The sequence below is a fragment of the Bos indicus genome, chromosome 1 (assembly GCF_029378745.1).
Source record: "Bos indicus isolate NIAB-ARS_2022 breed Sahiwal x Tharparkar chromosome 1, NIAB-ARS_B.indTharparkar_mat_pri_1.0, whole genome shotgun sequence".
NCBI classification, from domain to species: domain Eukaryota; kingdom Metazoa; phylum Chordata; class Mammalia; order Artiodactyla; family Bovidae; genus Bos; species Bos indicus.
In genome coordinates this window covers 20,115,671-20,259,849 of record NC_091760.1, presented here as the reverse complement: position 1 = coordinate 20,259,849, position 144,179 = coordinate 20,115,671, and the positions used below count along the sequence as shown (strand labels likewise).

Sequence of the window (144,179 nt, the reverse complement as noted above, 5' to 3'; positions counted from 1 at the left end):
AACATCAATAAGTTTAAAAAGTAGGTACAAAAAGTCTGTAGCATGGCCTCATTTACTCGTATACACAAACATTTTTATATATTTGGGCTTATATATATAAAACAATTCTGGAAATATAGAAATTACCAATAGGAGAGTCAGTGGCAATAGCTACTTCAGATGTTTTGAAATACTTTGCCAACTTTGATTTCCATAAAACTATGAATGGACACAATAGACAAAGGACAAACCAATTATGTTTACAAGCTTTAGGAATCAAAATGATACCCAAACTTCTCCCTCCTGACAGTTTACTTATTTTAAACAATATTTAATACGGCAAAATTCCAATGAAAGAACTTGGATAATCTCTAGGAGTTTGTTATAAGAAGGATCAATGATTATATAATTTTAGGGAGAAAAGGTGCTAGACATTATGGTAAATTCTGTTTACTAAACCTGAACTTAGTTTGTCTTCTCTGGGCTCTTACTAATAGCCCAGAACTGGTAGGGCCACATAGTTATTTAAGCATTATCCGTTTCTTCATGTTCACAAGAGCTGAGAAATAAATTACTTGTTTGTAGTGAAATGGCAACCCACTCCAGTGTTCTTGCCTGGAGAATCTCAGGGATGGGGGAACCTGGTGGGCTGCAATCTATAGGGTCCCACAGAGTCGGACACGACTGAAGTGACTTAGCAGCAGCAGCAGCAGCAGTGCTTCAGACATGAGGAAATTGAATGTTACAATGAGTTATTTAATAGTATTTCTATATTCCTTCACTTTTGTTTGTCTGACCAAATCATATAGGGAGATATTTTAGAATCTCATAGTATAAATAAGGCTGTGTATGGTCACCCTGCTTGTTTAACTTATATGCAGAGTACTTCATGAGAAACGCTGGGCTGGAGGAAGCACAAGCTGGGATCAAGATTGCTGGGAGAAATATCAATAACCTCATATATGCAGGTGACACCACCCTTATGGCAGAAACCAAAGAACTAAAGAGCCTCTTGATGAAAGTGAAAGAGGAGAGTGAGAAAGTTGGCTTAAAACTCAACATTCAGAAAACTAAGATCATGGCATCGAGTCCCATCACTTCATGGCAAATAGAGCAGGAAACAGTGGAAACAGTAAGAGACTTTATTTTGGGGGGCTCCAAAATCACTGCAGATGGTGACTGCAGCCATGAAATTAGTCCTTGGAAGAAAAGTTATGACCAATCTAGACAGCATATTAAAAAGCAGAGACATTATTTTGCCAACAAAGGTCCATCTAGTCAAAGCTGTGGTTTTTCCAGTGGTCATGTATGGATGTGAGAGTTGGACTATAAAGAAAACTGAGCACCGAAGAATTGAAGCTTTTGAACTGTGGTGTTGGAGAAGACTCTTGAGAGTCCCTTGGACTTGAAGGAGATCCAACCAGTCCGTCCTAAAGGAGACTGGTCCTGAGTGTTCATTGGAAGGACTGATGCTGAAGCTGAAACTCCAATACTTTGGCCACCTGATGCAAAGAAGTGACTCATTTGAAAAGATCTGCTAGGAAAGACTGAAGGCAGGAGGAGAAGGGGACAACAGAGGATGAGATGGTTGGATGGCATCATTGACACAATGGACATGAGTTTGAGTAAACTCTGGGAGTTGGTGATGGACAGGGAGGCCTTATGTGCTACAATCCATGGGGTCGCAAAGAGTCAGACACAACTGAGTGACTGAACTGAACTGAATATACATAAGAAAATGTCTTACAATTAAATTATAAAATAGTTTAATTAAAATATAAAATGAATAAATTAAGAACTTCAGGTAATACGGCCAAATAACAGAATGATATTTTGAAAAGAAAGAAATATTGCAGTCCTAAAGGTAAAAAATTAGAACCAAAACAGTATTAAGTTTCAACTAATGAATTGATACTAAATGGCAAGGGGTAAGAAACACAGGTAAAAGTTACATTACTAAAAGCGATCATTACAGTGAAAGCCGAATGAAAAAGCCAAAGATAGAAGCAAGTAGAGAGGGGCGAATAGATATGGAAGATAAAGTATAACTGATGTTCTTAAAGAAGAGAATCTAAGAATGCAAGGAACGTTTATTCAAATGTGTAATTCAAGAAATATCCCTGAAGTGAGCCAGAAACTGAAACCACGGAACAAAATATCACCTCCAGAGAAAATCTGACATGGAACATTCAACTCACAGACAAATGAATTTTTCAGGCATCTGGGTTCTGAAAGTGAAAGTGTTAGTCCCTCAGTCGTGTTGGACTCTCTGCGACTCCATGGATTGTAACCCACCAGGCTCCTCTGTCCATGGAATTCTCCAGGAAAGAATACTGGAGTGAGTTGCCATGCCCTCCTCCAGGGGATCTTCCCAACCCAGGGATCAAACCCAGGTCTCCTGCACTGCAGGTGGATTTTTTACCATCTGAGCCTCCAATAAGCATTCTAGGTTTTATAGGTAAAGTACTAGCAAGGAAGAGAATTTAGACTGTCTCCTGACGTCTCCATGATAACACTCAGTGCCAGAAGGAAAATAGCAGTAGCAGTGAGCCTCCAAGAAGACCTTTGATGATCCCCATCTCCTGGTCTTCACACTTCTGTGTGGTCCACGCCCTCATTTTAACAAGGTTGGTCATTGTGATCAATAGAAGCTGGCAGATGTGGTGATGTGTCATTTCCAAGGTTAGGTGACAAGAGGCACTTCAGCTGTGCCCTAGTTTCTCTTACACTCTCTCTCGGATGACTCATTCTAGGGTAAGCCAGCTGGTACGCAAAGGCCAAGGCAATGAGGAACCACCCAGAAAGGAAGAGTCTCCTGACAACAAACGCCTGAGAGCCATCCTGGACAGAGATCTTGTAGGTCCAGTGAACCTTTGAGATGCCTGCTGCTGTGACCCACAGCTTGAATGCATCCTGAGAGATTCTGCGCCAGAACCACACAGCTTAGTCTCCTCCAGGCTCCTGATCCTCAGAAATGATGTCTAATAGTAAGACTTGATATAAATGGCTCACATTTCAAGTAATTCGTTGCACAGCAGTGGATAATTAAAATAATCCTCAAAAATGGAAACAAGAGTATGACCCAAGGATAATACACTGGGTCACCTAAGAACAACTACTCTGACAAGATGTTATTCAAGAATAAATGTAACAAGCAAATATTTTCATGAAAGAAAACCACGAGGCAATCCAGGCTCTATTAAAAGAACTTGGTAAGAAAAAAAATTCAGCCAGTTAAGAAATTAAAGCAAAAAAATCAGAAACAAAAATCGTGGTGAAAAAAACTGACAGTGAATATTAATTCTGCGAAAATGGAGGCATGACACTACAGACATTTTGCTACAGACTGGAAAAATAAATGTTAAAAATCATACAATGTATAAACTATAATAACAACAACAATAATAACAGTATAAATAACAAACAAGAAGATTAGGACAAATTGCAGAAGTGGTAAGGTCCTTGATCTTTCTCAGCAGTATGAAAATAAATAAAGGAAACCTCATTTAAAGTGAAGTTGAGGGGTTTCCCTGGCAGTCCAGTGGTTAAGACTCTGCCTGCTAATGCTGAGGACACAGGTTCGATCCCTGGTGTGGGAAGATCCCACATGCCGCGGAGCAATGAAGCCCGTGTGCCACAGTGACTGAGCCTGTGCTCTAGAGAGTCCATGCTCCACAACAAGAGAAGCACAGCAAGGAGAAGCCCGTAGACCGCAACTGGGAGCTGCCCCCGCTTGCCGCAACTAGAGAAAGCCAGCGCACAGCAGCGGATAGCCAGCACAGTCATAAATAAATAAATATCTTTTTAAGATAAAAAATAAAATGAAGTTGGGAAACCCTGAAGGGGGTGATCTCATGCATATCAGTCACCCCAGATTACAGATCCGAACAGGAAAAAACACTTCCTGACTCAGCAAGAGTAAGCTGCTTCTCACCTGCAGCCAGGGAATAACCACCACAGTCTCCCCAGTTTCCTCTGTTCCTCTGTGAAAGCAAGTCATGCTCCTCTCTTCTGCAGACCTGCTTATGGTTTGCCACAATTTGCTTGTCCCAAAATGATATTACTCTGTTCTTCTTGAAAAAATTCATTTTTCTGACTCTTTTTCTTTTCTCAAGGCCAATAGCAGGATATTAATTACTATCAGCTAAGATGCAAAGGCTTTCCTGGTGGCTCAGAGGGTAAAGCATCTGCCCGAAATGCGAGAAACCCAGGTTTGATCCCTGGGTTGGGAAGATACCCTGGAGAAGGAAATGGCAATCCACTCCAGTATTTTTGCCTGGAGAATCCCATGGATGGAGGAGCCTGGTAAGTTACAGTCCACGGGGTTGCAAAGAGTCGGACACAATTGAGCAACTTCACTTTCACTTTTCAAGATGCAAAGAAGAACCCACCTGCCAATGCAGGAGACTTAAGAGATGTGGGGTTTCTCCCTGGATTGGAAAGATCCCCTAGAGAAGAAAATGGCAACCCACTCCAATATTCTTGCCTGGAAAATCCCATGGACAGAGCAGCCTGGCAGGCTACCATCCATAGGGTCACAAAGAGTTGGGCACAACTGAAGCCAATGAGTACACGTGCAAAATATAAAGGTTTTATTACAAAATAAACAAGACTCCAACTTCTTTGGATTTTTCAGTGATTCCATGTTAACCTAAAGAGAACTTTTTAGAAAATATTCTCTCTTGTAGTGAAGAACTATGTTTTTAACCAACAACTTAGAGACTTCATTAAATAAAAAGATACTTAGTTAGGATTTGTTAGGATTGCAGCCCAGGAGACACAAATTTAAGAAGCACTGTTTTCAGCCTGACTCCAAAATGGAGGAGGCTTATAAAGGCAAAAGTCTCAAGGTTATAGCTCATTACATGAGTTGTTTATCAAGAATTATAATTGAAGCTGGCAAGAAGAAAAGATGCTTTTAAGTACGGAGTGGTTGGGGTCTAAAACAGTTGCATAGTTACAAGAGGAGACCTTGAAACCATAAAGTTGCAGCTGACAGATGTTCTGAATATGCCTGGTGGTGTCCTTGGGTCTGTTACGGTTCAAAGAAAGTTCAAGTTCTCAGTGGTGCAGAGACATGACCCAGACCAGATCCTCAGTGGCTGCCCAACTCCAGTTTTGTATGCTTGAACTGTGATTACTGCATTATAATTTTAACTTGTCAACAACATCCTGATTTTGAATCTCAACAATTCCTTTAGTTTCACTTATCTTATATTGTATATTTGAATTAAATTGTATTTAGAAATAGGATTATATAGTCTCATTTGGAGAGAAGTTTATATTTTAGTCTTCCTTCTTACTTTAACTATAAAATGTTTTAAGTGAGATTTGTTGTTGTTGTTTAATCACTAAGTTATGTCCAACTCTCTACAACCCCATTGTAGCCTGCCAGGTTCCTCTGTCCATGGGATTTCCCAGGCATACTGGAGTGGGTTGCCATTTCCTTCTCCATAAGTGAGGTTTTTGCTAATTGCTAAGTCACTTCAGTCGTGTCCGACTCTGTGCGACCCCATAGATGGCAGCCCACCAGGCTCCCCCGTCCCTGGGATTCTCCAGGCAAGAACACTGGAGTGGGTTGCCATTTCCTTCTCTAATGCAGGAAAGTGAAAAGTGAAAGTGAAGTTGCTCAGTTGTGTTCAACTCTTAGCGAGCCCATGGACTGCAGCCTACCACACTCCTCCGACCATGGGATTTTCCAGGCAAGAGTACTGGAGTGGGTTGCCATTTCCTTCTCCGTAAGTGAGGTTTACTGCTGTGATATTTCTTAATGCCAGAATTTGATGATTTTTTTTCACTTTCATACTTTTCTGCATTACATAAATTCTTTGTAATATGTATATGTTGATTTTATAATAATAATTGAGTAATTTTTAACAGTAACATAAAATACTAGAAGCATATATAATGTGTTTAGTGATTTATTGTAAATGGGAATATTTGTGTTTGTGATTTTCCTCTTTGTATTTTTCAATATCTCAAAACGAGAATGAATAAAGAGTGATTTTTCAAAAAGCAACAAGCATTCAAAAGATTTTTCATAACATGCATGTAATTACTGAAATTTTTTGTACATCCATTTTATTGCCATATTGACTATAAAAGCAACACATGGTTAGTCTTTAAAAAATGTATACAGTGTAAAAATGTAAACATATAGAAATGCTTTAAAATGTAAGAAAAAGATGTAAACAATCATGACAGCTTATATTCCAGTACATAGTCGTAGGCCCTATAAATAAGCATTTTCTTCTGGTTTCTTATTATGTATATAATCAACTACTGTGAATGTCCTCCTGGAGATGGAAAGTGACAATCTGCTCACTGCTGTATCCCCTGTGCCCAGAACAGTGCCCACACATAGATGGCACTCAATTAATACTTCCTACTTCAAGTTACCATGTGAGCTAGCAATCCCCTTCCTGGGCATATATCCAGAGAAAACTCTAATTCAAAAAGATACATGTGTCCAATGTTTATGGGAGCATTATTTACAATAGCTAAGACATGAAAGAAACTTAAATGTCCGTCAAGAGATGAATGGATAAAATAAGATGTGGTTTATATACACAATGGAATACTACTCAGTCATAAAAAGAATGAAGTAATGCCATTTGCAGCAACATGGATGGACTTAGAGGTTATCATAGTAAATGAAGTATCAGAGAAAGACAAATACCATATCACTTATATGTGGAATCAAAAATATGATACAAACACACTTATTTAGAAAATAGAAATAGACTTACTGACAAAGAAAACAAATTACAGTTACCAAGGGGGAGACAGGGAGGGATAAATTAGGAGTTTGGGATTAGCAGATACAAACTACTATATATAAAATAAATAAAGAACAAAAGCTTACTGTATCACACAAGGAATTATATTCAATATGTTGTAATAAACAATATAGGAAAAGAATATGAAAAAGAATATGTATGTACAAATGAATCACTTGGCTGTACATCAGAAACACAACATTGCAAATTAACTGTACTTCGATTTAAAAAAATAAATAAAACACTTCCTACTTTAATTAACAGATGGTTTTAAATTGAGATAATGCAGTATCTATGGGTTTGCATTTCCCTTTATTCATCTATTTCATATATCTAATAAACTATTCCCCATGTGACTAAACATTTTATTGAAACATTTTTATGTCTGTTAATTGCCAAGCATACACAATTCATTTATTTCATGATTTCCCTCCTGTTACCCAGTTAAACTTTTTCTAAAATCTGATTCTTACAGAAGTTCAAGAAACAGCCTAGCACACAAATTTGCTGCATATCTATTCCTGATTATTTCTCAGAAAAGATTCTAAACATATAGAATTACTAAATCAATGAACATAAGCATTTTTTACCATGATTTATTACTTTATGATATAGTTAAAACTAATATTTGAGAGCTTACATTTTACCAGGCATTTTACCAAGATCGTCAGTTATATTGTCTCTCTTAGCTATTACAGTGATACTACAATGTTAATACTATTACTATTCCTATTGTGCAGACAAGAAAACTGAAGTTGAGAGTGACTTTCCTATAAGTCACACAATTAGTAAGTGGTGGACGCAGGCCTGGAGACAAAGCAAGGTGACCGCAGGGCCTAACTTTGTCCTCAAAAGTGAAAGTTTGGGAATGTTTGCCTGGGTTTGTCTCTCACATCCACAATTTACTAGCTGTGGGATCTATGCAATTTACTATCTCTTTGGCTTTGGTTTTCTATAAAATTGGAGTTTGTAATAGTACTGTCCATGGTGAGAATTAAATGAGATAATGTACATGAAAATCTTACTAGTGCTGATACATAAGAGGAGCTCTTTTTTCCCCAAGAGGGCCAGAACAGAACTATAATCTTTATCAAACGTTGACTGTTTACAGAAATGACATCCAAGAAAAACATTTTATAACAAGTACATTGGGGGATCTTTTAGCAACAGACTAAAAGTCTCTCTTGCAGCGAAACATGAAAAGCCTGACCAAAACTTGACGTAAGTTAGTTACCCAGTTGCTATCTTACCTATAAAGTTTTGAATATACCTTGCACATTTTCTATCAAAGCCTCACACATTACATTTCCACCAGAAATGTTGTCAACAGATTTATGCAGCTGCGGATTATACTGGGTTCCAAGAGCGCCAAGAAAAATAATATACAAAGAGATGACCAATATATAACGGAACATACTTCCTTTTGCTTGCACAACATAAATGCATCCTAAAGGTGTTATTTGAATTTCCCACACTAAGCTTCCTTTCTATGCCACAGTATGCATTTTGGAAAGGGGAATGTAAGTAAGTAAAGTGGAGAACTGACAGAGTAACTGCGGTAAATCAAACACTTATCAACGTGATATGAAACCTCTGGTTAATGAAGGGCAAAACTGAACTTGTGTGAAATTATTGATAATTTCATCCCTATTCTATTTTTTTTTTCTATATATACAAGAAGCCAGGGGAAGAGGAGAAATAATGGTATTCCTAAAACTCTGCTCAGTGTCTGAACCACTAAGAAAATAGAGGCATATTTAATTTATACATTACTGCTATGTCATTCAATTTTCTCATTCTTATTGCAGTCAAATCAAACATTTTGATGTTATAATCAAGATATTCTCATAATTTATAGACAACTGGCAGTAATGATCTCAAAACTTTTTAAAATGTAACTATATTCAAAGTGCTCAAAATCTGATGATGAAAGTACAAAATGTAGAAGATTGGATAAGTACATCCATCAAAATATGGAAATTAAATTAAAGGTAAAAAAAAATCAAATGACAAAAAATTCTATATTTTTAAAGTATTCAAATATGAAAAAATATTCAAAGATGTGTTGAAGTTAAAGGTAAAATACAAACTAGAATTAAACAATATCACAATTTTAAATTAAAATGATTTTTAAATATGAATTTTTATTTACTGTTTGGAAATTTAATTACGTTGTATTCATTGTTTTAAACTAAGCATTTTAAACTAATTCACTGTTTTAAACTATGGACCTAACAGAAGCAGAAGATATTACAAACAGGTGGCAAGAATACACAGATAAGGTAAGGTAAGTCACTCAGTCGTGTCTGACTCTTTGCGACCCCGTGGACTGCAACCTACCAGGCTCCTCCGTCCATGGGATTTTCCAGGCAAGAGTACTGGAGTGGGGTGCCATTGCCTTCTCCAAGAATACACAGAAGAACTATACAAAAAAGATCTTCATGACCCAGATAACCGAAATGGTGTGATCACCCACCTAGAGCCAGACATCCTGGAATGCAAAGCCAAATGGGCCTGAGGAAGCATCACCACGAACAAAGCTACTGGAGGTGATGGAATTCCAGTTGAGCTTTTTCAAATCCTAAATGATGATGCTGCTTAAAGTGCTGCCCTCAATGTGCCAGCAAATTTGGAAAACTCAGCAGTGGCCACAGGACTAGAAAAGGTCAGTTTTCATTCCAATCCCAAAGAAAGGCAATACCAAAGAATGTTCAAACTACCTCAAAATTGTACTCATCTAGCTAGCAAAATAATGCTCAAAATTCTCCAAGCCAGGCTTCAACAGTATGTGAACCGTGAACTTCCAGATGTTCAAGCTGGATTTAGAAAAGGCAGAGGAACCAGAGATCAAATTGCCAACATCTACTGGATCATTGAAAGAGCAAGAGAGTTCCTGAAAAACAGCTACTTCTGTTTTATTGACTATGCCAAAGCCTTTGACTGTGTGGATCACAACAAACTGTGGGAAATTTTCAAGAGATGGGAACACCAGACCACCTTACCTGCCTCCTGATAAATCTGTATGCAGGTCAAGAAGCAACAGTTAGAGCTGGACATGGAACAACAGACTAGTTTCAAATTGGAAAAGGAGTACGTCAAGGCTGTATATTGTCATCCTGCTTATTTAACTTATATGCAGAGTACATCATGTGAAATGCTGGGCTGGATGAAGCACAAGCTGGAATCAAGATTGCTGGGAGAAATATCAATTACCTCAAATACACAGATGGCACCACTCTTAGAAGGACTAAAGAGTCTCTTGATGAAAGTGAAAGAGGAGAGTGAAAAAGTTGGCTTAAAACTCAACATTCAGAAAACTAAGATCATGGCATCCGGTCCCATCACTTCACAGCAAATAGATGGGGAAAAAATGGAAACAGTGACAGACTTTATTTTTTGGGCTCCAAAATCATTGCAGATGGTGACTGCAGTCATGAACTTAAAAGACACTTGCTCCTTGGAAGAAAAGTTATGAAGCACATTAAAAAGCAGAGACATTACTTTGCCAACAAAGGTCCATCTAGTCAAAGCTATGGTTTTTCCAGTGGTCATGTATGGATGTGAGAGTTGGACTATAAAGGAAGCTGAGCACCAAAGCATCAATTGCTTTTGAACTGTGGTGTTGGAGAAGACTCCTTTGGACTGTAAGGAGATCCAACCAGTAAATCCTAAAGGAAATCACTACTGAATATTCACTGGAAGGACTCATGCTGAAGCTGAAACTCCAATACTTTGGCCACCTGATGCAAAGAACTGACTTATTTGACAAGACCCTGATGCTGGGAAAGATTGAAGGCAGGAGCAGAAGGGGACAACAGAGGATGAGATGGTTGGATGGCATCACCGACTTGATGGACACGAGTTTGCACAAGCTCCAGGAGTTGTGATGGACAGGGAAGCCTGGCGTGCTGCAGTCCATGGGGTCGCAAAAAGTCGGACACAACTGAGCGACTGAACTGAACTGAACGGAAACTAAGCCTAATTCTAGCATTCACTGCCTGTCAAGTTACCAACGTAAAGACTCGTTATCCCATGTCAGTATGTCCAGACATATGTACGCACTTGTATGAGTAACACGAATCCTTCAGCCTCACTTGTCACTCTTCCAAATACCATGTGAACACCACATGGGAACATGAACAGAAGCAAGAAAGCAGAAGCTCCCCAGTAACTGGAAAATGACACATGCATTAAGCAAGGATCTACTGCATTCACACAATCTGAAGGGAAGGACCTGAGAATCTATCTTGTCTCTTATCTGGCATTCCTGCTCTGCGACTCCTCCTCACACCGTAAGGCAGAGTGTTTTCCCAGCACTGACAGCAGCAGATCTCAAGGCTTCAGTTTGATCACAGGTGGTCTTCAGTTTCAAGAAAAGGAGGCAGGAGAAGTATCTCTATGGAGCCTGAACGATGTCAGCCACCAGAGTGAATTTAGGGTCACGGACCTCATGGAACCTCATGCCCATGATAATAATAAAGATGCTGTCTTGGGCAGTTCAGGCTGCTACACCAGTGTATCTCAAACTGGGCAGGCATGAACAACAAACATGTATTTCTCCCAGTTCTAAAGGCTGGAAATCTGAGCTGAGGGTGCCAGCACGTTTAGGTCCTCACCAGTTCTTCCTTGGTGCATGCACAGACATTAATTCCTTCTCTTACTTTTATAAGGGCATTCATCCCATTGCCATTTCCCCTGCCTTTACTCATCAAGGTCATTTTGAGACTTGCACATCCTCCAAGACGCAGGTAGCTGAAACAATATGATGCTTGTCCAAGTTATTTTCCAGGGACCTGAAGTCAGCTGTGCCTAGTTGGAACTGAGCTGGTTGAGACAGGATAGGACCACTGACCCTCCAACCGGTCTGCTCAGTGACCTCATGACATCAGGGGACCAGAGATGATGGTCAGGGGACCGCCCACAGATGATGCTGAATGCCTCCCTTTTTTAGTGTGCTCAGGCCTGTAGCTCAGGCCTGCACAGAATAACAATTGCCACATCTTTTCCAACCAGCTTTCTCCATGTCTCCATGTTCCCGAGGCCTCAGATAGCCCTGCTTCACTATTTTTCTAAATCTGATGATTTTATTTTATATATTTATCTATTTGTCTTTGTTGCAGCATGTGGGATCAAACTTCGGCCCACTGCATCAAGAATGTGGAGTCTTAGCCACTGGACCACCAGGGAAGGCCCCTGCCTCATTATTTTTTACCCCCAAAATACCTCAAGCTCCTTGCCTTGAAGGAAGTGGATCTGAGACTTGCTCTCCTGTCTCCTTATTTGGGTTTGGCTGCCTTGAGTATAAATCCTCTTTTGGTTGCAAATATTGGCATCTCTGGTGGCTCAGACAGTAAAGAATCTGCCTGCAGTCTAGGAGACTGGGGTTTGATCCCTGGATCTGGAAGATCCCCTGTGCCGGGGTCCTATCCGTCCCTAAAATTCAACACTGGGGGAAAGGGTTGAGGACCTACCTTCGAATGGTCCCTGTTCGGACGCCACCTGCCGGGGACCAGCCCCGGCTGATCCAGGGTATTCGAAGGAGAGACGGCATAGGCGAGGATCAGGATACAATAGCTTCAATTAGATATTAATTAAAGATATAAAGAGTAATAGGATGAGGATAGCTCAGTAGGAAAATTCAGTGGAGAAAAGAGGCTGAGTAGCTTGGTTTACGCGGGGGACCAATAAAACTTCAAGACAAGAAGCTTGCACCACTTACGTAGGCCGCAGGCGTCCTTCCGTTCTCCCGAAGGAGAGGAGACACTGAGGCCTCCCCGGTTGGATCTTAGAGGCCCAGGCAAAATCAGTAAGCATGGTGGGTTCCGCGCTCCAGATGGAGACTCAGCCAGAGGGAGAGAGAGACATGGGGAGACCAGTATTTCGAGAAACTGATCCCAATTCTTTATTTTCCATGGTCTACTTTTATACACTGAGATGTTATGCAAAAGTCACGCGGGGTCAGCAGTCCTGACTTTTATCAAAGTCAGGTGCTTCATACAAATGTATACAGAGGTCTTAGGGGTGTTACATCATCTTCTGGCCAGGGGGGCCTGCTGACAATTTACGACCCTCTCCTTGTGACAGTGGTCAGTCAATCAGGACACTTATTTCTCCAGGGCTGATTATTCTCAAAACAGATGCCACCCAAATAAAGTTACATTCCTACAGGGTGAGGGTGTAGTGGGTTTTAGTTAAGGAAAGAATTTACTTAGCCTAAGGTCTAACGTGATTAATATCAAAGGTTAATTCTATATATTCATTAATGTGTATAAGGGCAGGGGATATGGAGACTTAGCAACAAACATTGGCTCAACAAATGAAAAACCCTTTGCCAATACAATTTCTAATTAGCCCATTATACTTATACTAATAGTTTTCTAACTTTTCTAAGGAACCTGTTTTTAGAAGGTTTAAAGCATCTTGTGCCTCTCACGGTTGGGAGGCTGTGAGCGATCACATGTGGCCGGACAAGCCTGTCAGGCAGGCCAGAGAACCTTCAGAGGAGTTTGTAGGTTAAGACACTCTTATCACGCCCAGGAATTATTATAAACTGGAGCTCTAAGTTAACTCCTTCTCCAAAAGAGCCACGTGGTGGGGGACAGCCCCCCGTAAAGTCAGAGGTGTAGGTGAGCACAAAGTAGTAAAGTAGGCAGGCTCTGGTTATGGGGGTAGATGCTCGAGGAGTTCCAGGGGGACTCCTGAGGCTCGATCCCGCCTTTGCGTATGTCGAGCCTCCTTCCTCATGACCTTTGTCACGGGCGGAGTACCTCACTCTGGCCCCCAACACCCCTGGAGAAGGGAATGGCTACCTACTCCAGTCTTCTTGTCTGGAGAATTTCATGGACAGAGGAGCCTGGTGTTCTACAGTCCATGGGATCGCAAAGAGCTGGACACAACTAAGCAACTAACAGTTTCACTTCACTTTTGGCATCTCAGTGTTTTGACTTGCTGCATGTCAAAAATGAACCTAGTTCAGCAGGTTCAGTAGGCAGTTCACCCTAGTTCAGGAGGCAGCACCTTCAAGACCTCATTTAACCCCAATGCTTCCCAAAGTGCATGCGTGTGTGTGCTCAGTCGCTTCAGTGGTGTCCAATATTTTGTGACCCCATGGACTGTAGCCTGCCAGGCTCCTCCGTCCATGGGGTTCTCCAGGGGAAGAATACTGGAGTGGGTTGCCATTTCCTCCTCCAGGGCATCTTCCTGACCCAAGGATCGAACCCAAGGCTCCTGAGGCTCCTGCACTGGCAGGTGGATTCTTTACCACTAAGCCACCTGGGAAGTCTCACAAAGATCTGATGCTACATACCATCACACTGGGGGCTAGGGTTTCAGCATATGAATTTGGAAGGACACAAACATGCTGTCCGTAGCAGGTACCCATGTGTTCTTTAAAAATAATTTGTGGATATTTTTGTGACATGTGTGGCCCTCTCCAGTGCGGGACCCAGGGCAACAGTGACTCTTGACCAGTTCTGAGAGTGTATTACTGCAAGGGAGTAAGGATTGCTCCCGTCATCAGAGTTTCTGTCCAGAACACCCAAGTTGAGATTCCTAGAGTCAGAGCTGCTAGCACAGAGCCCTTTGACATTCTCAGTAGGTCCTCAAGGGCAGGCATTCCTTCAGAGGCCAGAATCTCCAGTGAGAGTTCAAGGGGTCAGCTCTTCCATTCACAATAACAGCAACTCAAAGAACAGGAGGCCCCAGAAGACCCAGCTCAGGACAGACAGCGGGGCGAGCCCCTCAGATGCCCTACTTCTCCTGTTTAGTGTCCGAGGCAGCTCCTTGCTCCCACGTCTTATTTCAGAGGCCCTGCTGCATTATTTGTACCCGGGCCTTGGTTGGGACCACCCTCATCCAAATCTATGAATCTACCTGAAATCAAACCTCAGGGAGAAAATGGGGTGGGGAGGGGCAAGGATTGAAGTATCTATCTCTCCCTTTAAGATCCTTGGGCTCCTGATGGAAATGGTTTCCCTCAGAAGCTGGCATTAAACGAAATCCTTCTTTTTACCTTTCTTCTGGGCATCACTCATGTCCTCCTAGTATTCAAAAGGCACAGTGAACTACCACCATCTCTACTGGTACAAGGAGGGAGTGGTAACATTTTTGCATAAGAAAAGGAAGAAAATATTTATATAATATCTTCCAGGGTATAAATTTGGCAGATAATCCTATTTGGCAAGTCAGTAAAAGCTTGACATTTATATTTTTGTAATTGAGGGAAGGACTTCCCAGGCGGCTCAGGGGTAATGAATTCGCCTAGAATGAGGGAGACATGGGTTTGATCCCTAGGTCAGGAAGAGCCCCTGGAGAAGGAAATCGCTACCCACTGCAGTAGTCTTGCCTGGAGAATTCCCAGGACAAAGGAGCCTGGTGAGGTATAGTCCATGGGGTTGCAAAAGAGTTGGACATGACTTAGTGACTAAACAACAGATTTAGGGAAACCCTTCAAACAATTCTGAGATATTATCATAGTAATTGGATACATTCGGTAATTCAATTTTATCTAGTTAGTGTTCTTGGAGAGTCTCTTTATGGTTTGTCAAAACTAATACCTTGGTTGTTTATTAATGGCTATTGTTGATTAATCCTGATGTTGAATGCTTGTCAGGATTCTGAATTTCACCACAGAGAGGCAATCATAACATGTATGTCTTTAAACGTGAGTAGGAAATTTCTTAACACTTAGACAAAGAAAAAAATGAGTCAGTATTTTTATTTCTTCTTGTGTGCACCTCTCACATAAATGGAAATCTTTACTGCATAGGATATGGACGTTATGCAATCACACTATAAAACACTTTAAAATTATTTTTATTACCTATAATATTTTTTCTGATTACAAAATTAATGCTCTCTACTGAAAATCTGGAAAATATAGAGGAGCACAGAGAAAAATTAAAATCATCCACATTTTAAAATTCAGATATAAACCTCTCCACATTTTGATGTAATACCTACTAGTATTTCTTCAGCATATATATGTGTACATAATTTATTTTAAAAACTGTGTTCTGAGTATACATTCAGTTTTACAGTTTGCTGTCGTCACTTACTATATCACAAATTTTGTCATGTTATTCAATATCCTTTTGTGATATTTTACAGTTACTTATTTATTGGCCACTCTGCGTAACTTGTGAGGATATTCATTCCCTGACCAGGGATCGAACCCAGGCCCTCGGCAGTGAAAGCACAGAGCCCTAACCATTGAATGACCAGGGAATTCCCTGTGATTTTTTTTTTTAATGGTTGAAGAAGATCATATCATATAGCTCTACTGTTTAACCAATCCCTATTTTTAGACATGTTAAATTATTACTTATGTTTTACTATTATTAACTCCAAGAAAGTTTCTAGAAGTAGAATTTTTGAGCTTAAGTATCTATACATGTTGGGGTTCCGGATATGTACTGCAAATTGCACACAGCCAACCACCAGTACCTTTCACTACACATTTACCTGCAGCCCTTGTATACTCTTCTAAGAAATGTGTATTTCCAGCACCTTCCATCATGGAGTGTTACATGTTTTTCAGTACTGCCAATTTCTTTAAAGAGGGGTCTCTCTTTTTTTCTTTTTTATATATTTAATTACTTTTTGTGTGTACCATTTTATTTGAGGTATTTAAGTTTCTTAATGATAGTTTTACTCTGAAAAAATAAACTTTAATTATCCTTGTCATATATTTGTAAACTTTTTCCCAGTTTATCATTTCTCTGAAAATTTTGACATTTTTTGGACATACAGATGTTTTAAATTATTTGTGCTGTCAACCTTATCAATATTCCCCTTATGTTTCCTTCCTTTGGTTTTATGTCATTACACAGAACTGCTCACTCAGTGCAAATTTGTCCAGCACACTTATGATCTGTGCACTTTTCCATATTGATATTTCAAAAAAATTTACCACAGATAGTGGAGATCTTCTCTAGTCTATAACATGCATGTGTACACACACCCAATCACACAAATATATATATATATATTTTTTTTTTTTAACTTTTAAAAATATTTATTTATTTGGGGCTGTGCTCTCTTCACTGCTGCCAGCAGGCTTTTCTTTAGTTGTGGCAAGCGGGGCCTACTCTTTGTTGCAGGGCACCGGCTTCTCTTTGAGGTGGCTACTTTTGTTGCAGAGCATGGGTTCTGGGTGCTCCGGCTTCAGTAGTTGCAGCTCATGGGCTCTGGAGCACGTGCTCAGTAGATGTGGTGCACGGGCTTAGCTCTTCCTCGGCGTGAGGGATCTTCTCAGACCAAGTATTGAACTGGTGTCCCTTGAACTGCAAGGTGGATTCTTAACCACTGGACTGCCAGGGAAAATCGGATTTTTCTCCTACTTCTTTAATCCATTTGACTATATTGCTGTAAAGGGAATTAACTAAATGCATTTTTCCAAACTGTCAATTAATTTTAGCAAAATAATTTTCCTTTGAATAGGAATAAGTTAATACCTATTTCTCACCAAACCTAAGCATCCAGATAAGCAAAATGAGTAAGATGGATGGATCTCTTGGCTTTTCTCTGTGTCTGAAGTTCTCTGATATAGTAACATACATGTTGGAGAATAACCTATGGTGATTTAAAATCATAAGTGGAGGAAACAGTGAAATTAAATATACTTCATCTAACAAGTCCAGATAGACGTGAATAACCAACCTAACAGCAATTATGTTCAGATCAGCAAAGTCTCAGTTCAGTTCAGTTCAGTTCAGTCGCTCAGTCGTGTCCGACTCTTTGCGACCCCATGAATTGCAGCACGCCAGGCCTCCCTGTCCATCACCAACTCCCGGAGTTCACTCAAACTCACGTCCATCGAGTCGGTGATATTAAAAAAAAAAAAGATGCAGCTGAAGGTAGAAAAACTATTTCTTCCAGGCTTGTAAGGGAAATCGTCCAGGGAAGAAATTACCAGAAGAAGCCAGTCTAGCCACACAGCAGCTGAGCAGTTCTTTATTTGAAGGACGACCTGGCAGCATGACAGCACCTTCTCTTCCTTTTGGTAATGGAATTTTCATCTGGTCCTGTGGTTCCTGAACATCCATAGATGCCCCCATCAGCTTCTGACATTGATTTTGGTAGCATGGCAGAATTTGACCTTTATGCTGTTTGTTGTTGTTCAGTTGCTAAGTCATATCTGACTCTTTGCTACTCTGTGGACTGTAGCCCGCTAGGACCCTCTGTCCATGGAATTCTGCAAGAATCCCGGAGTAGGTAGCCATTTCGTCCTCCAGAGCAGTAAGGAGGGAACCTACAAATTCATGGAGGCAGCGATGCTCCCATGTAGCTAGAGAATCACCTCCCACCATGGTAACCTGAGGTCCTCTTAACTCTTTGGTCCCTAGAACACAAGGCTTCGTGAAATTGGTATACCTCCTGTCTGACCTAACACTCAGTGTTAGTTGCTCAGTTCCGTCCAACTCTTTGCGACCCCATGGACTGTAGCCCACGAGGCTCCTCTGTCCATGGAATTCTCCAGGCAAGAATACTGGAGTGGGTTGCTATTTCCTTCTCCAGGGGATCTCCCTGACCCAGGGATCAAACCTGGGTCTCCTGCATTGCAGGCAGATTTCTTTATTGTCTGAGCCACCAGGGAAGCCTCAACACCCAGGTGCTCCAGGAATTCTAGGTACCAATATTTATTAAAGACTCATACAGCCTTTAATATTATTGACAAAACAACCCATATTTATTGCTGGGGGTAGGGGTCAATAAAGAAATCTACTTTCCATTTACTACTCGGGACAGATTGCCATTATCAACTAACACTGGTTTTCTGTTAGTTTCTTTAATCTCAGGCATCTTTTATAAAAACTCTAGCATCCCTGGGTGTATACTTCTGCATGGGTCTCATTTTGGGTAAAAGAAGTTAGGAGTGAAAAAATAAAAACTGAACAGTAAGATATAACCGTGCTGTTTTGACTATATTACACTCAAGGGATCTTATAATGAGTTGCATTTTATACCAAATCAAGGCCTGGTAATCTACTCCAGGAGCACAGAAACCTTGTCTGTCCCTAGCTGTCTGTCCCCAGCTCTCTAATTTATTACTAATGTATATAATAATATCCATCACATACTTATTGAGAGGAATAAAGGGTATTTTTAAAGTTTATTTTCTGAATAGGTAATATATACACACAGTTCAAAATTCAAAAGACACTACACAATATACAATGAAAACTTAATTTTTCTCCCATGGTCTCCCAGCCACCCAACTACCCTCCTCAGAAGCAATACCTATCATCAGTGTTTTTCTATAATTTTTCAGAAATAATGACCATAGGCATATACACACTCATATACATTTCACAGGACTTCCCTGGTGGCTCAGACGGTAAAGTGTCTGCCTGCAATGCGGGAGACCTGTGTTCGATCCCTGGGTTGGGAAGATCCTGTGGAGAAGGAAATGGCAATCCACTCCAGTACTCTTGCCTGGAAAATTCCATGAACTGAAGAGCCTAATAGGCTATAGTCCATGGGGTTGCAGAGTCAGACACAACTTCGTGACTTTGCTTTCACTTTCACTTTCATACATTTCACACAAATAATGGTATATGATAGACAGTTTTGTACCTTGCTTTCTTCAGTTAACAAAAAGATCCTTGATACATCATTATTGCACAAAGAGATAAATATTGCATAAAAAGCTGCCTCAATGAAAGATATTTTGGTTTTCTCTCCTAGTAAATATATGAAGTTAGTTAAAACTGATTTTGCCTTCCAGTGAGAACAATTTTGTAAACTAAAAATATGATTAAAAAAAAATTTGAATTTCCAAGAAGGCAATAAGAGTCCAGAAATTAAATGACTTCCTGGATTGGAGTATATTCTATAATTCAAAATTCTTCCAGAATGCACTAGGTTTCAGATGAATTGCCAGTCCAGGTTCAATGCATGATACTGGATGCTTGGGGCTAGTGCACTGGGACGACCCAGAGGGATGGTATGGGGAGGTAGGAGGGAGGAGGGTTCAGGATGGGGAACACATGTATACCTGTGGTGGATTCATTTTGATATTTGGCAAAACTAATACAATTTTGTAAAGTTCAAAAATTAAAAAAAAAAAAAAATCTAAGAGGATATCTTTCCCTCTGAACTTCTGAGTGCTAAAAGCCACAAGTAGAAAGTGCCTACCTAAAATAAAGCCAAACTGAGAAAAAACAGAGCCAAATGATATAGCTAAGTCATGAGGTGTTCATTTGAACCTCTGAATTCAGCCATGCCTGAATCAGGTCAGGACTAGGGTGAGGCAAGTGAGGCACTCATCTCTGGAGCAAAAGTTGAAGAGGATGTGAACAAAATGCAGTAATCAAAAAACCAGGATTTTATGCAAATCAAAACTAAAATAAGGTATCATCTCACACTGGTGAGAATGGCCACCATCAAAAAAATCTACAAACAATAAATGCTGGAGAGGGTGTGGAGAAAAGGGAACTCTCCATTATTCTTGGTGGGAATGTAAATTGCTACAGCCACTATGGAGGACAATATGGAGATTCCTTAAAATGCTAGGAATAAAACTCTCATATAACCCAGTAACCTGACTACTGGGTATATACCCTGAGAAAACCATAATTGAAAAAGACACATGTACCCCAATGCTCACTGCAGCACTTCTCACAACAGCTAGGACATGAAAGCAACCTAGATGTCCATCGACAGACAAATGGATAAAGAAGCTGTTATACATATATACAATGGAATGTTACTACTCAACCATAAAGAGAAATACATTTGAGTCAGTTCGAAAATGAGGTGGATGAAACTAGAGCTTATTATACAGAGAGAAGTAAGTCAGAAAGAGAAAAACAAATGTATATTTATGCATACATATGGAATCTAGAAAGATGATACTGACGAACACATTTGCAGGGCATCAGTGCAGATGCAGACACAGTGAAGAGACTTGTGGATACAGTAGGAGAAAGGAGCTGCTACTGCTGCTACTGCTAAGTTGCTTCAGTCGTATCTGACTCTGTGGGACCCCAGAGACGGCAGCCCACCAGGCTCCCCGGTCCCTGGGATTCTCCAGGCAAGAACACTGGAGTGGGTTGCCATTTCCTTCTCCAATGCATGAAAGTGAAAAGTGAAAGTGTAGTTGTTCAGTCGTGTCCAACTCTTAGCAACCCCATGGACTGCAGCCTACCAGGCTCCTCCGTCCATGGGATTTTCCAGGCAAGAGTACTGGAGTGGGGTGCCATTGCCTTCTCCAGGAGAAAGGAGAGGGTAGGACAAACGGAGAGAGTAGCATGGAAACATATACATTACCATATGTAAAACAGATAGCCAGTGGGAATTTGCTGTATAACAGAGGGGGCTCAAACCAGTGGTGGTCTGTGACAACCTAGAGGAGTGGGATGGGATGGGAGGTTGGGAGAGAGGTTCAAGAGTGAGGAAACATGTGTTTAGCTATGGCTGATTCATGCTGATGTATAGCAAAACCAACACAATATTGTAAAGCAATTATCCTTCAATTAAAAATAAATGTTAAAAACCAGTATTTTAAATAATATTTTTAAGAATCAAAATTAATATAAAAAATTCCTGATGGAAAAGAATATTGACTTTTTCAATAAAAACAGGATCCTACTCTGTTTTTACACCTACCTCACTTTCCTCCCTCCAATCTCAGATCTGAGACAACCTGCTTAGGTGAGCAGGTAAATTTCTAGAAGTTCTTTTTTTTTTTTTTTTTTTCACCCAAGTTAATTTTAATTCCATCATGTCCAACTGGAACAGTCCTGTCTAAAACAGCACTTCATAATGTTATGGCAAATATTGCATGATTTTATGCACACATAGAGCTCAGCAAGTATTTGCTGCGTATGTATATATGCGTGTTAGTCACTTGGTTGTGTCCGACTCTGTGCAACCCCATGGACTGTAGCCATCCAGGCTCCTCTGTCCATGGGATTTTCCAGGCAAGAATACTGGAATGGGTTGCCATTTCCTTCTCCAGGGGATCTTTCCAACCCAGAGATCAAACCCGGGTCTCTTGCATTGCAGGCAGATTCTTTACCATCTGAGCTACCAGGGAAGCTGTCAATATAGATGTCAGCTGTTTGGGCTGAAGTTATTCCCTGATAAGTCACCTCTTCTCCCCCACCATCCTGAAATACTCCAAACTCCTACACAAATTTACTACATATATTTTCAAAATTGTAAAACCAGCCCTGTCTACATGGTATCTAAGGGACATTCCCAGGTTCTGTGAGCTGAATTCAACACCATGTGAGTTCCAAAGTCAGGCTGCCCATGAGCTGCTCCCAGCCAATGGCCCCATGTGGTAGGGAAATAAGGTAGGCTCCTTCCTCACCTGGTGACTTTCTCTTGAGGATTCCCCACTGGCTTGGCCAAAGTTTTTGAACCCCACTGCAGTCCAAGACTCTTTCCATCCACCCTTCCTTCCCTCTCTCCTTCACAGAAATCAGATCAGTGTAGTTGTCTGAGGCTTCTCTCAGCTTCATTTGTTCCATTTCTCTTCATTCTCCCTCACAGGGAGAATTTTCTCCAATAAATTCCATGTACTTTTAACCCTGATTTGACACCTGATTCTTGAAGGACCTGAATTAACACAGGTCATAATCTGTCTTTTCATTCCTGTGTGCATATTTCTCCCTAAATGACTCAGGACAAATTTAACTATCAGACTTGTTACACACACACACACACACACACATACTCAGAATCAAAGGCCAGGGAATTCCCTTTCAGTCCAGTGGTTAGGACTTGATGCTTTCACTGCTGAGGACACAGGTTCAAAGTTCAATCCCTGGTTAGGGAGCTAAGATCATGTAAGCTGTGAAGTGTGGCCAAAAACAGAGGCCAAAATTCCTTGGCCATCAGGTCAGCCTTAGAAACTTGGAGGTGTTATATAGGGGAAATTGGGCTGTGGTTAAATCAGACTCTCAGGAACCATGAGTACAGGAGAATTATCGAGAAGCTGAATCATGGGCAATTGTTCCTCCACCTCTGTCTTCTGCTTTTGGCCATAATTTATCTACTTAAATTAGTTAAGAAGTAGGAGTAACCACAGGGTATTCTAGCTTATTTTTCTAAAACACCTATATTCGTGAAAGTGTTAGTCACTCAGTTGTGTCCAATTCTTTGTGACCCACGGTTACAGTCCGTGGGTCTGTAACCCACCAGGTTCCTCTGTCCATGGAATTCTCCGAGCAAGAATACTCAAGTGGGTTCCCATTCGTTTCTCCAGGGGATCTTCCTGACCCAGGGATCAAACCCAGGTCTCCTGCATTGCAGGCAGATCCTTTACCATTTGAGGCACCAAGGAAGCACTACTTATATTCTTGGCAGCCCCAAACTGACCCATAAATCAGAGTCCCCATTCCCCACCACCCATCTCCAGTTACTAAGGCACCACATGGAAACCACAGGTCAGGGGTCCCCAATCTCTGGGATCTAATGCCTGAAGATCTAAGGTGGAGCTGACATAATAATACTATAAATAAAATATTCAATAAGTGTAATGTGCTTGAATCATCCCCAAACTATCACCCCTGCCACAGTCTATGGAAAAAAATGTCTTCTATGAAACCAATCTTGGTGCCAAAAAGGTTGGGGACCACGGATGTAGGTCCAACACGTTGCCACCTTTTACTTTCCTCTGGATCCGCAGATCCTCTTCGAAAACAGACACAGAATTCTTATACCTTCAAGAGTTGTTTTACAATGCCTACACCGACCAGCATCTGTTTAACAGAAAGTCTGTGTCTCGGCAGTGAACCAGATTGCTGCTGCTCTAGCCCCACAAGGTGTATCAGAACCACGGAACTGTGTGCTACTTCCTCACCGGGAGCTCCCCACATATTCCTTAAGACGTAACCCAGCGACAAGAGATATCCAGTGACCCCTGATCCACCACAGCGAGGGAAAGCATGCATACCACCTGTGCCAGGTCTATGCCATGCCCTAAACCTCACCAGTAAACCCAAAAGCCTTCTTCTTAACCTACAGTGGCAGGGAGGGCTATATTTACTGGTTTTGTGGTGTGACCTTTGCTTCAAAGTCATGATGACACCCTGGCAACTGTGGATATTGTTTCAATCATGGTTCATTTTTCCTAAGTACTGAGAAACTACCAACACTATCATGCTTGAAACTGATAATGGTTACTACTTCCAGAGAAATTAGAGATGATTAGCAGTCAGGGCATAAGTCATGATTTTTATTTTTATAACCTTTTATAGTTAGACTGAAGCTATTTAGCACGCATGCATAGTTACTGACAACCCCTGTAGCTCAAACAGTAAAGAATCTGCCTGCAATGCAGGAGACCAGTGTTCAATCCCTGGGTCGGGAAGATCCTCTGGAGAAGGGAATGGCAATCCACTCCAGTATTCTTGCCTGGAGAATCGCATGGACAGTGAAGCCTGGAGGGCTACGTTCGTGAGGTCGCAAAGAGCTGGACATGACTGAGTGACTAACACACACACACACTCACACTCACACACATAGTTACTGAAGTTGGGGCTATATAGTCGCATTATCCACTCAACAAACAAACTGTAAAATAAAACAGGTGATTGTGCTGTTCCTATAGGAATTTCAGATGGTCTTACTAAAATCAAACCAAGACTCAAAACTCACCCGCTAGGGAACAGACTCACCTTGGTCTGTTTGGTCTGCACTCACAGACTAAAAGGCTTAAACAACAAATATCTCTATCTTACAGCTCTGGAGGCTGGGAAGTCCAAGTTCAAGGTACCAGAAAATTCAGTGTCTGGAGAGGACCCGTTTCCTAGTTCAGTGATGCCTTCTTCTACCTGTGTCCTCACAGAGTAGAAGGAGTGAAGTAGATCTTGGTGGTCTTTTATTACAAGGACTTTAATTCCATTCATGAGGGCTTAACCCCCATGACCTAATTGTCTCCCAAAGCCCGCACTTTCAAATACTATCATATTAGGGGTTGGGGTTTCAACAAGTGACTTTGCAGGCAACACAAACATTCACTCTATAGCAACACTACTCTTCAGTCACTAGTATCTCTCTGGCACCACACTTTACAGTGTCTTATTTGTGCCTCCTGCTACAAGAACACATGGGTCTTCCCACTTCACATCTCTGAATCCCTCTAATAATGGCCTTCATTCATCCATCTAGAACATGGTGTCTCAAGAAAACTATGCTTTCTCGCATAAGACTTTCCAAGATAGATAATTCCCTAGCTGACCCCAGTCACTCTGTATTCACCTTTCAGCAGACTGAGACAAGGTGAAATTTTTCTATAGATCAGCATAGATCCCCAAAGATAGAGCTTCTTTGGCACTTGAAGTGGAACTTTACAATCCCAATAAATTGAAAAATGCACTGATTACTTTTTTTGAATCAAATTCTCCAAGTGATTGATAACTGTGAAAAAATCTTAAGAGCCATGCAAAGTACATCATGAGAAACGCTGGGCTGGAGGAAGCACAAGCTGGAATCAAGATTGCCGGGAGAAATATCAATAACCTCAGACATTCAGATGACGCCACCCTTATGGCAGAAAGTAAAGAGGAACTAAAAAGCCTCTTGATGAAAGTTAAAGGGGAGAGTGAAAAAGTTGGCTTAAAGCTCAACATTCAGAAAACAAAGATCATGGCATCTGGTCCCATTACTTCATGGGAAATAGATGGGGAAACAGTGGAAACAGTGTCAGACTTTATTTTGGGGGGCTCCAAAATCACTGCAGATGGTGACTACAGCCATGAAATTAAAAGAGGCTTACTCCTTGGAAGAAAGGTTATGACCAACCTATATAGCATACTGAAAAGCAGAGACATTACTTTACCAACAAAGGTGAGTCTAGTCAAGGCTATGGTTTTCCCAGTGGTCATGTATGAATGTGAGAGTTGGACCGTGAAGAAAGCTGAGTGCCGAAGAATTGATGCTTTCAAACTGTGGTGTTGGAGAAGACTCTTGAGAATCCCTTGGATTGCAAGGAGGTCCAACCAGTCCATTCTGAAGGAGATCAGCCCTGGGATTTCTTTGGAAGGAATGATGCTAAAGCTGAAACTCCAGTACCTTGGCCACCTCATGCAAAGAGTTGACTCATTGGAAAAGACTGTGATGCTGGGAGGGATTGGGGGCAGGAGGAGAAGGGGAAGGCAGAGGATGAGATGGCTGGATGGCATGACTGACTTGATGGACGTGAGTCTGAGTGAACTCTGGGAGTTAGTGATGGACAGGGAGGCCTGGCGTGCTGCAATTCATGGGGTCGCAAAGAGTCAGACACGACTGAGCGACTGAACTGAACTGAACAGATACTGTAGGTGCCTGGTCTATATATATCCTACATTTACTGTCCCCATATTTCCTAGCTCAGTTGGTAAAAAATCCGCCAGCAACACAGGAGACCTCAGTTCAATTCCTGGGTCGGGAAGATCCCCTGGAGAAGGGAAAGGCTACCCACTCCAGTATTCTGTCCTGGAGAATTTCATGGACTGTATAGTCCATGGGGGTCACAAAGAGTCAGACATGACTGAGCAACTTTCACTTTCACTTTCTATTTCCTATGGGTAAGAACCAATGGCTGACTGACTGCCTAAGGGCTTCTCCAGGTATGGAGTGTGCTAGGCCCCAAAAGGTCAGATGGGGAATGTTGAGGAGTTACTGTCTCCAGGAACAGCCTTGAGCCATTGACAGATGAGAACTTGTGAATAAGTGCCCCGGCTCCTCACCCATCATATAGGACAACTCCAAGACCTACTCTCCATATCTTCTAAGATCTTCCATTAAGATTAACTCATTATTCACAAAGCCAATCTTCTCATCAACATACCTTCTACTGGCTTTTTCCCATGGTTGTCTCACTTCCCCATTTCCCTTCTTGTGTGTCCTGTGACCTACTGAATAAAAACCTATACTCAAATCTGTACCTCAGGGTCAATCTAAGTCAAACCACTACCCTTTTGGTTCCCATACAGCTAATCCATTACGGCTGTCATTTGGGTCATCTATACTCCAGCCAATCAATACTAAAATCAGAAGGCCTGTTAATGGGCCTAGTCCTATATCCATCTTAGGAAGCCTATCCGCATCTCCCTCATCCTTCCTGAAGTGGTTACATTAGACCCTACTTCCTATTCAACCTCACCACGTTCCACACCACAGAAGGTAACTTATGGGAAAATACATTATTCTTCCTCTTATTTTAGGCTTCTATGCATTGCATCACTACTTTAAAAAATCTCAGCAATCCTTTGGCGGCTAAGGATAAAAATGAAAGAAGTGTAAAGGGAGCTGACCTAGGGTATCAGGAGGCTAAGTGTTTATTCCCTCATTCCTTTGAAGATTACAGCCTACTTTGGTTTATTTGTTTCTTTGACTTGAGACTCCTCCTTCTTGCTGCTGTTACTTGGCTCTCACGCTTCCTAAGAAATTAATAGGAGTCTTAGTAGCATTCCAAGAAGTTGGCCCCTGGAATCTGCAGGCGTGTCTTCTGGCAGATGGTTTTTTGCAGTTCTGCAGAAAAAACCTAATTATCCTCTTTGAGTTGTCATCTGAGTTTCCATGTGAGTTGCCAATGTTTGTCCATTTGATTCTTCTCCTGTCCATTAAGCAATTTTAGTGCATGAAAGAGCATCTGCAGAAAAAGAATGTCAGGAAACCAACAGCTATTTATTGAGAGCCACATGGGGTACACTCAGACATTCACCAGAAATCCATTTATTTTCTTAATCAAGCAAGTGGGAAACACATAATAATAGAGTAAAGAACTCAACAAAGGTATTACCTAGCACACCTACAGGTCAGTTTGGGGAAATCCTATCACATTAACAGAGTCCAATGTATGTGCCAAATGCAACTCTACTTGGTCAAGCAGAGTGTACGTAATCTCTATCGAAAATAGCACCACACTATAAGCTATAAATTGGAGCTATCTAAATACTTTGAAATAAGTGCATATTAAATATGTACAAATGTCCTTTCCTCAGTTTTGTTACGTTTCAACAAAGGGTCAACTGCCACCCGGCTCCCTCTCCAGCATCTCTTGTTTGTCTAACTCACAACAAAAATTAATCTTCTTTCACTGATTCTCCCTATATTCCTTCATTGCTTTAGCAACAGCAGCACCAGGAAAACAGAAAACAAGCAAAAAACACCTTAAAATCAGCCAGTTTATTTTTATATACAACACGGTTTACTATGAAAGTGAAATCGCAGAACTTCCCTGGCAGTACAGGGGATAAGAATCTGCCTGTCAATGGAGGGGACACAGGTTTGATCCCTGGTGTGGGAAGACGCCACATGCCCTGGAGCAACGGCCCATGTGCCACAACTACTGAGCCCGTGTGCTGCAACTACAGAAGCCCAAAGACCCGAGAGCCCACTTTCCACAATAAAAGAAGCCTCAGGCATAAGAAGCCTGCACACCACAACCAGAGAAAGGCATGTGCAGCAACAAAGACTCAGAGCAGCCAAAAAAAAAAAGTGAAATCACAATTGTCAGCGATGACAAGAGTACTTTAAAAATAAATAAATAAAAGTGTTAGTCACTTGGTAGTGTCCGAATCTTTGCGACCCCATGGACTGTAGCCCACCAGGCTCCTCTATCCATCGAATTCTCCAGGCAAGAATACTGGAGTTGTAGCCATTCCCTTCTCCAGGAGATCTTCCTGACCCACGGATCAAACCTGGGTCTCCTGCATTACAGGCAGATTCTTTACCATCTGAGCCATTCAGGAAGCCCATGAAATAAATAAGAAGGACTTCTTAAATCTTTCAAGTGCTTTTGAATCAAGGATGCTTAGCTTACTTTTAAGCCCATAAAAGTAGGGACAGGTGAGATCACCTTGACTGTAGGCTGACCTTTACAGTAGTGAGGTTCCTCCTAGGACATATTTCCTAGGTCTTCAGAGCTTGAGTTGTAAGTTGGGATAATTTGTTCTCAATACTAGCAATCCCAAACTAGAACTATCCAATATACCTATGAATGGCTTCCTAGATAGGGAGTCACCTGGTTATCCAAAGAACAGGCTTTCCCTGCCCATCCCCACTGCCCCTGGGCCCTCTCCACATCACCTTTCTTCTCTTCACTACTGATTAGCAGAACCGGAGGCTGATAAAGGTTCTGTTCCCCAAGTCCAGTGTGCTTGTATGTGTGTGTGGATGCTCAGCCGCTCAGCCTTGTCCAACTCTTTGTAACCCCATGGACAGTACCCAGTCAGGCTCCTCTGTCCATGGGACTATCCAGGCAAGAATACTGGAGTGGGTGGTCATTTCCTTCTCCAGAGGTTCTTCCTGACAAGGGAGTGAACCCAAGTCTCTAGTGTCTCTGCCACCAGGCAATTCTCTGATACCATTTGGGTGTCCTACAATTCAACTCAATTCTGACACTGTTTACCTGGATAGGCATCAGATTCCACAGATTAAGAGCTCAGTCCTTCAAGGCGTGCCCCTTCCTCCCCCAACACATACACACCCCCCCCTCAGAGGCTAGTTGAAAGCTCTTATTATCACCCATGCATCTTACTAACTGGCTATAACCACCTCCATGATGGGTTTAATTAATTTGCTAGAGTAGACTGCAGATGCCAGTGACAAACCCATGTTGTCACCTGTACTTCTGACCAACTGACTATAAAGCAGAGGTTTCCATACCACCCTCCTTAGGTTTGCTAGTGTGGCTCCCAGAACTCAGGAAACCCACTAGATCGTCAGTTTACTACAAAAGGATATTAAAGGATACAAATCAATAGACAGATGAAGAGATAGAGAGTGAAGTCCTAAACAAAGGAGCTTCTGTCCATAGAGTTTGGGGCCTGGCACAATGGCACATAAAGAGTTTTGTTTCACCAAGCATTCTTTTGGGTTTTTATGGAGACTTTATCACATAAGCAATGATTACATCATTGGCCATTGGTGACTGATTTCTGCCTACAACTCCTCTCCTCACCCCAGAAATCAGGGGATGCGACCGAAAGTTCCAACCCTCTATTCATGGTTAGTTCCCCTGGCAATCAGCCCTCATCTTTAGGGGATTTCCATAAGTCACCTCATTAGCATAAACCCAAAGGTGGTACAAAGTTGCTTGTTGAGAAAATCAAGACACTCACTCCACATTTATGCCTTTGAAGCATTTTCAGGAACTGAGAACAAGAAATCAAATTTTGTAACAAAAGATTCTCCCATTGCTCTTATTGCTAAGGAAAATCCCAAGAGTTTTGGAAGCTGTTTAAGTCAGGTACTGTGGACAAAGAGCAAATCTATATGAGTTATATATTCTGATCATCTGAACGACATATACTAAGTTGATTCAGTCGTGTCCGACTCTTTGCGACCCCATGGACTGTAGCCCTCCAGGCTCCTCTGTGCATGGGATTCTCCAGGTAGGAATACTGGAGTTGGTTGCCATGCCCTCCTCCAGGGGATCTTCCCTGACCCAGGGACTGAAACCCAGTCTCTTGTGTCTTCTGCATTGGCAGGTGGGCTCTTTACCACTAGTGCCACCTGGGAACCCCATATACATGTAAATGTGTATCACAATATTGCAATTGTTATTGTCTCAAACTCATCAACCAAGTCACCAAAGCTGCCTGGAATCTGTGGTCCCAGGCTTTCTATTTTTCCTGATTTACCACTCCTGCTAGTCACTTAAACTCTAACCAGGGTCCCTCACTCCAACTTTCCACAGCATCCCCACGAGCATCTAGCCATGTTAGATCACTTATCCCCTCCCCAATGATCTACCAATTCTCTCCCTCACTTCTTTAAATGCAAATATAGTCCTCTCTCCCTAAAACTACAAGCAGTACTAGTCTACATCATAAAAATGTGACTTGCCCTTAAACACTGTATGCTCCATTATCCCTGGAGAAGAGAATAAGGTTTAGTATAGAAGTCTTCTCTTCCCTGATGGCTCAGATGGTAAAGAATCCACCTGCAATGCAGGAGACCCAGGTTCGATCCATGGGTGAGGAAAATCCCCTGGAGAAGAAAACAGCCATCCACTCCAATATTCTTACTTGAAGAATTCCATGGATAGAGGAGCCTGGCCAGCTATATTCCATTGGGTTACAAATAGTTGGACACAGCTGAGCTACTAACAAACAGAATTCTCGCTCCCAATTCTACATCTGAGCTAGAGATGTTGCTCTACAGGGGTCCTGGGTTGGCCTTGTAAATTCAAGTCCCCATAGAAGCATTCTGATGAATGATATTTCATCTGCTTTATCAGGAACACAGTAGTCTAAATGGGTGTTGTAGGCTTTCTGGGAAAACGAGCACGGCCGCTATGGGATTTACAAACACTATAAAAAAGAAACTAATTCCTCAAAGGACTGTAATCTAGGTTCCAAAATCTGGATCTCCAGCCAGGTCGTCTCTCTTTCCGGCACTTCCATTTAGAAGTCCACGAGGTGCCAAAAAGCTAACATTTATACTGCACCAAACCTGCCTGTCCTCTATTCCCTGTTTAGTTAATAGCACTTTATCCACTGATTGTCCAAACCTAGAAACCCGAGATGGCTGTCTGGTTTCCTGTTCCTCACAGGCTCACATCCTGCTAGCCTTTCCCTGAAATGTGGCCCAAACCTCGCTTATCCCCACAGCTTGAGTGCAGACTCCAGCAGCCTTCTCTGTGACTATGACAATAATTTCAATGATTTCCTTCCTTTGCTTCTCCCTTGGTACTGCCTCTTCCCAAGGATTATGACAAGCCTTGCTGAAAACAAAAGGCAATAGAAACACCACCACCACCACACACACACACACACACACACACACACACACACCCCACCTGCTTTCAGAAGATTATTTTTTTTTAGGTATATGACAGTGAAAGTCATTCAATCGTGTCTGACTCTTTGCGACCCCAGAGACAATACGGTCCATGGAATTCTCTAGGCCAGAATACTGGAGTGGATAGCTGTTCCCTTCACCAGGGGATCTTCCCAACCCAGGGATCAAACCCAGGTCTCCCACATTGCAGGTGGATTCTTTACCAGCTGAGCTACTAGGGAAGCCCAAGAATACTGGAGTGGGTAGCCTATCCCTTCTCCAGCAGATCTTCCTGACCCAGGAATTGAACCGGGGTCTCCTGCAGGCAGATTCTTTACCAACTGAGCTATCAGGGAAACCCTTTTAGGTGTATAATAAATTTTTTTTAATTTATTTTTATTTTATTTTTTGGGCTCCCTGGGTCTTCATTGCTGTGTATGTGATTTCTCTAGTTGTGGTGCGAGGGCTCCTCATTGCAGTGGCTTCTCTTACGGTGGAGCACAGGCTCTAGGGTGTGAGAGCTCAGTAGTTATGGCATGTGGGCTTAGTTGCCCCATGGTGTGTGGAATCTTCCCAGAACATAGGTGGAACCCATGTCCCCCGCAGCAGCACTTAGCCACTGGACCACCAGGGAAGTCCTAAAATAATTTTTTTCACTGAAGTATAATTGACCCGTGGGCTTCCCAGGTGGTGCAGTGGTAGAGAATTTGCCTGCCAGTGCAGGAGATGCAAGAGATGTGGGTTCAATCCCTGGGTCAGGAAGATCCCATGGAGAAGGGCATGGCAGCGCAGTCCAGTACACTGCCTGGAAAATTTCATGGATAGAGGAGCCTGGTGGGTTACAGTCCATAGGGTCACAAAGAGTCAGAAGCAACTGAGCGACTGAGCACACACGCATAATTGACCTAAAATACTAAGTAAGTTTCAGGTGCACAGTGTAGTGATTTGATATTTCCATATGTTACAAAATGGTCACCATGTAGAGAGATTACTGCCCACACCGTGTCACTCAACTGGTTAGTACCTCTGCAGCTTTTGCTGGCAAAAAACCCCCAAGCTCTGATGTAAGTCCTACAATAAGGCCAGGGAACAGATGGCTTGAATGCTTCTAGTCTCTCAGTCTTGGTCTATAGTGAGCCCCTCTTGACGGGTCAAATGAAAATGACAAGATGACTGGAGGCCACAGAGACAAAAGGAAATACAGAGAAGAGACCGGTTCTTGGGTTCAAGTGGGGACTCCTGCTGCAGAAACAATCTCCTGGCTTTTTCGTCTAATCTCAGATTTCCAAAGACCAGAGAGAAATGTTGTGTTGTTGTAATAGCTCCTCTTAATCACAGTTTTTATGCATTCTCGCCTTTCACCATTTTCCTGATTTGTCTCTGGTCATATTATTAGAATTTAAATGGCTTCAGTTTGAATTAAGTTATTAAAACAGTCTATATATTTTGCTATTCAGATAAATTAGAATAATGACTTAGAATGCCACCATTTTCTTTCTGCTCAAATTCTGAAAGAATTTTGTTCAAATTCCTAAAATTCAAATGAATTCAATAAACAAATATATGTTGAGCCCATATTTAGCAGCAAGCACTAAAATTGGTGCTGGGGCTACAATAGTAAGGAGACCAGGCGTGTTTCCTGCCCTCCTGGAGCCTACAGTAGAGAGAGTTGAATAGGCACTTGAGAGTTGGTCTGTGAAGAAGGCTGAGCACCGAAGAATTGATGCTTTTGAACTGTGGTGTTGGAGAAGACTCTTGAGAGTCCCTTGGACTGCAAGGAGATCCAACCAGTCCATTCTGAAGGAGATCAGCCCTGGGATTTCTTTGGAAGGAATGATGCTAAAGCTGAAACTCCAGTACTTTGGCCACCTCATGCAAAGTGTTGACTCATTGGAAAAGAGTCTAATGCTGGGAGGGATTGGGGGCAGGAGGAGAAGGGGACGACAGAGGATGAGATGGCTGGATGGCATCACTGACTCGATGGACTTGAGTCTGGGTGAACTCTGGGAGTTGGTGATGGACAGGGAAGCCTGGCGTGCTGCAATTCATGGGGTCGCAAAGAGTCGGACACGACTGAGCGACTGAACTGAACTGAAACAATCACATAACACATTCAAGCGTAAAACCACAAGTGCTCTGAAGGGGAGGTGCCTGGTATTTTGAAAAACTATAAAGCTGAAATTTTACTTAATCCACAGGTCTCCTTGGTAGGGACACCTGATCTGAGGCAGGAAGGATGACTAGGAGATATCTACTTGAGAAAGTCAAGTATTCCAGGCAGAGAGAACAGCTTCTGCAAAGTGGGAGTATGACATGAGCTTGGAGAGGTGGGTAATAGCTAATCCCATTCATAGGTAAGACGTATCTGTCATTATCATAAACACAATGGAAGCCCTTCAAGAGCTAACTTTCCTGGGAGGGAATGTGCGCTACCATGTGTGATATGGTCTAATCAAAGGGAGGGGAAGGTGCAAGTGTTAGTCACTCAGTTGCATCAGACTCTTTGAGACCCCATGGACTGTAGCCTGCCAAGCTCCTCTGTCCATGGAATTCTCCAGGCAAGAATGCTGCAGGGGAGAATACTGGAGTGGCCATTCCCTTCTCCAGGGGATCTTCCCAACCCAAGGGTTGAATCTGGGTCTTATAAGTTGTAGGCAGATTCTGAGCCACCAGGCAAGAGAGGGGAACTTCTGAATTCTATCTCTGGGATGCATTGTTTACCCTATAATGCCTCTATGACTCAAGTGTCTTTACCTATAACGAGTTTACTTCAATGAGTGCAGTCTCAAGCTTTGTGAGATATTTTAAGAAACAATGAGTCATAATTGCTGAGCTCTTTGAACTCCTTGGATGAAAGATGGCATACAGCCTATAAATGTAAAGCATTGTTATTACCCATCAGACAGAAAGCTGTCTCCAGCCAGAAAGAAACCAGCAAAATTATAAAGTATTTGAGGCTCCAACTACTTCTACAACACATTCATAATCTGGGTATAAATTAAACAGGTTTAATGTTGGGTAAACTCACCATCTTTGATCTAAAATGCCCAGAGCACTCTGCAAACATGAGGTCATCTCTTCTCAAAACACCAGCCACCATAATTCATTCCTGAGAGTTACGACCAAGTTCACAAAGTTTATGTTTCTTTTTAAAGGTCACCACCCAAGGCAGGGTAAAATCCGCAGAAGAGGATATAACCTCCTGGTTTATTCTGCCAGTCCTGTTGTTTGTTTGTTTTTCACTCAAGTAAACAAAAATACCTCAAAACCAAAATATAAACTATAGAACATGGAGATGGGGACTTCCCTGGTTGTCCAATGGTTAAGACTTCACTGTCCAATGCAGGGGGTGTGAGTTTCTGATGCCTGGTCGGGAAGCTAAGATTCCACATGCCTCATGGTCAAAAAAAATCAAACGTAGCACAGAACGATATTGCAACAATTTCAGTAAAGACTCCAAGAAAATAGTCCACGTTTAAAAAAAAAAAAAAAAGAGCATGGATATGAAGGAAGAGTTTTAAAAGAAAAAAAAAAAAAAAAAAAAGCAATAAACTTTACCCCCAGGTAAATGTCTTCTCTCAGTGGATTGCTATTTCCTTCTCCAGGGGATCTTCCCGACCCAGGGCTTGAACTCGTATATCTTATGTCTCCTGCACTGGCAGGCAGGTTCTTTACCACCAGTGCCTCCTGGGAAGCCCCTATCTCTTTCTTTAGTACAGGGAAAATTAATACCTTATGTATTGTTGCAGCGTAAGAGGAAAAGTAGAGAAAAGGAACTGTAGATGAAGAGACGATGAAGATAGAGACTTTTGGCAAAAGAAGTAACATAAAGACAGAGATGAGAAGGAAGTCTGCAAGCTGACTCCTCTTATTTCCTTTCAAAGAAAACCTTTAATATTATTGGCATCTTCGGAACAGCTTATCTTAGGGGTGAAGAAAGGGAGGGAGAGAGAACCAAGGCCCAGAGTAAACTTATCCAGGGCCTGTGAAAATGTTTTCAGGTCTTTTAAAATGATCTAGTCTGGATTAAATTTGTCTCTATATCAACACAGCCATAAAAGATAATATAAATTTTTTTTTTAATTGGTGGGAGGGGTTCATGGAGGCAAAAATACCCAGGGCCTGTGAAAGTTAGCACGAGGCCTTAGAAATGCATTAACTTAGATATTTTAAAGAAAAATTGCTGAGAAAATCATTGACAAGGATTTATTTATTCTACCAAGGCACTGGAGAATCTCATGAAAACAACTGAATATAATGTTTTTTAAGTGATTCAATAAACCGAAAGGAGCCAGCTAAATGAAAACATCTGGAGGGCAATCAACAAAGGAAGACATGGTCTAATTTCTCTATATAGCTAATCTAGAGAGCACAGGGTTGTTATTTTATCTAAAAGGGCTATTGAAGCGATGCGAGTGATGAGTCTCATTGAGAATTTATAACTTCAAGCTCTTCCTCGTGCTGGTTTCTGACCATAATTTACATTAACTGTGATCTCTGATAAACCTATTACAAAAAATTATTTTTTAAGTTTTCCTGGATTGGTAGTGCCCCTAAGATCCCAAAAGAAGCTAATACAAATTCTCTCTCAAGGAAGGTATTTAAAAATCCCTCAGATGATTCACACAAAGTTCCACAAATAAGAAGCCAATAATAAGAAATAATCATAGAACATGAAAAAAGAAGCCTAAAATAATCAAGAACCTGTATAAACAACAAGGAAAAAGATGAGACACACAGATTTCAAATACAGTAATTACTGTACACCTAATCTATATTCAATATACTTAGAGAAATAGATATTTGGAAGTATGGGTAAGGAATAAGAAACCAAACAAATAGGAAAAAAGATTAAATGTCTATAAATGAAAAATGTAGTTGAAATTAAAATCCATTAGGAGAACTGAATAGAAGACTCAACACAATTGAAGAGCAAAGTTGTTAACTCAAAGATAAAATTGAAAAAATTATCTGAGATTTAGCTCAGAATACCAAATACTTGAAAAATAAAAGAGTGAGATATGAAAGTTCGAATGAGGAAGTGTAATATATATCTAACTGATATCTCAGAGGATGATAAAAGAATATGGGGAAAACAATACTCAACAAAATTTGGAATACTGAGATTTTTCCAGAATTGAAGGATGACAGTAATTCAGGTTCAGGAAATCCTTGACTGGATAAATAAACAGGAACTCCGAACTTGACACATTGTAATAAAATTAACAAATTAAAGAGAAGATCTTAAAAACAGCCAGATTAACGACAAAGATCATTAGATTAGCTTCATTCCAGCAGCAAAGGAAGACAGAATACAGTGGAACAGAATTTTGAAAGCACAGACAGAACAGACTGACAAGACCCAAATTCTATACCAAGAACACTACTTTTTAAGAAGGAAGGCAAAATAAAGACGTATTTTTAGACAAACAGAAATCATTTCTCAGTAAACAAAGTTTCCTCAGTAAAGGAATTTGTAAAGGACATACTTCTGGAAGAAGGAAAAGAAGTGGTTTGACATACAAGAAAAAATGAGGAAGAATGTGAGAATTGCTGACTAAAGAAAAATGCAGAGCCTGAAAGTTGTGAGTGAGGTTTTATTTGTGGACCATAGTGAGGACTATAGCCTGGGGAGCAGTCTCTCAGATAGTTACAAGTATCTGTTCTGAGGAAGTAAGGGGAAAGCTAGGATATATACTATATAGCAATTTTCTGTTGAAAAAGGAAAAAAAAAGATACATGTGGTCAAACATCAAAATATTACTACTAGTAACAATAAAAACAGACATCTCAAGTTAGTAATTTTAGTGCTTTGCTATATGTGGGAGAAATATCAATAACCTCAGATATGCAGATGACACCACCCTTACGGCAGAAAGTGAAGAGGAACTAAAGAGCCTCTTAATGAAAGTAAAAGAGGAGAGTGAAATAGTTGGCTTAAAACTCAACATTCAGAAAACTAAGATCATGGCATCCAGTCTCATCACTTCATGTCAAATAGATGGGGAAACAGTGGAAACAGTGACAGACTTTATTTTGGGGGGCTTCAAAATCACTGCAGATAGTGACTGCAGCCATGAAGTTAAAAGATGTTTGCTCCTTGGAAGCAAAGTTATCATCAATCTAGAGAGCTTATTAAAAAGCAGAGACACTACTTTGCCAACAAAGGTCTGTCTAGTCAAAGCTATGGTTTTTCTAGTGGTCATGTATGGATGTGAGAGTTGGACTATAAAGAAAGCTGAGCGCAGAAGAATTGATGCTTTTGAACTGTGGTGTTGGAGAAGACTCTTGAGAGTCCCTTGGACTGCAAGGAGATCCAACCAGTCCATCCTAAAGGAAATCAGTCCTGAATATTCTTTGGAAGGACTGATGCTGAAGCTGAACCTCCAATACTTTGGCCACCTGACTGGAAGAACTGAGTCATTGGAAAAGACCCTGATGCTGGGAAAGATTGAAGGCAGGAGGAGAAGGGGATGACAGAGGATGAGATGGTTGGTCGGCATCACTGACTCAATGGACATGAGTTTGAGTAAACTCTGGGAGTTGGTGATGGACAGGGAGGCCTGGTGAGCTGAAGTCCATGGGGTCACAAAGAGTCGGGCACCACTGAGTGGCTGAACTGAACTGATACATGAGAAGATGCCAGAGTCTGGCCTCACTGAAATTATAAGTTAGATATGCTTCCTTACTATCCAGGGCCTATAGCCAAAGCACAGAATGCTTCCTGTTTTTCTCCATCCTGAACTACCCTCCAGGTGTACATTGGCGGGGGAGGGGTGGGGGGTTGAGGAGGAGGGTAGTTGCAGTTGTTGATGGCCTGATCCTTGTAGAACTGGAATGGCAGGCAAAATTCTTTGTTTATTGGAATGGCAGGCAACATTCCCTTTCCACAAGACAAATCTAATTAAACAGTGCTATGTAACAACAACAAAAAAAATGGCAATATATAATTATGAGGTAGACAGAACAAAAACAATGGATTACAATAAATTAGGAGAGGGATTTGGTAGGAGTTAAACCAGTCTAAGATCCTCGTATTATTGGAGAAGAGTAAAGATGTCAATTCTCTTCAGGCCTTAAAATTTTCAATACGCATGGAGACATTTAGCCCCAACTGAGGGCAGAGTTTTGAATAAAGAAGGAGAATTAAACACATGCATTTGCCTCTACTCCTCCCCAAAGAAAATCTCAATAAATTATAGTAAATGGAACTTTTAAAAAGGCCTCCAGGCATAGGGACAAAGGTAAAAGGACAGAGGTTAACAATACCAACATTTTAGAAACTGAAAGCAGATGATGAAAGTTTACAGACTGACTGCACTCAAGAAAGTTGAATTCCAAGCCAGCAGTCGTCCAAGTGAAGCTTCAAACAGTTTTGAAACCAAATAGAACCCTGTGGCGTCCTCCTGGGTACAAATACTTTTTGGTCCTCCTGGGTACAAATGTGCCCCCATTCCCTGTTTGTAGGAAATAGGCATCGTTTGCTTTCCTTGACCTTCCCTGAAGTCCAAAAGGCAGATTCAAACAGTTGCCAATTAGAAAAGTGAGGGAGGGACTTCCCTGGAGAGTCCAGTCCAGTGGCTAAGACTCCAAGCTCCTAACCTAGGGGGCATGGGGTCTAATCCCTGGTCTGGGAATTTGAACCCACATGCCATAACTAAGGAGTCTGCATGCCACAAGAGTTTTCCTGTTGACACTAGAAGACCCTATGTGCTGCAATTGAGATCCAGCCAAATAAATACATAATCTTTGAAAGAAAGAAAAGTGAGGGAATGCAGAGACAAAGGAGGACCAATCAAGAAACAATAGTGTAGGGCTTCCATGGTGGCTTAGTGGTACAGAATCCGCCTGCCAATGCAGGAGACATGAGGTCAATCCCTGTCTGGGAAGATTCCACATGCCTCTAAGCAACTAAGCCCTCGAGCCTCAGCTACTGAGCCCGCATGCCCTAGAGCCTGTGCTCCATGACTAGAGAAGCCACTGCAATGAGTGGCCCTCACACTGCAATGAGGAACGAGCATGGCCAAAAAAATAAATAAATAAAATTATGTGTGTTCAGCTCAGTTCAGTCACTCAGTTGTGTCCAACTCTTTGTGATCCCATGGACTGCAGCACGCCAGGCTTCCCTGTCCATCAACAACTCCCAGAACTTACTCAAACTCATGTCCATTGAGTCAGTGATGCCATCTAAACATCTCATCCTCTGTTGTCCCTTCTCCTCCCACCTTCAATCTTGCCCAGCATCAGGGTTTTTTCCAATGAGTCAGTTCTTCCAATCAGGTGGCCAAAGTATTAGAGTTTCAGCTTTAGCATCAGTCCTTCCAATGAATATTCAGGACTGATTTCCTTTAGGATGGACTGGTTGGATCTCCTTGCAGTCCAAGGGACTCTCAAGAGTCTTCTCCAACACCACAGTTCAAAGGAGATTGCTGCTTCGGTGCTCAGCTTTGTTCATGATCCAACTGTCACACCCATACATGACAACTGGAAAAACCACAGCTTTGACTAGATGGACCTTTGTTGGCAAAGTAATGTCTCTGCTTTTTAATATGCTGTCTACGTTGGTCATAGCTTTTCTTCCAAGGAGCAAGCAGCTTTTAATTTCATGGCTGCAGTCACTATCTGCAGTGATTTTGGAGCCCCCCAAAAATAAAGTCTGTCACTGTTTTCACTGTTTTCTCATCAATTTGCCATGAAGTGATGGGACCGGATGCCATAATCTTAGTTTCTGAATGTTGAGTTTTAAGTCAACTTTTACATTCTCCTCTTTCAGTGTTATCAAGCGGTTCTTTAGTTCTTCTTTGCTTTCTGGCATAAGGGCAGAGATAACATAGGGGCAGAGATGCTAAGAGATACCAAGAGTAACAGGCAAATTTGGCCTTGGATTACAAAATGAAGCAGGGCAAAGAGTTTTGCCAAGGGAACGCACGGGTCATAGCAAATACCCCCTTCCAACAACATAAGAGAAGACTCTACACATGGACATCACCAGATGGTCAATACTGAAATCAGACTGACTATATTCTTTGCAGCCAAAGATGGAGAAGCTCTATATAGTCAGCAAAAACAAGACCAGGAGCTGACTGTGGCTCAGATCATGAACTCCTTTCATTGTCAAATTCAGACTTAAATTGAAGAAAGTAGGGAAAACCACTAGGTCATTCAGGTATGACATAAATCAAATCCTTTACAATTCTACAGTGGAAGTAACAAATAGATTCAAGAGATTAGATCTGATAGACAGACTGCCTAAAGAATTATAGATGGAGGTTCATGACATTGTACAAGAGACAGTGATCAAGACCATCCCCAAGACAAAGAAATGCAAACAGGCAAAATGGTTGCCTGAGGAGGCCTTAGAAATAGCTGAGAAAATATGAGAAGCTAAAGGCAAAGGAGAAAAAGAAAGACATTCCCATCTGAATGCAGAGTTCCAAAGAAAAGCAAGGACAGATAAGAAAGCCTTCCTCAGAGATCAATGCAAAGAAATACAGGAAAATAATAGAATGGGAAAGACTAGAGATCTCTTCTGGAGAAGGCAATGGCAACCCACTCCAGTACTCTTGCTTGGAAAATCCTATGGACAGAGCAGCCTGGTAGGCTGCAATCCATGGGTTTGCTAAGAGTCTGGCAGGACTGAGTGACTTCAGTTTCACTTTTCACTTTCATGCATTGGAGAAGGAAATGGCAACCCACTTCAGTGTTCTTGCCTGGAGAATCCCAGGGACGGCAGAGCCTGGTGGGCTGCCGTCTATGGAGTCGCACAGAGTCGGACACAACTGAAGCAACTTAGCAGTAGCAGAGATCTCGTCAAGAAAATTAGAGATACCAAGGGAACTTTCCATGCAAAGATGGGCACAATACAGGACAGAAATGGTATGGACCTAACAGAAGCAAAAGATACTATGAACAGGTGGCAAGAATACACAGAAGAACTATACAAAAAAGATCTTCATGACCCAGATAACGACTATGGTGTGATCACTCACTTAGAGCTAGACATCCTTGAATGTAAAGTCAAGTCGGCCTTAGGAAGCATCACTATGAACAAAGTTAGTGGAAGTGATGAAATTCCATTTGAGCTATTTCAAATCCTAAAAGATGATGCTGTGAAAGTGCTGCACTCAATATGCCAGCAAATCTGGAAAACTCAGCAGTGGCCACAGGACTGGAAAAGGTCAGTTTTCATTGCAATCCAAAGAAAGGCCATGCCAAAGGATGTTCAAACTACGGCACAATTGCACTCATCTCAAACATTAGCAAAGTAATGCTCAAAATTCTCCAAGCCAGGCTTCAACAGCATGTAAACTGTGAACTTCCAGATGTTCAAGCTGGATTTAGAAAAGGCAGAGGAACCAGACATCAAATTGCCAACATCGATCAAATCATCGAAAAAGCAGGAGAGTTCTAGAAAAACATCTATTTCTGCCTTATTGACTATGCCAAAGCCTTTGACTGTGTGGATCAGAACAAACTGTGGAAAATTCTTAAAGAGATGGGCATACTACACCACCCAACCTGCCTCCTGAGAAATGTGTATGCAGGTCAAGAAGCAACAGTTAGAACTGATGGAACAGACTGGTTTCAAATTGGGAAAGGAGTATGTCAAGGCTGTATATATTGTCACCCTGCTAATTTAACTTATACACATCATGCAAAATGCCATGCTGGATGAAGCACATGCTGGAATCAAGATTGCTGGGAGAAATATATATATGAAACAATAGTGCAGCCACGGGGCAGGTCCTGGGGCCTCCTCAAAGGATACATATAACAATATCTTTGAGTTCTTCTGCAGGATAAGGCGTCCATGCAGGTGGAGGATGGTAACAAGTTTGAGAACAAGATTTCTAGATTACCAACCTGTTGTTCAGTCACTAAGTTGTGTCCAACTCTTTTCAACCCCAAGGACTGCAGCCCACCAGGCTCCACTGTCCATGCAATTCTCCAAGCGAGAACACTGCAGTGGGTTGCCATTTCCTTCTCCAGGGATCTTCCCGACCCAGGGATCGAATCTGGGTCTCCTGCACTGCAGGCTGATTCTTTACTGTCTGAGCCACCAGGGAAGCCCAACAAAGGCTGATCTCATCCCCAAATGACCAACTACAGTTAGCTTCCTTTTTCTCCCTTTAAAAGTTTTCTTGGTTGAGCAGAATCTTGGGAGTTGGATACAAGTCTGCCTTCTTCCCAGGTTGCTGGTCTCCTGAATAAAGCAACCTTTCCTTTCCAACCAACACTTGTCTGTGAGTGCTGGGTCCCTTGCTAAGAAAGGGCAATTCATTGCACAGCTGTGAGTTATCTGTAAGCTAGGTTTGAGGATACCAAACAATCCATAATTTGCACATTCTAGAACTAATGAGATTATCTCACTGCCCCTTCTAGGAACATAATTTCCAAGCAGGCAGTAACAACAAAGGTTTTTAAGGTGTCAGATTATTTAATAAATTTCAGATTATTGCATAATTTCAGCTACTGCTTATATGAAATAATGCACAATAAACCAAAGTCTAAAAAGGACTTCAAATAAATTTTTTCCCCCTTTCCCCAGTTTTAATGTAATTTCTAAAAGAAAAATACTTCACTAAATAGGATAAATGGCTCATTTTAAAGTTATTTAATTCTTAGATATACTCAAGTGTGTGTGCTCAGTTGTGTCTGATTCTTTGTGGCCCCTTGGACTGTAGTTTGCCAGGCTCCTCTGTCCATGGAATTTTCCAGGCAAGAATACTGGAGTGGGTAGCCATTCCCCAATCCAGAGTATCTTCCTGACCCAGGGATCTAACCCTCATCTCTTTCTGACATCTCCTGCATTAGAAGGTGGGTTCTTTACTATGAATGCCACCTGGGAAGCCCTCTTTACTAGTGCTACCTGGTAAGCCCTTTAGAGATGATTCATTTGGAAAAATCTATGTTCAGTAATCTAAAGAAGAAAACATTAATTTAGTGAAATTTACCTGTTAGCAGTACATTCTAAAAGCTATATTAAGATGTAGTGATTTGTGAGTTACTGTATGGATATTTACATACTCTATTAATATAGTCAATATGCTAATTAATACATGAATCAATTGAACAAATCCTAGGGAACCTACTGTGGGCTATGCTCCCCAGAGTAAAAAAGATGAGCAATGTGCCTTTTGGCTTTCTAGAAATATTCGGGAAAGAGAAGTGATTGATAGGAATGAAAATGCCTACCACAGGAGGCAAAAAGCAAGAATTGTATGACAAAGTACCAGAATAAAAGAGATTAAGGTAAAAATAATTTGGGGTAATTTCTAAAGATTTCCTTTAGTAAGTGACTGAGATGACCCTGGAGGGTGCGTTTGATTTCTCCAGAAGGAGACACTCAAGGTATTAGCAGCAACTTTATAACAAACGTGTGCTGTTCGGAAGTGATTCACTAGAAGAGTCCTCATAAACAGTCTGAAACTTTAATATGTCCCTGGTGGCTCAAATGGTAAAGAATCTGCCTGCAATGTGGGAGACCCAGCTTCCATCCCTGGGGCTGCCCAGTTGGCTTCCTCCATCCAGGTGGTGATAGTAGTAAAGAACCTGTCTGCCAATGCAGGAGACATAAGAGAGGTGGGTTCGAACCCTGGGTCAGGAAGATCCCCTGGGGGAGTGCATGGCAACCCACTTCAGAATTCTTGCCTGGAGAATCCCATGGACAGAGGAGCCTGGCGGTCTATAGTCCATGGGGTTGCAAAGAGTCAGACATGACTGAGGGATTAACAGGTCACAATTTTTTCTCATTTCATAAAGTATAATGTGAAGTGAAGTGCCAATTGCTGGTGTGGGTTGCTGTTTCCTTCTCCAGCAGATCTAGCCAACCCAGGGATGGAACCGGGGCCTCCCATATCGCAGGCAGATTCTTTACCTTTTGTGCCACAAGGGTGCATGCTAAAGTATAATTTGGTGCATAAAAATTCAACTTCCAAATATTTTATACAGTACCTTCAATTATGGGCTTCCCTGGTGGCTTAGTGGTAAAGAATCCTGAGATGTAGGAGACAAGGGTTCAATCCCTGGGTCAGGACGATCCCCTGGAGAAGGAAACGGCAACCCACTCCAGTCTTCTTGCCTAGGAAATCCCATGGACAGAGAGGCCTGGCAGGCTACAGTCCACGAGGTCGCAAGAGCGGGAAACGACTTAGAGACTAACCCATCACCATCACCTTCAGTTATATCCAGTAGAATTCTTGTTTCCTCAACTAACAGGAAGTCCTTAGCCATTACTCTGGACTCTTCTTAAATCAGCCAAGATTCCACTGGAGACAAGTTAAGCCAGGATTGCCGGACTTGGTATTCAGGTATTTGAATTTTATAAAAGTTCTCCAATAATTTTAATGTGCAGCCAGGGTTGCAAACCACCCACCTAAATTGCAGGGGGGCAAGTTTGGCCTTCCTGATAACTGTTTCACTTTATTTGCTGGTTCGATAAATATAAGACTTTCCCATCACTTCTTATTAGCTTCCACTTTGACGAGCACTTACTATGTGTCAGGCAACGTGCCAAGCATTCTTTCGTGAATTATCTCATTTAATTTTCATAGCTACCTGTGAAAGTATTAGTCACTCTGTGGCGTCTGACTCTTTATGACCCCATGGACTGTATCCTACCATGCTCCTCTGTCCATGGAATTCTCCAGGCAAGAACACTGGAGTGGGTTGCTATTCCCTTCTCCAGGGGAATCTTCTAGATCCAGGGACTGAACCTAGGTCTCCCACATTGCAGGCAGATTCTTTACCAAACCAGCCACCAGGAAAGACCCCATGCTGCTGCTGCTGCTAAGTCGCTTCAGTCGTGTCCGACTCTGTGCGATCCCATAGATGGAAGCCAACCAGGCTGCCCCATCCCTGGGATTCTCCAGGCAAGAACACTGGAGTGGATTGCCATTTCCTTCTCCAATGCATGCAAGTGAAAAGTGAAAGTGAAGTCACTCAGTCGGGTCCGACTCTTTTCGACCCCATGGACTGCAGCCCACCAGGCTCCTCTGTTCATGGGATTTTCCAGGCAAGAGTACTGGAGTGGGGTGCCATTGCCTTCTCAGAAGACCCCATGAGGTAGGTGCTACTTCTAAGTTACCTGCCCAGTTATTGCCCCATTCCGGAGCCCAAGAACTCACCCACTGTTTTTCTCCTCTAATTCACTCCTGATAAGGAACTCCTGGGAACACCAAAGTCTCTCAGTAGTTTATTGTCAGAGACAGTAAAACTCTGCCTGCAGTGCAGAAGACCCAGGTTTGATCCCTGGGTTGGGAAGATCCCCTGGAGAAGAGAATGGCAAGCCACTCCAATATACTTTCCTGGAGAATTCCACGGACTGAAAAGCCATGGTGGCTACAGTCCATGGGATCACACAGTCAGACAGGACTGAGTGACTAACATTTTCACTTTTAGTTATAAATAAACATTATCTGCAAAGACCAACCAAGGAGAAGTAGCAAAATGACAGAAGAACAAGTATGGCCAGCCCCTGGAGGCAGAAGCAACATCGCAGGGCTGACAGTGAGAGTCTGGAGATTCAGATCTCATTCCCAGGTCTCCTAATCACCGCCCTCTTCCCCACCCCCAAGCCTTTAGCCGTCCCTACTTATCCCTACTTTTCAAACTCACTGATCCTTGGCCAATCTCAGGGCTGGAATAACCTTTAAATACAAGGGAGGAAACCCAATCTGGGTATTTCCCAAATTAGCTCCGTCATTATTGAAGACTCGGAAAAGCCTCTAGCCTTGTAGTACAACAGCCCAAAGGACCCTACCTTATGGGAGCAAATGCCCGGGGGCTGCCCAGTTGGCTTCCTCCTCCGAGGTGGCGCTAGTGGTAAAGCTTCCCTGGGGCTCAGACTGTAAAGAGTCTGCCTGCGGTGCGGGAGACAGGGGTTCGATTCCTGTGTCGGGAAGATCCCCTGGAGAAGAATTGGCAACCCACTCCAGTATTCTTGCCTGGAAAATCCCATGGATGGAGGAGCCTGGTGGGCTACAGTCCATAGGGTCCCAAAGAGTTGGACACAATTGAGCGACTTCACTTCACTAGTGGTAAAGAACCCGCCTGCCAACGCAGGAAACATAAGACAGGCGGGTTCGATCCCTGGGTTGGGAAGATCCCCTGGGGGAGGGCATGGTAACCCAATCCAGAATTCTTGCCTGGAGAATCCCATGGACAGAGGAGCCTGGCGGGCTACAGTCTACAGGGTCGCAAAGAGTCAGACAGTTCAGTTCAGTTCAGTCGCTCAGTCGTGTCCGACTCTTTGCGACCCCATGAACCTCAGGACGCCAGGCCTCCCTGTCAACTAAGCACACAAGCCCACTCCGGGATCCTTAGGTGGGAGAGCCCGCCTCAGCAGCAAATCTCCAGAGGTAGGAGGCGTGGCTGGAGGCTCCTGCCCCTTCGCCCCCGAGGGTGTGTTTAAGTGCAGGCTGGGCCAACTGCTTTAGTAGCCCTTTTGAGTCTGGGGTCAGGTGGGCGAGGATGTCTCGTGCCTTGCCTTTAAGCAAGGGTGCGACAGCAGTTTCAATCTTCTGGTGAGAAGAGATGGTCCGACCCACGTGGACCAACCCGATTTAACTGAAGGCATGGAGGCGTGGATCCAGGCTCCGGCTTGGGGCGAGTGGCTGCTGGAGCACCTCAACTCCCGAGCTCACCGAGGCAGGAGTGCTTTCCCGGGAGGGTTCCCGGGGCTCCGCGTTGCCATAGCAACCCCACGCACCCGACGGGGACGGCGCGGGCTGCCTGGGCTTCGCTACTACCGGAAGTGACGTATTTCACCTGCCGAGCGAGGGCGGGGTGGGACCGGGCTGCGAGGTGCGGCCGCCGCCAGCCAGTCGGGAGCTCGCGAGGAGACGGGAGACTGAGACCCCGGGGTGAGAGCCGCCTACCTGCCGTTGTCTCCCACGGCCGGGCCGCCACCATGGAGCTTCTGCTGCGCTTCTTGCTCCTGTGCGGAGTGGCGGGTGAGTCGGGGGGGGCGCGGTTCTGTCTTTCGGGTCCTCCTCGCCTGGCCAGCCCTCGGGCGCTCACTGCCCGCGGCCACCCGGGAACAATGAGGCGTGGGGGAGGGGGCGATTTGGGGGCGCTGCGGCCGGCGGTGGCGGTGCGCGCCGAATTGCGCCTGGATGGTTTTGCAGGACCCGACGCGCGAGCCGCGTAGGTGGGGTCGCTGGGAGGGGAGCCAGACGGGGACGTGGGGTGCCCGGTGGGGGAGGGGAGGGCAATGTAGTTGGGGGGGGGGTACCGAGCCCCGGGAAGAGGGGGCGGCGGCGGTGGAGAGGCGCCCCGGGCGCGGGCGGGTGGGCGCGGCGTACTGGGTGCGCCTGGCGCTTCTCCCTGACTATTCTTTGCTGCCGGTGCAGGCTTCGCTTTATTTGCTCTCGCCCTTTCCCTTGTTGGCTGCTGTGCCGTGTCCGTCCAGGGTTACCCGATTTCAAAAGCCTTGGGCATCAGCGGATTTTCAGGTGTCGAGCTGCCCAAGCCAGGAGACCGAATTACAAACGCCATGATTAAATGTTACACTGAGCTTCTCAGCGCCTCTGATCGTCCAGGCTACCTCCAGGAAAGAGGCGCAGAGCGATCTGTACGCTGAGCATTCTCGGTCTCTGGGAAAAGGCGAGCTCGAGCTGTACAACTAGACGGTAACTCGGAGAAGTAAACCGTGGAAAATCGGAAGTAGGTTCCAGAAAAAAAATGCAGTATTGATTTCGGCAGTCGCCGGGCCGAGTGCAAAGGAGAAATTAGTAACCTTGAGTTTATAATGTTTTGATTTATGTTGATGATAACATAGAATGACTTGTACGGGGTAATTCCGAAAGGATCCGCCAAGTACGTGTTCGACTGAGCCTTTGTCAAGGGAGGGGGAAAGGGCTTTTAAAATAATGTGGACAAAAGACGTGGTCATTTGATAGTTTTAAAAAACGGATTTGTTTCCATGTCCGTGCTTTAGCCTACTGATCTTGTTATGTCAAAGTAAGCACTTGTCGCATTGTAGAACCAAAAGATTTCAGTAAACCACCCACAACAAAACATCCATTGGTGGGACCCTAGGACGCACACTTTGTGTAGGCCCGGAAGGATAATTTTAAAGCGCTCTGAAGCTGGATGGAGTGGCCCGTTGTGTTGGGATGGCTCTCTGCTTCCTGTTAAAACGTTAATTCCATTGTTGGATGCCACAGCTGTGAGCATTACTCATGGGATCAACATTCTATTAACAAGTCTAATTTTCGATCTGAGTCTATATAGCATTACCTCCACCTTTTTAATGCTTGTCATTTCGACATGGCTGAAATATCCCAAGTAAAGCTTCCGGAAAAGATGAAAGATCCGTAACCATTTTAGGTGATAGGTTTTCACCTTGTTTTGGTCTAGGACTAAACCGAAGAAGTTGAGAACATTGTGATCTCTGTGGAAAAAAGGGAGAAAAATGTTTTAGGCTACATCTAAAGCAGAGAAATGGAGGAATATAAACTTTATAGAGGATTCTCCCTCCCCTGCCCCCAATCCCCATATCAGGATAATTTCATTTTTTTTGGATGCCTCACTTTGGTAGGCACAATCTAAACGCAGGATATTTTGATAGGTGTAGAGTCCTGCTGCTTGTAAACTGCACACTGTGGTACAGTGTTAAAGGGCTGTTGTCTTCAACTAAACTAGTTTTACTTCAGTTTTCCTGCTTAAGCAACAACTCAAAAACTGTAATTGATATATGGCTTTGAGTATTTCTTCAGATACTTCTCCGCACTTGAGAAATTTATTGCCATGAACTCAGTTTGAGTGGTAACACAATTGGAATCTGTTTTACAGTTGGCAACATAAGGTGGAGGCTGTCATTAAAAATGAGCCACTAGTAGATCTTCCTCTAGCGTTGTCTCTGTGGGTTGCAGAGTTTTGTGGTGTACTCTGGTTGCTGGTGGAACACTTTTCATTGCCTTCCGAGTAGCAAGCCATACCACTAGTAGTTGCAGTAGTAATAGAGTAGTAGCAGTAATAAAGTAAGGCTTGATTTTGCAGTTATTAAATGCCAGGCACTGTTGTAAGGGCTTTACATACATTTATTTAATGTACCTCGCAGCCCTGGAGGATATGTACTGTAATAATCCCAGCTGCACAAATGGAGAAACTGAGGCACAATGTGGTTGTATAACTTTACTTGCCAAGATCATAAATTTCCTCCTGAATCCCTTCTTTTATCACTGTGCTATCACTTTCCTCTTTGATTTCCTCTGATCGATACCCTAAATTAATGTCACTGGTTATCTGTCATTTATTAAGAACTTGCTGTTGGTTTGACCACATGCCAGGTACTGAGGCCTTTTATTAGTAGCCTTTTATTAATAATTTCATAATCTTAGCCGAATATTTTTGGACACTCTAAGAACACGAGGATCCAGGGCTTGTACTGGTGTTGCAAGCTTGTATGGCGCATGCCCCACAGCATTGTTGTCTCCTAGGGATGGCAGTGTTAAAAATTTGAGGTGCTGCTGCTTTTCACAGTATCAGTCTGAGTGAGAGTAAAGCACTGGCCAATGAATCTGGTCTCCAGACTACTTGTTAGCCATTCAGTGACAGCAGGACCCTGTTCTCTGTGAGCCTCAGTTGGTTTATGTGTCAAGAATACTTATTGCTTTGCTTTACCAGGAGTATTTTCCTTTACTTTAAAAAAAAAAAAATGAAGATTATTAGATGTGAACTTTATCCCCTCCATATGCCTGTCTCTTAAGTACATTCCTGTATTTATACCACCACCAAAAGTCCCCATTATACCTGGGCAAAAGTTGCTTTTCCTCCAAGGCAAGCCACCCAGCATTGGCTCCTTACCCTATCTCTTGTGGGGTTTCCATAAAATTACCCAATATATCTTACTGTACTGGGTCGTGGGCCTTATCTGTGTTGCTGTTCACTGTTACAGTCCCAGTGTTAGCTTGTGGTGCCTAGCACATAGCAAGTGTTCAGCAAATGTTGAATGACCAAACATTTTCAGCCTCTTTGCCCCTAGGCTTAAGGATATGATTCAGCTGTCATCAGTTACATCCCTCATTTTCTCCTGGTCTCACCCCCCTACTTCAGTTGTCAAAGGTATCAATCACCACGTGCCAAATCCATCCATTTCTTTGGAGCTCCATGACACCTGTTTGGGCTCCTTCCCATTGTGTTCTCCTGCCCTTCTCTGCCTTCTTCACTGCGTCCCTTAAAGGTCAGCCTCCCCCATGATTTGACCCGTAGCTGTCTTCTCAGTCTCCATCTGAAACCTGGATGACTTCATCTATCCATCACTGCATTCTCAAAATAGTCACTAGGGACTTTAAAATGTTGCCGGCTCATCTCTCCTTTGATTTCTGGGCCACTGTTTCCAACTGCCTTCAACATTCAGCCTTCCACTTTGCATGCGCTTGAGTACCTGAGACTCTGCAGGTCCTCAGCTGAAGTTAGCATTAGTTAACTGATTAAATGGTCCAGTCATTCAAATATTTATGGCCTGCTGCATACTGTGGTTGTGCCGGATATCCCAGCAGTTGTACAGGATTTTGCAAGATGCGCAAGATTTGATGGAGCATTCCCAGCAGATAGAGATCTGGAAGGAAACTCAACTTGCCTTGGGAGCTGAGACGTTCAGGGCAAATAAGGCATCTAACTAGTCCTTCTTTTGATGTTCACCTGAGTCAGAGGGACGTGTGGGGTGGAGCTTGAGGTTTTGCATGTTAACAGGCTCCACGTGATGTCATTGATGACTGCACTTTGGGCAAAGGCCTGGAGACTGTGTAGAGAGCTTAGGGGAGAATCGCTGTCTGTCACATAAAGTGTTGTCCTGCCCCTGCCGCCCAGGGGTGGCACTAAGAAGCTCCTGGAGGTGTTAAAGAAGAGAGCCCGTATACCGAGAGTGATTCTCTTGAAGAGTGTAGATCTGGAGGCAGGGAGAACCACAGCCCCAAGGCAGGAATCCATTTGGGATGACCTGGACATGTGCAGTCCCTGGAAATACAGCAGGAGTGGTGCTGGGCCTGCTCTTTCATCTGAAAAGTTGTTCTGAGGGAGGTGCAGTGGAGCCCAGTATCTGGTTGAATGAGTGGGCAAGAAAAAGATGGAGGGAAGGAGTAAGGCTTCTGGCTTGAGTGAGTGGTGATGTCACTCCACAAATCTTGGATGACTGAGCTTTGGACCGGTCGTATTTGCGGTGGATGCCTGAGGGGAATGGATATGAAAGAAATCCAGTGGGAAGATTCCAACAAAGGACCGGATCTCAGGAGAGAGGCAGAGATGGGTGGTACAGAATTGAGAATCACTGCTGATAGTTTGGCATCTATGTCAGGTTAACTAGGAAAAGCAGGTAGGACTCGAAGAGAAGGTGAAACGTGAAGCTGGGGAACATCAGCGTCTTACTAGATGGTGGGAAGTGAGGAGCTGGGGACAGGAAGGAGTGATGGGAATGTCGGAGAACTAGGGGATGAGGGGGTCCCAGAAAGTGATGAAGAAATGAGACCAGTGCATCTTACATTAGGAAATTGTTGAGAACATTTGGGAAGTTATTGATTCTGGAGAGAGGACAGTTCCTATACTGAGAGTAAGGCTAGATTTTAGTACGTTGAGGAGTGGACATCAGGTAAGTAGAGAATGGACTTAGAGATGTACTTTTCACTTGCCGTTGGTTTGAGTGCGTGTTGCTGGGATTTTGCTGGCGGTCCAGTGGTTAAGATCCATGCTTCTATTGCCAGGTAGCAAGGGTGTGATCCCTGGTTGGGGAGCTAACATCCCGTATGCGTGTGTGCATGCTCAGTCATGTCCGACGCTTTGTGACCTCATGGACTGTAGCTCCTCTGTCCATGGGGATTCTCCAGGCAAGAATACTGGAGTGGGTTGCCATTTCTTCCTCCAGGGGATCTTCCCAACCCAGGGATCAAACTGGCATCTCCTGCATTGGCAGGCAGATTCTTTTACCACTGAACCACCTGGGAAGCCCTTTTAAGATCCCACATGCCACCAAAAGACAAACACAAAAAAGTAAAAACAACAACACACAAACAGTGCCTGTTGCACATGTGGCCTTAATTTCAGGGGATGTAGCAGACTCCATGGGAGAATGTGGAAACCAGCAGATGAGGGCTCTAACTTGTAAGTGTATGTTTAATAAAGCATGTGTTTATACACACACACATACACTTTTTCATATTCTTTTCCATTCTAGGTTATTACAAGGTACTGAATATAGTTCCTTGTTCTATACAGTAGGTGTTTTTTGTTTATTTAGAACTCTTATTTCCAACCACCCCCACTTGGAACCTTGTTCACATGATTCTTCCTTGAAACAGTGTATTCCTCTTTACACTCACTTCAGAACTCTGAACCCTTTGGCTTCCCATCTCATTTGTCTCTTATGTAGGGATTCCCATCATCTTTAAGGAAGCTTGAATATCCTTCCTGACATGCCCTCAACCCTTATATCCTTTATATCCCTCCTTAAGCACTCCCCTGTCTCTCTTTTCTCCACCAGATCTCTTGAAGGAGTTTGCTGCATTTGCTGACTCCAGTGACTTCCTTCATGTTCATTCCCATAGAAGCTCATTTTCAGCCCCCTCTCCCCCTGTGAAACTGCAGTGGCCGCCGTGGCTGCATCGCACAGTGGACATGTCGCACTGTCATCCTCTTAAAGCGAGGATGGCTCTGTTGACTAAGCTCTTTTCCCCTTGAGTCATCCCTCATCATCCTTAGCAGATCCACTCTCCTCCCTCTGCCTAAATGTCTGTTTCTGGCTTCAGTGACCAGTTTCTGTCCCTACAGCCTCCAGGTGGTCTCTGGTCTCACTCACCCGAAGCTTTGCCCATAATGTCAAACCACTCACTCAACAGCGCTGCTTACACTTCGCACAGACACCACCAATCAGTCAAACCTGTCTCCACACCACTGTTCTCTTGCACATTAAATGGCATTTTCAGCCATCAGACTCCCCAGGCAGAAATCTAGGCACCTTACTTGACTTTTCCTATTCTCTCCCCAACTTACACCCATGTTTCTAGGTCACTTGTATCCTTCCAGCCACCACTCGTAGTTCAAAGAGTATTGCCATCTCTTAAGATGGTTGAAATAGCTTTCTAAGTGGTTTCTCATTGAGTGAATAAATGGGGAAAGATGGACCAGGCAGGAATTTGTGCTTGTTGGCTTCAGAAGAGACCTGGAGCAGGGGCAAAAGCATTTGAAGATCCGGAATGGGTGTATCATTTGAAGAGGTGAGCAGTGGGCCCCGTGTCCTGCACAGGCTTGCTTTCTGTGTCAGTTCTGCCACGTGGGCAGTGTTGGGGTGAATTTGTATTACTCCTCCAGTCTCATCGTAATCCTCTGCTTGCAGCCTGTTCTCCTCCTCCCTTCAGTCCCTCCTTTCCTCTATCATACTCAAGTGTAAGTAATTAGGTAAAGGCAAGAGTTGAGACTGGGAACTTTTGCTTTTTTCAAACTTTTTATATTGTATTGGGGTGTAGCCAGTTAACAACATTGTGGTAGTTTCAGGTGAACAGCGAAGGGGCTCAGCCATACATGTATGTGTATCCATTCTCCCCCAAACCCCCTCCCATCCAGGCTGGCACGGAGCTTTGAGTAGAGTTCCATCTGCTATACAGTGGGTCCTTATTGGCTATCCATTTTGAATATAGCAGTGTGTACAGACCTTCCTGAACTCCCTAAGTATTCCTTTACCTTGCTTCATTTGGTGGCCAGCAAGTAATGGATGTGAACTTTAATTTGATAATTATTAAAGTAATTAACAGGCTTCCCTGGTGGCTCAGACAGTAAAGAATCTGCCTGCAATGCCAGAGGCCGGGGTTCAGTCCCTGGGTTGGGAGGATCCCCTGGAGGAGGGCAGGGCAACCCACTCCAGTATTCTTGCCTGAAGAATCCCCATGGACAGAGGAGCTGGGTGGGCTAAAGTCCATGGGGTCACAAAGAGTTGGACACGACTGAGCGACTAAGCACACAGCACAAAGTAGTTAATTATTTAGGTAGCCTGAAAAATAATTAAAAGTTAACTAGAATGAGCTTATGGCTTTATCTTACTGTCTTTCATCCACCTTGCTTTTTAAATGATTTATTAAAATATTCACTTATTTATATATTTTGGCTTTGCTGGATCCTATTTGTGTCTCCAGAGCTCTTCATTGTGGCATGCACACTGATCTAGTTCCCCAGCCAGGGATCAAACCCAGGCCCCCTGCATTGGGAGCACGGAGTCCTACCCACTGGACCACCACTGAAGTACCTTGCATTTCTAAAGAAAATAATGTTGTAGAATAATTGTTAGATTGGTTTTGAAATTAGATTGTTAAGAGTGTGATGCTAAGTGGAAGTAAAGAGCAGTCACCTTCTCTAGCTCTGGCTCCTTTATCTTCTATCTAATTTCTTCAGTGGGGCCGAAATTACAAATGGCAGAGAGTGAGGGGGTGGGGCACTCACCCTGGCACAGTGATCTATGCAGGACGCTGGTAGTTCCTGGTTTGGTGATCTCTTGGGAGCCTGTTATCGGTGTTCTTTGTAATTTGTTCAGTTTGTTGACTCCATTACTGTCTCCACACGAAAGAAAATAGGCAGGAAGTTGAAAATGTTTCTGCATTGAGTGGCAAGATGGTGACTTAAAGGGACATTTTATCTCTTTAGTCCTTTTCCACTGGTTGTAGGCTTTCCCTCCCCTCATGGACTCACCCTTTCTGGTTGCTAATAAGGAGTTAGCCAGTTGAAGTTTAAGCCTTAAAGGCCTTTGCTTGACTCAGCAGTATTTGCAGTTCATTTTAGTTGGCAGGATTCCGGTAGAAGAAAAGATGATTGCCTGCTCTGTTGAACAAGAGAAGGTAGGATAAGGGACAGTAACAGCCTATTTTTAGGGTGGGTGTGAGATCGGGGACATAGTTCAGTTTGTCCTTTGATAGTTGGTGAGAAAAAGGATTAATAGTCACATTAACCCGTGTTTACATACTGAGACAATGCACTTTTCTTTAGAGACTATTAAATCACTTCCATTCTTTCAAGGGTACTTTACAGATTGGAGTGGGAATAACTTTGTTTCATTTATTTCTAAAAAGTATCAATAAAACTGTGTTTAGATTTCGAGAAGAAGCAACAGAACTCATCATGGTTCCCTTTTCACTTCCCCATAGCGTCACTGTATGTTCCATGTGAGTTTTAGAGGTTTCTCCAAAGGAAGAAACACCGATAAAAATGCTCTCAAGGAATCTCAAGGAATATGCAGATGCAGTGAAATCAAACGTGCTGCACCACATCTTTGTTGAATTGTTAGAGTGACTCGAGTTGACCCTCCTCAGTCTCTCAGACTCCCCAGTGAAGAGTGCTTTGAACTCTTGAATAACAGGCGATTCCCAGGGGGGTTTTCTTTAATAAACCAGACAAAAACTTTCAAGTGTTTTGTGCGCTGGATAGTTCTACAGTAAGAATTGAGAAGACTCTTTGACCTACTTGGTTGTACAACGTGAAATCTGAGACTTAGAGAAGGAACTGGTGACTTGGGGCTAGAAGAGTATCTTACTGTGTTTTTAAAGACCATTTCACACGCATCTCATTTGAATCCAGTCTCCTGACAGCCTATGAGTAGGAGGGACACTGTTTTTTGTTTTTTGTAACAGGAATCAAGTCATAAAGCCAAGGCCTAAGTCTAATAAATTATGGCATTGGTCCAGACAGTGCCGTCCTAGTAGAAACATAATGCAAGCCACATATGTCATTTAAAATGTTCTGGTAGTCACATTTTAAAGTGAAAAGGAAAAGGGTGAAATTAATTTAAATATTAATTTTGTTTAACCCAGTATATACAAAATATTAATTTTATATGTGGTCCAACTGAACATCAATAACATTTTTTTTTTCATACTAAGTCTTCAAAATCTGGTCTGTATTTTACCTGCAGCACATCTCAGTGTGCGCTAGCCACATTTCATGTGCTCAGTAGTCGGGTGTGGCTACCACACTGGTTAGCAGAGGTCTAGAACCTGGAGTTTTAATTCCAGTCACCCTCCACTGTATTTAGTTTCGGAACATGCTACTGATTAAAATAGCATGGGTGTGGTGTGCCATCAGAACAGCTTCTTCAGTAGGAAGTGCCTTTAGAATTGCTGTCATGAGATTTTATCTAAAATATTTGTATCACATAATATTCCTATCGGCAACAAGTTAAATAAAAGTCTCACTTCATATTTAGTTTCGTAAAATCATCAGAGAATTATAAAAACTGTCTTTATTTGATAGTTATATGCATTTGTATTTTAGGTATAAGGGAAAAAACCAAATATAGGGGGAAAATAATATTTTTAGCTTGCCTTTGAGGAAAATAAATGCATTTATGGAAATATCAGAAGTAAGTGGTCCCTGGTGATGGTTGCTAGGGAAATTTGAATTCATTTGGGGATATTAGAAAGGAAATCATGCCAAGATTGAAGCAGTCAAGTTAAATATACTTACAACAGGAATTTTTTTTTTTTTTGGTAACCTTTTCCTTATTAACGTCACGGTTTTTCGTAAGATCAGTTTATTTGCTTGTTTTGCTATAATCTCTTTGCTTTTTTACTTTCTGTGATCTCTCTAAGACACTTCACCCGAGTTTTTTGTTGTTGTTGTTTTTGCCAAGTACTCACTTTTTCCTCTTTCATGTTAATTAAAGGAAGAAAAGAGAGCCTGAGGTTTTTTTGAGCAAGGAGGCAAAGGCAGATTTCTTAAAATGGAGCGATACATACTATTCTCTGAAGGTGATGAAAATATTCACCATGGCAACGGATCTGCTTTACCCATAATGCAAAATACTCAATTTGCATTTGTTTTGCCAGAGAATTCTGAAATTAGCATCTCTGTATTAGAGAACATGAGGAAAGTAGTATACTACATAGACTGAAAAAGGCTGAGACTTAATTTTAATCAAGAAATGAAATTTCTGTCCTTTCCTTAGATGAGTCTGTCTGTGTGCCCTTGAGGAGAGGAGGAAGGAGTGGGTCGCAGTCCAGCTCCACAGATACAATCTGTGCTCACATTCCTGACTCTCCCGTTTGGCTTTACATTGTAATTTGTGCTTTAAGTGCTCCTGATTTATAAGTTACATATTCAGTTTCTCATACAGGACCACAATCGCCATGGAAGAAGTTTGGGGGAATAAATAATATGTACATGTGCGTTAGGTATGGCAGTAGGTTCTTTTGGAGACAGGAGGAAGATGTCGTTGCAAATACTGTGGGCAAGCTTCAGTCTGGAGGAGGGTGACTGGCATTTAATCCTGAATAAAATAAATAAATAAGACCATAAATGAGTAGATAAGTAAGTGAATAAATAAAGAAAAACAGGTACAGATTAGGGCAGATGTGCTATGTGATGTAAAAACCATATGGTTTTCTGATTATTCTCTTGAGGACCCACTGGCTTCTCCAACCCATTTCCCCCTTCACCTTGTATGCCAGCCCTTCAGCCCACTGTTCTTACTGTCCATTTGGCTACAGTTTTTTTAAAGTACATTTTTATAAAGCATCAGAAATATAACAGGTGGAGCCCGCAGAGAGGCTTATGGGGTCTTAGTTCCCTGACCAGGAGTGGCAGCAAGCTCGCCAAGTTCTAACCACTAGACCACCAGGGAATTCCCAGAACATTGTGTTTTTTTAACAAAGACAAAATAAAGACAAATTTTCTGCTTTAATTCCTTCACCTTTTAAAATTCATTTTTAAATAAACCTTTGACTTCCCTGATGGCTCAGACAGTAAAGTGTCTGCCTACAATGCGGGAGACCCGGTTTCCATCCCTGGGTTGGGAAGATCCCCTGGAGAAAGCAGTGGCAACCACTCCAGTATTCTTGCCTGGAAAATCCCATGGACGGAGAATCCTGGTAGGCTACAGTCCATGGGATCGCAAAGAGTCAGACATGACTGAGCGACTTCACTTTCTTTCTTTTCTTTCACTCGTAGAAAAGCGTGCTGTGCTGTGCTTAGTCACTCAGTAGTGTCAAACTCTTTGTGACCCCATGCACTGCAGCTCGCCAGTCTCGTCTGTCCATGGGGCTTCTGCAGGCAAGAATATTGGAGTGGCTTGCCATGCCCTCCTCCAGGGGATCTTCCCAACCCAAGGATTGAACTCAGGTCTCCCACATTGCTGGCGGATTCTTTACTGTCTGAGCCACCAGGGAAGCCCGAAAAGCATGCAGTTTAGAGCATTATTTACCAGTGAGAGAACATTATCACAAAGCAGACACATCTATACAGTTATAACCCAAGTCAAGAGATAGAACAAAACCCACCACCAAAAGTCCCCTCATGCCCCCTGCAGTCATTTCCAGCACTGTCTTCTCATTTCTAACGGCGTAGATCGGCGTTGACACTGTATCCACAGAATTATATTATATGGTGTATGTTTTTCTGCCTAAACCTGGCTTCCTGTCACGTTTGTACAGTTGTTTCTGTTGGGTAGCTCTAGTTTATTCATTCGCTCTGCCATACGGTATTCTGTCATGTGACTGTACCACAGCTGATTTACGCATTCCACTGTTACAGACATGTTTTTCCTCTAGTTTTCTGCTCTCATGAAAAATCTGGCTATGACGTTCTCAGCCACGTGTTTTAGGGCACACAGTAACTATGAATGGCATTTCTGGGGTCTTGGTTACACATCTGTTTAGCTTTAGGTGATGCTACTAGACATTTTCCAAAATTAATTGTACCAGCTGACACTCCCTTCTGTAGAGATGAGACTGGCTCCGAATCACGGCCTTTCTTCATTTTGTTCTGGTGAGTGTGTAGTGCCACATCATTGTAGTTTTCTTTTTTAAACACTCTTATTATGGCAAATTTCGAATATATATAAACTAGAAAAAAATGGTATGATGTTATGATATAAAATGGTATTTATCATACCAAAAAATAGTAGGATAAATGTCTTTGCTCCTCTTCATCAGCTATCAGCTCACCTCCATTGGACTCATGGTACCATTCTGCAGTCTTTCAACTCTTCTCCCATTCCTTTTCACATATTAAAGGTTTGAACCAGTCTCCGAAAGCCTCTCTTAGTTCAGTCATTCAGTTGTGTCCAGCTTTTTGCAACCCCGTGGAGTGTAGCATGCCAGGCCTCCCTGTCCATCCCCAGTTCTCAGATCTTGCTCAAACTCATGTCCATCCAGTCAGTGATGCTATCCAACCATCTCATCCTTCTCTCTTGTCCCCTTCTCCTCCTGCCTTCAATCTTTCCCAGCATCAGGATCTTTTCAAATGAGTCACTTCTTCCTATCAGGTGGCCGAAGTATTGGAGCTTCAGCATCAGTCCTTCCAATGAATATTCGGGACTGATTTCCTTTAGGTTTGACTGGTTTGATCTCCTTGCAGTTCAGGGAACTTTCAAGAGTCTTCTCCAACATCACAATTCAAAAGCATCAATTGTTTGGTGCTTAGCTTTCTTTACGTCCAGTTCTCAAATCCATACATGGCTACTGGGAAAACCATGGCCTTGACGATGGACCTTTATTGGCAAAGTAATGTCTCTGCTTTTTAGTATGCTGTCTAGGTTTGTCATAGCTTTTCTTCCAGGGAGCAAGCATCTTTTAATTTCATGGCTGCAGTTGCCACCTGCAGTGATTTTGGAGCCCAAGAAAATAGTCTGTAACTGTTTCCATTGTTTCCCCATCTATTTGCTATGAAGTGATGGGACCAGATGCCATGATCTTAGTTTTCTGAATGTTGAGCTTTAAGCCAACTTTTTCACTTTCCTCTTTCACTTTCATCAAGAGGCTCTTTAGTTCTTTTTCACTTTCTGCCATAAGGGTGGTATCATCTGCGTGTCTGAGGTTATTGATGTTTTTCCCAGCAATCTTGATTCCAGCTTGTGTTTCATTCAGCCCAGTGTTTCTCATAATGTACTATGCATGTAAGTTAAATAAGCAGGATGACAATATACAGCCTTGATGTACTCCTTTCCCAATTTGGAACCAGTCTGTTGTTCCATGTCCAGTTATAACTGTTGCTTTTTGACCTACATACAGGTTTCTCAAGAGGCAGGTCAGGTGGTCTGATATTCCCATCTCTTTAAGAATTTTCCACAGTTTATTGTGATCCACACAGTCAAAGGCTTTAGCATAGTCAATGAAGCATAAGTAGCTGTTTTTCTGGAATTCTCTATCCACATTTTTTTCTGCCTCTTATATTCTAGGTAAATACTCCATGTCTCTCCTTTGTTACAGCAGAAGAAATGTCCTTCCCTCGAATCTCATTTAAAATTGTCTTATCCCTTTTTTCTAGGTCTCATTGTTTCCTTCAGTCTCTGAGTGTTTTTTGTATGTAACCTCCCATTCCCCTTTCCTTCTGACTTTATAAACATGCTCTACATTTCTCACTTCAAAACAACCTTTCCTTGATGACATATCACAGTGCTATTTTTCTCCTACTCTTAAGAGCCACGTTCCTCAAAATAGCAGTCATTTCTGTCTCTGCTCACATACTCAACTTCTGTAGTTAGAAATATCCCTCCCCCACCTGCAGCCTTTAATTAAAAAAAAAAAAATCAGATTTGGTCTAGGTCGCCAGTGAGGTTCTGATTGCCAGATCTAGTATATACAAGTCAGTGTCCTTTATTTACATAACAGATTTTGAGTTCTGTATCTAAGGTGCTGCTCAGTGTGAGGGATAAAAGATACCTTCCCAACACTACATGAGTTCATTTCCTAGTAGGAATGATGGGTTTTGGAAGACAACAGCAAGTTGTCATACTGGATACTGTTTATCGAAAGGATGATACCTAAGAGCTTTACATGCATTATTGTATTTAATCTCTATGTGGAAGTAAGCATTCTTCCTGCTAATGCTCACTTTATAGTAGAAAACATCAATACTTAAAAGACTAGAAACTTGCTCTCCCTGAGCATTTGGTAGGGCTTCCCAGATGGCACAGTGCTAAAGAATCCGCCTGCTGATGCAGGAGACCTGGGTTTGATCCCTGGTTCAGGAAGATGTCCTGGAGTAGGAAATGGCAACCTACTCTAGTATTCTTGCCTGGAACATCCCGTGGACAGAGGAGTCTGGTGGGCTACAGTCCATGGGGTCACGAAGAGTTGGACATGGCTGAGTGACTAAGTACGCACGCCTGCAAGCATTTGGTAACCTCGGTTTGAATTATAGCGCAGCTCGCACTTCAGAGCCCGTGCTACTTGTAGGCAGAACTGCTTGCACAATTTCGCCTGCTCATATTTCAGAAATGTCTGCACTTGCTGCGAGGTAAGCCCAGACAACTGTCACTGCCGGCATGGAGTTGTGCAGGGAGGGGAGGGGATGGGTGTTGGGGGAAGGTTTCCTGTTGGTTGCTTGCTTGATTGATGGTCTACACTTAGGACGTATTTAGATCTGAAAGAGATACTTTAGTTTAACACCCTTAATTTATGTTTGAGCCCCGGAGAAACAACATGTCCAAAGTGATAGAGCTTTTTTTTATGACAGACTTGACAACAGATCCTAGTCTGGTATATCTCATTTTAAAAACGGGTCAGCCCATACTCCTGAACTTTGTGCTACCGAAAATGATGTCTTGTTGGAAATCTAGTATAGGAAGGGAATAGCGAAAATCCCAAACCTTCTTCCACCACAGTGACTGAAAGGGGGTCTAATAATGTACTCACTGTATTATTTTGTAGTGATTTTTAAAAGGAAATCTCTTAATGTCCGGGGGTATTGACTCATAGACTTCTACTTGCAGGGTAAGTGTGGCTTGGGAGCCAGTCTACCTCGATTTGTATCTTGCTCACTTAGTAGCTTAGGTACCTCTTATTGTCTCTGTTTCGTCACTGCTTGAGATAATAGTAGTAACGCCCTCAGAGTTGTTATGAGATTTGAAGGAGTTAATGTGTATAAAATATTTTGAAAAGTGCCTGGCACATAATCTAACACCCATGGTGGCTCAGACAGTAAAGAATCTGCCTGCAGTGCAGGAGACCTGGGTTCAATCCCTGGGTCAGGAAGATCCCCTGGAGAAGGGAATGGCTACCGACTCCAGTATTCTTGCCTGGAAAATTCCATGGACAAAGGAGTTTGGTGGGCTACAGTCCATGGGGTTGCTAAGAGTGAGAAACTGCTGAGCGACTAACCCTGGCACTTAATAGGTACTCAGTCACTGCTCATTACTATTTATGGTTAAGGTGATGGTTTCCCTATTTCCATCTCAGTTTATTTTCTGGGCACTTGCTTTTTGATTACTCATTGAGGGTAGGGAGCTGAGAGTTGATTTTAAAAAAACAGCATAGAAAAGCAAATAAGTATACCTAATGTTGTTTCTCATTGTTATTAACTTCTCTGACTCTCAGTATTATTTTCTTAGCTCAACAGTACCTATTAACACCCTGTACTGAGTAACACATGGGAATGGGATCACAGAGAGTTGGACGTGACTGAATGACTAGCACACACACTAGGCAGCGCGGAGGGTGATTTCTACCTTCCAGTGTTTTTTTTCTCTTCCTGAGCAATGTTTAAAGGCCTAGTTGGAGTAGTTAACTACCCTGAATGCATAGTAAGTTTTTCTTTTTCTTTCCTAAAAAGAAACCCTTAGTATTTGGGTGACTTTTAACATGCTAATCCCAAAGCAGCTCCCTGGTGAGAAGGAAATTGGCAGTTTAGATTTAAGGTCAAGGAAAGGGTCTAAATAGCTTGGCAGTTGCATTTTTGCAATATTTAAAACAGGGTTTAAAGCATCCCAGTGAGTTGCTTGCTAACCCAGACATCTGATTTGTAGTATTTGTTAATCAGACATACACAACAAAATTATACTTGTCCCAATCAACTTCTTAAACATACCACTTCCTGATTTTCCCAGTTTATTTTTTAACATTGCCCTAATGAATCGTTTTTGAGTGTTTCTGTGTTTTTATGTAAGGTTCCTGAACTCCATATTCTGAACTAAGCAATACAACTGAATGTCTTCTCTATTTAAAATAGTAACCTTTATGACATTTTTGATATTTCTCACAAAAGTCAATATCAAATAAATTCTTTATAAAAATTGACACTAAGATCATACCCCTTTTCAAGCAACCAAAGAATTATGCCAGACCTTTGGAAAATGAAGTTAAATTACTCTTATTTTTATTCCTAGTTTCTCTTTTTTGTTTATGTCTTTGAAATGACTCCAGATATTTTGAGAAAACATGCATAAGTGTATAACATTTTTCTCATTTTGCTTCATGTTGTTCTCGAGGTAGTTGCAAGACAGACAAGCAACTTTTTCTTCATCCCTAGTTGTGATTTTAGTGAAGTGAGAGTCACTCAGTCATGTCCGACTCTTTGTGACCCCATGGACTATACAGTCCATGAAATTCTCTAGGCCAGAATACTGGAGTGGGTAGCCTTTCCCTTCTCTAGGGGATCTTCCCAACCTAGTGATGGAACCCAGGTCTCCCGCATTGCAGGTGGACCCTTTACTGGCTGAGCCACAAGGGTTGTGATTTTAGAATATTCACAGATTAAAGTTTTAATGTCATCTTTCTTTCATGTTAACATAAATTTACAGGCTTCCCAAGTGGCACGAGTGGTAAAGAACCCACCTGTCAATGCAGGAGATGTAAGAGATCCCTGGATGGGGCAGACCTCCTGCAGGAGGACATGGCAACCCTCTCCAGTATTCTTACCTGGAGAACTACGCGGACAGAGGAGCCTGGCAGGCTACAGTCCATGGGGTCGAAAAGAGTCAGACACGACTGAAGTGACTTACACGCAACATAACTATATAGTTCAATCCATGTTAATTTCTTATCACACCAGCTAATATTTCTTGTGATGTGAATATTAAAGCAATAAGCATCAGTCTTTGCTCCTGTTAGCATACGGTCAGGTTTGCTCAGCTCCCTCTGAGCTCCATGCATCCCCAGTGGCTTCGCTGTTCCTTTACTGTGCTAGATACACAGTCTGCCCATGGCCCTCCTTCCCATGACTTTCCCAGAAGGTTTCATGATCTTTTCTCCCATGAGCATTCCTCTTGCTAACAGCTCCTTCACCTTCACTCTGCTGAGAACTCCCGCTCTGTGCTTAAACTAAGCAGTTTCTTCGGAGGCAGGTCCAGGGTGTGTTGAATAAGGCTTGGAACGTGCCCTCCAGAGATGAAACCCTGGGACCCTGTTAAGCAACTGAAAGTGTGTGCTTAAGGGTGTGCGTGTATGCTCAGTTGTGTCCGAGCCTGCCAGGCCCCTCTGTCCGTGGGATTTCCCAGGCAAGAATACTGGAGTGGGGAGTCACTTCCTCCTCCAAGCGATCTTCCCGACCCAGGGGTGGAATCTGCGCCTTGCGAGTGTCCTGGATTGGCAGATGGATTCTTTATACCCCTGAGCCTTCGAAGAAGCCCTCAGGTAAGGGTGGGAACTTGCTCCGTGCATGCAGTAGAGGAGCAGATTGTGTAATTGTGAGCGGAGCGGGAAGCAATTAACACTGCCTGCGGGGATCTGGGGGGAGGAGGCCACTGGTGAGAGGTGTTGAATGGCTGCCAGGTGCTTTCAGTGGGAGAAGGTGGGCCTTGCAGACAAGGGAAATGTGTGCAAACACAGATGCTCCACGGTGTGTATGCACTTAATTCTGTCTTCGCCCTTCGGTGCTTCCTCTGGTATCTTTGATTTCCTTTGATGATTGGCCCTTGACCAGAATGCCTTCGCTGTTGTGATTCCATCTTTGATAGAAAAAGACCTTAACTTATTTTCACCAGCTTTCACTGGCTTTTAGCCACACCTTGTTAATTTTTCTTCACTACTTTGAAATGGAACACCTTTCATTCAGGTAGACTCTGTTTCCTTCCTCTTACACAAAGGAACTACATGCTTATGCCGTAGCTTTTCTTTTCCTTATTTTTAACCTGAGCACTAGAAATTTTGCTCCGCTAAAGGAAATCAGTGATAATCAAGAAGCTTTGGCTTCTAAGTCAAATGTGAACTATTCACCTAGGGTGTAGGGTAGGAAGTGTTACCAAGTCCAAGTTTGCTCTGCTCACTGCACAACAGGCCAATGAATCGAAGACAGGAGGAGTTGAGGCAAAGAAGAGACTTTATTCAGGGAGCTGGCTGACAGAGGATGGTAGGCTAGTGCCTCAAAATAACCATTTTATCGGGGTGTGGATACCAGGTTCTTTTGTAGATCAGAGATGGGGGTAGGTGAGGAAGCAAAGTAAAAATACCATTAATCTTGGAAACATCTCCTAGAATAGTAAGCCTCAGGCAAGGGATGTGTTAATTTCTTCCTTCCTGCCATGCACAGGTGGACAGGGTTCTGAACAAAGGCACTCTAGTTTAACAGGCAGGCGAAGGGCCAAGAGTCTCAGGGGCAGGCCATTCTGTTTGGTTATAATAACAAAAGCAAGTTAAAGAAACAATTCCAACATGGAGTCAGTATTGGCTTCTTCTCTGCAAAAGAGCGCTTCCCAAGTGTCACTAGTGGTAAAGAACCACTTGCCAGTGCAGGAGTCATAAGAGACGCGGGTTTGATTCCTGGGTCTGGAAGATCCCCTGGAGGAGGGCATGGCAACCCACTCTAGTATTCTTGCCTGGACAGAAGAGCCTGGGGGGCTATGGGCCTTCTGGTCCCCACCTGGTGGGCAGCCCACCAGGCTCCGCCATCCCCGGGGTTCCCCAGGCAGGAACACCGGAGTGGGTACAGTAAAGAAGCAGCCTCAGTAAAACAGGGTAAGTGCTCGTGATGGAGGCCTTATCCAGTCAGTCAGTCAACCGATAAGGCCTCCATCACGAGCACTTATCCTGTTTTACTGAGGCTGCTTCTTTACTGTGTGTCTTTCTGAGGCAGTGCGTGCTTGCTTAGGAGCTTTGGGCATGTATGACTCTGCATTGGCTTGTCAGTTGTTGGACTGCTGTTATTGGATTCAGTCTCTTGTTTAGTTGCTCAGTCATGTTTGACTTTGGGATCACAAGGATCACAAGGTCCTTCTCAGTCCATGGAATTCTCCAGGCAAGAAGACTGTAGGTTGCCATTCCCTTTTCCAGGGGATCTTCCCAACCCAGAGATCGAACCTGTGTCACCTGCATCGCAGGCAGATTCTTTATCACTGAATCACCAGGGGGCCCCTTAATTGGGCACAAAGAATGCTTTCTGGGGAAGGGCCTGGCCTGAGACCAAACTAACATAATTGCCCTAAAAGGTGGGCTTGATCAGGGAAGGCAGTGTCATAAAGTGTGTGGGTGCTCAGTGCTGAGGTACACACGGAGAGTGGGGGTACTGAGCAGCTAAAGGTGGGGAGGTGCCTGGTCATAAAGGGTGCTGAGGAGAATAAAGGCATCTGAGCTAGTGTGGACCCACAGAGGTTTTCAGACCAGGCAGTGATACAGTTGAAAAAGCAATAGTGAACACTGGGTGAAGTATGGAGATGGTTAGAATGAAGTAGAGTGGGTGCAGGGAAGACCTCAGGCTTAGCCTATGGGAGAGATAATAGAGGCCTGAACGTGTTACGGAATCTGAGCTCAGCCTGCTCACTGCACGGCAGGAATTCGGAATTTGGAGATTAGAAAAAGCAAGCAGAAAACTGGGAGATGTTATTTCAGTCACTGCCAAAAAGGGACATGACTCAGCTAGTTTATTTACATAATCCAGTACTGAGCTCTTACTAACAAGACTCTGCAAACACTTAGGGTTGATCATGTGCTACCTATTTCATCACATTCTGAATATAAGGTTGTATTTCATCACACTCTGAATATAAGGTTGAGTAAAATTGTTAAGAAGGTTTGTTACGTGATTTAGTTTAGAGATCATGTTTGAACTTGAAAGTAGTTTACGAGTTAAATTATCCCTCATGTGCTGCATACATAGAATTGGGCAGTATTAAGAATATCCAGAGACGCTACATGAGACCAAGTGTCTGCCTTTGTCTTCTACAGTTTGTGACTGATGCATGCATCAATATTGAAAAACATGCCTGCATGCCGAGAGGCCCCTTCAGAGTTGCTAGGAAACCCAATAACTGTTTTGTACCATCCTGAGATTTTAATTCCTTTCTAGTGTAACACAATGAAGAGTAGTTGAATGTTTTAAACATTTTTGGAAAAAGAAGTACTGCAGGTCTGTAAGAGTCTGTTTAAAATTTCTTATAGCAGTATACATATTAAGGAAATCTCATTATAAAACTCATCCTTCTTAAAATCTCTGTTGTGAAAAATAACTGCTAACAATTTGTCTATCCAGATCACTTTTATATACATGTAACTGTTTTCTAAGATACTCTTTGAAAGAGAAGTAATTTTATGTATCAAACAGGAAAGAGTGGATGATACTATCATGAGAACAAAGTTGCATTTCATTCTAATGATGGTAGTGTCAGTGCTGAGAACATGAATTAGGAGGATTGCAAGTTTTACTCAGTTTAGATGTCTCAGCGATGCCTCTTAACTTTTCCATTTGATTTTTATAAAATAAAAACTTGAAGCACAGAGTAACTAGGTTTTAATTATTTTTTCTATAGCAAATTTCATTCTTAGATATTTTGCCTCCATAATTTTGAGCTGTCTTGATTTATTTGAAATGGACTTCTCTATCTTATATCATTTCTATGGTATTCATTCCCAGGCCAATTAGATGCAGGCAACAGTTACAGGAGCTGTAGATAGGAGATCTTCAAATAGGACCTGCTGACAAATTAATGCTCTTTTTCAACATTCCTAAAATTGATCAAACTTACAATCCAGCCACCATTTATTTTCTACTAATATGCAAGGAACCCAGCAAGAGATAAATGCCACAATTTCCCCAAACCCTGATGGAGCTAATAGTGAATCAGGGTATACATTTTAAAATTTTTCTTAAACATACAAGGTGGTATGGGAAGATAAGCTCACTGATGTCTGGAAGATGAGGCAAAAACCATGGAGCCTGAGTCAATTTCACAGTAAAGTTTATAAAAGGGAAAATAAAAAAATAGTATACACTGAGTGCCAAATGAGTGATAATACAGATAGCAGAAAGTAAAGTACTGTGAGCATTCCAGAAAGGCAGAAAGAAAAATCATTGTAGGCTGAAAAGATAGCAGAATGCCTTAAGTGAATGAAGCAGGACTGGAACTGAGTTATTAGAGATGATAGAAAGTATTCACTCAGAGAATTGAATATTAATCAGGAGAATTAGCTGTAATTATACACATAAGTCGGAGAAGGCAATGGCACCCCACTTCAGTACTCTTGCTTGGAAAATCCCATGGATGGAGGAGCCTGATGGGCTGCAGTCCACGGGGTCGCTATGAGTCTGACACGACTGATCGACTTCACTTTCACTTTTCACTTTCATGCATTGGAGAAGGAAATGGCAACCCATTCCAGTGTTCTTGCCTGGAGAATCCCAGGGATGGCGGAGCCTCGTGGGCTGCCGTCTGTGGGGTCGCACAGAGTCGGACACAACTGAAGCGACTTAGCACCAGCAGCAGCATACACATAAGTATCAAATCATACCATCTAAACTAGAAATGTGTACATGAAATGGAGATTGGGGTAGTATGGACTTTGGGGGATGGTAAGTAGTTCATTTGGGCTGAATCAGAGATTTTGGATGGCGTATCATTAATATTTGCTGTTTAACAAACCAACCCAAACTTGAGAGGCTCTAAAACAACAATCATGTGTTAGTTCACGATCCTATCCGGGCTCAGTCCTGGGGCTGCAGGTGGCTGTTGTGGGGCTGGGCCTGTGTTCCAGGGTGGCTGTGTGTTGGGCACTGGTAGCTGCTGTGCTCACACCTCAGCTCTCTCCTGTCATGCACATGGTGGCAGGTGGCAGGGGTCCTAGTGGGCCAGAGTGGAGGCAGCAACACCTCCTGAAGCCTGGCCACGGGAGGCTCAGCAGGACTCAGGCCACAGGCTATTGGCCAAAGCAAGGCCAGCCTCTCGTTTAGGGGAAGTTGTGCAGAGAGTCTGTGTCCAGTGTTTATTGTTGTTTTTTTAAATTAGTTTTGGCTGTGCTGGATCTCTGTTGCTTCGTGGTATTTTTCTAGTTGCAGCAAGCAGGGGGCGCTGCTCTCTAGTTGCGGTACACTGGCTCTTGCGGTGGTTTCTCCTGTGGCGGAGCACAGGTTCTGGGGCACCTGAGCTCAGCAGTTGTGGCTCCAGGGCTCCAGAGCACAGGCTCAGCAGTTATGGCACACAGGCTTAGTTGCCCTGCAGCATGTGGGATCTTCCCAGACCAAGGATCAAGCACGCGTCTCCTGCACTGGCAGGCAGATTTTTTACCCCTGAGCTACCAGGGAAACCATGTGTCCAGTTTTAATTTGCTGTTTGATAAGTGCACTTAAATGTGATAAAAGCTTAGGATGGTGCATGAACATAAACGGTCTTGAATGTAACTTTTCTTTCATTCTTAAATCTATTGGTTTCAGCCTTACTAACATTTTATTACAGCTGATAATCCATGTGTATTAAGCCTCTTGTAAGGGCTAATAGGAAGGATCATATAATGGCCGATAATACAATTCTTCATTTTGGCTTGTTCTGTTGGAATGTATCATTGGAAAACCAGCAATGAAATCATTATGGAGAATTAGGACTGGATTTACTTTTAATTTTGCTCTGTGTTTATTTTTACATTGTTAACGGGGAGAGGCGGGTAGAGGGGAGAGAGGCAAGCCCCATGTATCATCATCTTAGCACTTGGGGCCCCTTCCGGATCATCTTTCAGCCCTGAAAGTCAGGGTCGGATGATGCAGAGGTCGAAGTGGTAGAGCTGCTAAACAGAAACCAGTGTGTGCATTTGAAACTTCAGATCTGCATTCATTACACATTTGACTTTACACATAACAAAATGTTGGGTTATCACAAGGAAAACATACAGTGACAGACTGGTGCTGAGCAAACTTTTATAGTGTAAATAGTAAGAAAAAAATTAAGTTTTGTGTAATAGTTCATTTACAGACTGAATTTACATTTTATGTTAAATCGTTGGCTGTTCAAACTGCAGTCTTACTATAAGGCATAAGTAGTGAACAGACCTATTTTTATGTGTGTAATTAAACTGGATTTTTTTTTCCCTTATAGGTAAGAAAGAGCATCATTATATTCATAGTTTGTTCCATCTTTTATGCATGTAATGGATACTAGTTTTGTTACAGTAAGTCATTAACCATAAGGAGGAGACATTTTTTTCAATTCTTATGGGATTGTACTGAGTTTAAGCCATCTCACAAAATCAGTCAGAAGAAACTATGTTGGAATTTTTGTTTGGAGCTCTGGACATCTATTTTTGCTTTTAGAGAGTTTTAAAATATTGGTATTCAGCATTAATTCTCTTAGTAATCTAAGTGGAAATTTCATAGGATACAAATTTGAAAATAAGTTACAGAATTTTAAGATGTCTTCTTAAAATTATATAATAACTTTGACTTTTTCAGAAGGGAAATAGGAAGAGATAAAGTAAGAAATGTCTTATAGATAATATTGAGGTCAACATTTTGGTATGTTTAAAACTATATAAATTGACACTGTTTCTTCTCCTTTTGAATTGTCATCAAAATTTATTGCTTAGAAATATGTTTAAGCATTCAGTAAAAGTCACAAAATCAAATTTAATAAAAATTTTTATGTTGTGTCCAGAAGCCTGGACACAAAATGTGTCAGAATTCATCAGTCAGCATGTGCCCAGTGATGGGAATTCCAAGTGTGTTTCTGACACCATGGCAAGCATGAATTAATGTGGCCTTGAATTAGACTGATGTGACGGACCTTTCAGAGACTCTAGCCAGGTTCAGTTTTAAACACCTGCCTGGATAATAAAAATCCTGTTAGGTTCTTCTAACTCATGTGAGAATGCTGTTATTCCAAATAATATTGGGAAGTTTCCAGTGCTCCGAAACGAAATTGTATTGAATAGGATGTGTATTAGTATTTCTATTTCTACAGAGGCGCACACACACAACCTGGGACCCACTGAGTTGGAGTTTCATTACTCTGGTCCCCAGTAAAGTCCTGTTTCCCCCACCCCCTGTGGTGCCTCTGAACAGTCGAGGTGTCCTGAGGGTGCTGCCAGCCTGGGAGCAGATGCTCAGTCCATTTGTGTTTCATTTTCTAGATTTCACCAGAGGGTTGAGTATCACTACTCCTGAACAGATGATTGAAAAGGCCAAAGGGGAAACTGCTTATTTGCCATGCAAATTTACCCTGGGTCCGGAAGACCAGGGGCCTCTGGACATCGAGTGGCTGCTGTCACCAGCTGATAATCAGAAGGTGGATCAAGTGGTAAGTGCTGCTCACTCGGCAGATGTCGGGGAGCCTGTGTTTGGTGTCTGTCACTGTGTTGATACCACAGGTGGGGGGACACGGGGAGCTGTGAAGAAAGCCTGAGACTTCCTCGGCTTGCAGTGTAGGGGAGAAAGGCAGATGCTTGGAAAGTAAGCACCCTGATGTAATGGAGTGAAATGGATAAGTGACCTCAGATTTCAGAGGAAGGAGAGGTCACCAGACTTCTTACAGAGGGCTGCAAGGAAGAAGGGGAGCTTGAGCATATTCTGATAATCTGGCCTTGGAAGTGTGTGTGGCCCGGGGCATGGGAGGCATGTAGGGAGTAGGCATGTTAGTCTGCAGGGAAGTGCGTGACATGTCAGGGGGCGCCGGGGTAAACTGGACGTTGTGAAAGGTTAGAGAGAATAGAATTTCCAAGTTTCACACAAGGATTCCATCACCAGTATAAGGGTCAAGTCTAACAGAGGAGTGAAGGTACATATTATTACAGTCTATTTCCCATGTTTTTGCAAGTTAAATATCCTGTGTGTTGAATGCCTTAAAAAACAAAATAGCAGTTGGCCCTCCAGATCTGTGAGTTCTGCATTGGTGGATTAAACCAATCATGGATTGAAAACATTCAGGAAAAAAAAAAATTCCAGAATATTCCAGACAGCAAAACTTGAACTTCCCACATGCCAGCAACAATTAACATAGCACTTACATTGTATTAAGTATTCTAGATAAAGGTAATCTGGATAAAGTATATGGGATAATGGATAAGTGACCTCAGATTTCAGAGGAAGGAAAGGTCACCAGACTTAGAGAAGGCTGCAAGGAAGAAGAGGAGCTTGGGAATGTTCTGAAAATCTGGCCTTGGAAGTGTGTGTGGCCCGGGGGCATGGGAGACGTGTACGGAGCAGGCATGTTAGTCCACAGGGATGTGCGTGACATGTCAGGGATGCCATCATAGGTCATCTAGATAAAAATATGGGAGGATGCATATGCTTTACCATCTCATAAGTACGTCAGACTTCCCTGGTGGCTCAGTGGTAAAGAACCCACTTGCTAATAATGCAGGAGACACAGGTTCGATTCCTGGTTCAGGAAGATCCCCTGGAGAAATGGCGACACCTGCTCCAGTATTCTTGCCTGGGAAATCCCGTGGACAGAGGAGCCTGGTGGGTCACAGAAGGGTTGAATACGACTTTAGTGACTAAACAACAATATATGTATGCCATCTTACTTGAGGGAGCTGAGTATCTGTGGATTTTGGCATCTGAGGAAGGGAAGGGGAAAAGGGATGAGGTCCTAGAACCAACCCCCCACCCTATGGTTACCTAGGGATGACTGTATTGTTACAGAATTTTTTCTAGTTACACCTTAACAGGGACCTAATGTAGAAAACCCCATTACTCTGTGACCCATAATCAGAGGCATTTTTATAAAGGTGATCAAGGAATTAAAAAAATAATTAAGGCACGCTTGGTCAGCGAAGGCAGGATACACGTGGAGGAGTTTTTATAAGCTGTTCTCTTGTATGCTATTCTGTAAGACAAGCTCAAGACTTCCTGTTAGTCACCAGTTTCCATTAACCCTGTGGGGCGCAATTTCAGCCCAGTCTGCAAATAATGTATCACACTTTGCCTTTTAATGGTACCATAATATTTCACTTCATTTAGAATGCTTCATATCAGCTTTGTCTGACATACTTAAAAATACGACAGTGTTAACAAATACTATTAAACCAGGGAGAGAAAAAGAAGTTCAAATATTTGGAGTAATGTACAATATATATACATATATATATATATATATATTTGGAAGAGAAATTTTTACTTGTTGTCCATATTCAAAAAGGGGGTTATCCAGGCAGTCTGTGGCTGAATCAGTGCAGTTAGGTAATTAACTGTTTTTGGCAAATACAAGTAGTGTGCCCATGATGTTTTTGTGAAGGAAAAAATTAAGGTGCTTTCCTGAGTTGTAAATGGCTGGGGCCACTCCCTCCAAGGGTATATCTCTACCCTGATTCTGGTATGAGAACTTCCTTCTCTCCCTGAAGGAAAAGAAATTGAGCCTGACTCCTCCTGTCTACTCAGCCCAGATACCCTGTCCCCCTCCCATCTTGCTCTTCATTCCTCCCCTCTTTCCATGACAGTGCCGACACCCTGAACTCAGGCTTCTGCCTGAGCGCCTGCACGCCCCTCATTCCTTTGCCAGTGAAGTGCCCACCTCCTTTAGAATCTAGGACTCTGGTTCCATGGTTAAGATGCGAGAATGGAGAGCACAGATCCTGGCTTAAGGCTCAGGGGTGAAGCCCTGTGACACGGCGCCTCTCGAGACCAAAAAGGCCAGTGTGTCCTGCAGCCTCATGTTTCCATTCAGGGAAGGAGAATCCAAGGACTTCTGTGCTAAGTGGGAGGCCCAGCCTCACTGTCCACAGGACCTGAGAGACAGATGTGATAGTGGGTGCTGGGCTGAAGTGTCCGTTTCTGGTTAAGACACCAGCCTGTAACCTAAAGCACAGTAAATAAGTCCAAAAGAAAGAAGGGTTAGGGAGAGATTGATGCATAGGAGGATGTGCGTACAGAATTACAGCTGTATTATAACGCTCGCTAAATCCTTCTTTTAAGCTAGCAGGCAGTGTGATGGGGGCCTGGGCTGGACAAATTTCCCTCCTCATTGCCTGTGTGATCTCTTTAATCAGCAGTTATGATGTACTCATGCACTTACCGTGTGCTGGGCTTTATATGCTTTATAAACCCTGGACAGGGTTTTATATACTTTAATTATATATACCTACTTAAGTTTTAAAACAACACCCCAGAATGAAGATCATTATACATTCGAGGAGGAGGAAAAGGAGGCCCAGGAATTTGAAGGAGCATGCCCAGGGTCACATAGCTGGCAACAGACACAGCGAGGGTTTTGAGCCCAGATCTCTCCTGACTACTCCTCCCACCCCCAGCCCTGATCCCGTCTGGATTATCTTTTGCAGTATCATGTACTGCCTCCCATATTTCATAAGCCTCTGTTTCCTCATATCATATGAGGAAACTAAGAACAGGTACACCTGCTTTTCAGGGTTGTGATAAGAATTTTCTGAAAATACTGTATGCTTTAGTGTTTTCTGAGTCTACAAGTCATACAGAAATGTTCATGCAGGCAGCCTGCAATGCCAGACTGGATGGATCTGGTTTGCATTGCAGCCGTATGATTGAAAGAGTTTGTCTGTGACAGCCACTGCCTTCCGCAGGGTTAAAAGGTTAAATGTGGATCGTGCCTCCATCCCCATTGGGCTGTAAAGAGGAATCAAAGTTGCCTGGTACATGTTACTTCCCCATTTCTTAGCTACTGTTCCTAAAATTTTTTTCATGAGAACATGACCAAGTTAGTTTACAAAAATGACTGACTGTGAAGACACATTTGTCAGGCCCTCTTTGAAAGGCTGGGCTTCCAGATGGCTCAGTGGTAAAGAATCCGCCTGCCAATGCAGGAGACTCCAGTTCGATCCCAGGTTCAGGAAGATCCCCTGGGGAAGGAAATGGCAATCCACTCCAGTATTCTTGACTGAGAAATCCCACGGACAGAGGATGCTGGCAGTCTATGGTTCATGGGTTTGCAAAGAGTCGGACACAACTTAAGGACTGATGACTAGAAAGGCATGTGTGTGTGTGAAAATGAGGGGTTCAAAGTATCATGGGTTGCACTTCCTGGCTTTTCACAACAGGAGAGTCCATTGGTTAATACAGAGGAAGATACACTTAAGGAGTTCTCAGTACTGCTGTTGAAGCTGTTGACAGTTGGATGTGGGCAGAGATGGAGCAAATAAAGTGATGGCTTGTGTTTACGGAGCAAGTCAGCTGTGGACCCTTCAACCGCTTTTATTTACTTAGCAAGCTGATATTGGGTGCTTCCTCAGTGCTGACTCTTAATATGTATCCAGAAGATCTTCAGTGAATTAGGAGCAGGGTCAACATGGTAGAGGAGGTCATGAAAGAAAACCCAAGTCTGTGCTCTGGAGAAATTCCTACACATAATGCCAGTTCTGATCTTACTGAACATACGAGCTAAATGGTCTGCAGGATGTATGCTATAGTTTTCTGATTATTATTTAAGTTTGGTACTATTGCTCTTTGGCCCTTGGGTCTCAGATGGCCAGAATGAAGGACTTCATGAGTGAATAAAACGTAGGAAGTATTTAAATTAATTTTCAGTTCAGTCACTCAGTTGTGTCCGACTCTTTGCGACCCCATGAATCGCAGCACGCCAGGCCTCCCTGTCCATCACCAACTCCCAGAGTTCACTCAAACTCATGTCTGTTGAGTCGGTGATGCCATCCAGCCATCTCATCCTCTGTCATCCCCTTCTCTTCCTGCCCCCAATCCCTCCCAGCATCAGAGTCTTTCCAGTGAGTCAACTCTTCTCATGAGGTGGCCAAAGTACTGGAGTTTCAGCTTCAGCATCAGTCCTTCCAGTGAACACCCAGGACTGATCTCCTTTAGGATGGACTGGTTGGATCTCCCTGCAGTCCAAGGGACTCTCAAGAGTCTTCTCCAACACCACAGTTCAAAAGTATCAATTCTTCGGCGCTCAGCTTTCTTCACAGTCCAACTCTCACATCCATACGTGACTACTGGAAAAACCATAGCCTTGACTAGACGGACTTTTGTTGGCAAAGTAATGTCTCTAGCTTTTGAATATGCTATCTAGGTTGGTCATAACTTTTCTTCCAAGGAGTAAGCGTCTTTTAATTTCTTGGCTGCAGTCACCATCTGCAGTGATTTTGGAGCCCCCCAAAATAAAGTCTGACACTGTTTCCACTGTTTCCCCATCTATTTCCCATGAAGTGATGGGATCAGATGCTATGATCTTTGTTTTCTGAATGTTGAGCTTTAAGCCAACTTTTTCACTCTCCTCTTTCACTTTCATCAAGAGGCTTTTAGTTCCTCTTCACTTTCTGCCATAAGGGTGGTATCATCTGGATATCTGAGGTTATTGATATTTCTCCTGGCAATCTTGATTCCAGCTTGTGCTTCTTCCAGCCCAGCGTTTCTCATGATGTACTCTGCAAATAAGTTAAATAAGCAGGGTGACAATATACAGCCTTGACATACTCCTTTTCCTATTTGGAACCAGTCTGTTGTTCCATGTCCAGCTCTAACTGTTGCTTCCTGACCTGCATATAGGTTTCTCAACAGGCAGGTCAGGTGGTCTGGTATTCCCATCTCTTTCAGAATTTTCCACAGTTTATTGTGATCTACACAGTCAAAGGCTTTGGCATAGTCAATAAATTAATTTTAGTGATAGTTAAAAATGAATCAAAGCCTACAGCAGTGGTTCAGAAAACTCAGTGAGGTTAGGAAGGGTCTTTGCTTTTAGTCACTGAAGATTAATTGGAAGGTCCTGTTAACCAGGCTGGGCAGACACATCTTAACAGGTTTATGATTTTATATGTTATAGCCTGGAACCTTCAAGTGCCCCCAGCTTAGTATATTAAGATAAAAAAATGTCTTTGTCGTTGTTACTGTTCTGAAGTTCCACAGGTAAATGATCATAAGCCCTCTTTGGGGAGTAGTGATGGTGGTTGATAACCTGATTTTATACAGTTGATTGGCATACTTCTTTCTCTGAGGCAGCTGAAAAACAGTGTATAAGAATTCACAAATCCACGCACTTGTGGGTCTCACCGAATGGCTCGCATAGAGGGCTGTATTATTTAATCATGTCGGGTCTTGGTTTCCCTATCTGTAATGACCACGAGTGACCATACTTAAGGATCATATTGGCCTCTTTCCGTTTTCTTGAGAGCTCGTTTGGAGATTCTAGTAGGGGAGCACAGGTACTCTTTATACCCTTGACTGAAGACCGATCCTCCTCTATCGGGGATGGTCTTCATCTCCCACCGAATGTGCAGCTTCAGGAGGGGCGCTCCTGGAGTGGTGAGGGAGGGAGGGGCTAATCTAGCCAGCCAGATCAGCTGAATCAGCCCCGCCTATCAGTGGGCTGACAGATGTCGCAAACAGCCCTCACATTCTCCTTCCGTTTTCTTAACCTGTGGTTTGAATAATTGTAGATTCCTCAGGATATTGTGTTCTTGTTTTTTTTTTTGGATCCCTACAGTACTGTGGTGTATCTAGAACTCCTTTAACAAGACAGGGAGTTGACTTGCTTGCTTGTTTTCTCATTGTCTTATTTTGTCTTTCTTTCAGATTATTTTATATTCCGGAGACAAAATTTATGATGACTACTATCAAGACCTGAAAGGACGAGTACATTTTACAAGTAATGATCTCAAATCTGGTGATGCTTCAATAAATGTGACAAATTTACAGCTGTCAGATATTGGCACATATCAGTGCAAAGTGAAAAAAGCTCCTGGTGTTGGAAATAAGAAGATTCAGCTGACAGTTCTTGGTAAGTTATTTGTATCAGTGTTACTTATTAACAGGGTAAGGGATCACAGTACTGTAGTAGCAGCATTTACGTGAGACAGAACTTAGAATTCTAGGGTAGTACGTTTAAATATTTGACACACTGTCCTCAAATAGCATAAAGCTGGCAATTTTTTTTCTTATATAGAAAAAATAAGTGAACAGCTTCTTCGTGAAGTTCATGAAAGCATTTGAAAGTAAATGAAGGAGTTCTGTGATATGGGAGATGAACTGTAAGGCAGGGGTAGGGGATCCAGACTTTTTGCCTTGTTCTCAGGTTTGTCCTGGGAATTAAATAGAACCTCTTCATTGCCTGGGCGTCAGCCTACATATTTGAAGCATAAAAATGATAATCATTAAATCTCTATGCAGTCTCATTCAGCTCAAAATTGTGACGTGTGCTTTAAGCTTTATCAAACTGCATATCCCAAGGAATAAATGAGATTTCTATGATGAATAATTGGAGTATTTAGAGTAGAGGAGATGGAATATGGTAGCTGGAATATTGAATTGGGGTAAGGCCATTAGACCCCGGACAGTCCTTTAACTTCCCTGAGCATCATGGGATGCTTTTTTTTTTCATCCTTAAAAGTAAGGAGGTTAGACAGATGGCCACTAGGATGTAGCTCTCCAGGACAGTTAAGAAGAAGAATAAGTATAAGCTGCTTTGTGAACATCATAGACTGAAAAGTTTATTATCCTTCTCTAGATTTTGTGGTCATGCACAAGCACCCTTAAGCCCTGCAAACTGAGAAACTCTGAAAGGTACTGCTCAGAAATATACTTCTCAAATCTTGCTGTGGTAGCTTTGCCCAAAAGTACAATGCATTGCCATGTAGAGAATCTCAACAGTCTGGCACTATTATATGACAGTAAATTCCCGTGTGACCTAAAGTGTCAGGTTTGGGGGATACTTGGGGACCCACTTTACATAGGAAATGCTAACTGCCGAAATTGCCTTCCATATCCCTGGAAATAACTCATCTGCACAAGTCTCCCTCACATCAACTTCTACCTTTTGTTCCTTTTAATTTAGAGAACTGAGCAGGGGTTAAGTGTGTCGGATTCCAGACTTACTTAGAGCAGGTCAGTTCAGTTCAGTCCAGTCACTCAGTCGTGTCCGACTCTGTGATGCCATGAACCGCAGCACACCAGGCCTCCCTGTCCATCACCAACTCCCGGAGTCCACCCAAACTCATGTCCATTGAGTCAGTGATGCCATCCAACCATCTCATCCTCTGTCGTCCCCTTCTCCTCCTGGCCTCAATCTTTCACAGCATCAGGGTCTTTTCAATCAGTCAGCTCTTCGTATCAGGTGGCCAAAGTATTGGAGTTTCAGCTTCAGCATCAGTCCTTCCAATGAACACCCAGGACTGATCTTTACAATGGACTGGGTGGATCTTCTTGCTGTCCAAGGGACTCTCAAGGGTCTTCTCCAACACCACAGTTCAAAAGTATCAGTTCTTCGGCGCTCAGCTTTCTTCCTAGTCCAACTCTCACATCCATACATGACTACTGGAAAAACCATAGCCTTGACTAGACGGACCTTTGTTGGCAAAGTAATGTCTGTGTTTTAATATGCTATCTAGGTTAGTTATAACTTTCCTTCCAAGGAGTAAGTGTCTTTTAATTTCATGGCTGCAATCACCATTTGCAGTGATTTTGGAGCCCCAAAAAATAGCCAGTAGAGACTAATTTTTGTGCATCCTAGCAACAACTCCCAGGGTTGTCGTGATTGATAAGGCAGTCTTTTGGCAACGTCGTCAAGGGCGTCCTGGTAAGAGGCACTCCATGCTGAGTGGAACTCATTCAGAATATGAAAGCAAGTGAACCTGAAGAGGACCTGGGAAAGGCAATATGGTAACATTGGAAGTTCTAGCCTTTTGTGTCTATATTCAGCAAACGTGGAGTTGCCTTTCTTTTTTATAAATGTGAAAGCTGGTAAAAGTTTAATAACTTGTCTGAGCTCTTATCCCAGAACGTGGCATACCTGAAATTATAACTCTGAGTATATCTTCTTTGGGGCTTCCCTGGTGATTTCAGAGGGTAAAGAATCTGCCTGCAGTGCAGGAGACATGGGTTGGATCCCTGGGTCGGGAAGATCCCCTGGAGGAAGGAATGGCCTCCCATTCCAGTATTCATGCCTGGAGAATTCCATGGACAGAGGAGCCTGGCGGGCTACAGTCACTGCTTTCCAGGAAGCGTTGAGTTAGGATATATATGGAATTTTAACTGGTTCCTGATATACCAAGCAGATGATACATATTTGTCAGAATTATTTACTGTGGAGTCCCTGTTTGATGCGGGCAGGTACACTGGGAAGGATGTAATTGGGGCACATGTTCCCAAAAGAGGTGTGGACAGATACTCTGTGTATCTGCGTGTATGTGTGTGAGAGAAAGATCTCGTAGGGGCTGTCGTAGACTCTGGCCAGGCACACCCGAGGCAGCAACCGTGACTGTCGGGCAGGAGGGATGGCCTTTTACATTAAACCTCACACCTCTGACATCTTCGTCCTCAGCCTGGATGGGTGGAAACACTGACACTGTAACTCCTTTGGTCAGCTCTGTCTGGGAACACCATGGCCAAGCAAGGCCTGGTGTTAAACCAAGGGGCAGGGAGAGACTGAACGAGGGGTGAGGGGAGAGAGGGGACAGTGGTGGCCGAAGGGGAAAGCAGGGATGACCTCTGACCTGGTGAGACTGTCTCAGAGCCAGAGGAGAATTTCTTCATCTCTCCTCCATGTTTTCAGATGAGTCAGGACCACTGTGGCAGAAAACACTAGACGTTTCTCTTGCAAGTGAGAGCTGGATAGAAACTTGTTTGCTTTTTTCCTGAAATTACTGCTTAGGCAATCTGGAGGAAAGATTAAACAAAATGCCTTATAGAGACCAGACTGTCCAGTGGAGCTTTTGATTGCCTCACTGTCAGAGGCTCGGCCTGATACTTCGATTTGCTTGTCTGAAATCTGTAGGTGCCACCATGGTGTCCCCATAGTAATAAAAACTTGTTCGGGAACTTCCCTGGTGGTCCAGTGATTAAGACTCTGAGTTCCCGATGCAAGGGTCACAGCTTCCATCTCTGGTTGGGGAACTAAGATCCACATGGCACAGCCAAAAAACAATTAAAAAAAAAAAAAGAAAGCTTGTTCAGAGCCCTGGTTGCTGTACAGACATAAACGGGGATGACTGTTAGCTGCCTGGGTGTGAGGGGTGGCGTGTTGATATCCCATGCTCTGTTGCTAGGGCCCGCCCTGCTCTTTCAGATGCTCCAGCTGTACATGTGGATGCAACTCAGTAAAGAAGCTGGACAGGGCGGGTGATGACAAGGGTTAGTATGGGGGCTGCTCACTGCCAGCGCCTTCCCTGGGAACTCCAGAAAAACCTGTAACTGGGAACTTTTGGTGTAAATAGACTTGGCTATTTTGTATATGGTGTACTCAGACTGCACCTGCACCACGAGAAGGGCATGTGCAGGGATTCAGTCAACACTGGGATTTATTTGTTTTTTTTTTTTTCACTTTTTATTCTGAAATAATTTTAGTTTTACAGACAAGTTGGAAAACTAGCAGAAAGTTGATGAGAGTGTACCCATTACCTAATTTTTCCTAATGATAACATTTTGCAAAATCATAATACAACTACTAAAACCAAAGATCCAACCAGTCCATTCTAAAGGAGATCAGCCCTGGGATTTCTTTGGAGGGAATGATGCTGAAGCTGAAACTCCAGTACTTTGGCCACCTCATGCGAAGAGTTGACTCATTGGAAAAGACTCTGATGCTGGGAGGGATTGGGGGCAGGAGGAGAAGGGGACGACAGAGGATGAGATGGCTGGATGGCATCATGAGTCTGAGTGAAGGGAGTTGGTGATGGACAGGGAGGCCTGGCGTGCTGCGATTCATGGGGTCGCAAAGACTTGGACATGACTGAGTGACTGAACTGAACTGAACTAAAACCAAGAAATTAGTATTGAAGCTATACTATTAATTATGGGCCTAATTTGAATTTTATAGCTTCCCATTAGTGCCTGTTTGTTCCCCTGTCAAGTCGAAGGTCCATGCTGAATTGATGTTCCCTTTAGTCTCCTCAAGTTAATGTCAAGGGGCACATGTTGTTCTATCTTATTGTTAACCATGATCACTTGGTTTAAATTTTATCTGATAGATTTCTCCATTATAAAATTACTAATTTTCCCTCTGGGATTGAAAAATACCACCCCCCCCCCCCAAATCCCCAATACCAGCTCTTTGTATATAAAACAAAAATTTGAAAACTTAAAAAAAAAATCCCAGTCGGGGAGCCACTTTGAGACTTTGAAAATATCCTTTCTCCTCAAACTTTTTGCCTATTGATTTTTAGCATCTATGCATGGATTTTCACCAGAAGTCAAGGTATTTTGAACCAAACAAAAATACTATTCCTGGGTGGATCACATGATGATAAAAGTATATTCTGTCCCAAATAGAGATTTGGAGTATTTTCTGTAGTCTGAGGTAGTGGGCCCCTAGCTTGGAGGGATGATGATATAACACACAGATGGAACACAGCATTACTGAATTGGTGGGATGCCAACCAAGTGCAAGTTGAAAGTCATAGATCTTTAACTGAGAAGGATTATTTGTTGGTTTTGTCACTAAACATGGGGACAGATGTTCTGAGGACAATGGCTGGGTATCCTGGAGCCCCAGACCAAAGAAGTGTTAGGTGATAAAACTTGATCTTTGTTCCCTTTCTGGTTTTATCTTTCAGTCCAGCAAGGTGTAATGGATTAAGAGTTCATCTTCCCTATATTGGGATGGTAAAATTATAATATGGTTAGTGGTTGGGGTTGCCATGTAAAAGGCTTGCACTTTCTCCTCCCTTTGGAAAGCAGGTAGCCACCCCTAGGCAGGGTTTCCCAGGTGTCACTAGTGGTAAAATGCCTGCCTGCCAACACAGGAGACATCAGAGACTCGAGTTCAGTCCTTGGGTTGGGAAGATCCCCTGGAGGAGGATATGGCAACTCATTCCAGTATTCCTGCCTGGAGAATCTCATGGACAGAGGAGCCTGGTGGGCTACAGTCTATGGGGTTGCACAGAGTTGGACACGACTGAAGCAACTTAGCACACTTGTACTCCTAGGCGACACTCAGAACTAGTATTGGTAAAATCTTGCTCTGTTGTGGATGGAGTATCTTGAAATCTCACACTCAGTGGAACCCTGACTTCCTGAGCAGCCACTATAAATAACTGCCCTTTATTGGATATATTTGGGAGGGGGACATTTTCAGTAGAAAAAAGTTTAGGGTTAGAATGCTGTATTACCAATAGATGCTTGATGTCCGAAGCATTGCTCCAGTATCTCACTTACTGCTCATCTGTGTAATAAAGGATTTATTGGTAGTTTGAAAAAATGGAGAACAAGACTCATTTTGTTGAAGACTCAGAGGATGAAATAATTGTGCAAAGCTGATTCAAAAGTCCAAATGATGTAGTGTCCAGGGCGACTGATAGATGTGAAAAAGAAACAGATTTGCTTAGGAAAATCAACAACACAGTTAAATGCATCTGTTGATCCTTATTAAAAAGAGTAAGTTGTAACAGAATAACAGACAAAGGGGAGAAATCCAATTAAATTTTAGAATTATCAAGAAATGTGTGAAATGAGACCATGATCAACACCCTTATTTAAAGAGACCCCACTGGGTATGACAGACCCTGTCAGCCAGATTTGGAAAACAGTTTGACATTTTCTTATAGAGTTAAACATTCACTAACCTGATGTGAAAAAGGAAAACATATACCAGCACTTATAAGCAGCATTGTTGTTCATAACAGTGCAAAACTGTAAAACCCATTCACATTTATTCTTAGTAGTGAAAAAATAAAAGCCCAACCAGGACTTGAAAGACTCAACAAAGAAAAAGCAGTCCTGCTATCTGTCAGACTGGGAGGATGGCTGCAGACAGTCAGGTCGAGGGTCTATGGGAAGGTTGCTCTCCCAAGGGTGTGGAGCGTTGGTAAACTCTGGCCTATGGCTGTCTCCTCACTGTTGCCCCCAGAGACACCGGCACTGCACCTCCTGTCCTGGAGGGCTCAGGTTGCTGGGTTGTCCTCGACTCCAGTTTAATCCCCACTTCTCCTAATCCTGCTGCAGAAACGGCATCAGATTCAGAACTGGTCTCTGCTCTTGAAGACTCTTCTCCAAACCTTCAGACTCTCTCTCTGCCTTGTCCAGTGACATGCCACCGCTTCTCACAGTGCCTCCTCGCCAGTCCATCTGATTCCTGCTGACTTCACACCTGCTCCTGGTCTAACTGGGCTTTGGTAGTAACCCTCAGACAGAAACAGCATTCATCAATATCTGAATGAAAAAGCAAATTTATGTTACAGTCAATGGGATCCAACTCAACAATAGGAAGGAACAGATAACTGATATATATACAACAACATGGATCAATTGGATCAATCTCAAAGTGAAGAGGAATTAAAGAGCCTCTTGATAAGGATGAAAGAGGAGAGTGAAAAAGCTAGTTTTAAAGTCAACATGCCAAAAAACTAAGGTCATGGCATCCATTCCCATCACTTCATTTCAAATAGAAAGGGAAAAAATGGAAACAGTGGCAGATTTTATTTTCTAGGGCTCCAAAAAATGGAAACAGTGGCAGATTTTATTTTCTAGGGCTCCAAAATCATTGCAGACAGTGACTGCAGCCAGGAAATTAAGTTATGACCAACCTAGACAGCATATTAAAAAGTAGAGTCATTACTTTGCCAACAAAGGTCCATCTGGTCAAAGCTATGGTTTTTCCAGTAGTCATGTATGGGTGTGAGAGTTGTATCATAAAGAAAGCTGAGCACCAAAGAATTGATGCTTTCAAATTGTGGTGTTGGAGAAGACTCTTTGAGAGTCCCTCGGACTGCAAGAGGATCAAACCGGTCAATCCTAAAGGAAGTCAACCCTGACTCCATTGGAAGGACTGATGTTGAAGCTCTAATACTTTTGCCACTTGATGCAAAGAGCTGACTCAATAGAAAAGACTGATGCTAGGAAAGATTGAGGGCAGGAGGAGAAGGGGGCGACATAGTCTGAGATGGTTAGATGGCATCACCAACTCAATGGACATGAAGTTGAGCAAACTCCAGAGATAGTGAACAACAGAGGAGCCTGGCATGCTGCAGTCCATGGGGTCACAAAGAGTTGGACACAACTAAGCAACTGAAAAACAATAACAGAAGCCTTATGATGAATAAAAGAAGCAAAAGTACATACTGTGTATTCCATTTATGTGACTCACAGAGAAGCAGAACCAACCTATAGCGATTATGCAGTTCAGCAAGAGGGTATGACCTGCCAAGGTGTTAACTAGGATTGAGGTGGGTTGCATGTAATGGAGCTATTAGCAGCTGCTCTAAACAGTACCCCAGAGAGACCTGGAGTATAACCTCAGAACTGCCTTTTTGTAACACTGCTCTCTAGGGGGGCTTGGATTGCTATAACCATGGAATGTAATTGGCCCTTGCTGCTCTTATGTGAGTTGTCCCTTTTATCAGCATACCTTATCATAAATCCCCTGACTGTGGGCTAACAGATGTGACAGTGCACACACACTCCAAGGGGACCACATACTCCCGGAAAACTATGCTACGTGTCAAGCTCCAAGTAGAAGAATAGGTTTAGGACTGGAGGGGAAGCGTCCTTGGGTCTGAAGCAGCCCAGCTGGCATCATTCTTGCTTCTTTCAGATGTGCCCTGTGGGAGGGGCACAGACCCGCGTCTGAGCTGCTGCCTGGCCTCTTACGCAATGGCTGCTTGCCTGAGCTCATTCTCGCCTGTTCTGAGCTGGATGCAGCTAAGGAAACTGGCATTGGCAACCTGTTTTAGTCTTTCAGTCTTGTCTGCTCCGAACCCAGGACCGCTGCTCTTGATTTAGCGGTTTGCGACATGCTGTGTTTGTTTAAATCAACATTTAGAAACACACGTTCCGTTTTCCTGTATAAACTTATAACTTGATGTCTTTTCTTAGTTAAGCCTTCAGGTATACGATGTTATGTTGATGGATCAGAAGAAATTGGAAATGACTTTAAACTCAAATGTGAACCAAAAGAAGGTTCACTCCCACTACGATATGAATGGCAGAAGTTATCCGACTCACAGAAACTGCCCACCTCTTGGTTACCAGGTACTGCTGATTATACAGCTTGATTCTGTGCCATCAATTTGAACTTAAGCCTGGTAGGATTTGTGCATGTATGTATAGATGTTTTAATCTCCAAAGCATTCCCTTTCCTAGACAGAGAAATTGGGATTCTAAGGGTATTCATGTTTTATAATGACAACTTGGTGTCATGCAGTATAAATGAAGAGACATTTTATAACTGTTTAGGATATTATAATTGATTTCTTTGGTGTGTATTTTTAATTATCAGTAATATTGATGGAAACTTCCTTATCATAAATTAGTGGCTAAGCTACAAGGAGAGATGGATCTTCAGTGTTTTGGTTGAATTCAGGTTGAAGATATGGTTATTTACACATGGCATGTCTGTAAAAACAAAATAGCTGTGTGACACTAACCACAATGACTCGAATTGGTTAAATCTGATCACTCATCTATGTGTTACAATTAATCTATTCAGACTGATTAATTCCCCTCCATGCCCTGTCCTCAATAGGATCTCTCTCTACCTCTGTCTTTTTTCAGACTAAGAGGCTGAACAGGGGGACCCCGTCTACTTTTCTGTTTCTTCTGTCTGGTGGGATGAGATACATTTTGCAGATCTTGTTGCTGCACCTAAGAGCTTTCATGCCACAGAGTATTTTTTTTATAATCAGTGTGGCTCTGTTTCAGCAGAGACTTTGTGCCTGACCAAAGGGTTCATGATTACTTTGGCTCTGACATGAATGAACCGGAGGCGCAATGGTTTGCATTCAGGAGACATGCACGTGTCTTGCTCTGTTTGTTCTGCGTCTCGCTTGAGTTTGTCTCACTTTTACCTGGATTGTCAACCAAGTAGGGTTTGCCTTACTAGAAACTCAGCAGTCTGTTATTATAAAAATGGGTTTTGCTCCCTCACCCCCTCTTTCTTCCCATAGAAATGACATCACCTGTTATATCTGTGAAAAATGCCAGTGCCGAATACTCCGGGACATACACCTGTACGGTCAGAAACAGAGTGGGCTCTGATCAGTGCCTGCTGCGCCTGGATGTCGTTCCTCGTAAGTATCTTCCCTGTGCTCTGAGAAGGTGGTTTCGTGATGTTTATGCAGTCACCTTCGGTTCCATCAGCAAGTGTGTGTGATGGGCAGTGGCATGCTGCCTTTGAGCAAAGCACTCTGGCTTGGTTACTCGCTTTTTTAAGACATGGAAGGGAAAGAAGTACTACGTTTTATTAATAAAACCTTCATTATTGTAGCACCATTATGGAGGCAAGAGTTGTCAAGTTAATTCTTGTACCATATTTAGCCAATGTAAGTAAGGCGTCCCTGGTGGCTCTACTGGTAAAAAAAATCCGCCTGCCGATGCAGGAGATATAAGAGATGCAGTTCAGTCCTTGGGTTGGGAAGATCCCCTGGAGGAGGGCATGGCAACCCGCTCCAGTATTCTTGCCTGGAAAATCCCATGGACAGAGGAGCCTGGCGGTCCATAGTCCGTGGGGTCGCAAAGAGGTGGACACGACTGAAGTGATTTAGCATGCATGCAACTAAGGACAAATTATTTAGAACATTCTTATGCCAACCTAGCTGTGAATAGTAAAATCTTTCAGAGTGGTTTTATTGTTTTTATCCTTGAAATAGATTATACAGTTCAGAAGAAAGTTCGTTTAGTAGATTTTCCCCCGACCAGAAAAAGCTAGCTAATTTGTCTCTTAAAGTTAATATATGCAATGAAATCAATCTGTTATTGTGTATCATTACCTTAAATATGACTAGGTAAAAAGTATTTTTGTTTTGTGTTGTTTTTACTATTATTTATTTTCTTGTTAACATTTTATTCTAGCTTCAAACAGAGCCGGGACAATTGCAGGAGCTGTTATAGGAACTTTGCTTGCGCTTGTGCTTATTGCTCTTATTGTCTTTTGCTGTCATAAAAAGCGCAGAGAAGAAAAATACGAAAAGGAGGTTCACCATGATATCAGGTAATTAAGTGACACAGGAGTTGACTGATATACTGAATTTATTACGTCATTAAAGCATTAGTTCTCTTAACCATCTGAAGCATTTGGCCGCATGAGGACTGGATGAAAGCTGTAGCTTTTCCCCTTAACACATTTGCAAGCATTTTAATACTTATTTCAAGTGTGTGGAGCCAACTAACCTCTCCCCTACTTGGTGCCCTACTTTAAGAACCACTGCTGAATGGTTATCTCAAGGCTATTTGCCTTCTCCCATTAAAGTACAGGCATGCAGTTTTCAAGAAATGAAGATGTTAAGGTTGGTTAGTTTGTTTTTTAAACGTCTGATTGTATCTAGTGACGTAGCTAGTTAATAGATCTATTGGTAATGTGATTTAATTTTTTAAAAATATTCTAAACCAGTAGATCTTAACTAGAAGTGAATTATAACATTGAATTATAGATCTTGTAAGAATAACAACATATGACCAAAGTAACACCCAGAAAATTGACATTTGCTGAGTCTGGGGTGGGGTCTGGCACTTTTCTTTTTGAAGTGTACCAGAAGTGACTCAGATATATATTCTATGTCAGTGCTTATTATGAAAATTCTTATGCCTGCTTCTCAGTTTTTGCAAACTTAAATCTGCTAAGTTTTCAGCTGAAGTCTTAGATGAGTAGCTTTCATAATAAAAACAATATTTTATCTTTTTTTTTTTTTGGTTGAAATATCTGTCAGTTTATTGACTATGGAGTATTACACGACTATAACTAGGTTATCTAGATCAGTGATACTAGAATATGAAAACATTTGAGGTTTGTTCTTTGTGAGACAACATTATAGAGTCATGCATTTTTGTAAAACCCACATTTCGTTGTGTGTGAAGATGGAAACTCTGTATTGATAAACTCGGGCCAAACACACAGTTGCTGACATTATGCCTTCCTGTGCTTGTTTTCTGTGTGTCACTTGCACTGTTACACACCTGATGCTTAAATAGCGGCTCTTCCCTCATCCCTACCCATGATTCACAGCTCACATAGTCTAAGATTTTTTAGAAACGTTCTTTGGGATCTTCGCTTTCTAGAGAAGACGTGCCTCCTCCCAAGAGCCGTACGTCCACTGCCAGAAGCTACATCGGCAGCAATCACTCATCCCTGGGATCCATGTCCCCGTCCAACATGGAAGGATATTCCAAGACTCAGTACAACCAGGTGCCAAGCGAGGACTTGGAACGCGCTCCTCAGAGTCCGACGCTCCCACCCGCCAAGGTAGCGGCCCCTAATCTCAGTAGGATGGGGGCAGTGCCTGTGATGATTCCAGCGCAGAGCAAGGACGGGTCCATAGTGTAGAGCCTCTGTGCCCGTCACCCATGCTGTCCTCTGGAAATATGAACATCCGTACATTTTGCTACCAGCCTCAAAATAGGTGAAAAAAGAAAAGCTAACCAAAAACTGTAAGAAAAAACATCAAAAAGTTTTGTTTGGTTATACTGAAATAGTAAAGGCATTGAAGTTCTGAGGAGATTCACTATCTAAATAATATTTCCTTTAAGAGCTTGACTTTATAGGTTTCTGAATATCAATACTTAAGTCAGATGTGGCACTTTGAATATGAAATCAGAGGTGAAGAAAGAAATTGGTGAACTTTGGTGCACACCAAGTTGATACTTGAATCATCTGAAATTTCTGCCATTGTCTTCAGATTGCTTTTTTTCCACGTAATTTATGTGACCCGATAGTGTTCCCCTAACCCCTCAAAATCGGTAAAGAAAGATTCATGGCAAAAAGACTTAGATGCATTTATGTTTGTTCTTGTTTTCACTTCTTTGAAAGCTTTGTGTTTGAAATGTCTCTAATAACTAGGAAACACTACAGGGTTCTAGAAATCACCTAGTTCCGTGTCATTCATAAGCCTTGGATATGAAATGACTTCTTAAGTATTTAATGGATAGATTGCTGTGGGTGGCAGGGACATAGTAGGCTCTTTGGTATGCTAAATTAAAGGAGCATTTATCTGATTCGTTTAGAAAATTTGCTGTTACCTGTATACAGTGATGATACTCGTGGTGCAATAGTGAGGAGAGGATGGATTTTGTTGATTAATGTTCCAGTGCCCCGAGGCCTGTGGTGGTCTGCAGAACAGTGGCCTGTTATCAAAGATGTAGAGTATTTTGCAGTTGCCAAGTAAATGCTGGCCCTGCGCTTTAGGTGATATTTTCCTAATAAGAAAAAAAATTATAACTCATTTATTGTTTGGCAATTACAGATTGTCATTCTCTAAATTATTGGTTCTAAATTGAAGAATTTTTTGTTTTCCTGGTTCGGTTCTTTTGTGTTTGTGATGGTGTTGCATAGTATATGTTCTAGAAAGGTAATCTGAAATTTACCCTCTTGAATGCAGTTCCTGGAGGATATTTTCTTCATAGACTTAGAATGATGAACTACATTTTAAACTAGTAAGTGTCCTCTGTCAATTCTGTATTTCAGACTTGGGAGGATGTACAGTTGCTATTGTATGGCCAACATGTCTTGTGTAGTTTCAGAAAATCAAGTTGAGCTTGGAAAAGTTTGTCTTAGTTTTGTGGAAGTGACTTAATCTTTTTAAAAGAAAAAAAGAGAGAGAGAAATGAAAGGAAAAGGAATTAGAAAAATACTCCTACTGCCAAATGTGTTAAATACTGTTTTAGTAGATGAAAGTGAATTTATTGTATTTCCCTTAAGATTGTGAGGGAGTGTGGATTTAGTAGAATGAGCCAACAGTTTCTTTATAGTAATAAGGTCTGCAATAAATTATTTCACTAGCTCTAAAACCTTTTCCCTAGATTTTAGTAGGGAGTTGGTTTCTGTTCATCTCTTTGGGTGCTGTGGTGGTAAATGCTACATTATACATTAATGTTGGCATGTATTTATGATTAGACAGAGTATTGTATACATTTTTTAATGGCAAATTAAAGCTGAATGTGTAATGGATTCGTGTATAGTTTTACATATTTGGAAGCATTTTTAACATAGGTTTTTAACGTTACATAATGTTGCTTTTATACTTACGTTAACATTTTCATCCGTGCCTTTTGGGTAATTTAGTTGTATTATGAATTTCTGGTGCCTATGAGCTAGCTATCACCTGAAAGGTGCTTAGAGGTGAAGGTACTGGTCCTGGAAATGCATCACTGTGATACCTATCTATCTTCATACCTTCAGTCTTGCCTCTTCCTGTTCTTTTTGGATACAAGGTAACTGATTGTGTTACTCATATAAAGTTTTTAAAATGTCAACATCCCCTACACTCTTTGACTGTGTTTCTGATTTTATAATAATAACTATTTTTGAATATCAAGCTCTGATCTGTTTTATATGAATAAAATATATAAGGTATTATAGAAGTAAATAACCAAGCACAGACATTACTAATAAGAATTTTGGTCCTTCCTGGTCCCAGTTTTGTAATGAGAAGTATGCTATCAGTATAAGTAGAAATCCCTACAAAAAGTGGACATATGTAAGGCTTTCCTTACCTTAGACTTTGTAGTTAATCTGGGGTTTGGCTGTAGAATCTCTTCCAAAAGTGCTTTTCAGGCAAGAATCTTGGAGTGGTTGCCATTTCCTATTCCAGGGGGTCTTCCCTACCCAGGGATCAAATCCACGTCTCTTGCGTGTCTCCTGCGTTGGCAGGTAGATTCTTTACCTCTAGTGCCATCCGGGAAACCCCCCATTGTTTTCTCTTCCCTTAGACTTCGCAGTTAATCTATGATTTGGCTGTAGAGTCTCTTCCAGAATGCTTCCTTCCAATTCAGGTCCATTACCACCTACAGCCTGAGAAACAAGCTCAGGAAAAAAGGCCACTGTCATGACCTCAAGAGACCTGTTAGATGTGGTTGAGTTTAGAGGACAGAACTCAGTTTTCAGTTTTTATCTCCAGCCACTTGTACATTTCAGTGAATCCAAAAGTCAGATAGTACTGGTAACTTCCTAAATAATTCTGACTGATAGTTTCCACTGAACTAGAGATCAAAGATGTGTTCTAGAATTACTGTTGGTAATCATCAAGCAAGTCAACAAAAGATTATTATTCAAGCATTTTGAAACATCAGTCAAGGACAGCACTGAACCATCAAAGCAAGGCTGTTCTATTCCACTTTGTACCTAAGAGATTGACACCGTATTTTTGAGTTAGTTGGGGTAACTTTAAAAGAAATATAGAGGTTATAATTCTGTATTGTGAATATGTAGGTTACAGGTGTTTGTTTTCATATGGCAACCTTACTAATATTTCCCTGAATGGAGATCAAAAACAAAATTTATTAAACTGGCCAGTTATTCCAGGCAGATAACCTTTAAATTTGGGCTGTCATGGAGTTGTTACAATGGAAACACAGACTGAGGGTGTCTTATAGGGAGGTTAATTCAAGAAACACGATTAGATTATTGGTATGAAGACATGGTTCTTACTAAAAAGATGATTTTTAGGATTGAGTTCTGGAAATTTGTAGCAGGTGAAGGGGCAGATAAGACAATTTGATTAAATATGAAAAGAATTCATTGCATGAAGTTGGATATCCAGTCCTGTAATGTATGGCTTCTTAACTATTCTGTCTTTCTGTGTGCGTGCAGCATGTAAATTTGAAGTTATATAAACGTTGAAAGTTTTTTTCTAATCTTTTTTCATCTCCATAGTGTTTAAGGCTTTCAGATGGCCTTATTCCAGTGTGCAAAGAAAAAAATTTCATATTTTTTGTGGTTAATGCTTTGATGTGTCATGTAAGGAGTAGTTTGTAGAAAATGTTGGCACAATTTTAACTTTTTAGTGGCTTGTGACATATTATATATATGTGTATATATATATATCTTTATAATATTTCTGTGTTTAGTAGTAGAAATGTTCTGGGCAAGTTTTAATATTTCAAATGCCTTTGGATATTCTTGCAATAAAGGCGACATGTTCTGTAGTTAGACCTTTTTTACTCATTTGACACTAAAATGGTTCATAACTGAGCACAAATTCTACCTAATAGAAATAGGAACGAACAATGTATACATTGGTGAATTGTGGTTCTGTTTGTCTTATGAAAGGTAACACCAACACACGTTTGTTGTTTTGGCTTCTCACTGTTAATTAAAATCTAGTTTTGCAAAATATCCTAGTTAATGATTTCAGAGTGTGGTAAATGTCAGTTGAGTTTGGTTTAGACCTCAAACACTAAAAGCTCCAAAGAACTCTATTTTCTACTAACTTATTTTATGACACAAGCATTGAGAGAGCCACAATTCACTGATTGTCCTATTCTCATCCCTTTAACTGTGAATTTTTGTGACAAATGTACTACTGAGAAGAAATATTTTGACACTTCACATATGCAAGTAGAGAACTGCGAGTGTCAGTTTCAAAAATGATTTTTTTGTATTTCAAGTTTCTGGCTTATATATCCAATGGTGCAGATTTTGAAATTTGTAAGAACAAAGTTTGGTTTGAAAAAAGCCAAAAACTTGCTCTAGTTTTGTGACTTTGTGTACTTTGAAAATAAAATCAAGAAAGCAATTTTTTGCCTCATGGTGTGGCTTCATTGTGCCTCTTATTTAAAAAAAAAAAAAAAGTCTACTTTATAACGTTTCAATATTACTGTTCTCCCTGCTTTCTTGAGCCAGGGTTTCTTCCCCCGCACCCCCCTTGCATCTTTTATTAAACAAAGTAAAGATCAGAACAATCACACATCAATGAAAACTTATCCATGAAAATTTCTCCAGTCCTGTGCATCTATTTGACAGTGTATAACAATGTTTTTGGGGTTGAAGCCTCCAAACTTCCATGGAGGATCATGTCACAATTATAGTCTAAACTCAAGAGTTTTCAGATACATTGAAAATGTGTGTACAGTGGCTTCCCTGCTGGCCCCGTGGTAAGCCTCCGTGCTTCCCATGCAGGGGGCTTAGGTTCAGTCCCTGGTTGGGGAACTAAAATCCCCCGTGCCCCATGGTATGGCCAAAAAGAAAAATGTTCATGCATATATGTATTAAATACACATACATCTAGTTATGCTTAAAGCCATTTTCATTGACTCTAAACAGTGATTTCAGAAAAAATGGGGTAGTAAAGCTTTTGTAAGAAGATATTTTGAGAAATATTTTGTTTTTACTATAGTTTCTCAACCTTGGCTCTTTTAACATTTGGGGATGGATGATTCTTGGTTGCTGGGGACTATCTGTGCATTGCCGATGTTTAACGGCATTGCTGACTTTTACCTGCAAAATGCCCATAGCTCCTGCCCTCCCCACCAAGAGGTGACAACCAAAAATGTCTTCAGTGTTGCCAAATAGTCACTGGGGTGGGACAAAACCACCCCTGGTTGAGAATCAGTGGTTTATACTAATGTGAAGCTTTCCACTCACATTAAAAGGAGAGCATAGAGTTTGGAGTCAGACATATCTGAGTACCATTTATTACTAGATGCTTTGCTTCACTTCAGTTGCCTGGTGTTTAAAACGGGGATAAAAATACCTGCATCACAGGGGATGTTGAAAGATTTTAAAGAAATAAAATTGATATAACGATGAAAATTCTTTGCATTTATCTCTGTTTGCTGGGATGCTGATAGGGAGGCACAGATTTTCAGAGCATCAAGATTACAGTAATATAGGCTTAGTGAAACTACTAAGTATAATTCAATGCTTTTCATTTAGATCATATTTTAATCATGCATTTCTGAAGGCCAGATCATACTTCTGGATAATTAAGTGCCAAATGGCAAAACTGTTGAAATTGAGACAAAATTTTTGTCTCAAATTTGAGCATGAAATAATTTGTTGTTAAATAAAAATGGTTCAACTCTAAGGTGTAAACAAATGTAATTTCTAAATGTGGCAAAGGCAACTGAAAAAGATCAGGAAGCCAGTGCTAGAAATTCAGCTGTTTTTCTTGCTGGTATTTCTGATGTATAAATCATATTGGATTTGTTGTTTTTCTACTTATATGATTTTTCTAAATTTTTAAACTATTTACAGGGGAAAAAAGTCATCCTAAGATAACTGCAGAGAAAGTAGAATTTCCAGAGTTAATGAAGCACTGAGAAATAAATTTTAGTCCAGTTAACCAAGGACTAGGTTCTCGATCAGTGTGTTTCTTGTTTTAAGTGCTGAGCTTGGAAATTCTAACTCTATTGGAGAATGAGAGCAGGTGAGAAGAAGACACAGGAAATTACAGAGGTGACATCTGATGTTAGCTGCCGAGAAAGTGCTAAAAGCCGTCATTATCTTGACTTTGTCTTTCCGTAAGTCATTTGTTGTCTGTGGTCCTAGCGGATTGGTTGTCTTAAAGTGTAAATCTGATCGTATTGAAATTTAAACCAGATCATCTTAACCTGATATAGAAGGTCTCTCATGACCACTCCATTTCTCTGTGCTTTATTTTTTGTGCAGTTCTAGGTGCATCTCTATGATAGCCTTACTCCAGAAATAAAGGGCACGGTCTCATAACTTTGTGAACATACCATTTCCTCAACCAGAAAGGAGCCCAGCCTTGTTGATCTGCCCAGTGCATATTTGCCTGCCCGTATCAGCCCACACTCTTGTCTCCTTGGAATCATTTTTCCTATTCACAACCCTGCCCTCAACTCAAGCTAAGCTAGGGGTGCAGGACCCTCAACATTGCCAGTGTGGGTCTTTATGGCACAGAACCTTTTGCATTCTAACTGTTCAGCATGCTCAATATATCTTCTTGATGAGTTTGACTGACTTTTATCCCCAGTTCTTAACTCTAATTTGCATATTGCTTAGTAAATGCCGAATAAATTTTTGGAAGGGACGTTATGGGCATGTGTCATATGTTTCGTAAGACAATTGGCCTGATTTCTTCCAAGAAGGCAATATCAAGAGAAAAAGGGTGAGTAAGTGTGGTGACGGAAAATTCTGCATAGGGCTTAAAAAGATAACTTGTGCAAATAAAGACTAGGTGAACTGACTCAATAAGAAACAACCTAGTTATTATACCAACCTAGAGCAGTGGAGAAGCATTGGAGAAATACATTTCTAAAACCCTCCTCAGAGATTCTGAGTAGGTTCAGGTAAGGTCAGTGGGTCTGTGTCTCTCCCAGGTTATTTTCAATAATCACCCAAGCTTGGGAACTTGTGAATGGTTTGGAAAACTGTGCAGATGACTGGTGTCCTTGCCACGTCACTTGTGGTAGAATGGTTTTTCTTGAGCTTCATGAACTTTGAGAAGTATTTGAGTCCACCTTCAGTGAGACCAAAAAACTTCAATGCTTTAGATGTCATGGCCTAATTTGAATTCAAAATAATATTTCAGAATTTAGGGAAACCTACTTAGGTAAATAAAGCACCATATCTTAGAAGATTTAATTTTTAATGAAAAAAAATTTTTTTACATGGCATTATGTCAGTTGTTTTCAAGTCTCTGAAAATGATTAGTCTCCCAAACAGACCTGGTCATTTATGATTAATTCTGCGTATAGTTGTATTAGTTTGCTGGGGCTGCCATAACAAAGTACCACAAATTGGGTGACTTAAGAAACAGAAAGTTACTGTCTCATAGTTCTGGAGGCTAAAGGTCTGAGAGCAAGGTTATGGTAGGATTGGTTCCTTTTCCAAAAAAATTTGAAGTATAGTTAGTGGATTTCCAATATTGATTTCAGGTGTACAGCACTGTGATTCAGTATTTTTTTTTTATAGATTATACTCCATTCAAAGTTATTATAAAACAATGGCTGTATATCCATGTGCTGGATGATGAATACTTGTAAGCTTATTTTATACATAATAGTTGGTACCTCTCAATCCCATACCCCTCTCCTCCCCCTCTCTCTGCTGATAACCACAAGTTCTATATTTGTAAGTCTTTTTGTTTTGCACATATATTCACTTGTATTAGTTTTTTATTCCATGTGCAAGTGATATCATACAGTATTGGTCTTTCTCTGACTTAATTCACCAAGTATAATATTCTCCAGGTCCACCCACTTTGATGCAAATGGCAGAATTTCATTCTTTTTAATGGATGAGCAGTATTCCATTTTATATATATATGTGAGGTTTTATATATATATATAAATATATGAAATTTATATATATGGATATAGATATATATATATATGGTGGTGGGTTAGTCATATCCCACTCTTTGCAACCGCATAGACTGTAGCCCACCAGGCTCCTCTGTCCATGGGATTTCCCAGACAAGAATACTTGAGCAGGTTGCCATTTCCTTCTCCACATCTTAATCAATCATCTGTTGATGGGCACTTGGGTTGCTTCCATGTCTTGGCTATTGTAATAGTGCTGTTATGAACATTAGAGTACACTTGTCTTTTCAAATTTGTGTTTTCATTTTGTTTGACTGTATACCCAGGAATGGAATTGTTGGATCACATGACAATTCTATTTTTAGTTTTTGAAAGACTTCCATACTACTCTCGATAGTCAGTCAGTCAGTTCAGTCACTCTGTCATGTCCGACTCTTTGTGACCCTGTGGACTGCAGCATGCCAGGCTTCCCTGTCCATCAAGAAGTCCCAGAGCTTGCTTAAGCTCATGTCCATCGAGTCGGTAATGCCGTCCAATCATCTCATCGTCTGTCGTCCCCTTCTCCTGCCTTCAATCTTTCCCAGCATCAGGGTCTTTTCCAATGGGTTGTTTCTTTGCATCAGGTGGCCCAAGTATTGGAGCTTCAGCTTCAGCATCAGTCCTTGCAATGAATATTCAGGGTTGATTTCCTTTAGAATTGACTGATCTCCTTGCAGTGCAAGGGACTCTCAAGAGTCTTCTCCAACACCACAATTCAAAAGCATAAATTCTTCAGAGCTCAGCTTTCTTTATAGTCCAACTCTCACTTCCATACATAACTACTGGAAAAACCATAGCTTTGACTAGACGGACCTTTGTTGGCAAAGTAAGGTCTCTGCTTTTTAATATGCTGTCTAGGTTTGCCACAGCTTTTCTTCTAAGGAGCAAGCGTCTTTAATTTCTTGGCTGCAGTCACCATCTGCAATGATTTTGGAGCCCAAGAAAATAAAGTCTGTCACTGTTTCCATTGTTTCCCTATCTATTTGCCATGAAGTGATGGGACTGGATGCCATGATCTTTGTTTCTTGAATGTTGAGTTTTAAGCTAGCCTTTTCACTCCTCTTTCACTTTCATGGAGAGGCTCTTTAGTTTCTCTTTGCTTTCTGCCATAAGGGTGGTGTCATCTGCGTATCTGAGATTATTAATATTTCTTGCAGCAGTCTTGATTCCAACTTGTGCTTCGTCAAGCCTGGCGTTTCATATGATGTACTCTGCATATAAGTTAAATAAGCAGGGTGACAATATACAGCCTTTTCCATAGTAGCTAAATATTTTCATTAGTAGCTGTATCAATTTACATTCCCATCAACAGTATACAAGGGTTCTGTCTTCTCCACATCCTCAGCAACATTCATTTGTAACTTTTCAGTGATAGCCATTCTGACAGGTGTGAGGTAATGTTGTGGTTTTTTTTTTTTTTAATGTTGTGGTTTTGATTTGCATTTTTGATGATTAGTGATGACCATCATATCATGTGTACCTTTTGGCCATTCGTATGTCTTTAAAAAAGTATCTATTCAGGTTTTCTGCCCATTTAAAAAAATATTTATTTTTAATTGAAAATTAATTAATTTACAAAATTTTGTTGGTTTCTGCCAAACATCAACATGAATCAACCATAAGTATATATATATATCTCCTCCCTCTTGAACTTCCCTCCCATCTCCCTCCCCACCCCACCCTTCTAGGTTGTTAGCCCCTGTTTGGGTTCCCCAAGTCATCCACCAAATTTCCACTGCCTGCCCATTTTTTAATCAGCTTGTTTGTCTGTTTGATATTGAGTTGCATGAACATTTTATTATTTTGGATATTAAACCCTTACCCATTGTATTGTTTGCACATTTCTCTTTTAGTAAGATGTCTTTTTGTTTTGTCGACAGTTTCCTTTGCTGTGCAAGAGCTTTTCAATTTAATTAGGTCCCAGTTGCTCATTTTTGCTTTTGTTTCCTTTGTTTTAGGAGATAGATCCAACAAAATATTACAATTTGTTTCAAAGCGTATTTTCCCTTTCTTTTAGGAGTTTAATGGTTGCTTTCCTTTAGGAGTTTAATGGTTTCTGGTCTTATATTTAGGTCTGTAATTCATTTTTAGTTTAGTTTTCTGTATGGTATGAGAAAATGTTCTAATTTCATTCTTTTACATGTGGCAGTCCAGTTTTCCCAGCACCACTTACTGAAGAGACTGTCTTTTCTCCATTGTGTGTTCTTGCTGCCTTTGTCATAGATTAATTGGCCATAGGTGTGTGGGCTTATTCTGGGTCTTCTGTCCTGTTCCACTTATCTGTTTTTGTGCCAGTACCATATTGTTTTGATTATCATAGCTTTGTAGTATAGTCTGAAGTCAGTGAGCATGATTTCTTCAGCTTTGTTCTTTAGCCTCAAGGTTGCTTTGGCTATTGGGGATCTTTTGTGGTTCCAAATAAATTATAGGATTTTTGTTCTAGTTCTATAAAAAATGTCATGTGTGAAATTATCCTTCAATTGAAAAATATAAAATTTTTAAAAAATGTCATGGGTATTTTGATAGGGATTGCATTGCATTGATAGATTGCCTTGGGTAATATGGACATTTTAACAATATTCCTCCAATCCATGAACATGGAATTTCTTTTCGTTTGGTTGTGTTTTCAGTTTCTTTCATCATTGTCTTATAGTTTCAGAGTATAGGTCTTTCATCGCCTTGGTTAAGTTTATTTCCAGGTATTTTATTCTTTTTGATACAGTGGTAAATGGGATTCGTTTTCCTAAATTCTCTTTGTGATAGTTCATTGTTAGAGTATAGAAAAGCAACACAATTCTGTACATGAACCTTGCATCCTAAAACTTTGGTGAGTTTCTTTCTTAGTTCTCGTAGCTTTCTTGGTGGAGGAGGTCGGTTCCTTCTGATTGTTGTGAGGGAAGTCCTCTCTCCGTGGCTGTGGTTGGCTGTCTTCTCTCTGGGTCACTTCAGGTCACCGTTCCTCTGTGTGTCTGTCACTGTGCCCTAGTTTTCCCTTTTTATAAGGACACCAGTCATTGGATGAAGACCCAACCCTAATGACCTTATTTGAACTAATTGTGTCTTCAACAACCCTATTTTCAAATAAGGTAACATTCTCAGGTACTGGAGATTAGAACAGCAACATACGAATTTGGGGGCACACAATTCTACCCATGACAGTAATGATGATTGGAAATTGTGAAGCAGAACTAATAAAATAGTGGAAGTTGGACAGAATACATTCCCAGAAAGTTTTCCTTTTTTTCTTAGTTGTTAGTGGTATGCTAAAAAAATATCAGCACCTAAGTAACTATGCCAATATAGTTTTTTCATAGTTTTCGGTCTCCCCCATTCTTAACCCAGGAGTATACTATCTTTATTTCAGAGATGGAATGACCATAATACACTATTAACCTCACATCTGCTTGTCAGGTGAAAGAGTCATTGATGAAATGATTATGGATTGTTTTCTTATGAATCTTGCTGACAAGGTGAAACTATTTTTCCAGGGAAATCGATTTTTAAAGTTCTGTATTTCAAGTTGCTAATACAGTTTTTTGTGAAATGAACAGCTTTTTTTTTTTTAATGTTTCAGATAGATAGTGCACATGATATAGAGTGAAATGTAAATCACCTTCTCATTCACGTTTTTCAGTTTCTGTCCTCAGTTTCCTTCAAGAAACATAACAGATTTTTGTTAATTTTTTAAATAAGTAGTTCATTAATGGGGTATAAAATTCATAAGGTATAAGAGCATGTAGTGAGAAGTATGATCAGCTTCTTATTTATCCTTCTAGAAATACTTTATACTTATAGAGATACATGTCTGTATTTTTAATACTTATTTAAAAAAAACTAATAGTAAATGGATTGGCCATAGGGTTATGAGGGGATATTGAGTGGGAAATGGAAACATTGAATCCTGTTTCTATTAGAATTCATTGGAATCTATGCAGGATGATAGTAGGCAGGTGAATCCTGAACCTGGATCTAAATAGAAAACTCAGGGCCAGAGATACAAGTGTGGCAGTCATAAGCATGAAGACAAGAATAGATCATGACAGAGAAATAATAAAGGTGGGGATTGGAGCCCTGACTCTTTGAGTGTTTGAAAGTTAAGCTAAAGAGATCAGTTTTTAACATGTTGAGTTTGAGAAGTTTATTATGTGTATTAATGAAGTGTTGGATGGACACATGGATATGTGGATCTAGAGTGTGAGGGGTGGACTGAAAATGGAAGTCATGTGTGTGAAAACTTTGGAGGTTACTCAGGAAGTGAAGTAGGGGACAATGAGTGACCAGACCAGGCACTTCACTTATGGAACTAGAAAGAAAATGAAGGGGGGAAAAGTGTATGTGTGTGAAAGGTTTGATATTGTGGGAGTCCAATGCTGTCAGCCAGTGGAGAACTAGTATTCCTGGGAACTTCGGAAGAGCTGTTTCAAACCATCTTTCTGTTCCTGTTGAGAAGGTTTTTCTGGTATTTTGAAGAGTTTCTGTTCCTCAGTTTTGGATTTTTATTTTTTAGGGGATCGCTGCTTTAGTTGGAGAGAAAAGTACCCAAGAGGGATCCATTTATTGAACACATTTTATTTGGTATAACAGGCAGTCAGTGTAGGTGTGGGGTGAGGGTGGGGCCTTCAGACAGGGTAATACTATAAAATGAGTTTGGAAGACAACTTGCTTGATTCTATCTGGGTAACCTTAGACAAAACACTTTACCTGTATTCTCCTTTTCCTTAACACTACAATAATAGGACCAACTTTGTGGAATTTTTCTGAAAATGATTAGTCCATCTGAGGCACTTAGGCTAGCACATCGGTGCTCTGTAAGCATTGATTGCTGTCATTATGATTATTACTGTGTTGTAATAACAGTATTTGCCTCATATCTTATGGGATTGGGTGACTGTATCCCTTTCACCAAGACAGTTCTGTCTTTGCCTGTTATCTCACTGTCAATACATACAGCAAGAGATGTTTTGCTCTAGAAAATGTCTCAGTTTGGACAACAAGATCTGCCATTACCCTGCCTTTGACATGTGTCGAGTCATGGTGATGTAGTACTTGGCATGAAGAAAGGAAATGTCTGTGTCCATTTTTTCTGACACTGTTCAATGAAAAGCAACACCAATATATTTACATATAATTAAATTTCCTGTATGTTTAGGTTATTCCTAAAAGTCTAGAACATGCACCAGTACTACTATAATGCGTGGGATTGTCCCATGTGTTACGTAGGAATATTTACCAGTATGGAAAGTAGTGAAGAAGTGTCAGTTCCAAAATTGGTTTAACTCATTACACCTTCTAAATTTGATTTCATCTGACTTAAATGGTGGAATATTTTGAAAAACTCTTTCCTTATTAAGATAGCATGGTAACAACAGTAAATGAGTTGAAAAATAATTTCACCTAAATGACATCACTACCAAAGACCTTTCTGTTCTATTTCTCTTCTAGTATATTTAATATCCCTATTAAAGTAAACGTCCTCTATTTGATTTCTTTCTCCTACGTGATATTGTATCATATTTGTATATCTTCAGTTCAGTTCAGTTGCCTAGTCATGTCCGACTCTCTGCGACCGACTCTCTGCGACCCCATGAATCGCAGCACGCCAGGCCTCCCTGTCCATCACCAACCCCCGGAGTTCACTCAAACTCATGTCCATCGAGTCAGTGATGCCATCCAGCCATCTCATCCTCTGTCGTCCCCTTCTCCTCCTGCCCCCAATCCCTCCCAGCATCAGAGTCTTTTTCCAGTGAGTCAAGTCTTCACATGAGGTGCCCAAAGTACTGGAGTTTCAGCTTTAGCATCATTCCTTCCAAAGAACACCCAGGGCTGATCGCCTCTAGAATGGACTAGTTGGATCTCCCTTCAGTCCCAGGGACTCTCAAGAGACTTCTCCAGCACCACAGTTCAAAAGCATCAATTCTTCGGCACTCAGCTTTCTTCACAGTCCAACTCTCACATCCATACATGACCACTGCGAAAACCATAGCCTTGACTAGATGGACTTTTGTTGGCAAAGTAATGGCTCTGCTTTTGAATATGCTATCTAGGTTGGTCATAACTTTTCTTCCAAGGAGTAAGCATCTTTTAATTTCATGGCTGCACTCACCATCTGCAGTGATTTTGGAGCCCCCCAAAATAAAGTCTGACACTGTTTTCACTATTTCCCCATCTATTTGCCATGAAGTGATGGGACCGGATGCCATGATCTTTGTTTTCTGAATGTTGAGCTTTAAGCCAACGTTTTCACTCTCCTCTTTCACTTTCATCAAGAGGCTTTTTAGTTCCTCTTCACTTTGTGCCATAAGGGTGGTCATCTGCATATCTGAGGTTATTGATATTTCTCCCAGCCATCTTGATTCCAGCTTGTGCTTCTTCCAGCCCAGCATTTCTCATGATGTACTCTGCATAGAAGTTAAATAAGCAGGGTGACAATATACAGCCTTGACGTCCTCCTTTTCCTATTTGGAACCAGTCTGTTGTTCCATGTCCAGTTCTAACTGTTGCCTCCTGACCTGCATATAGGTTTCTCAAGAAGCAGGTCAGGTGGTCTGGTATTCCCATCTCTTTCAGAATTTTCCACAGTTTATTGTGATCCACACAGTCAAAGGCTTTGGCATAGTCAATAAACCAGAAATAGATGTTTTTCTGGAACTCTTTTGCTTTTTCCATGACCCAGCAGATGTTGGCAATTTGATGTCTGGTTCCTTTGCCTTTTCTAAAACCAGCTTGAACATCTGGAAGTTCACGGTTCACGTATTGCTGTTGTTAAAAGTATTTATATATATATATATATATATATATATATATATATATTTATATATATATATATATATATATCCATTTTAATAGCTGCATGATGTCTCATTAAGATGATCCTCTATAATTCCTTTTTTTCCCCACTTTTGGACCTAGAAGTTACTTCTGATTTTTTGGTTATATGTAATTTGATTTGCATTCCTAGAGTCTCCCCCATTCTTTGAGGTATTTCAGAGCATAAGTATTAGAACAGTGGGTTGTTAGGGCAAGTTAAGTTGTGGGATTTAAGTGAAAGTACTGTTGTTTCTTATACAACTAAACTAGATTATTTCACAAGCTTCTTTTTGTGAATGCAAAGCACAATTTGAGGAACCTGGTAAGGTGAAAAAGTGAAGTTCTGGCCTTTTTAAGCTAAAGGCATATATATATACATTAAATCTGAAAGAAAAAAAAAGGTGGGGGGAGGGTGAAATCACTCAGGAGAGAGTTGTGTGGGATGAGAAGAGGACCCGAATCAGCCCTCTGGAGCACAGCAGACTGAAACAGAAACCATTCTGGGAATGAAGTCATTCATAATGACAGACCAGTTCTGGTGGAATGGTTGTCCCAACCCTTAGTTTATGGGTTGAAGCATGCATGAGAGCTGAGGAGGATCTAGAAACATAGTTAACATTCAAAACACACCCCACTCAGATTAAATCCTACCAAGTCCAAACTGTTGTTGTTTCTCTTCCCACGATATCCCCACCAGCTCTTGAGATGTCTGATTCATAAGATGCAACTTGAAAGCTATATTAGACTGTTCTTTCAATATTCTTGGCCATGAAGGGAAGGAGGAAGGCAGAGGAAACAGTAACTAGAGTGGGGTAAAGGTTAGCTACTTTGTGAGGCTGCGGAAAAGGAGTCTGGAAAGAGGAAGGGGTCAAAACGGAATGTGGGTAGGATTGAGTTGACGAAATCAAGGAGAACGTCTTCTGAGATTGAGGGGAAAAGTCAGTGAGGTTGGGGGCAGATTTAATAGGATTGTGACTGTGGATGGAATATAATTAGATAGTCTCACTTTTCTCCAGGAAGTAAAGGTGAGGTCATACTCTGGGAGGGTGGGGGGTGGGTGGCTAGGTGGTAAGAGGACTGAGGAAGGAGATGAAATTAGAAAGTTTTGGTTGAAGAATGGGAGAAGGAGGAGGCTAACACACACAGAAAAGGGACCTCAGATAATTCTGAGAGAGCAGATGCGGTTTTGACCATGAATGTGTTATGCCTAGCCTGTTTAGCATCTGGTACTAGAGCTGACTAAAATTAAGTATTCAGTGAAAGCGTGCTTGTATGATTTGTTTCAGCTCTGTTGCTTTTATAAAAAGAAATATCCTTTTCCATTCATTTACTACTTGCTTGGTGAGAACTGGAAGCATCTAACCTCAGGAAGACCTGAAGAGGTGCTTATTGCTCAGTCACTAAGTTATGTCCAACTCTTTGCAATCCCGTGGACTGCAGCACGCCAGGCTTCCCTGTCCTTCACCAACTCCTGGAGGTTGCTCAAACTCATGTCCATCGAGTCAGTGATGCCACCCAACCATCTCATGCTCTGTCTTCCCCCTGCTCTTGCCCTCAATCTTTCCCAGCATCAGAGTCTTTTCTAATGAGTTGGCTCTTTGCATCAGGTGGCCAAAATACTGGAGCTTTCAGTATAAGTCCTTCCAATGAATTTTGACTGCTTTAGATAGAAATAATCTATTTGATATTTGAAGTGAGTAGATGACCATTTCTCTATAGTTAACCTTTGTTCAGACAAAAGTTGATTAAAACTCTCCGATTCAAAGTTAATCTTCTTAAAACACTTCAGTGCATTCCCTTGCTCAAAAGTTTTCCTGGACAATATCTAACTTAAAGTCCACACTCTGCCTACCTTTAAACTTTCACAGCTAGCTCTCCACTGCAACATTTACTCTATGCTTATGCCTGCATATATGTACATGTATATCATGTGTTCATTCACTCAGTTGTGTCCGACTCTTTCCAACCCCATGGACCGAAGCCTGCCAGGCTCCTCTGTCCCTGAAATTCTCCAGGCAGGAATACTGGAGTGTGTTACCATTTCCTCCTCCAGGGGATCTTCCTGACCCAGGGATCAAACCTAGGTCTCCTGCACTGCAGGCTGATCTTTACCAGAGTCACCAAGGAAACTCCACGTATGTGTTTTTTTAAAAAATAATGTTTTATGCACACTTATTTTTTTAATTTAACAAATCCTCTCAGACCATCCTACGTCTATTTATCTATTACATATCATTTATATATCTATCTAAAATAATCTTATTTTCAAAACTGTATAATATTACTTCAGAGTGCTACACTGTAACTTACTTAACCAGTCTCCAATTGGCCACTTAAGTTGATCCCATCTTTTTGATACAATGAGTAAAATTATAAGTAATATTTGTCTATATATCAGTTTTCTTATGTGCAAATATGTCTTTAAACTTCCAGAAGGGAGAGGTATGAGTAAAGCCTATTTTGAAGCTGTCATTACAATATCTTCTTTAATTAGTGTAGCAGCTTATGCTTGCAACGGATAAGAGTGCTTTACTTATCCCCTTCCAGTTCCTCACCAATACTCTTATCCAGCATTTTTTATCTTTCCTAATCTCTGAGAAGAAAATTTTGTCATGGCTTAAAATTCTATTTCTGTGTAGTTAATTGAGCATCTTTTCCTATGTTTAAAAACCATTTGTGGTTTTGAGAACTATGTTCATATGCTTTGCCCATGTTTCTTTTATATCACAATTCTGCTTATTTGGTGTGTGTATTGTGTGTGTTAGTCACTCAGTCATGTACGACTCTTTGCGACCCCATGGATTGTAGCCCGCCAGGATCTTCTGGCCATGGGATTCTCCAGGCATGAATACAGGAGTGGGTTGCCATTCCCTTCTCCAACCCAGGGATGGAACCCAAGTCTCCCACATTGCAGGCAGATTCTTTACCATCTGAGCGGGAGCTCTTAAATATTACAAAAGATAGCCCTTTGTGATACGAAATGCACTTTTTTTTTCCTTTTACCAGGTTACTCTTTTTCTTTCATTCTGCATATGGTCTTATCCTTTTCTGACCATGTAATCCCAATCCTTTCTAAGCTCTCCTCCTAATCTTTTCCTTCTTGAGATTGTACCCTCCGAGGAAACTGAGGGTTCCGTCTTCACCTGTCTCCTCTCTGTAAGCAGATGTCACTCTTCTCAAAGACAGATCATGTTTACATCTACATGACCAATGCATAGTAGAGTCTCAGTTAAACTTTGTTGATGGAGTAGGAAATGGCAACCCACTCCAGTATTCTTGCCTGGAAAATCCCAGGGACAGAGGAACCTGGTGGGCTACAGACCATGGTATCACAAAGAGTTGGATACCACTGAGCGATTAAGCACATGCACTCAAACTTTGTTGATGATAATTGGAGCAGTTCTGACTATGTTCATATCAATTCATTGCCACAAGTGTACCCATCATTGTGTATTTCTTGGTTTATTTATCCTTGGTTTCTTCAAGTTTATGGAGGTTTTGCCCACAGCAGTTTTATGGAATCAGCACAAACTACTAATGGTGAACATGAGTTATCTTGCACTTGAAGAAGATGTGTTGGTCACGTGTTAGGTCAACTGTCACGTTGGCTACTGGCACTGTGTTCTTTATATGTTGCTAAGTAGGACATTTTTCCTCATGGCGTCCCAGAACTGTCAACAGTGAGAACATTTCTGGAGACCAGTACAGTGACCTTGCAATTCTGAGAGGAGACTGTGATGGTGAAGATCCAGTAGTCCCCCCTTACCGGGCATACAGTCCAAGACCCCCCTTGGACACCTGGATCTGCAGATAATACTGAACCCTATGTTTACTGTGTTTTTCCTACACATACATACCTGTGTTACTGTTTCATTTATAAATAGGCACAGTAAGAGATTAATAACATAACTAATAATAAAGTAGAACAATTACAACAATATGCTATAATAAAATTTATGTGAATGTAATCCCTCTCAAAAATCTTATTGTACAAATTTAATGCCTTTTCCATTTAATTAAATACCTGCCCCCTCTCAGTGGCTATAACTTGGCAGTTTGAAGTGTGACAGCAAAACCAGCACATTTTTTTTCCTTTTTCACAATTTACGGATGAATGATTTATTCTTCCTGTAGATGTTAGCAATCTCAGCAGTTTTTTCTTATTAAGTAAAGTTTTACATTTTCACTTAAAGGAAGCACTTTATGGCTTTTCTTGGGCATATTACAATTACCAGCATCGCTACACTTGTTAGAGCCATCATGAAGTAACACAAAGGGTTACCGGGACACGAATGTTCATCTGATGACTGAGAGGGTCACTAAGTGACTAGCAGGTGGGGTACACAGGACAAAAGGATGCTTCATGTCCCAGGCAGGATGAACAGCATGGTGCAATATTTCATCACACTGCCCAGAACTGTGCAGTTTAAAACTTATGAATTGTTTATTCATAACAGTAATATTAAATGGAAAAATGTTTGAACCATGGTTGACTGCAAGTAAGTGAAACCGTGGAAAGTGACACCATGCAGAGGCCTACTGTGCCAATGATTTGAAACCTTTTGGACAATCAGCCCTCCATCATTCAGTCTCCACCAGCCTTCTGACCTCCAGATAAGGGGGAAGATGATTTATATGTTCACAGAAACAAGAGAACACAAAGCAAGATAATTACATGAAAGGAAATGTAATCTCTGCCTTGCCAACTTAAAGATACAGTCTGTTACATCCAAGACACTGGATAGTAGCCAACAGAACTTGATGAACACATGTTTTTGTAGGTTTCATTTTTTGGTGTGTGATTTTGTAGCATTTTAATTTTCACAATATTATGGGCAAAAGATTTGTAATATAGTTAAGTGAAGAAAATTCACATAGCAGTTAAATTTGATAAGTCAAACAACCCCCAAGATATCCTTGGGCTATGTTATCTAATTCAGTATCATTTTATGAGAGGTTCCCTGGTGGCTCAGTGGTAAAGAATCCACCTGACAATGCAGGAGACTCAGGTTCAATCTCTGGGTCTGGAAGATCCCCTAGAATAGGAAATGCCAACTCGATCCAGTATTCTTGCCTGGAAAATTCCATGGACAGAGGAGCCTGGTGGGCTACAGTCCATGGGGTCACAAGGAATTGGACATGACTTAGCAACTAAACAACATCATTTTATGAAAATATCAAGATTCAGAAAGGTTTGGATTTACCAAAGCAAACAGAAATGAAATTCAGGTCTCCTAATTCTATTTTTTTGGCTGTGTGGGCTTCTCTAATTGTTGTGCACTGGTTTAGTTGTGGCATGCATATGAGATCTTAGTTCCCCAACCAGGGTCAAATCCTCTTCCCCTGAATTGCAAGGCAGATTCTCAACTACTGGACCACCAGGGAAGTCCTGATATTAGATGACTGACTGTATACTGATACATTTTAAATATTTAAAATGTTTATTGGGTAGATCATTTGTAATGGTTTCCCACCTAAACTTTTTGATTGGCAATCCTAATCATGCTAGGGAGGGTAATTTTACAGTAAATCTGCATGCCAAATCCCTGTAAGAGAGCTTGCATTTTAGTTTTTTCTGTCCAGATTTCACAGTGACTATCGAGCATTCACAAGCTGTCTTTTCAGAATTATTTATGAAATAATTTGATCTTATCAGCTATCAATATCTGATTTTAAATATGGTCTGTATTAACATTGGCAATATTAGGAAACATGAAATATTATTTCACCTTAACTCAGGTGAAAAAATTTAAGTTTACATTTGTCATGTTCCAGTCACTTTAGACAAAGTTTATAAATTTTAAATACTTTTATTTTTAATCAGTAAATTTTATTTCATGTCTTTATATGTGTTTGATGATCAATAAGATTCAAAACCAAAACTTTTTTTTCATTGAATTTAGTGCAACAGTCCTATTTTTCTGTTGAAATTTTACAGCTTATTGACTTGACTCTTAAGAAATTTATCATCTATAGATGATATGTATGTATGTAAATTAAACTGGCAGCTCTGAAACAAATTTGCTCATTTATTTCTGGACTTCAAAGGAATACCTCCCTGCCTGCAACCACCTCCAACAAAGGAGATATATATTTAAATAATGTGGCTAAAAAAAAATTTCCTATAGAGATCAGTAGCTTACAATACAGTATTGTAATTAGTCTCCAATTAAAATAAATAAATTTACATTAAAGCTTCAATAAACAATTATGGACAAATAAAAATAAACCGGCGGGGGGGGGGGGGGAGAGATCGGTAGCTTAATAGCTAATGATAAAGACTGGTTGAATCAATTAAGGTACATAAATATGAATACCATGAAAATATTAAAAATCATGTTTTAGGAAAAAAATCAATGACATAAGAAAATGTTCCACATTTTCAAACTGTGAGACCATAAAATGAGTATATTTCATAACAACAAAACAGGTTTATAAAGTAAAAGCTCCCTCTTTTATATATCCCCATCCACTAAAATAGTAACTCGGCTACTAGATAAAATACTTTGCTAGACAAAATAGTTATCTCAGCTGGAAATATTATAGTTAATTTTGATCATCTCTTTCTTTGTGCTTTTAGGTACTTTTATTTTCCTAAATGAACTATATATTTTTTTTAATTAACAAAAATGATTCCAGTAAAGCCATGTATATAATAACAACTTTGGCATACTTAACATTCTCCATTACAAGTAGCAATTTCTGTATGTAGATGTCTAGGAAAAACAGTGATTTAAACTATAACCACAAATACTTTACCTTGGAGAAGGGAGATTATAATTACAACCTTTAGTTTGGAAGTTGGAAAAAGAACATCTGATGCCCTCTTGTGGCCAATAATTTTGATAAAGTGATTTTCATTGAAATCCAGTCTTAACTAAGAGAATACCATAGCTCTGTCGATAAGGGGCTTCCCTGATAGCTCAGTTGGTATACAGTCTGCCTGCAATGCAGGAGATCGTGCCTGGTTCCGATTCCTGGGTTGGGAAGATCCGCTGGAGAAGGGATAGACTACCCACTCCAGTATTCTTGGGCTTCCCTTGTGGCTCAGCTGGTAAAGAATCCACCTGGGTTAGGAAGATACCCTGGAGAAAGGAAAAGGCCACCCACTCCAGTATTCTGGCCTAGAGAATTCCAGGGACTGTTTAGTCCACGGGGTTGAAAAGAGTCAGACACAACTGAGCAACTTTAACTTCACTTCACTTCAGTTGGTAAAGAATCTGCCTGCAGTGCAGGAGACCTGGGTTCAAGCCCTGAATCGGGAAGATGCCCTGAGAAGGAAATGTCAACCCATTCCAGTATTCTTGGCTGGAGTATTCCATGGACTAAGGAGCCTGGCAGGCTACAGTCCATGGTGTCGCCAAAGTTGGACATGACTCTGCACTTAACTAGCGCTACTGAAGAGCACAGTAACATTGAAACCAGAAGTCTCTGAGGTTTAAAGGTAAATTTTCTGTTGAGATTGCAGACATTTTGAATACCACATACCCTGAGAGCTATGTATCTTTATGATTTGTGCACTTTTCTGGTAGTCTATACTCAACAGAATTTACCAGCAACAGGAATATCTGGAACAGCCAAGGACATCCAATGTTTATTAGCAAGTGTTGATTTTTCTGATCAAATAATTTAGGACTAGAAATTTAAAGATGTGTATAATGAGAAAGTGTAATCATCTTAGTTTTTAAAAATATACCTTCGGGGAAAAAATACAATTTTTTTTTAAATCCAAATTTTTCTATCTCTTTTTGTTTTTGTAGTTCAAGTACACTTACGAGACTGATGGCACTACAGTGGTATAAATACGAAGGACCACTGAAGAATCTGAAGTACTGTACTGTTTGACTTTATTTTAGACCACTAATAAAGACTTTTAAAAATTCCATCGAATAGCTCAGACTGTATGGAAGACGCGGGTTCAATCCCTGGGTCAGGAAGATCCTCTGGAGAAGGAAATTGCAACCCACTCCAGTACTCTTGCCTGGAAAATCCCATGGACGGAGGAGCATGGCAGGCTACAGTCTATGGGGTCGCAAAGAGTCGGATACGACTGAGCGACGTCACTTTCACTTTCACTTTAATAAAGACTTTAACGTGTTGAAGAAAAAAAGCACAAGGCAGAGCTTAGAGCATCTACAAGGACATTTCTGCTTTATGCAGTGGCACTAGGCATAGTCAGATGTCTTATCAACATTTGTACAGGCCAAATTCCAGGCTAAGAAAATCCTATGTATAGTGACTTTGATGACTGAAAGATGTTTCACTGTATTTATATTTTCAATTAGGTACTACTAACAAATTTTAGACTTTTTATATGAATCACTTGCTACTATAGCCTTTGGGAAAGTTATGGTTAATAAAAAAATTTTTTAAAGAAAAATGGAAATTGCTACATGGCTTTTTCTTTGCTAAATATTTAACTAAACACTGCAGTGAGATATCCCTTTCACTCTTCTCTGTTTATGCACAGAACAGCAGCACACATTGTCATGCCTCAAACTACTTTTTATTTGCAACTACATGATTTTATGCAATTCTTCTAAACAACAACATAAAATAGATTTCCATGTGTATAAATAACTTACATACTTTCCATAAAGTAAATGCTCAAAGGTGCTAGATCATCCACTCCTACAGTATCCTCATAAGCAACAGAGCTGATGCACAATATATAAATACTCAAGTTTAATATTAAAAACTCAGGCACTTGACTAACTTTTATAAAGTTTCTCAAACTATATCAATATATCTAAAGTGCATATATATTTTTAAGAAAAGATTATTCTTAATAACTTCTCTATAAAAATAAGTTTGATGGTTTAGCCCATCTAACTTTACTACTTTAAGTATGAACTTTTAATGTGTAGTCAGGCTTATTCTACCTTCGCTCAACATGACACCAACAGACAAAAGCAGCTAGTGAGGTGCTAACATGTGAGGATTAATCCAGTGATTGCGGTCACAATGCATTCCAGGAGGAGGTACCCATGTTACTGGAACTGGGCGATATGGTTTATTCTTCCGTCCCTGATTTGGATAACCAAATGGAATGGGAGGAGGGTAGTGACTTTGATTGCCATTCCCTCGATACATTATTGGCTTTTTTCTGGGCAGCGGGTGCCACATTGGAAGAGGTGGGAATATTAATTCCGAAATCTGTAGGGAAAAGAAAATGGTAAATCAATAAAAAAACAAACTCACTCACCCACAACCCAAAGAGTAGCTCTAAGGGACATTCCCTACAGTCAAGTCTAAATATGTTAAAAACTTCAAATATAGTAAGTGATCAGTATTTTTCAAATGAACAAAAATTAATAAACTCAAACACACCCCTCGAAAACCAGGTATTCTCTGGCTGTATCAACCAGAAAAGATGAAAACACAGAATGAGTAGAGGCCTGTAAGGACACATCATGTTTAAGACCGCTGGTGTCCAAAGCTGGCTGAAGAGTCATCTATGAAGCTTTTAAACACAAAAATGTCATGCCCCAGTCCTGGTCTAGTGAACAGTATTAACAAAATTTTAGGAAGAGAGGCCAGGTATTTTGATGACACTCTGCAGGTGATTCTAATGTAGCCAGTTTAGCATTTTGGAACAACAGTCTTAGATTATGCTGTAAGTCAAGTGGGACATCAAGTTCACATTATGCAAAATGTTTTCAGCAGTCTTGGACCTCTCTGCTCAGAATACTGTGCCCTGTGACTATGAGTTTCAGAGTTCTCTGATTTCTAATCTGCTCTTAGCATAGGGATTAAAAAATTTATATTCTGTATATCAGCACTACATTCAGGATAGAAAATTCAAAAGGCACGAAGTTGTATATAGTGGAAAAAAAAAGTCTCTCTTTATCTGATTACCAGCTACCCTCTCAGAGGCAGCAGACACTAATCAATTTTTTGATTACCTTTAGAGAGATTCTATGAATATACTTGTGTGTACATCAATATACACATTAAATATCCACAATTCTGCATACTGCTTCTATACTCAAATACATATCAGAGACATTCATATATATAATGACTTTTTCCATAAATCTACAGCTAGACAGTAATGCAGTGACTATGCCATAACTAAATCAAGTGGTATCTTGTTGATAGGACATTTCGGCTGCTTTCAGTCTTTTAAAACAACAATGCACAAAAGCACACAAAACAATGCTGCAGTGAATAACCTTAGCATGCACAGTTAATTCTTGATTACCTACAATGGGGAAATGAAAACATTTATTAATAGTTCCAACTAATAATTGACCTATACTAAAAACCAATAGTGAAGTGGAATGTTTTCATTTCTTTCTACATTGGGGTCCTGGTAAGCTTTTAAAACTCAAAAAGTAGACACAATTCTGGAACAATGATTCCCACAAGCAACCACTGTTCAAATTTCTATCACAGACTGAGTTTTCCCTGTTTGTGAACACCATATAAATGGAAGGTATATATTCTTTTGTGTCTAGCAATATTCTTTTTTTGGGGCTGTAACACATGACTTGTGGGATCTTAGTTTCCCTACCAGGAACCAACTTGTGCCCTTGGCAGTGAAAACAAGAGTCCTTAACCACTGGACCACTAAAGAATTCCCTGGCAAAATTCTTCTGCTCAAAAGAATGTTTTTTAGGTCCTTCTGTACTGTGTCTATTATGAAATCTGTTTTATTGTTATTATCCTATGGTATAAATGAATATATGACTATCTTCCCCCATTCACTTGTTAATGGATATTTGTTTTTTTTACTGTTATAAACATTCTAGTAAGAGGCTTTGTAGATATGGTTCTTTTCATTTCTCTTGTTAAAATACTTAGGAGTGGAACTGTTGGGTTATAGGGCAGATGCATATTTAAGTGCCAAGAGGTTTTAAAGTGATAGTACCATTTTTTACACTTTCATCAACAGTTTATGAATCCAGCTTCTTCACATCCTTGTCAGCACTTGGTACTGTCAGATGTTTTAATTTTAGCCATTCTGAAAGTAGTGTTTCACTGTGGCTTAAATTTACAATTACCTGATAACAAATAAGGCTGAGCACCTTTTTCATTTGCTTACTGGCCATTTATATAACTTCTTTTGTACAAGTGTTTTTTCACATCTTATACCCACTGTTGTTATTTGGATCATTTGTCTTTTATTGTTGATTTATAGGACTGATTTTTAAAGTATATTCTGAAAACAAGTCCTTTGACAAATATATGTATTGAGAATATTTTGTTCCAGCCTATACTTCTGCCCATTCATTTTCTTTACAGTTTCTTTTGATGGGCAAAGATTTTTAATTTTGATGAGGTCAAATTTAATAACATTTTTGGAAGAAATCTTTGCCTATCCTAAATAATAAAGGTATCTCCCTATGTTTTCTTCCAAGTGTCAGATTTAGCATTTATGTTTAGGCCTGTGACCCATTTAAAATTAGTTGTTGTTGTTGTTGTTTTAATGTATGGAATAAGGTAGCAGTTAGGGTCACTTTTTAAAAAATAAATGGATTATCCAATCGTTTCAGTACCAGTTCTTATAGATTTTCCCCACTGAATTGCTTTGGCACTTATTAAAAAAAATTTTGTACGTAAGGAGTCTACTATCTGTTCCAATAATATATTTGTGTATCTTTAAACCATTACCACAGGGATTGCCTAGTGGTTCAGTGGTAAAGAATTCATCTGCCAGTGTAGGAGAGGCGGGTTGATTCCTGGGTGGGGAAGATGCCCTGGAGAAGGAAATCATAACCCACTCCACTATTCTTGCCTGGGAAATCCCATGAACAGTGGAGCCTGGTGGACTACAGTCCATGGGGTCACAAAAGAGTTGGACACAACTTGGAGAGTAAACAACAAACCATTAACACACTGTCTTGATAAACATAATGACTTGATATTAGTGTGAGATCTCTGACTTGATTCTCCTTTCTTTCAATTTTATCTAGAAAAAAGCCTTTGGGGATTTTGATAGCAAGGTGAATCTATAGACCAATTTGGGGAGAAATTACATAATCTTCATTTTTAGTGGAGAATTATCTTTGGAGGTTCCTTTCAGAAAACACAGACCCCTATCAGAGAACAAAGACCCCCAAGCTAGAAATTATTTTGTCCATACTTTGATAACCTCTTTTTTTAAGGTTCTTCTTGGTAAAGCCAGATCCAAGATGAAAAAAATGGACAGGTAAAAAAGATCTTAAAGTGGACCATCTGCTCCAACTTTCTACACAATGACTGTTAAGAGCTGAACTATACTTCTCCATTATGAAATGTTTTGTGAAAGTGAATGTAATGTCAAAAAGAACTGTTTTATTTTAAAAGCACATAAAAGACACTTCCATTTCTATGCTTTTCTGTTAGAATTTTATCCCAGTAGTCTTTCAACAAGGGGGAAAACAAGTACAATTTAATTTTAAAAGAAAATCTAAAAATTAAAGGTCAATTTACTTGTAAAAATTAGTAGCAATAAGTTCAATTTGGGATTCATATTCTTGCTTTACTGAGTAACAACAAATAAAATTCTGAGATCAAATTACCACACATCTCAATGAATTGCAAGTAATTTAACAATGGTAATTTGTAGCACATAATGTATCACACAGGGAAAAAAAGTCCAAAATATTTATGTCAGTGGTCTTAAAATGATCCCTGAAATACAAATATTATGTTTACTTATCTATATAGGGACTCTATTGGGAAGGATACAAAAATAACTGGTAATGAACACCTTCATGCAAGGGCACAAGACTGGTGGCTGGGGAAGCGGAGGACCTGTCACTGTTGTACTCTGGCTTTCCAGGTGACGCTAGTGGTAAAGAATCTGTCTGCCAGTGTAGGAGACGTTAAGAGATGTAGGTACAATCCCTGGGTTGGGAAGAGTCCCTGAAAAAGGGCATGGCAACCTCTCCAATATTCTTGCCTGGAGAATCCCATGGACAGAGGAGCCTGGTGGGCTACAGTTTATAGGGCTGCAGAGTCGGACACAACTGAAGTGACTCAGCATGGACGCACATACTGTTTCAAGTTAATTTTTTAAAGGTTCAGTCTCTAATACTCATGATACTCTGATTTCTTACTCATTAAAATCTAAATTCTCATTTTAGGCCAAATCAAACCATACCAGAAACCTGTTATGTTTAATTATATCTAATTAAGCCCAACTTAATAAAAACAGGTATATTTAAAAATAGACTCAAAATCAGAAAAAGTACATGTACAGAATAAGGCTCAACTCAAAAGATTTTTTTTTTTTTTACTTGACAATATTTCCTGTTGAAAAGTCCTGTTAAGAATTTTACAATCTATAATACATTAACTGTTCTTTGGTATGTGGGGTATAAGTAATAAATAAGTGAACAAAGTACACGTCTGACTGCTATGTGTTAGTTGCTCAGTTGTGTCCCACTCTTTGTGACCATATAGACCACAGCCTGCCAGGCTCCTCTGTCCATATAATTCTCTGGGCAAGAATACTGGAGTGGGTTGCTATTCCATTTTCCAGGGGATATTCCCAACCCAGGGATCGAATCCGGGTCTCCTGAATTGCAGGCAGATTCTTTACCAACCGAACCAGCAGGAAAGCTCTCATGCTTGCTATATGATTCTTACATGTTAAGGCAAAGAAAGATATTGTTTTGGCTTGAATGAAAAATTAACTAAAGAAAAATTTATTGATGTTTCTCTTTAACCACAGGGAGGGAGGAACATGAAAGTTAAACCTAAAGTTACAAATTGGAAGAGTTAAAGGCTACAAAAAAAAAAAAAAGTAGCTGTTTCTGAAAGCACTAAGGATTTTAAAACATCAGAAATGTTTTATTTCCATGATTCTTCCTATTCTTTTTGAAATATATTTATCCTACATATTGAATAGTAAAGCAGACCTTTGATAAAATGACTCAGGATGCCTATTCTCATCTCAGATGAAACAGCTTCCCCTTAGTGTGGAAAGGCAAGAACTGTGATCTAAAATCTCAAGTCAGAAATCCTGGGCAATATGAGCAGAATTACCCAGGATGACCTTGCAAGCCCTGCTCAGGACCTTCAGTATGGAGCCACTTCATGGTTACCTGGTACACAGGGCTGGGGGTCGCAGCCACAGAATTCGGTTTCACTTCCACTTCCTTACATGTTTCTTCATCTGAAGAGGAGGATCCTGAATGATAATCAGAGGTAACCTTATCAAGGGCCCTGGTAACTTTCTTGGAAATCTCATCCTTGTTTTCATCCTCATTTTCAAAGCTGGCAACAATGAATGCATTATTTTTCTCTCCATACCTTAGAATAAAAAAATCCAAAAACAAAAAACTTAGAAACCCTGAAGTTATATCAACAAAGCAACAAATGTCCATAAAAACAACTGAACAGGTCTGGACATGCCACCAGTCCCGGGCCAAGAAGGAACCCTCCCAGAACTTGATTCTACATATATAGTATGTTAACCCAGCTCCATGCCAACAGGCAGGCGACAGTTTTCCAGTCTATTAACGTATCAAAAAAGTGACCTCATTCATTCTCTTTTCCGATTTTCTTTTTTACTGCCCCAAGAGAAATTCATTGATTACATTTTTGTATGCACCACTGAAATTGGCCATACATTAAAGTACTGGACATTTACATTAACACAGTAAAACTTTCTAATGAATTTTTAATTGACCCCTATATTGTAGATCATAGTAATTCAAGTCAAAAATCAACTAGATATTTCTTATGGGATTTACTTTTACTGCAATTAAATTAAAAAAGGGGCCTGTGTTTCCTGTATCTACACTGACAAAAATGAGAACTGAGGGAACTGTTGAGGTTAAAGAGAAAAAGAAAATATAGCTACTGTTGAGGAAAATAAAAGGATTTTTCTTGAATTACACTGCTGATTTCAGAGATTCCTATGATAAATGTTCACTTCTTTTAAGCAGTGTTTTTATTCTTCCAAAACATTTTTAAAGCCTTGATCTAAGAAAAACTGTCAGGATATCTAACTTTGGCTATTGGTTACTAGAAAAAAAAATTCTGCGATCAGGGGAAAATAGCATAATACACAGTAAAACTAGGAGTTTTCATTGAGAGGACAGAGAAGAAACCGACAAATCCATTCAAATAAATTAGACATCATAAACACTATGAAACAATTTCTAGGAAGTGTTAGGACAAAGGAAATGAACTGTTAAGCAGTCTTACACAACATGTAATTAAAGTTAAACAAATGATTCCAAGCTTACAAAATGTAAGAATGACTTCAAAAGAAAAATAAGGTTAACTATGATGTCAATTAATTTCAAGATAACTCATCTCAAATTATTTCTGAATCAGGATATTAACAATTAAGTAAAAGGCCTAATTACAACAAAGTCTATGAAAGTTTAAATAGCAATCAAGTAGTCTCATAGGTGAGTTCTATTTCTTTTAGCTGTGCTATCTTCTATTCTCATGGGCTGAATGGGGCCATAAATGCAATCTAAATACAGTATATAATTCCCTTTTTCTATTCTCTTTCAGTCTGTCTCATAAACTGCTATAGGATGGTGGAAAGAGCACAAGACATGTTTTTGGTTCTGCTCTGCCATGTACTAGCTGTAACCAGGTACAAGTTATGCAGTCTGTCCAGGCCTTAGTTTCTTATCTGCAGGATGAGGAAGCTGGAAATAGTTGGATAGTGGTTGTTCTTCAACTGGTGATTCTTCTTCTTAGAAAATGCCTGAACAATTGGGTGAGTTCTTCACAACACAGAATTCACGAACTACAATTTCAACTCAGGCAAAACAGAAAGGCAGGAAATCTGAGAAAAAACCCTACCTCAGTAGAAACAGAAACCTAAACCAAGGGCAGACATCTAAATGACTGAAGGATCAGCTTTATTAACTCAGATTTCTTTGACACTTGAGCTCAATTAGGTTTTGCATTTTTCCCTTGGTAGTGTTTTGGCATGAGGGCTCTCTTCAGGGTAAGTGAAACAGCTTACTATATTACCGTAATAGCAGAACATGCAATTAATTCCTCAGAATTAGTAAGGGACAAGTTTTAAACTTTACAATTTAAAATTTAAACACACTGCTAAAACATTAAGACCAACTGAGTTAATTTGAAAAATATCAATAGTATCTAATGCTCTTTATCAGGAAAAGAAAGGATTACAGAAATTACAAACAAAAAAGAAGTGTAGACTACTGAGTAGATAATAACATGCCAGCTATTTGCAGGATTTCTCCTTATAGGAAAGATCTGTTTTCTATTCAGTATAATCTGAAGTATTTCACGAAGTGATTACCTTTCTAACTATATAACACTTTTGCATTTTTCCAATATCTATCCTGAGGGAATAATTCTATGAATAATGTTCTGAGTAGATTTCAAATATTTTTTACAACCACAGCTTTTAGTATACAATGATTTATTATTTTTAATGACTCACATTATTTATTCAACTATGTAACTGCTGTATCAGTTTTAATTTTCAGAATATTCCCAGTTTGGATTCAAAAGCACTAATAAATATCTCAATTTCCTTTATTAATTTATAGCAATCATCTCTACCCAATTACTAACACTTTGTTTCCTCTGGGGTTTCTATCATCACTTAATGAACATTCTAAAGATAATTTCTATTAACTGTGAAGAAACTCACATCATAGTCAATTTGGGGCAAAATTTTGATCATACAGAAGGCAATGCAAGGATTTTCTTATACTAGCAAGATGAGAAAGCTCAGTAATTTTTCATTATCTGGTATTATCATATAATGAAGTATTCACTTTAAAACAGAATGTCCACGTAACTAAAGCTCTCATCTTCAGGTGTCAAGATATGGTTTAAGCATTTCAAATAAATATGTCCATAATGTTCATGTAATTCACCAACTTCTTAAACATCCTTGGATATAGAAACTTTCCCCTATGATTTAAGACTGTTGTATTAAATATTCCTTATTTGACAGTGTGATAATATATTTGGCTCAACTCTTGCTTTTTTGTTCCCACTTCTATGTTAGACTATTACTTTTTTTGTAAATTTATGACAACAGTATCCTAGGGGACTGGTTCCAGGACCATCCCCTCCCCCTCCTCTCCCAGTGTGAAAATCTATGGCTGCCCAAGTATTGTACCTTAAATAAAATGGCAAGGTATTTGCATACAACCTGCCCACACGCTCCCATACACTTTAAACTATCTCCAGATTACTTATCATATCTAATACAATGTAAATATTATGCAGATACTTTGAATATTATGTAAATAGTTGCATAGCATGGCAAATTCAAGTTTTGCTTTTTAGAACTTATCTTTAATTTTTTCCCCTCAAATATTTTTGAACTAAAGTTGGTTGAATGCGTGGATATGGAACCCTCAGATATGGAAAGTCAACTGTATTTTGAACAGTCCCCCTTCAAATGTCATGTAAATCTTAATGGCTTAAAAAACTATACAACTTAAAGAACTGTGCATGAAGTAAGAGTAAATCAGGATCAACGTATAGGCCTTAAAAAAGTAAGTATTTCAATATAGTTATTTTTGTGATAGCTATTTCTTGTATACTGAAAAGTCTTCTGCAGGGATTCAGTGGACCAAGTCTACAAAACAAAGTCTGACCCTGGCCTGAGGTAAATCCGTCCTTAGTCCCAGACTCTAAAAATTGTCTGACCTTCTCAGACCAAAAATTGCTGCTATTCCTTTTTATGAGAAATAAGTACTGGAAAATCTACCTGCCTCCAGTTTTCCAAAGCAATAAGCTTACATAAGACACCAGCTTACATCAAGCAGCCCCAGGGTGGTCTAGAAAATTGTTGCAGAACAACCATGTATTTATCCAGCATGTCTTCGTCACCACTTTCATTGATGAAGATCAAGTCACAGCCCATGACCACCTTTAGAAGATATTAGGGTTACATCAAAAGCACCTCTACTACAATCAATGGGTAAACTGTACCTCTAAACCAAAGAGAAAACCCTAATGGAACAGCTGTAGGAAATCACTCACAGGGGGTTCCATGCATCTGTTCATCCTGTCTGGAAACATCTTTCCTACTTTGTCATCTAGTCAGTCAACTGCAACTCCTTCACCACTCAGCTCAAGTATCACCTACTCAATAAAATCAGTCCTCTGTATCTATGGGTTCTGCATCCGTGCATTCAGCCAACCACAGACCAAAAATATTGGGGGGAAAAAAATCTAGAAAGTTCGTAAAAGAAAAACTTGAACTTCTTCAATTTAAGGCAACTATTTACATAGCATTTACATTGTATTAGGTATTATAAGTAATCTAGAGATGATTTAAAGTAAATGGGAGGTTATACACAAGTTATATGCAAATACTGCACTATTTTATATAAGGGACGTGGGCATCCAAGGATCTTAGTTCTGGCTGTGTATGCGCGTGTGTGGTGAGGAGTGTCCTGGAACTAATCCTTCACTGATTTACCAAGGGGTGACTACAGTCTTCCGTGAGGCAGTAACTTTCTCCTTTGTGCCACCAACCAGGGCATCTTGTACATATTTCTATTATAGCATAAATCTCACTCTGTTGTTATCTGCTTATTCTTTCTTCTCCCTTATTACACTTTGAACTACCTGAAAGAATAATGTCACTTTCATTTCCACAACTAAGAATGCCTGGTCCACAATGAATGCTTTTAAAGTGAATGAAGTTCAGCTTCATACCTAACACACCTAGCTTTTACAATTCTGCTCATTAGGAAACAAGAAATAATTTCCATTATGAAAATAAAACCACAGAAAGTTCACTCAGCCACTTAAAAGCCAAAAGGGGCAGGGGGCAGGGAGAGGCAAGAGTAGAAACAAACAGCAACAGAGACCAACCAAAAGTAATTATCCAGTATTATTTGGGATTAGCAACTTTCCTAGTTTGAAGAGGGGAAAGGGCACTATCAAATGCGAGAAGGTAATAACTGACCTATGGGGAGTCAAGGTATCTAAATTCTACAATAAACTTGGTAAAGCTCTTCAAAAAAAAACCCCTACTCTATCATTTCTTAAGTTTCTTTAGTTGTAAAACAGGAGTGTAACCAGTCTTTTACTATCACCTCCTAGAAGATTAGTTTACAAAATTCACATCTGAGAAAGCCAAACAACCAGCTCCTGGCCATTAAGATACGTGTATAGGCAGTACCTGAGAGAATTTCATAAAAATCAATTCCAGCATGGTGATCAGTTCAGGTGCCAAACTCAAGAACTCACCTACAGCACACCTCACATGGGTCCACCCATAGAGTGAGTTCCTTTGGCAAGCCCAGGTCACTGTACAAGATGCAGCTGTTCTCACAGGCTTTCAGGACATCAGGATCAACTCTCTGAAACTTATTGACACGAATGCATCTACAAAAAAGTGGAGTAATGTTAATAGCTTTAAATAAAATTTAAACCAGAAACTTAGTTATATCTACTAGTATTTGCCAACATGAATTAAAAAAAATAAAACCCTGGTAAAGAACTCAGGAATACCTATCCTAAATAGATTAACAAATCTGAACTAAAGGCAAAGAGACAGCAGCAGCATCAATGCTGCTGTCTACCCAGCCTGGTAGAAAGAAGAGGGCATCTGCATGAGCACAGGGAAATCAGAACTGGCTCTACCTCATTTCAGATAGTAACTACTCAACCTCACATGTACTTCAACAAGCAAGGAGTATGAAAGTTGCATGAAATTACTTAGAACTTTGAATGCAAAAAATTAGCCAAATTCCTATATAACAAAATCTCCAGCTAACAAAAAGACCTCAACTAATGTTTTAAACAATATTCAGAAATTTTTGTGACAAGTTTTGCTCTGTCATTACTTTGCTTAAGAAGAGTATCCTTTGCCTTACCTATAACTGTTCTCTAAATACCAAATCAGTCAAGGACACAGAACCATTTTTATCATGTATTAAGAGTAAAATATAATCCAAAAGTGTTACTGGCTTATTTAAGTTGTGTGACTCAAGGGTTTTCCTATTTTTTAGTTAGCAAAAAAGTGAAAAAATTCTAAACCAATAAAGACTGTTCCAGCACACAGTTTATAGGATCTTAGTTCCCTGACCAGGGATCAAACCTGGGCCCACAGCAGTAAAAGCACAGAGTCCTAACCACTGGGCTACCAGGGAATTCCCATCTGTCCCATTTTTTCTTTTAACTCAAGAAGTACCAACCACAGCTACCTAACAGAATGCTCAAAGATGGCTCTCAGTATGAATGCAAAAATACCTCTTAAAATAAGTATCCTGCTTACATAGAGAAATTTTTAGTTACAATGAAAGTATTTACTGCCTACAGCTAAGAAATGAACCAAAAGAATCCAGGTTTTTGTACTAATCCTGATTTATAGTGTGAAAGTATGAAAGTAAAAGTGTTATGTCTCTCAGTCATGTCCAACTCTTTGTGATCCCCATGGACTGTAGCCCCCAGGTTCCTCTATTCAAGAGATTCTTCAGGTAAAAATACTGGAGTGGGTAGCTATTCCCTTCTCCAGGGGGTCTTCCCATCCCAGGGATTGAACCTGGGTCTCCTGCACTGCAGGCAGATTCTTTACCGTCTGAGCCACCAGAGAAGCCCACGATTTACAAGGTGAATTTAGATTAAATCATTTTACTTCTTCTTCAGACCCAAAGCTTTAAAATATAGAAAATATAAGTTAACTGACAAATATTGATAATACTACTAACTATAATACTGTAACATCAAGAGAATAATGTGTTTATATTTAATTAGTCAATTTCCATTTTCATTTAAAACAGTGAAAAAGTTCTCATTAGATAATAGCTAATATATATTTCTAAGTAATAATAATAACAACCCTTTTTGAAAGTTTTCTAAATACTTTGTATGTATGGCCATACCTCAGACATTGTGGGTTGGTTAAAGACCAGAGCAATAAAGTAAGTATCACAATACAGCCAGTCACAAATTTTTTATTTCTCAGTGTATATAAAAGTTATATTTATACTACACTGTAGTCTACTAAATGTGTAATAGCATTACATCTAAAACACAATATACATAGCTTTATGCTAAAAAATGCTAACCATCACCTGAGCCTTCATCGAGTCTCTGTAATAGTAACATCAAAGATCCCTTATTACAGATCACTGAAACAAATATAATAACAAAAAAGTATGAAATACTGTAAGATTTACCAAAATGTGACAGAGACGCAAAGTGAGCAAATGCAATTGCAAATGTGGCGCTGATAGACTTGCTCAATGCATGCTTGCACAAAACTTCAATTTATAAAAACCACATCTGTGATATAAAATAAAGCAAAGTACAATAAAACAAAGTATGTCTATATTAACTCTTTAAATTTTCACATTGATCCTGTGAGTTACATACTATTTTCTCCATTGCAAGAAAGAAAGGAGGCAGAGAGAGTTTGAGTAACTTGCCCAACATTACCCGGCAAGAAAGTAGTGAATGCAGGGTTCAGATCCACAACAGATGCCAAAGTTCATCTTATTGAACAACCCAATTAGGCCTATATTTATCATAACATCACCATTAACAATTTAGCAAATTCAGAGTAAAAATTTAAAACTAGTTTAAAACATGTAAGAAAATCTTTGTTCCTTTCTATGAGATGGTCTTATGTTATAGATTCTAATGTTGTGTAGGTTGATTCAAAAGTCCCATGTGCCCAGCAGGATCAAAATCAGTTAAGGGTAAGGAGATAGATCTTACATGTATACATGTATGTGTTTTTTAACACACAGTGAAGATGTAGGCTCTGAGCTTAAAAAAAAATATGTAAATATAAAGGCTTAGAGACACTGTTTCAACAAAATTTGCATACCATACATATTTCTATGCTATTTTTTTTTCACTCTAGATACTGTGACTACTTACCCATTAGCCACTCTTCAAAAACAAGATTTTAAAAGTTGCATAAAAATAGTCTATCATTTACTTGACAGTGTAGTGCTTTCCAATTTTTTGCAATTATAAAGTGTAAGAAATATCCATATTCATACATTTTTGTCTGCATTTCTGATTATGATTCTAGAATAGATTTTAGGAGACTCAGTTTTCAAAGACTATGAATATTTTTACAGATCTCGGTAATGTTGCCAAATTGCCCTTATTTGTGTATGTTGCAGAGAAACATACTAATATAAAAACTTTAGAAGAAAAAGAACACTTCCAACCTACTCTATGAAGAGTCTAAAACTTTGGTTAATTCTATAGTCTACTAATTTTTATAAAAGAAAACAACCCACTATTAACTCTAATAGTTTTCTACTTCAAAGATGGCTTCAAAATGACTCAATAATGATAGTTCTGATTACATGCCAATTTAATCCTGTTTGGCTAACTTTTTTCCTCAAGTTTTTGAAATTAATGGAAATGAAATTGTACACTGTCTGATCTTTAAGCATTTATTTGACAGTGTCTCCTTTTTCAGTAACAGTACAGTGGCTTGGCACTACCAAAAGCCTTAGTCCAATGTCAATTACATCAGTGTAAAAAGCCTCAAGAGCTCTAATTCACAAAAGCTGTACACTTTATCAGAAATGAAGATATGCAGGAAAAAACTGAGAGAATCAAGTGAGAGGATAAAAAACAATAACTTGAATTATATCCACATCTCTACTTTCACTCACATTTTCCAGTATACTAGGAAACCTCTTTGGATAAAAATGAGAGAGAAATATATCAATTACTTTGATTCTTTTCAACAGATCACATGCTTACCTTGCTTTTCACAAATGAAAACTAAACAAGTCATATTTTTACCTCCTTTGCACACTGAATAGTCATACACTTGACAAGAACACAGTGACTGGAAGAAAATTCTTTTTACTGTGAAGTGCTGATTTGTGGAGGAATCTTTAGGGGCAGCAATATGCATAAATAAAAGAATTTATATTCATGACAGTCACAACTGTTCCACTTTTATTTTTTGGTCACATCCACAAATGGGACACAGTTTGACAGCTGAGTTTAGTAGAACATTCTCAACTCAGGTTCCCAAGTAGTCACATAAACACTAAAGAGAGAACATGCCAGGACAAGTTTTACAGGAGTCTGCTCTTCTTTAAACTGTATATGCAACTTATAAACTGGAGTACAAAAGACAGCTGGGAGTGAGAACTGCCTTCACCCTCAGAGACAAGGCAGTGGTCAGACTGTGGTGTAACAGAAAGCTCCTAAGAATTTAGGGTGAGTTAGACCTGAATTCAAATTCCAGAGCTAGTATTTACCATTTGCAAATCATAGGTAAGTTACCTTCATCTATAAAATGGTTACACTGGCTTCTACTACAACGAATTATGCACAGTACAAATGAAATCATTCCTGTGTCGAGAACACATCAGGTGTTCTAATAATCTTATTTCTCATTTGCCAGAAAACTTTTAATATGTCGCATGTAATTTACTTTTAGATACAAGGATCTCATTTCTCTCAGCTCTTACCATGCCCTTTTCTAAGTGATAGTTTCAGGGGTCCTCTACAATTGTGAAAATCCTCAACTACCTGTGATACACAAAGAAAAACACTCAGGAGTCACACTATGACCACAAAACTAATTCCCAGGAGTCTACAGATTGGCATCCCAAGTCCAGGCAGTAGGAGTCCCAACAACAAATGCTTGTATTTTTAAGTGAATAAGGAAAAAATAAATGAGCCACTCCTGAGCTGGGTATGATGCAGCTAAACTGTGAAAGACATAGACAGGACACCATCACTCCTCTGGCTCCTAACCCTAACCCTAACCCTTTGAGGAGCTGATGATCATCCCCTTCACTCAGTCCAATTCAAATGTCCAAGCTAATCCTTTACCTGTAGGCTTGTCCTTTTGATGGTTTTTCCGGATACCAGTGATTTTTATATTTTTCTTGAAGTATCAGGGTCAATTTCTCAGCAAACCTCTCGACTGCTTCTTTTTTCAATTTATCATGTTTTCGAACTAGTCTTGTGAAAAAGAAGACTACAGCAGCAATTTCGTTCTTCATTTTCTCCTGCAAAGATAAAATAGTTTTTCTCAAAAAAGTGGAAACATCAAAATTTGAAGATAAAGCTCTGTGAAATATACCTCCTTTACAGCCCCCTTTCCTCCTGCCAATTTTATCTCATGTTTCATTGGCTGATATCTGGAGCAAGGAACAGTCACTAATTTATGCCATAAAGACCTTATTGTTAAATACTGCTTAAGAATTTTATCACCTTTGTAAGGAGTTCACTAAAGAGAGCACACCAAGTTGTTCCTGTTAGCTAAAATAAAAATCAGAGATATCACTCAGAAGTACTACAATGATACCACTATAAGCTTTTACTACATGCATAAATATTTAACTATAATAATTCAAGTTTAAAATTATAAGAAATAACATGTACTTTAAAACATAAAAAAGTCCACTTTAAAATCCAGTATTGTAGAGCCAATATAGAAAACAGTTTAGCAGTTCCTAAAAAGGTCATATATATAGGGCTACCACATGACCCAGCAATTCTACTTCTAGCTCTATACCCAAGAAAAATGAAGCCATATGTTCACACAAAAACTTGTACACAAATGTCCGCAGAAACATTATTCATAATAACCAAAAAGCAGAAACAAACTAAATGTGGAGCAACCGATATATGCATAAATAAAATGTGGAATATTATTCATCAACAGAAATGACAAACTGGTAGGTGCTACAACATGTATGAAACTTGAATACATTATGCTAAGGGAAAGAAGCCAAAAGACCAAATACTGTATAACACTATATGAAATGTCCAGAATAAGCAAATCTATATAAACAGGAAATAGATTAGTGGCCTAGGGGTAGGAGAATGGGGGAGGAGTGATGTCAGTGAGTATAAGACTGCCTTTTGAAATGATGAAAATGTCCTAAAATTGACTGTGGTGATGGTTCTACAACTTAGTGAATATACTAATACCAATGAACTGTACATTTTAAATGCGTGGATTATAGAGTGTGTGAACTATATTTCAACAAACCTGTCATACACAAAGATCCACCATCGAGCTTCTCTAAGTATTCTTTCAGGACCAGAGACATAGGTAAATATGACCAAAAAACCCAGCTCTATCAAAGCATATTTAAGAAAGTGGAAATTCAGGATCATTCATGGAAAACCAAACTAAAAGGAATAATTAGACATTCAGTTGCATTTTGGAACTGCCTCAAGAAGGATTCTTTTTAAACGTCAGATCTGATTTATCATTGATTAATCCATAAAAGCAAAAACCTTGTACTGGATATCTTTCTTGTACTGGGATTGTTTCAATGTATATTCTGTCTTTACCCGATGAGCTCATTCATTTGGCTGCTGTAAGTAACTTGGAGTTATCAGATGCTGCATTTACTAAGCAACACCACCTTTTCAGAGCCAATTATTAAAGACATACAGCCTCTGCTATGTCTGGTGTAAAAACTGACTAACCTAGCCTATAGTTCTTTCAGATTTAAAAACTAAAGCTGATTCTGTTAGCTTCCTTTTTCTTTTCCCAAACTTCCTCTTAAAGTCTGTCTTCATAGTATGATTCCTTTCCTCCTTGTGCAAATTCAAACAAGGGACATCAGTGTGAAATAAATTCTGTATGGTATTTGAGAAGTATGCTGGCAGCCATAGCTACCCTGATCCTAGATGGGAAGACACCCAAACCTTCCTCCTGGAACCCTAGAATGGGTTTCTTCTATGGCCAGCGGCACACAACCCCAGCCCTCTGCAACTGCTGTGCAGCCTCCTGTTGAAAAAAACGTCAGCCATTTCCACATATAAAGCTATATTTATACTCCACCACGTTATGATAGAAAAGAAAACCCACTGCAATTTAATATATGCTTTGGGATGAAACTTGCTGATGGAACTACATCAGCCTCCACCCCACCAAAGAAAACAAGGAATCACGCTAAAGAAATATACTCCATCCCCAACTAACTCATTTTCTTCATTCAATTTGCCAACTCTGCTCTACATATCTGAGTGTGGGGTTTTGTTTTCCTTTCTTGCCCCCCTCCACCCCTCCTCGGCCCTCTGTTTCACATCAGAAAATAAAAGGAAGAAAGGAAGGAAAGAACCACTTAGTGGTGGCTTTGGGTTGTAACACAAGATGAGTCATACGGAATTTTTTTTTTTTTTTTCTTCACTTTTGAAGGAATAGTGCCTGATTTGCTGACAATTTAACCCACCCTCACAGGTCAGTATTCCAGGAGGATCCGAAGGGTACCCCCCAGAGGGGAGAGTTATAAAGTCAGGAAGCAGAACCCAGCAAGGCCCAGAAGACCCGAGGTACGCAAGCGAAGTATCTCGAGTAAGGGGCCACAAACCCTCCACCCACACTCGGAGCGAAAAGCTCCCATTTTAAATCTCGCACGGTGACGTCATCCGGGGACGTAGTCACCGCGGCAGCTCCTCAAGTTCTACTTTGTTCCACAGTCTCCTCGGCTCCCGGCGGCGGGCCGAGAACCCCAAGGAAAACCCAGCCCTGCCTGCCAGGAGTTTATAACTTTGTACTTTTCCCTCCCTTGTAACGAGAGGCGAGTCGAGCCCGTTTCTGGAAACAAGTATTTTTCCGGACAGACTTTCCCAAGGTTGAGGGAATCCCAGCCGCGGGGGGCGGGTGAGGAGCCTCGGACCAGCCTCGCGGCGCCACAAAGCGGGCTCCAGACCCCGAGAGGCAGGATTCCCGCGGCGCTGGGAGGTGGGCTTTTCATGCCCCGGCAGCCCGCGGCCCGGCACTGGCACGGGGCTCTTGAGGAGCGCTAGGTGAGGGGGCACCCCACGTATCCACCCACTCCTGGAAGAACCGCCCGCGAGCGCGTCCAACTTCTGCAATCGCGGATTTTCCCGAGTTAAGGGGGCAGGGCCCCGAACCCCGTTCCCTTCCTCCCCCGCGAACAGTCGCGCAGGGTCCGTCGCCCCCGGGCAGGTTCCAGCCTTCGGAGGCCCGGGTTCGAGAACTCGACTGCCCTCAGGCGCGACCTCCCTCCACCCCGACACAGCAAGCCGGGTCTCCAGGTCCAGAAAACCCACGGCCGCGCGAGGAAGGCTGTCGCCCACCCCGAGCGGAAGGTAACGCGCTGTGGAAACGTGGCAGGAGCCTCTAGGCGGCGTCTCCGCCGTCGCGATGCCCCTGAGGGTCTCGCGGAAACCCTCGAGGACCGCCCCCTTCAGTTCCCAGCCCTTCCTTCGCGCCGGGCCAGAGCCGATGCAAGCCTGTTTGACCCAACACTCCTCGCGGTCCCCCCACGCACTGCCCGCCCGCGAGCCTTCGACGTGGCCTCCTGGGCGCCCGGACCACCCTCCTCCCGCTGCCCTGAGCCCCGCCATGTCCGCCTCCTCCTGGCCCAGTCCTCTCACCGCCGCCGCCTCCGCTCTGGGGCCACAGATTCGGCGACCCCGACAGTCCCCGGGCCGGGAACCGAACGTACCGCCTTAGCGGACAGGCGCTCAGTGGTAACGAGCGCTGCAAGCCTCGTCAGGTTTGTGAGGCTCCCGCGTCGTCGGGCTGCCAAGCGCGCGCTGAGAGGGCGGGCTGGCTAGCGCGCGAGAGCTAGCGAACGCGGCCCAGAAGCGACGCGCGGGGGGCTCGCGGGCCGGAAGAGGGGCGGGGCGATGACCCGGGAAAGGGATGGCGCCGCTCAGGACTGGCTCGCGCTCCTAGGGGGAGGAGCCTGAGGCGGGGCTTCGCCTCGGCCACGCCCCCGGGGCGCCGGCCTCGCGGCGCGGGCGGCGAAGCACCCTCAGTCGTATCACGCGCGCGGCAGACCCTCCAGTCCGAGCACCAGGGCAACAACACCATGGGCTTCCCCCTTCCGGAAAGAATGGCACTGAGGGTCTAGCGGACTCTCGCCAGCCCGACCCACCTGCCGCAGCCCCTTCGTGGGTCGCGTGGGCCACTTCCCCTCTGCTGCTGGGGTCTCGGCTTCTTCCTCTCGTGTCTGCTTGTTGCCCTGCGCCCTGACACCCCGTGGCGGGGAGGGCGAGTCTTAGACCCTGCTCTGTAGAGGCCCAGCTCTCTAGTCCCCGGGCTTGGGGGGCGGCGGTGAGGGATGCGAGTAGGGGGCGTTTACACAGATCAGACGGAAGGCAGACGTTGCTTTTGTGGACAGAACCTCTTCATTGGTTTGATAATTAGGGGCACGTCAGCTGTGCAGCCTCTTGGTGACATTTCAGTTTGTTTCAGAGTCCTAGTTGGGCCGCTCCCTGAGCGGCGGGTAGCTCCCTGAGAGCAGGGACTGCCGCCTGCTGACCTTTGTGTCCCAACCGCACACAAAAGAGGGTCTCCTGCACAGAAGAGGGTCTCCAGGGATATTAGCTGAATGAAACCTTGAGTCCAAGCTTTCTGTTTCCCAGACGCTTCTAGTCAAGGACTTCCACATGCAAAATTTAATCTTTGACCAAATACATATGTGAAAAATGTATATTAATTTTCTGGGCGGGGGGGGGGGGACATCTTTCTAACGTTTCTTACTGGCCCCATGGTATTTGTTTTGTGAAAGCACTTTAATACATTAAACAGGCCAGAAAAATACAAGATATTTCTACTTTTTTCTTTTAACTGAAAACTAGCTTTCACTGTTTCTAGCCAAAGCATAATGCAAATTACTCAAGAACTTATTGTTCAAGTTATATGTTGACCAGATATTTCACTGCCTGCTAGGCCTGGGAGTATTTTAAGTTTGCATTACTGGTGGTGAGTGTAGCCTATTTGCAAATTCAAAATGCTAATATTTTAGCAGTAAAAAAATATGCGATTCCCAAACCAGTACAATAAAACTGTGTGTGTGTGTGTTTGTATAAAGTATACTGTTCTAACTGAAGCTACTCACCGGTCATTTAAAAAGGATACTTAAATTCACACCCTAGTCTGTTCTAGGAGATACGAAGGTGTTTTCATTCTAATCTCATAACGGAGGTTATTTTCCTGTTGAAGCCTTTTCTGTCTACAATTTAATAAAATAGCTAGGCAGTGACAAACACTACTCAGAACTTGTCCAGAAATATCTATAGCTCGAGATTAGTATTTTGATGTTTTTAAATAAATCTGTGACCCATATGGTCCAGTCTTAGAGCACTACTATATTCAAAACACACAGGAATACCTGAAACCCAATTTCAAAATCCAAAAAATTCTCATAGCCTTGAAACTGGGAAGCAGGTAATTAACAAACTATCTTAAACACTTCTGTCATCAACCGTTCTTACACAAAGTAACTGATTGTGTGCCTCTTTTTCAAACCACCCTACTCTTCTTCAGTTCTGGCTGTGTGCTTTAGATCTTTCTCCCTCAGCTCTTTCCTCTTAATTCAGAATCACACAAGCCCAAAAGAATTGGTCTCAATGCAGGTCCCTACTCTAGGAGGCTGGAACAGGGGAACAGAGCTGATACAAACAATTACCCATTCATATGGGTTTTTTCCTTTCACAGTTGATTTCTTTTCTCAGTTCACTCTAAATGTTCACTAAATCATGTATTAATAGATGTAGTTTTCTTTTAGCACAAGCTGTTTCCTTTGAGAATGAGCCACCTAAATGAGCCTAGGGCAAGGGCTGTATAATCACACACATAAAGTCACAGAGACCATGATTCAACAATCACCAAAATTTCAAATCTGTTATTCCTTTGAGCTCAGAGAAATTCAGCATTGAAAGCACAACAGTCTCAGGTACCATCTTCTCAATCCACATTTCTAGGGGAAAGTGTGCGGCCTTTGAGGGCCTTTGGAGGTCTACCAAGTGGGATTTAAGACTTTTTAATTCTAAAAACACTTCAACATATTACTTCAAAAATTTCCAGGACCTAACCACTTGGATGAATTAAAAGAAACTAAATCTGCTTTCTTTGCTTCAACTTCTTAAATATCCATAAACTGGCAGTAGTTTAAAACAACATAAGCATAAAGAAAATTTGTAATCTTCATTATTTTCTCCATTACATCATGCAATAAAACTGACTTCCAAGAGTCACAACACAAACTCTCTTGATGAATGAGGCAATGGAAACTGGGCAAACCAACATCTTATTTTGAGTTGCATTAACTCTTAAAACCCTCCTCCCTGTCCCAAATATGGTCTATCTTTTTTGGGGAAAAAAAGGTTTTGATCAAGCTTCTCAGTTTATTAGAAGTTGGTTGTTATGTTATTGTTTATTTGCTTGATTTGTGTCCCACTCTTTTGAGAGCCTATGGACTGCAGCCCATCAGGCTACTCTGTCCATGGGATATCCCAAGCAAGAATCCTGGATTCCTGCCATTTCCCTCTCCAGGGGATCTTCCCAACTCAGGGATCCAACCCACGTCTCCTGCATTGCAGGTGGATTCTTTACCACTGAGCCACCAGGGAAGCCCATGGAAATTGCTTAGGATTTGTCAGTTCATATGAATTAGCTTAAGAAAATCTGTGTGTTTAGTCATTCAGTCGTGTCCGACTCTTTGTGACCCCATGAACAGTAGCCCACCAGGCTCCTCTGTTCATGGGATTCTCCAGGCAAGAATACTGGAGTGGGTTGCCATTTCCTTCTCCATAAGAAAATCTATAGGTAGGTTGCACACTCTGGACTCAAATAGAGCTTCATACTGAAAACTTCTGGTATAGGATTTCCCTGCTTGCCAGGAGAGGTGCCAGTGTTGTTGGATTCCTTGCACAATACTCTCTTGTTCTTCACACCAGCAGAATTCACTATTAGTAAGCAGTATGTAAACTCCTACCCCTATTCAATATAACGAAAGTAAGAATAAAGATATATTCATTAAGCAAAACATTCAGAAATACTGTGAAAGAAAGAACTGTTTAGAAACACAGTTGTGTTAGGGTTCTTCAGAGAAACAGAACCAAGAGGATACATATATGGCGAAAGAGATTAATTTCAAGGAATTGGCTCATGAGATTGTGGGAGCTGGAAAGTCTGAAATCTGTAGGCCAGGCCACCAGGAAACACAAAAGAGTCAGAGCTGCTGTCTTGCGTCCAGAGTCCATAGAAGGGATTTTTATGTTAACCTGTTGAGGAAGGAGTAATAATCCTTCTACTCTGGGAAATCTCATTTATTTGCTCTGAAGGCCTTCAAATAATTGAGTCCCACCCATGTTATTGAGGGTAATCTTTTCTTGAACTCCTAGTTATAAATGTTAACCAACATCTACAAAATACCAGTTGCAGCAATATCTAGGCTAGTGTTTGACCAAACAACTGGACACCACAGTATGACCAAGTTGACACATAAAATTAACTATCACAACTACCTTCATTCAATAGTATTTCCTCAGTAGGTTTAAAAATATAAATTCCCTTAGTGAACACTGTAAAGCTTGCTTTTAATAAGAAAACAAATCCCCTCATTTTTATGTTTCTTTGCTCTTTTCAGTCAGTTGTCTGGTGATGGGGATGGGTGGGGGTGAGGGAGAGAGGATTGGATGTTGGTCTTCAGGTACTCGAGTCTGCTTAGTGATGTCACATATCTATGCTAGAGTACTGGGGACAGGACCCTGTGTCCATTCAAGAGGATCTAAAGATGAGCAAATGAGTTGCTCACAATCTAGTGGAAGATAGAGATGTAAACAATCCACCTGACATGTTACATGTTAACATATGCAGAGTACATCATGAGAAACGCTGGGCTGCAGGAAGCACAAGCTAGAATCAAGATTTCCAGGAGAAATATCAATAACCTCAGATATGCAGATGACACCACCCTTATGGCAGAAAGTGAAGAAAAACTAAAGAGCCTCTTGATGAAAGTGAAGAGAGTGAAAAAGTTGGCTTAAAGCTCAACATTCAGAAAACTAAGATCATGGCATGTGGTCCCATTACTTCATGGCAAATAGATGGGGAAAAAGGGGAAACTGTGGCTGACTTTATTTTTGGGGCTCCAAAATCACTGTAGATGGTGATTGCAGCCATGAAGTTAAAAGATGCTTACTCCTTGGAAGGAAAGTTATGACCAACCTAGACAGCATACTAAAAAGCAGAGACATTACTTTGTCAACAAAGGTCCGTCTAGTCAAGGCTATGGTTTTTCCAGTAGTCATGTATGGATGTGAGAGCTGGACTATAAAGAAAGCTGAGTGCCGAAGAATTGATGCTTTTGAACTGTGGTGTTGGAGAAGACTCTTGAGAGTCCCTTGGACTGCAAGGAGATCCAACCAGTCCATCCTAAAGGAGTTCAGTCCTGGGTGTTCATTGGAAGGCCTGATGCTGAAACCGAAACTCCAATACTTTGACTACCTGATGTGAAGAGCTGACTCATTTGAAAAGACCCTGATGCTGGGAAAGATTGAGGGCAGGAGGAGAAGGGGGTGACAGAGGATGAGATGGTTGGATGACATCACCGACTCAGTTCACATGGGTTTGGGTGGACAGGGAGGCCTGGCGTGCTTCGGTTCACGGGGTCGCAAAGAGTCGGACATGACTGAGTGAATGAACTGGAACTGGACATGTTACAAGTTGTATTATAAAGTCCCACAAAAAATATATAGGCAATAGTGATGTAGGTATATAAAAGGGTGTGGATGTGATTGGGACCCCATCTGAAAGGAAGTTTCACAGACTTGGAAGGCAGCATTGCAAACCTTCCTTGCTACTTTTTCAGTTCAGGTGGGTGGAGGGGGAGAGACCATAAGCATAAAGAAATTGCTCCCAAGGCAGAGTCACTCCTCTGATGCAGCAGCATCAGTTGCACCACAAAGATAGCTAGAATTAGTCAAATTCACGCAGCATGTCCTGACACTTGATGGCTTAATTAGGATGATTATGGGTGAACTTTTAAAATCTGCTTTGTCAGCAGATGATCCCATGAGATGTTACCATAAGGAGCATGTTTCCATCCCTCACCCAGCCCAGGAGAAGCTCAAAACATGGAGCTAAAGTTAGTACATTAATAGTTTGTGATGTGGTTGGTGAAAATACTTTGTAATTGTGTCTATAGGAGTACTTTAGGTACTTTACTACTTGAGATAATTGCAACAGGTCAGGTTTTTTTTTTTCCTATTAGGTTGTTGCAAAAGTAATTGCAGTTTGCATTGTTGAACTTTGCCGTTTGATATTGGAATATATTCTTAAATGTGGTTATGTTTTATACCATTTTAATCCTCATTTCTCACTTTATTTTTTTTTGCTAATGATATTACTTGATGCTTATTTTATATTTATTTTAGACTATAGAAATGATGTTAGACAAAAAGCAAATTCAAGTGATTTATTTTATTCAAGTTCAAAGTGGGTCATAAAATAGCAGAGACAACTTGCAACATAAACAGTCTTTTGGCCCAGGAACTGCTAATGAATGAACAGTGCAGTGGTGGTTCAAGAAGTTTGCAAAGGAGATGAGAGCCTTGAAGATGAGGAATGCAATGGCTGGCCACAGGAATTTGACAACTATGAATTGAGAGGGATCCTTTTACAACTACCTGAAAAGTTGCTGAAGAACTCAGTGTCGACCATTCTATGGTCATTTGGCATTTGAAGCAAATTGAAATGGTGAAAAAGCTCGATAAGTGTATCTCATGAGCTGACTCCAAATTTAAAAAAAAAAATTGTCAATTTGAAGTGTTATCTTCTCTTATTCTGTGCAACAACAATGAACCATTTCTCAATTGGATTGTGATATATGATGGAAAGTGGATCGTATATGACAACTGGCGATGACCAGCTCAATGGCTGGACAGAGACAGAAGCTCCAAAGCACTTCCCAAAACCAAACTTGTCCCCCAGAAAATGTCATGGTCACTGTTCGGTGGTCTGCTGCCTGTGCAATCCGCTCTAACTTTCTGAATCCCAGCAAAACCATTACATCTGAGAAGTATGCTCAGCAAATCGATGAGTTGCACCAAGAACTGGAGCCGGCATTGGTCAAGAAAAGGCCCAATTCTCCACAATAATGCCTGATCGCATGTGGCACAACCAATGCTTCAAAAGCTGAATGAGTTGGGCTATGAAGTTTTGCTTCATCCACCATATTCACCTGACCTTGTGCCAACAACTACTTCAAGCATCTTGACAACCTTTTGCAGGCAAAGTGCTTCCACAACCAGCAGGAGGCAGAAAATGCTTTCCAAGAGTTCACTGAATCCCGAAGCATGGATTTTTATGCTACAGGAATGAACAAACTTACTTCTCATTGGCAAAAATGTGTTGATTGTAATGGTTCTATTTTGAGCCTAGTTATAACAATTTAAAATTCATGGTCCAAAACCACAATTACTTTTTCCCCAAACTAATATGTTGTAGGAAGATTGCAACAGCTCTTTGTGATACAAAAAGTTTTATGTGTAGGACACACACATATGTATTTACACACAGATATATATTTGTATATTTGTAATACTTATAGATAGGTATCTATATAACATATATGTATAAATAAAAGCTTTATCTCTGAGAGAGAGAATAAGACAGAAAATGAGAGTCATGATACAAAGAGAAAGATTTATGACAGAGTTGAGTTTTTTTTTTAAAAGTGTTTTTATACTAGCCTAGTATGAAGGCTAGCCTAGCTGAAGCTGAAGCTCCAAATATTTGGCCACCTGGTGCAAAAAGTCAACTCATTAGAAAAGACACCAATGCTGGGAAAGACTGAAAACAGGAGGAGAAAGGGACAACAGAGGACAAGATGATTGGATAGCATCACCAACTCAATGGACATAAGTCTGGGCAAACTCAGGGAGGGACTCAGGTGAAGGACAGGGAAGCCTGGTATGTTGCAGTTCATGAGATTGCAAAGAGGTGGACATGATTGAGCAACTGAACAACAAAATACTAGCCTAAGGGCTTTCCAGGGGGCTCAGTGGTAAAGAATCTGCCTGCCAAGCAAAAGATGCAGGTTTGATCCCTGTGTCAAGAAGATCCCCCCGAGAAGGAAATGGCAACGCACTCTAGTATTCTTGCCTGGAAAATCCAATGGACAGAGGAGCCTGGCGGGCTACTGTCCATGGAGTTGCAAAGGGTCAGATATGACTTAGGGACTAAAAAACAACAAATACCAGCCTAAAGTGCTCACAAATTTTTTTTTTTTTTTTTTCAGAAGGAAAGTTGGTGAGAGTAAACTAGCTATGACCCATACCATGACTAACAACTGACAATGGTGGCAGTATGTGTGAAAGAAAACAAAGAGTAGAACAAAGCTGCTGGGTTGGTAATTTTCTGTTTTTTTTATTTTTTTTTTTGCAGACATGTAAACACTCAATTCTCATAGGGCTGAGGTACCAAAAATGAATTGAAAAACAATACCCCTCACCAGATGTTTAGCATGTTATATAAAAATGGACATAATTCTAGGATGTTAAAATGCCTCAGAGCAACAGGGTAATATAATTTACTGGGTTTTTGATATGGGTGTGTAGCTTATGCTGAATTCACTGGGCTTTTTCAACTCTTTGTTTTGTGTTTAATTTAGAAGACCTAACTAAAATTAAGTGATGACTGTGTATTTGGGGTTTTCTGTGATAGTATGGGTTTTATTCAATTTTCTCATTTTTTAAGACAGGGAATTCATTAAACATGTAACTAAATATTTTTAAAATATTTTAGTTTCTGGGGTTATTCTTATATTTGTATTTATAAATTAAAAAAATAATAGCATCTAGGAGAGAGTTTTAAAAAGGGGGCTTCCCTGGTGGCTCAGATGGTAAAGGATCTGCCTGCAATGCTGGAGACCTGGGTTCAGTCCCTGGGTCAGGAAGATCCCCTGGAGAAGGGAATGGCAACCGACTCCAGTATTCTGGCCTGGAGAATCCCATGGACAGAGGAGCCTGGCAGGCCCCAGTGTGTGGGGTCACAAAGAGTCAGATACATGACTGAGCAACTTTCACTTTGACTTTCCAAGCCAAGAAGTACCATTCTTCTCTCTTTGTACTCTTTTCCATGGCATTTGAACTCATCATCTTAAGACTTTGGACACTGTTGATGAGAGAGAACTCCCTAATGAATAGTTCCAGCTCCAGATAGTTCTCTGAACTCTAGACTTTTGCATGTAACAGTTCAGTGAACATCTCCACTTGGAGTCTGATTGGCCTTTCATATATATATGTTCCAGGATGAACTCTTCTCTGCCCCTGGTCCCCAATCCCCCTCTAGACTTGCTCCTCCTGCATTGTTAGTCATCTCAGTACTACACTTCTACCCTTGCCTCAGGCCAGTGGTTTTGGAATCAACAATGACTCCTCTCTCGAAAGCATGTCATGGGCCATGTGCGTGTGCATGCATGCTTGGTCGTGTCTGACTCTTTGTGACCCTTGGGACTGCAGCCCACCAGACTCCTCTGTCCATGGGATTTTTCAGACAAGAATACCAGAGTGGGTTGCCATTTCTATGAGCCAATCTTCTTGACTCATCCTTTGATTTTCTACTCTTTTTGAGCCACTCAGATGGCAGTTTTATATACTTCAGCCTGATGTACCCAGACTCTGAAGTCTTCTCTCTCTTACAGTTTCCCCAGGTTTATATTGTTGTGTCAACTACTACAGCATCCATCTAACTGGATTCTTACACAGGATAGTTCAAAGTGATCCTTTCACAACATAAGTTTGATTATGTTATGCCTGCCCCAGTCCCCCTCTGACTCCTCATTTCACCCACAGTAAAAGACAAAGGGCTTCCAATGGTCCACAAGGCCCACAGGAGCTGCCCTCATGTTTACCTTCTTCTAATCCATGCTTTTTAACACTTGCTTCATCTATTACGTTCCCCCTCATTTCTTTCTTTTTTTTTGAACTACGTAATTCTTTTTTTTTAATTATTTATTTATTTTATTTTGGTTTGCTAGGTCTTTTGTTGTGTTTGGGCTTTCTCTGGCTGCAGTGAGTGGGCACTACTCCTCACTGTTCTCATTTTGGTGGCTTCTTTTGTCGTGGAGCACAAACTCGAGGTGCACCGGCTTCAGTAGTTGCGGCACAGGGGCCCATTAGTTGTGACCCGAGGATCGTAGAGTGTGTGGGCTCAGGTAGTCGTGGTGCAGGGCCTTAGCAGCTCCACAGCATGTGGAATCTCCCTGGACCAGGGATCGAACCTGTGTGCTCTGCATTGGCAGGTGGATTCCCATCCACTATACCACCGAGGAAGTCCTCCCCCATCATTTCAATCCATTGTCGTGGTCTACGACTTTTCAATTGCTGCTTATGGCCCCAAAGGCCACAAATTGCCACAAATTTAGCAGCTTAAAACAATAAAAATTTATTATTTCACAATTTTGAAGGTCAGAAGTTGGGTTGGTTCAGCTGGTTTTTCTGGTTGTTAGAGACTTGGGCTTGATGTTTCTAGGACTAAGGTCTCTGTTTCCTTGCTGGCTGACAACCAAAGGCTGCTGTTAACTCCCTAAGGCCTCTCTCCTCACTCAGGGGACCTTACATGTCAGAGCCAGCAACATTGTGTGGTTGTATTCTCACACTAGGAATCTCTCTGGTTTCCTTTTCTGCCAAATCTCTCTTGCTGCAGCCAGAGGAAGTTTTCTGCTTTTAAGGACTCATGTAATTAGATGTATGTGGCGGGGGGTGGGGTGTGGGCCGGGGCCCTGCTTCCCAGGTGGCTCAGTGGTAAAGTACATGATTATATGGGACTCACCTGGATAAACCAGGATAGTCTATTTTAGGATCTCAAACTTCAATTCCATCTGCAGTGTTCCTTTGCCATATAATATAGCAAATTCACCCCAGTGGCTCAGTAGTAAAGAATCTGCCTGCAATGCAACAGATGCAGTTTCGATCCCCTGGGTCAGGAAGATCCCCTGGAGAAGGAAGGGCAACCCATTCCAGTATTATTGCTTGGGAAATTCCATGGACAGAGGAGCCTGGTGGGTGACAGTCCATAGGGTCACAAAGAATGGGACACAACTTAGCAAGTGAACAACAACACAGCAAATTTACAGGTTCTGGGAGTTAAGGCATGGACCTCTTTGGGGAACTATCATTCTGTTTACAGAGGGCCTCTTGGATAAAAATGCCTCCATCTCATGGCTCATATACTTGCTGTCCTGTTACCTGGAACATTCCTCCTCAGATAACTACACAACTCATTCTATCACTTTGTCCAGATCTCTCAGTGAAAGATCTGTTATCACTATATCCTATCAGCTTCTCTGATCAGCCTTTAAAAGAAACCTCTCCTTACTCTTTTTTTCTCTTTAACCTGCTTTTTTTTTTTTCCTTTCCTTTGTCTCACCAGTACCTGACAAAAGAATATAACCATTAACTTCTCTGTTTTCTCCCTCGCTCAGCCACATCCTTTGAGATCAGGGACTTTGATTTATTTACCACTGGATTTCCACTTCCTACAGCAGTTCCTGGCACATGGTAAAATGTTCAATACATATTTGTTGTATTAATGAAAATCACTAAACAGACCCAGAGACCACTCCATTAATCATCTCTGAGAAAAATTAGTCAAGTAACTCTGAATTGGCCTACTAATAGAATAACGTAAAAAAAAAAAATCTTGTTCATGAGAATATCATTAGTTTGCCAAAAGTCTTGCTGAAATCATTAGTGGCAACTTCCCTAGCATCTCCCCATCTATCATAAAAGGAAACAAGGAGCTTGGCATTTGTGTCCTTGGTGTACCTGAACTAGCTCAAAAATTTTATTCCCTTCCATTTCTAAGAGCTGACAAGCTTTTTAATAATCTGTTCTAAAATCTTGAAAGAGCTCAAGTCTGTAGTTTTCAGAATTCCCTTTTTTCCTTCTTTCAAAATCAGGATATCTCTCATTTGCAAATTCTTTAAAAATTTTTTTATTGTATTTATTTTTGGCTGCGCTGTGTCTTCACTGTGGCACAAGGGGCTCTTTGTTGCTGTGTGCAGACTCTTTCTTGTGGCACACTGGCCTCTCGTTGCGGTGGCTTCTCACGTTGCGGAGCACAGACTCTAGGCACATGCTCCGTAGTTGTGACTCAGCTGCAGACTCAGTTGCCTCGTGCAAATGGGATCCTAATTCCTGGGCCAGGGATCGAACCTATGCCCCGTGCATTATCAGGCAGATTCTTAAGCACTGACTCACCTGGGAAGTCCCTCATTTGAAAATTCTTGATACTTGTCTTTAATATTCGCTCAAGATGATTGACAGTGCACTCTCAATCTATCAATGGCTCTATAATTAGAGATATGAATCCCTTTAACATTACCATTTCTTCTTTTGCTTAACCCCCAACCATCCAATCCCCCTCCTCTGTGATGTTTCTTTTGTTTATTCTTAGTTAAGGTTGCTTTGCTTGGAGCAAAGAATCAGCACAAAATGAAACTTTAAGGTTTTGCTGTCTGTCTCCAGCTGCAGCTGAGCAAAGATCTGAACATTTTCTCTGCTGCTAAATCACTTCAGTCGTGTCTGACCCTGTGTGACCCATAGATGGCAGCCCACCAGGCTCCCCTATTCCTGGGATTCTCTAGGCAAGAACACTGGAGTGGGTTGCCATTTCCTTCTCCAATGTAGGAAAGTGAAAAGTGAAAGTGAAGTCGCTCAGTCCTGTCAGACTCTTAGCGACCCCATGGACTGCAGCCTACCAGGCTCATCTGTCCATGGGATTTTCCAGGCAGGAGTACTGGAGTGGGGTGCCATTGCCTTCTCTGGACTTAGCTAAACAGCTGCTTGAGAAGTTCTGACACATTCTGACAGTTAACCTTCCCCTCACCACTGTTCAGGGTTGCAGTGACTATCTTTTTTACTTGTAGCTGATCCACCAGACAGCACCTGGTGCAATCTCTTTGGTTTCCTATGGATTTTCTTCTTTCCTTTCCTCTTGGGTAATATTTATAATAATATGGGCAAAATATTTTAGTTTCCCCTTCTTCCTGAGCCATTTCCTAGTTTAGATCTGTGTCACTGCAAGTATACCTACACTTCTGAATTAAAACAGGTTTTTCAAAAAATATTTTTTTGAAACCAAGCACAAGCAAAATGTGCTGTATGCAATGGAGCAGTTATTTTGTCAAGGTGTGCTCCCTGGACTACTGCATTAGAATCATGGGATAGGAAGGGGGCTGCTTATTACAATGTAGATTATCAACTGTGTGTGTGCTCAGTCATGTCTGACTCTTTGCTACCCTATGGACTATAACCCAGGCTCCTGGGCTTCTCTGTCCATGGGATTTTCCAGGCAGGAATACTGCAGTGGGTTGCCATTCCCTCCTTCAGGGGATCTTCCCAACCCAGGAACTGGACCCGAATCTCCTGCATTGGCAGGCAGATTCTTTATCCCCAAGCCACCTGGGAAGCCAGAATTGGAAAGAGGTGGATGGGAGGCTT

General features: G+C 41.2%; 2 protein-coding genes and 1 non-coding gene across 6 annotated transcripts; 1 reads left to right on the top strand and 2 right to left on the bottom strand.

The window, feature by feature from the left end:
- The first annotated feature begins 47,055 nt into the window (after positions 1–47,055).
- CXADR (CXADR Ig-like cell adhesion molecule) lies at positions 47,056–111,934 on the top strand. 3 transcript variants are annotated; one of them, XM_019961969.2, is made up of 8 exons: positions 47,106–47,434; positions 71,495–71,661; positions 77,856–78,060; positions 86,085–86,240; positions 87,155–87,277; positions 88,059–88,197; positions 89,262–89,445; positions 111,812–111,934. In XM_019961969.2, exons 1-8 carry the CDS (start codon positions 47,392–47,394, stop codon positions 111,851–111,853), a joined length of 1,059 nt encoding a protein of 352 aa, XP_019817528.1. In that variant the 5' UTR covers positions 47,106–47,391; the 3' UTR covers positions 111,854–111,934. The 3 variants fall into 3 exon arrangements, with proteins under 3 accessions (XP_019817441.1, XP_019817576.1, XP_019817528.1); XM_019961882.2 differs by lacking the exon at positions 111,812–111,934 and having other exon boundaries at positions 47,056–47,434; positions 89,262–93,712; XM_019962017.2 differs by lacking the exon at positions 89,262–89,445 and having other exon boundaries at positions 47,105–47,434.
- Positions 111,935–112,535: 601 nt separating this feature from the next.
- On the bottom strand, positions 112,536–131,542 carry BTG3 (BTG anti-proliferation factor 3). Of its 2 annotated transcripts, none has more exons than XM_019962136.2 (5): positions 131,316–131,542; positions 127,782–127,960; positions 123,207–123,344; positions 118,088–118,295; positions 112,536–113,207 (listed from the first exon to the last, which is right to left on the bottom strand). In XM_019962136.2, the coding sequence occupies exons 2-5, from the start codon at positions 127,952–127,954 to the stop codon at positions 112,968–112,970; spliced, it is 759 nt and encodes a 252-aa protein (XP_019817695.1). In that variant the 5' UTR covers positions 127,955–127,960; positions 131,316–131,542; the 3' UTR covers positions 112,536–112,967. The 2 variants fall into 2 exon arrangements, with proteins under 2 accessions (XP_019817695.1, XP_019817638.1); XM_019962079.2 differs by having other exon boundaries at positions 131,387–131,541.
- TRNAK-UUU (transfer RNA lysine (anticodon UUU)) lies at positions 124,039–124,111 on the bottom strand. Its single transcript has one exon. It is a non-coding gene; the product is annotated as a tRNA-Lys (tRNA).
- Positions 131,543–144,179: the final 12,637 nt, after the last annotated feature.

What these genes read in the sequence shown, in the direction of transcription:
- CXADR (XM_019961882.2), top strand. Translation starts at nt 47,392, where the DNA reads ATGGAGCTTCTGCTGCGCTTCTTGCTCCTGTGCGGAGTGGCGG. An exon ending in GCTCCTGTGCGGAGTGGCGG is followed by an intron (nt 47,435 to 71,494) that starts GTGAGTCGGGGG and finishes TTCATTTTCTAG; the next exon opens with ATTTCACCAGAGGGTTGAGT. An exon ending in GATTCAGCTGACAGTTCTTG is followed by an intron (nt 78,061 to 86,084) that starts GTAAGTTATTTG and finishes GTCTTTTCTTAG; the next exon opens with TTAAGCCTTCAGGTATACGA.
- BTG3 (XM_019962136.2), bottom strand. Translation starts at nt 127,954, where the DNA reads ATGAAGAACGAAATTGCTGCTGTAGTCTTCTTTTTCACAAGACTAGTT. An exon ending in TCAAAAGGACAAGCCTACAG is followed by an intron (nt 123,345 to 127,781) that starts GTAAAGGATTAG and finishes ACTTTTTTGTAG; the next exon opens with ATGCATTCGTGTCAATAAGT. An exon ending in CCATGTGAGGTGTGCTGTAG is followed by an intron (nt 118,296 to 123,206) that starts GTGAGTTCTTGA and finishes TTTTATTCTAAG; the next exon opens with GTATGGAGAGAAAAATAATG.